At 44.7% G+C, this 107,201-nt stretch overlaps 1 protein-coding gene across 2 annotated transcripts; it reads left to right on the top strand.

The window, feature by feature from the left end:
• The first annotated feature begins 34,814 nt into the window (after positions 1-34,814).
• On the top strand, positions 34,815-85,428 carry LOC121567774 (protein C-ets-1). 2 transcript variants are annotated; one of them, XM_041878041.1, is made up of 10 exons: positions 34,815-34,902; positions 36,192-36,286; positions 38,997-39,153; positions 61,636-61,755; positions 62,449-62,649; positions 63,131-63,208; positions 63,359-63,601; positions 64,973-65,233; positions 81,746-81,864; positions 82,153-85,428. In XM_041878041.1, exons 2-10 carry the CDS (start codon positions 36,218-36,220, stop codon positions 82,366-82,368), a joined length of 1,464 nt encoding a protein of 487 aa, XP_041733975.1. In that variant the 5' UTR covers positions 34,815-34,902; positions 36,192-36,217; the 3' UTR covers positions 82,369-85,428. The 2 variants fall into 2 exon arrangements, with proteins under 2 accessions (XP_041733975.1, XP_041733977.1); XM_041878043.2 differs by lacking the exons at positions 34,815-34,902; positions 36,192-36,286; positions 38,997-39,153 and adding an exon at positions 50,046-50,446.
• The last annotated feature ends 21,773 nt before the right edge of the window (positions 85,429-107,201 follow it).

The raw sequence follows: 107,201 nt of genomic DNA, 5'->3' as shown, positions 1-107,201 counted from the left end.
AAGCCTTAGGTATAGGCACTTTGCATAAGACCTAACCCATGCGGTCAATACTCTGTAATGGATACATGTTGTAGCCTAGGCCTATGGGACAAAGCTGGCACATTATTGTATTACCATGGCTGGTGCGCATTGATGTGGTCAAGGAGTTCCTATATAAAATAACATCAGTTGCTACATGATTGCGCTTCTACAGAACAATGACCGGAAATTCTAACATCCATTATCTGACAATGTTCTCAACTTCTCAATAATGTTTCCTTCTGTTCCATGACATAGGCTACAGTCATATTCCGGTAGCCTTCTTTTAATACAATCTGTTCAGCACCTGTTGATTTTGTAACAGATAACTAAAGCGTGGAACCATACAGACCTAGGTGTGTGAATCATTGAAAAACAAACCCCACAGAACATACACACGACTTCAACATTCTAAAGTTGAACATCCAAGAGCCTTCTAGCGGGACACCAGGAAAAGAAAACAGTGGACTGACTAGCCTACCTATAGGAGTTCCAGTTAAAATGGTTAGGAACATTGACATTTTGAAATCTGTAATATATGTCAATCTAATCACAGAAATGGGTAATGGCATTCATGACAGATGCTACTGTCAATTTCATACATAGTTTATTGCCAATATGGTAACTTTATGTTCCTTTTTAGAAGACCCATTGGTACCCTGTGATAGAGTAGATTTTTACATTCCCATCCAGAGGTTTTGTGTCAGTTATTTACTCTGATTGTATTTTTTTTAGTTACCCTTTATTTCACTAGGCAAGTCAGTTAAGAACAAACTCTTATTTACAATGAGAGCCTACCCGGCAAAACACAGACGACGCTGGGCCAATTGTGCGCAGCACATGGGACTCCCAAAAACTGCTGAATTGTGATACAGCATAGAATCGAACCAGGGTCTGTGACGCTTCTAGCACTGAGATGCAGTGCCTTAGACCGCTGCGCCACTCGGGATCCCTTTAATCATCTTCACTTACTACAGCAGAAAGATATTTCAATGGTTAAAATATGAGTAAATGATTTGGCTGTTGATACAGAGGCTATTGATTGAGAGAATGTCTGGGATAATATATTTCACTCATCAAAGAACCCAAATCATCAGGTAATTCATTTTAAGCTCTGTCATAGGTCGTACTGGACACCACTGGTAAAATGTAATGCAAAACAGGATCCAAGGCCAAACTGTGACCTATGTTCCCTCAATAGGACACTTTGCACATATAAACATATGATTTGGGATTGTCCTGAGGTTTATGAGTTTTGGAGGAAAACGTAATCTATTCTCTCTGACATGATTGATAAAACTGTAACCAAAGACAGACAGTGCAGTATGAACAAAGTCAATACAGTATGAAGATAGGCTAAAACTGATTCTCCAATAGAAATCCCATGTCACACTTCTAGGCAATGTAATGGCGACTTCATGCATAGAAACACGTCATCGGGTGTAACGGTCGTCTCACGCCTAACTGCGCATGGGCTGGCCATCAAATTAAAGGCATTACTTCAATATAAAGTTGTTTATTAAGAAAATGAAAACGTGTCAGTTTGTCACTTTCACGAGGTTGGAGTAATAACACGGTCAACTACTTAAGACACAGGCTCGAATCTAGGTTGTGCTTTAGATTGAGAGAATATTAACAACTAAGAAATATTTGTCACTTCTCTCATTGACTTCTCAAACCCCAAACCCAGGCCTGGTCTGTTTGGTCTGTTTCACAAGCGTTCCCCGAAGTCTCGCAATGTTGCACCTCTGGGTTTAGAAACTCTGTGCTTTAACCCTTGAACCAATTCCTCTGTTACTTAAAAGGACATTTCAAACATTTTCAACTTCATATTCATCATCTCCAGCACCACCACAACATCAACATATGTGAAAATGGCCCGTTTCTATGTGTTGTAGAAAAAAAGATAGAGGAAGATAAGTGTTTCCAATGACATCATCAGTGTGCATCATGTGATTTTAACCAATTACAGTAGGCGTTGATGATGTCACTGGAAACGCTTATCTTCTATCCTTTTTACTGCAAAACATAGAAATGTGCCATTTTCACATACACTGAGCATACAAAACATTAAGAACACCTGCTCTTTTCATGACATAAACTAACCAGGTGAATCCAGGTGAAAGCTATGATCCCTTATTGATGTCACTTGTTAAATCCACTTCAATCAGTGTAGATGAAAGGGAGGAAACAGATTAAATAAGGTTTTTTAAGCCTTGAGAATATTGAGACATGGATTGCGTATTTGTGGCATTCAGAACAAAAACCACATATTTAAGTGCCTTTGAACAAGGTATGGTAGTATGTGCCAGGAGCACAGGTTTGTGTCAAGTTTTTCACACTCAACAGTTTCCCGTGTGTATCAACAATGGTCCACCCCCCAAAGGACACCTAGCCAACTTGACACAACTGTGGGAAGCATTGGAGTCAACATGGGCCAGCTTCCCTGTGGAACGCTTTCGACACCTTGTAGAGTCCATGCCCGACGAATTGAGCCTGCAACTCAATATTAGGAAGGTGTTTCTAATGTTTGGTATACTCAGTGTATGTTGATATTCGGGTGGTGCTGGAGATGTAGATTCAGGTATGTAGCTGAATGAGAAACAATGTAAGGTTTGCCTGGCTGGTTTGATTGCTGCCAAAAGACTTGTTGTTCATCGCTGGTTGCCACCACATGACCTTCATACAAGGAAATGGTTAGTAAACTTTCAGGACGTGGTTATGTAGAAGTTATCCACTGCCCGAGTGCATAAAGCCAAACATACTACTCTTGAAATGTGGAAAGTAGCTGATTCAGAAATCTCTGAGATGGTGCATGTGCGGGATAAAATTGCTTTCTTGATGTTGTTATACTGGTCATAAATCTTACTGTGTGTACTTTTAATTTCATTGTAGTGTTGGTTTGTTGTTATTTTTTAAATCATTTTCTTGTGTGTGTGTGTTTTCTATATTATGTGTTGACTGAGGTTGGGGATGGGGTGGGGCCGCCAGGGGTATGTTTAGGGTGGGGGGTGGGGTTGTTAAAAAAGGGGGAACATTTTATTGTTTTGTACTGATTGCATTGCCTTTGTGACACAATAAAAACAATGGTTCACAAAAAAAGAAGACCCATATGTATGCTAATCTGATGCTGAATCAGAGAGATGCCATCCAATCTGCCTTCCAATCTAACTTCAGAAATTTTCCAAAAAAACTACCTCACAGGTACCATTGATTAGATTTTGATTCACTTGTAAGCTAGTTGTGCACCTGAGGATAGTCATTGTGGTGTTACAGTTACATGATAATGTAATGTGTGTAATTGTTACAGTAGCTAGACTAGCTTTTGTTATGTATATTTTGGTTCTAGCCATTCTCTCTGTCTTGCTCTGTAAAAAACATGTCTGCAATCAGGTCTGTGCCACATCTCCATTCCACTGGCAGGCCCTGGCCCCCAGACTGGTGTTAACATCATGGGTTGTTCCAGAGTTCCACACCCTCTTCTGGGATTCCACCAAAACAGTTGTGTTTAGGACTTTGTGGCAGCAACGTCGTACAGACATCTCTGATTACATCGACTGGAGTAAATGAAGCCCCTTACTGACTGAACTGTAATGCGTTATTTATTTAGTTAGAGGAGCTACCAGGAGAGATGATCTGGAGATGGAGATAGCTCCTATTGCAGCCCTGTTTTTAACTCCTCAGGGGCAGAGAAAATTGGAGCGTGGCACCAGGGACGGCAAGGCAGGGCGGAATATGACATATTTTCACGCTAGCCCCCGTCAAGCCCAGATGCAGCACAGTTAAACCCAAAGATCCAAACATTAAAACCGTGACTTCTGGGGAAGAGAGTTCTGGTCCTAGGAGGGGGGTAAGGAGGGAGTGGGTGGGGGTGGAGGGGGGCCTATGGACTATGAGCAGAGAAGACTATAAGGCATATATAAGTCTCATCATTCCTCTTTTCATATAAGACTGTTACAGTTGAATGTCTAGAAGAAGAATGCTCCAGATTCATGGTATGTAATATAAATTAATAGAAGACAAGAGGAAAATGCCCCTATCAATCCCACCCTGTGTAAACAGAGGCACGCTCACGTGTGTCGTAGTAATTTGCAGCGGGAAGTATTAAATTAAAGCTCTGTAGTCATTTCATGAGGCAAACATTTATGAAGGTAATGGCATCCCTATAAATTAACGGGAGGATGACGAGCCACCTGATGTGTTGCCACTCATCACGCTCTGAGAATATCAATAAAACACCCTCTTTGACCTCATGGAGCCATGAGCAGTCCATTATATGAAGGCCTCGCTGGCTTCTGCCCAATGGGGTTATCTTTCAGACAGCACTTTGGGACCTATGATGCTTTAGATCAACATGTGGTGTAGAGACAAAATATATGCTCTCATTATACACAATATGTTCTGGTATGCGTTTAATCAAAATGCCTTACCATTGTTTCTCCACACCTTCAACGTGTATCCCCCTTGTAATCAAATAGTACTTATCCTGTGTGTTTATGTTTCTCTGTGTAAGTATAAAAGTGTAAAGATGGCTGCCATTCTTCCATTTTTCCTTACTGCACATGGGAACCAAGGTGCTGCTCACTTTACACACTTACTCAAAATAGTAAAACACAAGGGGATTCATCCTTGTATAAACTACATGGGAATGAAATAAAGCCTTAAAAAAGGCCTATACTCCATGAAAAAAAAGAGGGTGCGAGCAGTAGAGAGTACTGCCATTTAGAAAGCCTAAATCACCCCTGGACTATAAATCTACTGACTGCTCATCATTCAACAGCATTTTAAAAAGCCCTTAAAGAAAAACACAGGCTGAAATGAATATGCTGTCACCTCTCATTTTGATCTAGCTGCTTTGCTCTATAAGACTTGTGTTGTTCCCTGGAAGGCGGCTGAAGGCGGTAGGGCTCTCAGGTTTACTGTGCCATACATTCTCAGGCATTTACTTTGAGGCCCCTGTCCCCCCCAGACATGTCTGACAGCCTGAACTCTCCTGATGTGGGCTGTTCACCAGACTACAAAAATCATTCATCTGTGCCTTCAGATGGTCAAATCTGGATCTAATAAAGGAACCCACTATTGATCCCCCTCTTTTAGGAGTAATTCAACCTCAGACCACTAGAGGGCTCTCTGGTCCAAGCTAGAGCAACTCACCAAGCTCTGTGTTGTAATCTTACAAGGCATGTTGAAGAGAAGAAGCATGCCCTAAGACATGCATTTATATATGTGAACAATATGTTTAGTTTCATTGGCAGATCTGCAGGAGACTTGACAATAAATTATTATATCCTTACCTACTAAGCCTATATCCTTTCACTTATTATACCCCAAAAGACAGACACGTCTGCTATTTGAGAAATCACAATGTAGTGAATGCCATATTCTTTAGTGAAATATTCTACAACAAAAACAAGTCAAGTGCTGAAATGTGGTATCTTATTCAACTTCAGTGTGAAAAGGCACTGTATTTGTTTCCTATTTGACATCTTTAGAAGTGTGAGATGTTAATAAACCAAAAGATAACAATGGTATAAAGCAGAGCCTCCCGCCTCTGTCTCTCTCCCCCTCTCTCTCTCTCTCTCTCTCTCTCTCTCTCTCTCTCTCTCTCTCTCTCTCTCTCTCTCTCTCTCTCTCTCTCTCTCTCTCTCGCTCTCTCTCTCTCTCTCAATTCAATTTCAATTTAAGGGCTTTATTGGCATGGGAAACGTTTGTTAACATTGCCAAAGCAAGTGAAGTAAATAGTAAACAAAAGTGAAATAAACAATACATATTAACAATGATAACAATGGTACAAAGCAGAGCCTCTCTCTCTCTCTCTCTCTCTCTCTCTCTCTCTCTCTCTCTCTCTCTCTCTCTCTCTCTCTCTCTCTCTCTCTCTCTCTCTCTCTCTCTCTCTCTCTCTCTCTCTCTCCTGCAGCACAAACAAACTTGTGAAAGGGGAAACAGATGGTGCAGTTTACTGATGCCAAGCCAGCCAGACAAGAGGGCCGGGCATTGTTTTTCCAAAACGCTGGAGTAAAATGAAAATCAGCCGCAACAACAACACACATCTTTCCAGAGGACAAGGCTCAGAAGACTTCAAAGAGGAGAGAGAGCGCAATACAAATTCCATCTAGACACCATTGCCCTAGAGCACACAAAAAACTATACCTACCTCAGCCAAAACATGAGCACCACAGGTAACTTCCACAAAGCTGTGAACGATCTGAGAGACAAGGCAAGAAGGGCCTCTTGTCACGAGTTACAAAGCCAGAACCCAGAAGCAGACCAGGACAAGGTAAGTTGAAACGAAGGTGAGTGTTTATTTACAAATTCAAGAGTGATGCTGAATAATCCAGGGAACAGAGCGGGCGGCGTTGATTAGTTGTTGGGGGTGCAGTGGTTGATCCGATCATGGCTCGGCAGCCGCCGACCACCAGGCAGAGGTTGGATGAAGGTTCCGAACAGTGATGTTCATGGCTAACGATCCGGCAGGGAATGGATGTTAGGCCAGAGCCTAAGAAGGGTGATGATCAGGACCAGGTGTGCAGATTGCTGATGGGATGCAGGTGCGGAAATCAAGAGAGCTCCCCGGAGCGTTTCCAGAACCCTCGGGAAACTGGAGATCCCGAGCAGAAAAAACTAGTCCACAGACAGGACCCGACTCAGACTGCCGGGATCGTTACAGTAGCCCCCCTCCGACGAACGCCACCGGGCGGACTCCCCGGAGCGCCAGGATGGAGGCGGTAGAAGTCACGGATGAGGTCAGCATCTAGGATCTGTCGCCGCGGAATCCAACTCCTCTCTTCAGGACCATACCCTCCCAGTCCACAAGATACTGGAAACCCCGGCCCCGCCGTCTGGAATCCATGATGCGTCGCACCGTGTAGGCAGGACCACCTCCGATCATCCGAGGAGGAGGAGGAGGAGGCGGAGGAGGCAACAGAGGACTGAGGAAAACAGGCTTGAGGCAGGAGACATGAAAGGTGGGATGGACTCTGAGCGTCCTCGGGAGTTTGAGTCGAACTGCCACCGGGTTGATCACCTTCTCCACCACAAACGGACCAATGAACTTCGGTAACAACTTCCTAGACTCAGTCCGTAAAGGAAGATCCCGTGTGGCCAACCAGACCCTATCTCCGATGGTGTAGGTGGGAGCGGGGATCCGGCGACGATTCGCCTGGAGCTGATACCGGTCTGAAACTCTAAGGAGTGCCTTTCTGGCCCGATGCCAGGTCCGGTGGCAACGACGTAATATGGGCCTGAACAGAAGGCACTGAGAGCTCCTTCTCCTGAGAAGGGAACAAGGGAGGTTGGTAGCCATACAGGCACTGGAAGGGAGACATCCCAGTGGCAGATGTAGGGAGAGTATTGTGGGCATACTCAACCCAAGGCAACTGAGAGACCCAGGAGGTGGGGTTGGAAGAGGCCAGGCAGCGTAGCGTGGATTCCATCTTCTGGTTGGCTCTCTCCGCCTGACCATTAGATTGGGGGTGAAAACCAGATGTGAGACTGACTGTAGCTCCAATGGCCAAACAGAAGGACTTCCAGACAGCAGAGGTAAACTGAGGGCCACGGTCAGAAACGAGATCACTGGGCAACCCGTGGACCCTGAAAACCTCCCTAACCAGGATCTCGGACGTCTCCGAGGCAGAGGGAAGCTTGGCAATTGGCACAAAGTGGGCGAACTTGCTGAATCTGTCCACGATAGTCAGAACGACCGTGTTCCCCTCAGAAGCGGGCAACCCAGTGACAAAGTCCAGGGGCCAGATGCGACCATGGTCGGCGGGGAATAGGAAGGGGGTGAAGTAGTCCAGAGCTGGGCCGATTGGTACCCTTATTCTGCGCACACACTGGACAGGCAGCAACATAACCCCGAGTATCCTCGGCCATGGCAGGCCACCAAAAACGTCTGCGAAGAAACGCCATCGTCCGAGCCACGCCAGGGTGACAAGCCATCTTGCTGGCGTGGGACCATTTGAGGACCGCAGGACGAACCGACTCAGGCACAAACAACCGACCGGGTGGACCGTTACCGGGACCGGGCTGCGTCCGAAGAGCCGCCATCACCTCCTCCTCAATCTTCCACCTAACAGCTCCCACGACGCAGTTCCGGGGGAGAATTGTCTCGGTCTTGGACCCACCCTCCTCCGTCTTGGAGAACATCCGAGACAAGGCGTCCGCCTTGCCGTTCTTAGATCCAGGTCGGAAAGAAAAAAAAAAATTGAATCGTCCGAAAAACAACGACCACCTTGCCTGGACGGGAGTTGAGACGTCTAGCCGATTGCACGTAAGCAAGATTCTTGTGGTCAGTCCAGACAATAAACGGTTGCTCCGCCCCCTCCAACCAGTGGCGCCACTCCTCCAAGGCAAGTTTCACCGCGAGAAGCTCCCGGTTACCCACATCGTAATTCCTCTCCGCAGGCGAAAGGCGACGAGAGTAGTAGGCGCAGGGATGGAGTTTACTGTCCGTGGAGCATCGCTGCGACAGGATGGCGCCAACTCCCACATCAGACGCGGCGTCCACTTCAACGACGAACTGACGGGCCGTGTCCGGTTGAGAGAGAATCGGGTGCGTTGGTGAATCGCCTCTTCAAATCCAGAAACGCTCGATCCGCCTCCGGATTCCACTTGAAGCTCCTGATACTGGAAGTCAAGGCAGTTAACGGAGCGGCCACACGGCTGTAATCCCGGATGAATCTGCGGTAGAAATTCGCAAACCCCAAAAATCTCTGGAGCTGCAATCTCGTACCGGGCTGGGCCCATTCCAGAACCGCTCTAACCTTCTCCTGGTCCATCCTAATCTCTCCCCTGGAGATGATGTACCCGAGAAAGGATGTCGTGTGGGCGTGAAACTCGCACTTCTCGGCCTTCACGAACAGGCGATTCTCCAACAATCGCTGCAGAACCTGCCGGACATGCTGGACGTGGTCGGAAGGTTCCTTCGAGAAGATCAGAATGTCATCCAGGTAAACAAACACAAAGAGACCGATCATATCTCTCAGGGACGTCGTTCACCATACTCTGGAATACCGCTGGAGCATTGGTCAGTCCAAACGGCATCACCTGATACTCGAAGTGACCCATCGGTGTATTGAAACCCGTCAACCACTCGTCTCCCTCTCTGATCCGGACCATGTGATACGCATTGCGTAGGTCTAGCTTGGTGAACACCGTAGCACCCTGTAAGGAGTCGAAGGCAGAACTCATCAAGGGCAGGGGGATACTTGTTCTTGACCGTGATGTCATTCAACCCCCGATAATCAATACACGGTCGAAGAGAGCCATCCTTCTTACCCACAAAGAAGAATCCTGCCCCCAGGGGTGATGACGAGGGACGAACGAGACCAGCAGCTAGGGACTCCTTGATGTAGGTCTCCAAAGCCTCACGTTCAGGGCGGGAGATACTGTATAACCTTCCCTTGGGGTAGACAGCTCCAGGGAACAGGTTGATGGCACAATCATATGGTCGGTGGGGAGGGAGTGACAGAGCCTTCTGCTTACTGAACACTTCCCCAAATCGTGATATGTCTCGGGAACCAGGGACAAATCTGGGGGTTTAGCCTCAATCACCTGACTGGGAACCGAATGGGGACAGGCAGTCTTGAGACAGTTAGCATGACAATCAAGGCTCCAACTCGTTACCTTGCCCGTCACCCAATCGAACGTGGGATTGTGTTCCTTCAGCCAGGGGTATCCAAGGACCAGAGGAACATGGGAAGACGGCAGAATGAAGAATGAAATCATCTCCGAATGATTCCCCGACAACAGCATCTTAACCGGTTCAGTCCTCATCGTGATACGTGCCAGACTACTGCCGTTCAGAGTGGTCGCCTCAATGGCTTCCGCAATTGCTCCTTGGAAAGCCCCAGCTGTTCCACCAACTCGGCATCAAGAAAGCTTCCATCGGCACCTGAATCGATAAAAGCGTTAATCGCTAAGCTCTGATTCCTGTTCACAAGGGTAGCCGGGAAACGGGGTCTGACAGAGGTACTGAGAGGTTGAAACTGGCTCGCTAAAAGTCCTCCCAACTTTAGCGAGCCGGGCAGTTTGACGACCGCCGGGAACAAGTGGAGATGTAATGTCCCGAGCTACCACAGTAGAGGCAGCAGTTGGTCTTACGTCTATGTTGACGCTCCTCCTTGGTTAACCCGTGCCGCCCCACTTGCATGGGTTCAGAATCGGGAGAGAGGACCTCTCCACTAATCCTTTGTGGTGGAGAATGATCGACATGTTCTGGTCCACCACCCGACCCGACTGGGAACTGAGAAGCTGATCGACTGGACGGACCCCATTGCTTCTCCCTCCTTCGGCTCTCGGACTCGATTATCCACCCGAATAGACAAGGCTACCAAGCTGTCCAGGTCACTAGGGCTCGGATAGGAGATCAGCTCATCCTTGAGCTGCTCCGACAGACCCTGGTAAAAGGCCGCTTGCAGAGACTCCTCATTCCACCCACTCTCCACAGCCAACGCCTTGAACTCGATCACGAAGTCGGCCACGCTGCGAGTTCCTTGGTGGAGCGAAAACAGGCGCCTAGCTGCGTCCCTCCTCGGACGGAATGGTCGAAGAGCTTCCTCATCTCGGCCGTGAACCCCTGGTATGAAGCCATGCAGGGGTCTTGTCGTTCCCAAACGGCTGAAGCCCACTCCAGCGCTCGACCACGCAGCAACTCAATCACAAAGGCTATCCTAGCCTTGTCTGTGGCATAAGAGTAGGGCTGTAGATCGAACACTAACCCACACTGCATAAGGAAAGAACGGCATCTTCCCAGCTCCCCCTCATATTTATCCGGCGTCGGAACCTTGGGCTCACGGAAGGACACCGCTTCAGACGCGGCAGGCGAGATGGGTGAAACCGGTAGTGGATCCTCCACCGGAAACTTGCGCTGGTTCTGGACCTCCGTCAGACCGGTAGAAAGGTTCCGAACTGCCAACGCGATCTCCTGTAGCTCCGTGCTATGATGGCCCAACATCTTCTCCTGATGGGTAATGGCATGGCGAACAGAGTCCAGGTCCGCTGGGTTCATTACTGGCCGGATCGTTCTGTCACGAGTTACAAAGCCAGAACCCAGAAGCAGACCAGGACAAGGTAAGTTGAAACGAAGGTGAGTGTTTATTTACAAATTCAAGAGTGATGCTGAATAATCCAGGGAACAGAGCGGGCGGCGTTGATTAGTTGTTGGGGGTGCAGTGGTTGATCCGATCATGGCTCGGCAGCCGCCCGACCACCAGGCAGAGGTTGGATGAAGGTTCCGGAACAGTGATGTTCATGGCTAACGATCCGGCAGGGAATGGATGTTAGGCCAGAGCCTAAGAAGGGTGATGATCAGGACCAGGTGTGCAGATTGCTGATGGGATGCAGGTGCGGAAATCAAGAGAGCTCCCCGGAGCGTTCCAGAACCCTCGGGAAACTGGAGATCCCGAGCAGAAAAAACTAGTCCACAGACAGGACCCGACTCAGACTGCCGGGATCGTTACACCTCTACGCCATCAAAAGGAACATAACATTCGACATCCCTATAAAGATTTGCCTAAAAGTACTTAAATCAGTTATAGAACCCATTGCCCTTTATGGTTGTGAGGTCTGAGGTCCGTTCACCAACCAGGAATTATCAAAATACAGAAAAGAGCATTTAAATTCTACAACCAACTGAAAGGAAGCGATTCCCAAACCTTCCATAACAAAGCCATCACCTACAGAGAGATTAACCTAGAGTAGAGTCCCTTCAGCAAACTGGTCCTGGGGCTCTGTTCACAAAAACAAACAGACCCCACAGAGCCCCAGGACAGCAACATAATTAGACAAAACCAAATCATGAGAAAACAAAAGGATACTTACTTGACACACAGTAAAATTACCTAGTGGCCTCATGGCTGGAATGTTATTAATATTTTTCATAATTTCATAATTAATAAACATTTTTTTGTTGTTGCCGAAAATCCAGTGCTTCTATGTCAAACCGTTTTGTTATATTTCAGTTTTCTGTGATGTATATAAAGTGTAATATTGGGATGCAAACTCAAAATTGACCCTGATTTAGCCCACTGCAGTAAAAGGTTCAACAAAAAAACAGAGCAAACTGGAATGCTATTTGACCCTAAACAGAGAGTACATAGTGGCAGAATACCTGAAAACTGTGACCCAAAATTAAGGAAAGCTTTGACTATGTACAGACTCAGTGAGCATAGCCTTGCTATTGAGAGAGGCCACCGTAGGCAGACCTGACTCTCAAGAGAAGACAATCTATGTGCCCACTGCCCACAAAATAATGTGGAAACTGAGCTGCAAAATGTATGACCATATTTGAGACACATATTTCCCTCAGATTACACAGACCCACAAAGAATTTGAAAACAATCACATTTTCATCAACTCCCATATCTATTAGGTGAAATACCACAGTGTGCCATCATAGCAGCAAGATGTGTGACCTGTTACCACAAGAAAAGGGCAACCAGTGAAGACCAAACACCATTGTAAATACAACCCATATTTATGTTTATTTATATATGGTGATTTATTTTACCTTTTGTACTTCAACTATTTGCATATTGTTACAACACTGTACATAGCCATAATATACCATTTGAAATGTCTATTCTTTTGAAACTTTTAAGTGTAATGTTTACTGTTAATTTCTGATTGTTTATTTCACTTTAGTTTATTATCTATTTCACTTGCTTTGGCAATGTAAACATATGTTTCCCTTGCCAATAAATCCCTTTGAATTGAATTGAGAGAGCGCGCGCGCGAGAGAGAGAGATTGTGTTTGAGTGCAATTATAAGGGCAGTGCCCCAAACGCCTGGGCAAAACCACTGCATTCTTGCATGCCTCTTAAAGAGACAGTGTCACTGTCATCATATGTGTATCTGTTGAATAAAGTGTTAACATATGGTGCTGTTCTCTGGGTCTGACTGCAAGACACATTGACGCCAGTAGGTGGCCATACTAGTTATTATAATGGGCTTTGTGTACGTAAAGACAATGTATTCAGCACTGTGCTTGATTATATATCCACTTTAGTCATTTGGTGTAAAAAAAATAATTTTGGGAAATATAAATAGACTCCAATGTAGAAAATGCCTGAATCAAAGTCATTATCTCAGCTTGAGCAGGTCTTATGAAAAACATGTTTATTCAAATGTAATCTGCCACTTGAAACAGTACTGCACATCTTCACTTTGCCATGCTAGTGAGAGGACTGGCTGAGAAATGGCTGTAGTGTGATGTTCCACTGATAGAGGGAACAGTTGAGCTTTGGAACAAACTGAGAACCTCATGTAAGTCTATTCACCATTAGTAAGCTAGTAACCAGAGGACCATTATAAGGAATACAGAAATGAATCGGAACAAACATCAAACTTGTTCAATATGCACCAACTTCCAAAACATTTAGACATAGAACTATTTAGGCAAGGTGGCAACTGATATGATTGACAGGAGAGAAGAATCCAATATTACTGGGTCTGTTCAGATACCAATAGCAAAGACATGGGGTTAGAGTTGAGGATCAGAGTTCAGAGTTTGGTCACAGGTGTTCTTGATAGTCAGTGTTATGACATACTGTAGGGAAACGGAGACCTGAATATACATGCAGTTGTGAATATAGCATTTAAAAGTCTAGGCAAGACAAGACAAGGTAATTACCTACAATATACAGGTAACTGCCAAAACAATGAAAACACTTGAGTAAATGAGGGATACAAAGTACATTGAAAGCAGGTGCTCCCACACAGGTGTGGTTCCTGAGTTAATTAGGCAATTAACAACCCATCAAATCAAATCAAATGTTATTTGTCACATGCGCCGAAAAAACAGGTGTAGACCTTACCATGAAATGCAGTTCAAGAAATAGAGTTAGGAAAATATTTAGAAAATAAACTAAAGTAAAAAAAAAAAAAAAAAGTAACACAACTAAATAACAATAACGAGGCTATGTACAGTGGGTACCGGTACCGAGTCAATGTGGTAAGGGTAAAGTGACTACGCATAGATAATAAACAGCGAATAGCAGCAGCGTAACAACAATGGGGGGGGGGGTCAATGTAAATAGTCCGAGTAGCCATTTGATTAATTGTTCAGCAGTCTTATGGCTTGGGGGATGCAGCTGTTAAGGAGCCTTTTGGACCTAGACTTAGCGCTCCGGGACCATTTGCCGTGCGGTAGCAGAGAGAACAGTCTATGACTTGGGTGGCTCGAGTCAATTTTTAGGGCCTTCCTCTGACACCGCCTAGTATATACAGTTGAAGTCGGAAGGTTACATACACCTTAGCGAAATACATTTAAACTCAGTTTTTCACAATTCCTGACATTTAATCCTAGTAAAAATTCCCTGTCTTAGGTCAGTTAGGATCACCACTTTATTTTAAGAATGTGAAATAATAGTAGAGAGAATGATTTATTTCATCACATTCCCATGGGTCATAAGTTTATATACACTCAATTAGTATTTGGTAGCATTCCCTTTAAATTGTTTAACTTGGGTCAAACGTTTCCGGTAGCCTTCCACAAGCTTCCCACAATAAGTTGGGTGAATTTTGGCCCATTCCTCCTGACAGAGCTGGTGTAACTGAATCAGGTTTGTAGGCCTCCTTGCTCGCACACGCTTTTTCAGTTCTGCCCATACATTTTCTATAGGATTGAGGTCAGGGCTTTGTGATGGCCACTCCAATACCTTGACTTTGTTGTCCTTAAGCCATTTTGCCACAACTTTGGAAGTATGCTTGGGGTCATTGTCCATTTGGAAGACCCATTTGCGACCAAGCTTTAACTTCCTGACTGATGTCTTGAGATGTTGCTTCAATATATCCACATAATTTTCCTTCCTCATGATGCCCTCTATTTTGTGAAGTGCACCAGTCCCTCCTGCAGCAAAGTACCCCACAGCATGATGCTGCCACCCCGTGCTTCACGGTTGGGATGGTGTTCTTCGGCGTGCAAGTTACCGCCTTTTTCCTCCAAACATAACGATGGTCATTATGCCCAAACAGTTCTATTTTTGTTTCATCAGACCAGAGGACATTTCTCCAAAAAGTACGATCTTTGTCCCCATGTGCAGTTGCAAACCATAGTCTGGCTTTTTGATGGCGGTTTTGGAGCAGTGGCTTCTTTCTTGCTGAGCGGCCTTTCAGGTTATGTTGATATAGGACTCGTTTTACTGTGGATATAGATACTTTTGTACATGTTTCCTCCAGCATCTTCACAAGGTCCTTTGCTGTTGTTCTGGGATTGATTTGCACTTTTCGCACCAAAGTACGTTCATCTCTAAGAGACAGAAAGCATCTCCTTCCTGAGCGGTATGACGGCTGCGTGGTCCCATGGTGTTTATAGTTCCGTATTATTGTTTGTACAGATGAACGTGGTACCTTCAGGCATTTGGAAATTGCTCCCAAGGATGAACCAGACTTGTGGAGGTCTACAGTTTTTTTTCTGAGGTCTTGCCTGATTTCTTTTGATTTTCCCATTATGTCAAGCAAAGAGGCACTGAGTTTGAAGGTAGGCCTGGAAATACATCCACAGGTACACCTCCAATTGACTCAAATTATGTCAATTAGCCTATCAGAAGCTTCTAAAGCCATGACATCATTTCCTGGAATTTTCCAAGCTGTTTAAAGGCACAGTCAACTTAGTGTATGTAAACTTCTGACCCACTGGAATTGTGATACAGTGAATTATAAGTGAAATAATCTGTCTGTAAACAATTGTTGGAAAAATGACTTGTGTCATGCACAAAGTAGATGTCCTAACCGACTTGCCAAAACTATTTGTGGAGTGGTTGAAAAACAAGTTTTAATTACTCCAACCTAAGTGTATGTAAACTTCCGACTTCAACTGTAGGTCCTGGATGGCAGGAAGCTTGGCCCCAGTGATGTACTGGGCTGTACGCACTACCCTCTGTAGCATCTTACGGTCAAATGCCGAACAGTTGCCATACCAGGCGGTGATGCAACCGGTCAGGATGCTCTCGATGGTGCAGATGTAGAACTTTCTAAGGATCTGTAGACCCATGCCAAATATTTTCAGTCTCCTGAGAGGGAAAAGGCATTGTCGAGCCCTCTTCACAATTTTCTTGGTGTGTTTGGACCATGATAGTTTGTTGGTGATGTGGACACCAAGGAACTTGAAACTCTCGACCCGTTCCACTACAGCCCCATCGATGTGAATGGGAGTGTGTTCGGCCCTCCTTTTTCTGTAGTCCACAATCATCGTTGAGGGAGAGGTTGTTGTCCTGGCACCACACTGCCAGGTCTCTGACCTCCTCCCTATAGGCTGTCTCATCGTTGTCAGTGATCAGGCCTACCACCGTTGTGTCATCAGTAAACTTAATGATGGTGTTGGAGTCGTGCTTGGCCACACAATCGTGGGTGAACAGGGAGTACAGGAGGGGACTAAGCACGCACCCCGAAGGGGCCCCCGTGTTGAGGATCAGCGTGGCAGATGTGTTGTTGCCTACCCTTACCACCTGAGAGGTTGAAAATCAAAGTGAAGACACTTGCCAGTTGGTCCGCGCATGCTCTGAGTACATGTCCTGGTAATTTGTCTAGCCCCGCAGCCTTGTGAATGTTAACCTATTTAAAGGTCTTGCTCACATCGGCTACGGAGAGTGTGATCACACAGTCATCCGGATCAGCTGGTGCTCTCATGCATGCTTCAGTGTTGCTTGCCTCGAAGCGAGCATAAAATGCATTTAAAATGGAGTTAATAAAACCGCATACAAACAGGGTCTCTTTTTTGCTTTCTTGAGTAAGGCAGCTCCAAAATGCAGGTGCTGCCATAGAGTTACATTAGAAGTGCCATCCAAGAAGGCTCAAGGTAATTGGCCACAGATAAAATGAAGTCAAATCACGTTATATCTACTGTAGCTTTGATTGGACTGATAATGTCAACATCATACTTTCAAAATCTTAGGTAGCGGTCATCATCATGAATCAAGTCGACAATCTACTAGCAAATCCTTTTTAATCCTTGTCATATGAAGATAAATAATGAACAGAAATTATAGATAAAACGTATCGGTGCTCATCGTCCATTGAACATAAACATTACACAACAAGTTGTAAATTGCAAATTCAACAAGGAGTGGTTTAGAAGGAATCAGTGACAGTGGCTAACTGCAAGCATTGCAAAGCAATTACTAGCCTGCTATTCAGTGGAGTGGCTGTGTGGTCCCAAATCTGGGATTAAGGGTCTCTTTTCCAAGTTTAAAATGATAAACATTCAACATTGGCCATGCTGTCAATGAAGCATGATTTGTGCCGCTTAAAAGAACTGTTAACTCGGAACTGCGAAAATTTGGGAAAAAACTAGCTCCGACTGGGAAAATACGCTTTGAACGGTCATCCAACTCGGAATTGTAAATCCGGAACTCTGGCCTCTTTCTAGAGCTACGACCTGAAGATCACTGACGTCATCATGATTCAACCTTGTTTTTTTCAGAGTTCCCAGTTGTCTTGAAAGCACCATGAATCCAGAGAATGATAGACTTTGATGACAAAATTTGCCCACGAAGGACTGCCGCACCACCTTCCTGTTCAAGTGAACACAGCACAACAAGGTGAGTCCAAAAATGTATTGTATACTGCTGCATAAAATGATGCCAGGGAAACTTATACTGTAGCTAAGAATGTAATACTAAGTGTATGTAGTGTAGTAAGCTGTTAGTAGCCCATGTGCCTCACCCTAATCATTTGGTCTATTTTCCACTCTTAATTTCGCCTGCTGTTCTGACTTGGTGGAGCACATGTAGCCTATAACCTGTTTTAGAGAAATGTAATCATTGAATATTGTAAGCGCTTTCATTGTCTGCTTATATGCCCCCTTTATTTATCCTACGGTTCTGACTTGGTGTACTGTAAGAATGGCCCATGTTCTGAATTCTGTCGCTGTACATTTCAAAAGTGCTAAACAAATAGTTATATTGACTACGTCCGTCCTACCTCGCTCATTCATGTCTTAATCGAAATTACGGATAGCTTCTTATCCGCTTGTCGTCCACTTATGCCATAGCTTGTACATCTCAATTGTCATTAGAAAGCACATTTGTTTAAGCAAGTCAGCCATATCAGCTATGTTTAAAAAAAAGGCAGGAACTGTTTCGCTGCCAGACAAGGCTCCACTGATAGCCAGGTGTAGCAGTGGTAAGATGTTGGGACTGCTGTTGGGACGGCCTTATGTAGGCCCTAACAGTTTGTGGGCACCGTTTGTTCCCGCTATAGTGCAATTCATGTTTTGTTTAGTGTTGTGTTGTGTAGTGGCTTTGCTTGAATACATCCCACAGTTTTTGTTTTGTTTGCCCCACCAAGATTTAAATGCTAAAATCGCCACTGTGTACGGTCATTGTGGGGACGACATCGTCGATGCACTTATTGATGATGCCAGTGACTGAGGTGTTATACTCCTCAATGCCATTGGATGAATCCCCGGAACATATTCCAGTCTGTGCTAGCAAAACAGTCCTGTAACGTAGCATCAGCGTCATCTGACCACTTCCGTATTGAGCGAGTCACTGGTACGTCCTGTAGTTTTTGCTTGTAAGCAGGAATCAGGAGGATAGAATTATGGTCAGATTTACCAAATGGAGGGCGAGGGAGTGCTTTGTATGCATCTCTGTGTGTGGAGTAAAGGTGGTCCAGAGTTTTCTTCCCTCTGGTTGCACATGTGACATGCTGGTAGAAATGAGGTAAAACTGATTTAAGTTTGCCTGCATTAAAGTCCCCGGCCACTAAGAGCGCCGCTTCTGGATGAGCATTTTCTTGTTTGCTTATGGCCTTATAAAGCTTGTTGAGTGCAGTCTTAGTGCCAGCATTGGTTTGTGCTGGTAAATAGACGGCTACGAAAAATATAGATGAAAAATCTCTTGGTAGATAGTGTGATCTTCAGTTTATTATGAGGTACTCCACCTCAGGCGAGCAATACCTCGAGACTTCCTTAATATTAGACATCGCGCACCAGCTGTTATTGACAAATAGACACACACCCCAACCCCTCGTCTTACGGACGTAGCTGTTCTGTCCTGCCGATGCACGGAAAACCCTGCCAACAGTATATTATCTGTGTCGTCGTTCAGCCACGACTCGGTGAAACATAAGATATTGCAGTTTTTAATGTCTGGTTGGTAGGATAGTCTCAAACGGAGTTCATCTAGTTTATTCTCCAGTGATTGCACGTTGGCCAATAGAAAGGATGGTAGAGGCGTGTTACCCACTCGCCGACAAATTCTCACAAGTCACCCCGCTCTCTGACCCCTGTACCTCTGTCTTTTCTTCACGCAAATGACGGGGATTTGGGCCTGGTCTATGAGAAACAGTATATCCTTCTCGTCGGACTGATTAAAGAAAAAATCTTTGTCCAGTTCGATGTGAGTAATCGCTGTTCTGGTATCCAGAAGCTATTTTCGGTCATAAGAGACGTTTGCAGCAACATTATTATACAAAATAAGTTACAAACTAAGCAAAAAAACACACAAAATAGCACAGTTGGTTAGGAACCTGTAAAACGGCAGCCATCCCCTCCGGCACCATTATCCACGATCATGCTTAGGGTCATGTATAAAAATGCTGGGCAGGCCATTATTTTGGCTACCATGGCTATGCCCCCCATATGATGAAAATACCCCCATACACAGGGCAAGAGTGGTCACTGAATAGTTTGATGAGCATGAAAACGATGTAAACCATATGCCATGGCCGTCTCAGTCACGAGATCTCAACCCAATTGAACAATTATGGGAGATTCTGGAGCAGCGCCTGAGACAGCATTTTCCACCACCATCGACAAAACACCAAATGATGGAATTTATTGTAGAAGAATGGTGTCGCATCCCTCCGATAGAGTTCCAGACACTTGTAGAATCTATGCCAAGGTGCATTGAAGCTTTTTTGGCTTGTGGTGGCCCAAATCCCTATTAAGACACTTTCTGTTGGTGTTTCCTTTATTTTGGCAGTTACCAGTATGTTCACAAACATAAAACAGTAAACATGTACAGAATAATGTGGTTTGCTGACAGTAACTGGTGGGCCCCCCTGGCCCCCACAGACGGTTCTGATGGTGATGGGGAGTAGGCGAATTATGAGAGGCCTAGATTAAACACAGACCACGATGCCAGGACAACAACCTCTCCCTCAACGTGATCAAGACAAGGGAGATGATCGTGGACTACAGGAAAAGGAAGGCCGAGCACGCTCCCATTCTCATCGACGGGGCTGTAGTGGAGCAGGTTGAGAGCTTCAAGTTCCTTGGTGTCCACATCACCAACAAACTATCATGGTCCAAACAAACCAAGACAGTCATGAAGAGGGCACGACAATGCCTATTCCACCACAGGAGACTGAAAAGTTTTGGCATGGGTCCCCAGATCCTCAAAAAGTTATACAGCTGCACCATCAAGAGCATCCTGACTGGTTGCATCACTGCCTGGTATGGCAACTGCTCTGCCTCCGACCGCAAGGTGCTACAGAGGGTAGTGCTTACGGCCCAGTACATCACTGGGGCCAAGCTTCCTGCCATCCAGGACCTCTATACCAGGCGGCATCAGAGGAAGGCCCTAAAAATTGCCAAAGACTCCAGCCACCCTAGTCATAGTCTGTTCTCTCTGCTACCACACGGCAAGCGGTACCGGAGCGTCAAGTCTAGGTCCAAAAGGCTTCTTCACAGCTTCTACCACCAAGTCATAAGACTGCTGAACTGCTAATCAAATGCCTACCCAGACTATTTTCATTGACCCATCCCATTTTTTACGCTGCTACTACTCGCTGTTTATTATCAATGCATAGTCACTTTACCCCTACCTACATGTACATATTACCTAAATTACCTCGACTAACCTGTACCATCGCACATTGACTCGGTACCGGTACCCCCTGTATATACAGTGCAATGCAAAAGTATTCATCCCCCTTGGCGTTTTTCCTTTCTTGTTGCATTACAACCTGTAATTTAAATTGATTTTTATTTGGATTTCACGTAATGGACATACACAAAATAGTCAAAATTGGTTTAAAAAAAATAAAAAAAATAAATAACAGAAAAGTGGTGCGTGCATATGTATTCACCCCCTTTGCTATGAAGCCCCTAAATAAGATCTGGTGCAACCTATTAACTTCAGAAGTCACATAATTAGTTAAATAAAGTCCACTTGTGTGCAATCTATGTGTCACATGATCTGCCACATGATCTCAGTATATATACACCTGTTCTGAAAGGCCCCAGAGTCTGCAACACCACTAAGCAAGGGGCACAACCAAGCAAGCGGCACCATGAAGACCAAGGAGCTCTCCAAACAGGTCAGGGACAAAGTTGTGGAGAAGTACAGATCAGGGTTGGGTTATTTAAAAAAATCTGAAACTTTGAACATCCCACGGAGCACCATTAAATCCATTATACAAAAATGGAAAGAATATGGCACCACAACAAACCTGCCAAGAGAGGGCCGCCAACCAAAACTCACGGACCAGGCAAGGAGGGCATTAATCAGAGAGGCAACAAAAAGACCAAAGATAACTCTGAAGGAGCTGCATAGTTATGCACGCTCAAGTGTTATTTCTTGTTTGTTTCACCCCCCAAAATATTTTGTATCTTCAAAGTGGTAGGCATGTTGTTTAAATCAAATGATACAAACCCCACAAACATCCATTTTAATTCCAGGTTGTAAGGCAACAAAATAGGAAAAATGCCAAGGGGGGTGAATACTTTCACAAGCCTCTGTAGCCTCTATTGTTATTTTATTGTTGCTCTTTTATTTGTTTACTTTAGTTTATTTAGTATATATTTTCTTAACTGTTATTTATCTTAAAACGTAATTGTTGGCTAAGGGCTTGTATGTAAGCATTACACGGTAAGGTTTACACCTGTAAACATTTTTGTATTTATTTGACACCAACACTGATAACAACACTGAGTCTTCACGATCAGCAACAGGGCAGGAGAGAGAGAGAGTAATGGCCCATGCCTAAACCACACAAAAACAACACTAGACACTATGGAACACAAAGCTTTTATTATCTCATCCTGGAATACACAAGGTCTGAGGTCATATGCCTTTGGCATAAAGAGCAGGAACCCAGACTTCAACAAAGATATCAGAATACAGACATTGTCATCCTGCAAGAAACATGGTACAGAGGAGATGGAGCCACCGGTTGCCCTCTAGGTTACAGAGAGCTGGCAGTCCCATCCACCAAACTACCAGGTGTTACACAGGGATGAGACTCAGGGGGTATGCTAATTTGGTATATATCAGACTTAACCGACTGCATTAAATTAATCAAAACAGGAACATTTTACATTTGGCTAGAAATGAAAAAGGAAATAATCTCAACAGAAAAAAATGTCCTTTGGTGTGCTACCTATATCCCCCCACTTTAATGAAGATAGCTTCTCCATCCTACATTTTAGCAGACGCTCTTATCCAGAGCAATTAGGGTTAACTGCCTTGCTCAAGGGCACATCGAGAGATTTTTCACCTAGTCGGCTCGGGGATTAGAACCAGCAACCTTTCGGTTACTGGCACAACGCTCTTAACCACTAAGCTACCTACCGCCTAGAGGGGGAGATCAACCATTTCCAGGCCCAGGGACATGTACTAGTCTGTGGTGACCTAAACGCCAGAACTGGACATGAACCTGACACCCTCAGCACACAGGGGGACAAGCACTTGCCTGGAGGTGACAGCATTCCCTCCCAAATATGCCCCGCTAGACACAACTACAACAAAACTACAACAAAAATGGGTCACAACTCTTGCAGCTCGGTCGCATGCTGGGTCAGTACATAGTCAATGGTAGGCTTCGAGGGGACTCTTACGGTAGGTACACCTACAGCTCATCCCTATGACAGTAGTAGTGTAGATTACTTTATCACTGACCTCATCCCAGAGTCTCTCAGAGCGTTCACAGTCAGCCAACTAACACCCCTATCAGACCACAGCAAAATCACAATCTACTTGAACAGATCAATACTCCACCATGAAGTATCAAAGCCGAACAAACTGCATGTTATTAAAAAATGCTATAGATGGAAGGAGGGTAGTGTAGACAACCTACCAAAAAACAATTGGCCAACAAATCCAATCGATCCTAGACATCTTCCTGGACAAAATATTTCCCTGCAATATTGAAGGTGTAAATTTAGCAGTAGGAAGCCTGAACAGTATATTTTACCTATCAGCTAACATATCTAATCAAAAAATGTATAGAAGAAAACCTAACAATGAGAAATGGTTTGATGAATAATGCAAAAACCTAAGAAAGGAATTCAGAAACCTCTCCAACCAAAAACGAAGAGACCCAGAAAACCAGAACCTACACCTTCACTATGGTGAAACACTAAAACAGTACAAAAATACACTAAGAAAAAAGAAGGAACAGCATGTCAGAAAACAGCTCAATGTGATTGAAGAATCCATATAATCAAATCACTTCTGGGAAAATTGGAACATACTAAACAAACAACAACACGAAGAGCTATCTATCCAAAATAGAGATGTATGGATAAACCACTTCTCCAACCTTTTCGGCCATATAACAAAGAACCAAGAGAAAACACATATACATGATCATTTGCAAAACATATAATCAGCTATTAAAGACTACCAGAACCCACTGGCTTCACCAATTACATTAGATGAGCTACAGGACAAAATACAAACCTTCCAACCCAAAAAGGTCTGTGGTGTTGATGGTATACTAAACGAAATGATCAAATATGCAGGCCACAAATTCTAATTGGCTATTCTTTAACTCTTTAACATCATCCTCAGCTCTGGCATCTTCCCCAATATTTGGAACCAAGGTCTGATCATCCCAATCCACAAAAGTAGAGACAAATTTGACCCCAATAATTACTGTGGAATCTGCGTCAACAGTAACCTTGGAGAAATGCTCTGCAGTATCATCAACAACAGACTCTAACATTTCCTCAGTGAAAACAATGTTCTGAGCAAATGTCAAATTGGCTTTTTACCAAAATATCGTATGACAGACCAGGTATACACCCTGCACACCCTTATTGACAAACAAACAAAACAAAAGCAAAGTCTTCACATGCACCATGCCTCACCCTACTAGACTCTGAGGTAAAATGTTTACTGTTTGCAGATGATCTGGTAATTCTGTGGGCGGCAGGTAGCCTAGTGGTTAAAAGCGTTGGGCCAGTAACTGAAAGGTCGCTGTTTCTAAATTCCCGAGCCGGCAAGGTGTAAAAATCATCTATTCTGCCCTTGAGCAAGGCAGTTAACCTCCAACAACTGCTCCATGGGCGCCAATGATGTTGATTAAGGCAGTCCCCCACACCTCTCTGATCCAGAGAGGTGCGGAAGACACATTTCAGTTGAATGCATTCAGTTTACCTTTCTGTCCCCAACCAGAAGGGCCTACAGCAGCGCACAGATTCTGCCAGACTTGGGCCCTGACGGTAAATCTCAGTACAACAAAAATAATGGTGTTCCAAAAAAGGTCCAGTTGCCAGGACAAAACACTAAATTTTTTATCTAGACATGGCTGCCCTAGAGCACACAAATAATTATACCTACCTTGGCCTAAACATCAACACCATTGGTAACTTCCACGTGGCTGTGAATGATCTAAGAGACAAGGCAAGAAGGACTATCCATGCCATTAAAAATAACATAAAACTCGACATCCCAATTAGGATCTGGCAAAAATACTTCAATCAGTTATAAAGCCCATTGCTCTCTATGGTTGTGAGGTCTGGGGTCTACTCACCAACCAAGAATTCACAAAATGGGACAAACACCCAATTGAGACTGCATGCAGAATTCTGCAAAAATATTATTCATGTTCAACGTAAAACCCAAACAATGCATGCAGAGCAGAATTAGGACTATACTCCCTAATTAACAAAATCCTGAAAATCCTGAAAATCAATGCCCACACATTCCACCACAAAGCCGTGACCTACAGAGATGAACCTAGAAAAGAGTCCCTTGAGCCAGCTGGTTCTGGGGCTCTGTTCACAAACACAAACAGACCTCACAGAGCCCCAGGACAGCAACACAATTAGACCCAAACTGTTTGACACACTGGAAAGAACCAACCAAAAAACAGAGCAAAATGAAATGCTATCTAAACAGAGAATACAGAGTAGCAGAATACCTGACCAAAAAAGGTCCAGTTGCCAGGAATGAACAGCGCCGGAGAAGATGGCTGCCGTTTTACAGCCCTCTAACCATTTGTACTATTATGTGTGTTTTTCCGCGTTATTTGTAAAATTTTTTGTACATAATGTTTCTGCCATCGTCTCTTATAACCAAAAAGAGCTTCTGGATATCAGGACAGCGATTACTCACCTCGTATTGGATGAAGATTTTTTCTTCAACGAGGCGGCCGCGAAGGATATCATACAGACACCCGACAAGGCCCAAATCCCCGTCATTCGCGTGAGGAAGAGACGGAGATATCGTGGACGTAGATCGGGGTGCCTTGTAAGGATCCGACGGCGAGCGAGTAAACTGCCTCTTCCATCAATCCTATTAGCCAATCTTCAATCATTGGATAACAAATTGGATGACCTAAGATTACGGTTATCCTACCAACGGGACATTAAAAACTGTAATATCCTATGTTTCACCGAGTCGTGGCTGAACGCAGCGACAATGATAACATACAGCTAGCGGGCTATACGCTACATCGGCAGGATAGAACGGCTGACTCCGGTAAGACAAGGGGTGGCGGTCTGTGTATATTTGTAAACAACAGCTGGTGCACAAAATCAAATACTAAGGAAGTCTCGAGGTTTTGCTCGCCTGAGGTAGAGTATCTTATGATAAGCTGTAGACCACACTATTTACCAAGAGAGTTTTCATCTATATTTTTTCATAGCTGTCTATTTACCACCACAAACCAATGCTGGCATTAAGATTGCACTGAATGAGTTGTACAAGGCCATAAATCAACAGGAAAATGCTCATCCAGATGCAGCGCTCCTAGTGGCCGGGGACTTTAATGCAGGGAAACTTAAATCCGTTCTACCTCATTTCTACCAGCATGTTAAATGTGCAACCAGAGGAAAAAAAACTCTAGACCACCTTTACTCCACACACAGAGACGTGTACAAAGCTCTCCCTCGCCCTCCATTTGGCAAATCTGACCATAACTCCATCCTCCTGATTCCTGCTTATAAGCAAAAATTAAAGCAGGAAGCACCAGTGACTCGGTTAATAAAAAAGTGGTCAGATGACGCAGATGCTAAGCTACAGGACTGTTTTGCTAGCAAAGACTGGAACATGTTCTGGGATTCTTCAGACAGCATTGAGGAGTACACCACATCAGTCACTGGCTTCATCAATAAGTGCATCGATGATGTCGTCCCCACAGTGACCGTACGTACATACCCCAACCAGAAGCCATGGATTACAGGAAACATCCGCACTGAGCTAAAGGATAGAGCTGCCGCTTTCAAGGAACGGGACTCTAACCCGGACGCTTATAAGAAATCCCGCTATGCCCTCCGACGAACCATCAAACAGGCAAAGAGTCAATACAGGGCTAAGATTGAATCGTACTACACTGGCTCTGACGCTCGTCGGATGTGGCAGGGCTTGAAAACTATTACAGACTACAAAGGGAAGCACAGCCGCGAGCTGCCCAGTGACACAAGCCTACCAGACGAGCTAAACCACTTCTATGCTCGCTTGAGGCAAGCAACACTGAAGCATGCATGAGAGCACCAGCTGTTCCGGATGACTATGTGATCACGCTCTCCGTAGCCGATGTGAGTAAGACTTTTAAGCAGGTCAACATTCACAAGGCCGCAGGGCCAGACGGATTACCAGGACGTGTACTCCGAGCATGTGCTGACCAACTGGCAAGTGTCTTCACTGACATTTTCAACATGTCCCTGACTGAGTCTGTAATACCAACATGTTTCAAGCAGACCACCATAGTCCCCGTTCCCAAGGACTCTAAGATAACCTGCCTAAATGACTACCGACCCGTAGCACTGACGTCCGTAGCCATGAAGAGCTTTGAAAGGCTGGTCATGGCTCACATCAACAGCATTATCCCAGAAACCCTAGACCCACTCCAATTTGCATACCGCCCCAACAGATCCACAGATGATGCAATCTCTATTGCACTCCACACTGCCCTTTCCCACCTGGACAAGAGGAACACCTACGTGAGAATGCTATTCATTGACTACAGCTCAGCATTCAACACCATAGTGCCCTCTAAGCTCATCACTAAGCTAAGGATCCTGGGACTAAACACCTCCCTCTGCAACTGGATCCTGGACTTCCTGACGGGCCGCCCCCAGGTGGTAAGGGTAGGTAACAACACATCTGCCACACTGATCCTCAACACAGGGGCCCCTCAGGGGTGCGTGCTCAGTCCCCTCCTATACTCTCTGTTCACCCATGACTGCATGGCCAGGCACGACTCCAACACCATCATTAAGTTTGCCGACGACACAACAGTGGTAGGCCTGATCACCGACAACGATGAGACAGCCTATAGGGAGGAGGTCAGAGACCTGGCCGTGTGGTGCCAGGACAACAACCTCTCCCTCAACGTGACCAAGACAAAGGAGATGATTGTGGACTACAGGAAAAAAAAGAGGACTGAGCACGCCCCCATTCTCATCGACGGGGCTGTAGTGGAACAGGTTGAGAGCTTCAAGTTCCTTGGTGTCCACATCACCAACGAACTATCATGGTCCAAACACACCAAGACAGTCGTGAAGAGGGCACGACAAAGCCTATTCCCCCTCAGGAGACTGAAAAGATTTGGCATGGGTCCTCAGATCCTCAAAAAATTCTACAGCTGCACCATCGAGAGCATCCTGACTGGTTGCATCACCGCCTGGTATGGCAACTGCTTGGCCTCCGACCGCAAGGCACTACAGAGGGTAGTGCGTACGGCCCAGTACATCACTGGGGCCAAGCTTCCTGCCATCCAGGACCTCTATACCAGGCGGTGTCAGAGGAAGGCCCTCAAAATTGTCAAAGACTCCAGCCACCCTAGTCATAGACTGTTCTCCCTGCTACCGCACGGTAAGCGGTACCGGAGTGCCAAGTCTAGGTCCAAAAGACTTCTCAACAGCTTCTACCCCCAAGCCATAAGACTCCTGAACAGCTAATCATGGCTACCCGGACTATCTGCACTGCCCCCCCACCCCATCCTTTTTACGCTGCTGCTACTCTGTTAATTATTTATGCATAGTCACTTTAACTCTACCCACATGTACATATTTCTTCAACTATCTCAACTAGCTGGTGCCCCCGCACATTGACTCTGCACCGGTACCCCCCTGTATATATAGCCTCCCTACTGTTTTTTTATTTTACTTCTGCTCTTTTTTTCGCAACACTTTTTTTGTTCTTGTTTTATTTTTACTTTTTTTTTATTTTTATAAATGCACTGTTGGTTAAGGGCTGTAAGTAAGCATTTCACTGTAATGTCTGCACCTGTTGTATTCGACGCATGTGACCAATAAAATTTGATTTGATTTGATTTGATTTTTGACCACTGTGATTGACCCAAAATTAAGAAAATCCTGGACTATGTACAGACTCAGTGAGCATAGCCTTGCTATTGAGAGAGGCCGCCGTAGGCAGACCTGGCTCTCAAAAAAAGAAAGTGCCCACTGCCCACAAAATGAGGTGGAAACTGAACTGAACTTCCTTACCTCCTGCCAAAGGTATAACCTGTATTAGAGACACATATGTCCCACTGATCACATAGACCCACAAAGAATTTGAAAACAAATCAAACTTTGATCAACTCCCACATATGTTAGGTGAAATACTGCAAAGTGCAATCACAGCAGCAAGATTTGTGACCCATTGCCATGAAAACAGGGCTACCAGTGGAGCACAAACAACATTGTAAATACAATCAATATTTATCTGTTTACTTATCTTCCCCTACTAGTCGTACTACAACTATTTGCACATTGTTAAAAATCCTGTACATAGCTGATAATATAACATTTGAAATGTCTTTATCCTTTTAAAACCTTTATGAGTGCAATAATGTAACTTCTTTAATGTTGTTTTGTGTTTCTTCTCACTTTTGTTTATTGTTTATTTCACTTGCTTTGGCACTGTAAACATGTTTCCCATGCCAAAAAAGCCCCTTTGAATTGAATTGAGAGAAAGAGAGACAAAGCGAGGGGTGTAGGGAGAGAGAATGTGAGGGGAGTCAGGGAAGGATGGAAAGAAGAATGGGGGAAGACAGAGAGCAGCCTGTTTCCTCACAGAGAGAATCACGGCACAGGATGGACTATACATCCTTAAAACATCAACTCTGGGCTAAAAATATCCCTGGCACTGCACAGTAAGGAGGCGGGGTGGAAATGGGGTGGGGAGTTAGGGGGGCATGGGAAGGGGAGCCAAGTGGGATAGTCAGGAGGAAAGCTAGTGAGAAACACTACTCTGGAGGACGGTTGTGTTGGGATAAGACTGAGTGTGAGCGAGAAGGGGTGAGATGGAGAGGGGATGGGATTGGGGGGGGTATTATTTATGTAGTTGTAATCTAACCCCCTGGCTGTATCTATCTATCTACCTCCACAGAACAGAACCAGGACTCAAATGAACTATCTTGTCATTAATTACAGGCTCTGGCTCTATAAACACTTCTCTCAGCCTGGCCTGGTGGAGGGGAGGGAGGGAGTGGAGGGAGGGAGGGAGGAAGGAAGGGAAGGGAAGGGAAGGGAAGGGAAGGGAAGGGAAGGGAAGGGAAGGGAAGGGAAGGGAAGGGAAGGGAAGGGAAGGGAAGGGAAGGGAAGGGAAGGGAAGGGAAGGGAAGGGAAGGGAAGGGAAGACGGAACCATGGGTTAGGGGCTTCTGCTGTTCTCAGAGTGAGCATTAGCAGGCCTCCATCGTTGGGAAAGTGTGTCTTGTCTTGAACTCTGATATAGCAGCTGGAGTACCTACAGTATTGTGGGGGGTTGTAGAGCTAAGTTCACGTCCCTTCAGATATGTTAATGAAACCAAGGCCTGGTAAGAATAAGGGAGAGTATGAGTGAGGGGTGGCAGGAGCGATGTCTTTCCCTGGGTAGAGAGGAAGAAAGCACAGGCTCTGGACTGGACACTACCCAGATCCTGGTGAAAATCACTCACTGACAAGCAGCAACGTCTTCCCTCTCATCGCCCTGCCGTTGATAAGCCTCGCTGCACCTTCACAGATCACAGAGTAGATGAGCTGAGTGAGCCTGACAGATCTGCTTGTGTCACTTATGCTGCTATCAGCGCTAACACAACGGGACTAGGATGGAGTTACTGAGTGTCCAAAACACCCCAAAGAGAGAGTCACAAGGGAGGCTGTTTTACACTGTCATCTCCCTCTTTACAAAGCAGGCAAGCCACTCCATCTGACCCCTCTCTCTCCAGATCCACTTTGTGCTCCTCTCTAGCCCTCTTCTCTCTTCACCAGCTTTCTCTCACGTCTCTAATGAGAGTATGTGTTTCTCAAGCATTCAGACAACCCCTCTTCTAATTACATGACAAGCATCTCGTTCTGGGCGGCTAATGAAGAGGAATAGTTAGTGCCGGCGCTGGGACCAGGGCCCAGGCTGGGGCTGGACAGAGGAGGGGGGGTGTTTGTTTTGGAGCTCTGCCAGCAGCTTATCAAGGGCATGCTGGACTCAGCATCTTGTTCTCCCTCCTCTTTACTCCTTCTCTCATCTTTATTGAGCTAAAACGAAGTTTAATGCAGTCAGTTAACTCTGTGAAATGTTTCCCCACACTGTTGTATTTGAGAAGAGACATATGGAGGGGATGATTTCAATCCCTGTGTTGCAACTTGCAGTCACTTGGTACATTTTATGATCTTGAATTCAAATGCTGAGAACAAACATTCCATTGGGTCAAAATCAAACTCGGTACACGTGCCACAATCTCCAAAAATGGAAAGTCAAGTCCATACATTTGCATTGCTCTTCTACAAAAGTTTTCAAGGGGCTCTAAGAGTACTTTTACTTTCTGGCCCTTTACTCAAGAGGTGAAGTGGGAAGCATTTGTTGTAATCGTACTGTGACAGTGTCAGGACCCTGTACATATTTCAAGACATCAACTTGTGAGCTGAGCTGAGCAGTCAATGCTCTTTAGATTGAACTCAACAAATCAGTCCCTGACTGAGGAGAGAGAGAGAGAGAGAGAGAGAGAGAGAGAGAGAGATTCAGCGAAACCGGGTCTGTCAAGGCAACGCTTAAACAGAAGATCCCTGTCCTTGGCCATCCCTCATGAAACACTCCAGGAACATGAACCATCTGGAGCGATTGCACGCTCCCGAACCATCAAATTCTGAGGATGTTAGTCTGATTTAGTAGGCATATTTAGGCCTGTTTAGACAACTTGCCAAAGGGATTGGTGCCTTAATTAAAGATAATATATCTCCCAAGACCTCTGCTTCACAGTCAGGCTGCAACAAAGTCAGAGTTCTTTGGGTCAAAATGAGACCTAACCTACCTAACCACCGCCACTTCTGTATAAACCTACTCAAACCAATACAGATAGCCTTTCCATTACTTTAGTATTCATTGAGTTTAGTACTCCAGTGTTTCACGCTTTATTTTTCCCGATGCCAATATAGCTTCTAAGCTTTTTCAACGACCTAAAACTCTACCACAGTGATCGCACATTGATAACGTAATAAAATATTACATCCTCACTTCAGTCATTTGAATTGGGGCTTTAATCAGAAAATATCTCGGCAAGGAATAAAACAAGTCTTGAGCAGAAAGATTAGGCCTCTACCTCTCAAAGCACCACATCTCGGAAACAGAAACACACAGGGACCAAAATAGACGTTCTCCTCATAAAGAGCTCCTTCTTTGTAGTCAGCGTTGCAACATCTGCGGGGCAGTTTCTTTGGGGGGGAAAGGAAAGGATTCGGGCATCGTATCAAAGAGAGTGGCCATCTCCTGTGTGAGGGGAGTGGGAGGAGAACTCCCCATTCTCATTCTCTCCCCAGAAAGGGACGAACGCAGCCCAGGCAGGCGAACCTACAGCAATCAGAACACTGCTAATAAAATACCATTAATATCACCTGTCAGTGCTATCTTTAGAAGATCCAAAAATGAGAAAGTGAGACAATGGCTTCATGGTCTGCACCCACTCAACACACCACAGGACACCGTTGGGGAGAGGGGGAGGGTGTTGATTAAAACAATATTGGGAATTGGGATGACAGAGGCATATTGTCAATAAGAGATAAGAACAACAGGACTGAGAGATCTTAATGATTTTCTGAATGATTTCTGATGTTCTTCTGGCTGATGGAAGGAACCCTGGAGAGTACTGCTCTTACTTTTCACTTCAGTTTAAAAGCAATAGTTCACCCCGAAATCCAAGTGTTCCAGCTATACCATGCCACCCTGTGCCAGTTCATTGAGGACTGAGATCTGCAGAACTCTCCTGATGCCTACAGACAACAGATGGTGTGGAAATGGGCTCAGCTTGATTTAAAACCATGTTTGAGGTGTCAAAATGTCTGGCAAACTTTGGGTGAACTATTCATTTAATCCCCAGAAGGGTCTTTCTGACGACCTAGTGAAAACTAACAGTATGGTAGACTTGGGCTTCATGCAGAAGAAGACGTAGCTAAAAGGAAAGCAAAAAAGCAAACAGCCATATCAAAGTAAAACATTGTGAAATAAATAACAAGAGAAAATACAGTGCTTTCGGAAAGTATTCAGACCCCTTGACTTTTTCCACATTTTATTACGTTACAGCCTTATTCTAAAATTGATTAAATATAACAATTTCCTAAGCAATCTACACACAATACCCCATAATCACAAAGCAAAAACAGGTTTTTGAATACTTATGTCAATGTGATATTTCAGTTATTAATTTGTAATAAATTAGCAACATTTTTGAAAGACCAGTTTTTGCTTGCCATTATAGTGTATTGTGTGTAGATTGATGAGGAAAAACTCAAATTTAATCAATTTTAGAATAAGGCTGTAACCTAACAAAATGTGGAAGAAGTCAAGGGGTCTGAATACTTTCCGAAGGCATTGTATAACTGTAGTTTCACTAAGACAAAAAACAGGAGGGAAACTGTGAACGTCAACTAACACCATGACTTTGGTGAAAGGTACAGTTGGAAATAAAAATGTTCCCACTGAATGATGGGGTTTACTGGTGGTGATGGCATGTTTAATGTAAAGCATGACTGCAGTTGAGCCAGAGAGAGAAGGAAAGAGTGAGAGAGAGTGACTGAGCGGAAAAAGGTGGCACAATAATTGGGAGGTGAAAGGCATGAGGCCAAGTGATGAGAGCTGCTTCATGTGGAGCAGAAGTGTATCGGGGCCTCCCCTTTGAACTCCCAACGCCGATAATTGAAACAGCATTGAGGGGGCATCAGAAGAGATCTGGATCACATTCCTCTTCCTATATTCAATTTAGCTCATCAGAGGGGCGAGCGCGATCTCCTCTCTTCGCATGGCAATAACTCATCCCCTCCCCTTTTGCCCCCGACGTGTTGCCCATGTGTGCCCTGAGGGGGCCAGGGGAGAACAGGGGGGGCTGGGGGCGAGGGGCCCGCGTCAGGGCTTCAAACAGGGCGCTGAGAAAGTGCAGGCCGCCCACCACAGCCCAGCTTGCCACTGGGCTCCTCGTCTACAACACTCCTTCACGCCTCTCACCTTGGACTTGAAAGCACCCCCAATATTTTTATTTTAAGAGGCAGCCACTGCCAAGGGCTTGGACCGTGCACTTTCTAATTCAAACAAATGTTGTACCAGGGTCAGGAGAACATCACAAAGTCACAAGGTGTTTCAGATGAGTCGCAAGTGTTGAGCTGATAAAACCCTGATTTTCCCTCATCACCATGACATTTTCCAGTAGAATGTTTTTTTGTTTTTTTTACAGATAGATAAATACATATGGTACAGTTTATAACCAAATGAATAGATACATCTCCTGTTGTTACCTTTGTATCACAGCACCCTATCAGACACAGAGGGCTTGTAGATTTCACGGCGCGTGGAATCACCTCTTCTCATTTCGCAGACGAGTGGGTGAGGTTTCCGTCAGGGCTCTAATCAGCGTCACACATGCATGGCCTGGGAGGGGGCTGAACGGCGCTGAGGCACCAGCCACTAGAGAGCTCTGGAGGGGCAAATAGATTACAAATATTCAGGAACCAGATGCCTCTCAAAGGTATCCTTTAGTGACCTGGAGGCAGCCATGAGCCACAGCGACATGTGCTGTTTGTGACACCTTGGTGGTGACACACTGTTGATGAGCTCATACTTCCTGACACCAGGCAGGACAGAAAGGGCCTGTATGTCCTAACAACTGACTGACCCTCCCTAGGTCTCACCTTGGCTTGACTCTTCCCTGATGTGATTCTGTGTGTCCTGTGTGCACATAACTGGTGACTTTTTTCCAGACCACCCACGAAGCCTATCCATTGTCACCACTATTAGCTCAGTTGGCTTCCCTTTAACTCTTGCTTTGGTATTTTCCTGTCTCCTCATCCTACTTATGACAACCTAAACTGGAAATAAAAATGAATTTCATATTTCCAAGTTCCAACTACACCTGTAAAACCAAGCGAGATGTACATATAATTGACTTGATAGTAAGAATACAAGCTGACACTGAAAAAAGTCCACATGATTGACAAACCTGTATAGGATTTATGATGAAAACCCAGATGCATCACGAAACAATTACACGTTTTTCTATTTGTATATCAGCAGTTCGGTTACTTAGCGAATGTATGGAAAACCCGAAAATGATTTTGAGTGGGTCTCGGTAGGATTCGAGGGTGGGACTTAAATCCGGCAAGTGCATATTCCTTCCTCCTTGGACTCACTGCAAGCCCAGGTACAGCATCAGTGCATTGTCTGTCTACCGCTGAACTGTCACAGCCAAGTAGCCTACAGAGCGCACCACTCAAACAACCTGCAATAAGTTTCCCTAACAACACACGGTAAGTTTATATACTCTTACCAATTTTACAAATCCAGTAGATATATGTTGGTAGAAAATAACATTGTTTACATATAAATAGGTGAAACAATAGGAATTTGATGTGTCGAGTTGTAAAGCTCGCTTTGAAGTGCTGTTGCGCTTCCCGTGAGGAATGCTGTTGGAGCGCGAATGAACCGTGCAATCTGGTGTATTTTGAATGAAACGGAGAAGACAGCGTTTTTCTTACTTCAAACGTAAATCAAAATAGTTGTAAAAAAATATATTACAGCTTAATAATATTTGTGGTATATGTGCATTCATTTGAAATAACATTATCACGTGCGTCTCTGTTTGGATTCTCTGCTGTGCCATTGGCCACTGACCCAGTCATTTGGAAAACATGTCTATATTTTCGAACACAGTTGTAAAGCCAAATTATATATTTTTTAAATATTGAGACAATTATTTTTTCGAGAATATATATTTTTAAATGTAGTACCTCACAATTAACCTTAAGTGAATTGAATGCAAAGTATTGGTGTCCTAATGTAATTTTTGGACTTTGGCTACATACATTTATGAAAGACAGATAACCCATTTTTCTCTTAGTAGTCAATTACACTAGTTATCACTTGAAAATGATCAAGTATTTGTTATGTGTGCTAAATAAGGTCTACATGCTAGGCTACATAGTCAGTCAGCTCCACTGGAAACGCTGTCCTCTCAGCTGAGTTTCTGCTCCCCCTGTCTGTTGATGTTGCTGCTAGTAAACAAATGATAAAGAGATGCCCAAAGTGAGTGGGAGGGAAGCAAGGAGAGTGGGAGGGAGGGAGGGAGGGAGGGGGTGGAACATCAGTCAAATGTTCACCTATCAACACTGGAGATAGTGGGACTAAACATGTTCATCCCTGAATATTGAAAAAATCTGCCTCATATAAATGTCCAAATATGGAGACACAATAGCAAATGAATTCATTATCATTTTGACTGGAATGTTGTAGACTAGAATTTAGTATCTGTTGTTGCATTGTTGTCCGTGCATATTATTATTTTTTGTGTGGAAACGATCAAGCTGTTGTTCATTGAAGATCCTCTATTTCTAAACCCTTTTCCATCAAGTGATTATGTCATTTAAAGGCAACATTGGAAAAAGGAAGAATTCTAACAACGTTGTTTGGGATGTCTGCATTAGATGTTACACAGGGCAGTGTGTGGTGGTGGCAGGTTATTGTAGTCACACACACAGTATAAAGTGTGTGATTGATAGGGCCCCCGCCTCGGCTGTTTGTTTGCTGATCCCTTCCACAGGCCTGCTGCTTCATCCAGACCCCAGGATGAGTTACTACATGGATCCAGTTTCCTCCTACCCGACCCTTCACCCCTGTGACCGTCTGGGAGCGATGGTAAGACCCCGACCACCATAAATCCCACTGCTGTTACAGCCCGTGGACGGGCTAGCTACCTACCACACGCCACAGTGTAGGAGGAGTGTGCAAGAGTGTGTTAGCAAGGCACCTCTGGATTCCATCAACCTACCTACCGCAACACTGACTGTCCATGTCATCTTAGTTCAACACTGGAGCGTTGTAAAGGTTTACTATAAAAAATGGGCACTTTAGTTGTCGTTTAAAAAAAATGCCACTTTCAGTTCTTCATTCTAGACCATTATGGACCAGAGGTGAATATAAGGTAGACATTGTCTTGGGAGGCTGAGGTAGAATAAGAGATGTAAAAAGTAAATGCATTCATGGACAACATAAAACTTGACAAAGACCAAGGTGTGAAACCTGCTCTGCAAAACAATTATTACCACCTAACCATGTTGGCAGTAAATACTTAGAAGTGTGAGGCCCAACCATCACTGAGTCTATTTGGAGCCATGCAGAGCACCCCCACAGAACAACACAACACTTTACCACGTAATACCATCTTGATGTGCTATAGAGCAGGCTATTTAGGCTATTTGTAAACACAGTCTTTTTAACGCCTTCCAATTGAAAGGTCCATATGAATACAGCCTGTCAGATCACAGGAATCAGGGACATTGGGATTCCTGTCAGGTGAGCTCTGAAAGGTGAAGGCTGAGAAGCTCTGGCAGAAATGTTCCCATTTGTATGCAGAATGCAGCCCCGTTAGACAAAGAGGATGAGGTCACATGCAAATATCAACCCAACCTGGCTCCAGTACAAAACATGGAGGGATAAAGCTCCCTCGCCCCTAATTGGCTCGTGTGGTTCTGCTTGCCTTTGAAATTGAGATTACTGTACCCGAGGCCAGACGTGGTCAAAAGGTGAACCCGGGTTGCCACTGTATTAGTAGAGAAGGGCCTCTGATTCCCCTGCCCTCTTCCTTGATAATTTTTCATGTTATTCTGGATGCAAAGGAAAAGAAATGGCCGAAGTTTCCATGTTTTGTGACCATGTCCTGTAAGGAAAGACTGTGGAAGAGGCTGTAGTTGAATTGCCCCTGACTCTCCTACTTTTACATATCAGATGTCTGGCCTCAAAGGTTCATCCATACAAGGGATGGAGGACTCCCGGCAACCTACTTTTGCTGAACCTCCAATATCACTTTACAGCAGTGGAGGCTGCTGAGGGGAGGACGTCTCATAATAATGGCTACACCAGAACTAATGGAATGGCATCAAACAAATGGAAACCATGTGTTTGATGTATTTGATACCATTCCACCTATTCCGCTCCAGCCGTTACCACGAGCCCGTCCTCCCCAATTAAGGTGCTCCCAACCTCCTGTGCTTTACAGTGCCGATACGACTGCCCCGCTTCCCCTGGCTATCACTCCCCTCTCCCTGCCAGACTGGACTGATAGTGCCGTCATCGGCCCACGTACCCCCTAGAGACTTCCCTAGATTAGGCTCCCTAGTCCCCTCTCACTCACTATTAGCTGGCTGTAAAGCTGACAGCCTACTGATAAACCCTGCATCGCTTTAACAAGAGTCCTTATCAGATGGGCAGTCAGTCAGGTACCCTGATCTGAGGTCTCTGCTCCTAGGACCGACCAGGCGGTAGTCAGTTAAGTGGTGGGGTTACAGGAGCCACCACTATTGTCCCTATGGTGAGCTGATAAAGCTGATCGATGGAAACTGCTACTGTGGAGGCTCCTATGCTTCTTGCTACTGGTCATCACATCCCTGCCAGGTATGCATCAAATGTCATTTCCAGAGTATTACCAGAGTATAAACACCCATATCTTGAAGTAGTGCATCATAACTGCATCATGTTCCATGTGCTTTGCTTAGTGTGATTATCAATGGACATTTTTCTCAGAATAGTCCTGACCCGTTTTATACTCTCCTGATATCTCTTGTATCCACATACATATAGTATTCATATCTGGTCCTCCTCCCAACTACTCATTCACTTTGGACCTCCCCTCAGTCCAATCTCACATGCGAACGTTGCTGTGATCAACAGGATGAAACAAAGATAAACCTATTGAATCAAATTTAGCTTTTGTTTTATCTGTATGGAAAGCATTAAAAAAACCCAGCTCCACTCCAAAATAGTATTTTTAAAACTCTAGCTTGGTCTCTTCCCCCCATACAATCGAGCTCATTGACGTTCTTACAGTAAGTCAGTAAACTGTTGACTCACATTATGTACAGTAAGTAAACACAGTTTAAAAGTAAACAAGACGTGAGGTTGAGATACTGTATACTGCATCTGTGCCTTGCTGTTGCTGTAGGGACCAGGTTAGGGCTGGGCGATACATTGTCTTTTAAGGTATACTGGTATGGATTTTTACAATACCATCTATAAAGGTAATTTAGTACAGTGCTAAATAAATGAAAAATTCTACAAATTGGACTACTTCACTTTCAGTTTTGTCCTAGTTTGGTTGAGTGTAAAACTATTAGAATGGAGAAAGCCCATTAAAACCACTTAGAATTCATTTGTTGCCATCCTCGGGTCATGCACTACTCATGAAACAGATTTCAAATGTATATTATTCAGAAAAATAAAATACCACCAAATACCGCCATACCATCAAAAATAAGAAACATATTGTGATATGATACTTTGGCCATTTCGCCCAGCCTAGACCATGTCCAGGCCCAGTGAGTTAACCCCCTGCTGTGTGTTGCCTTCACAGAGGCAGAGTGGAGGGGTGGCTATGGGACCACTGACCCAGCTCCCTGGCATGGTGGTTCACCCCCAGCAGCAGCAGCACTACCCCCCATCCAGACCCCTCTACCTCCAGGACGTCACCCTGCAGGAGGTCCCCAACAGACACGACCTCGCACCCACAGGTAGGAGCCAAAGTAAGCCTCTGACTAAGACCAAATCCTATAGAACACTGTTTTTTTGCCTGTTTGTTCATGTCACTGCACTTAATACAGTAAATTAACCAAGCAAAGTAAAATATGCCTTTTAAATTTCACAAAGGAACACATGTATTGCCTCATATAAATGGAAACTAGATTGGGGTAAAATGGAAATGAGATTGGGGTGAAACATATTGTTCATTGTGAATTATGTGTTCACTGGAAACAAAGGACTTTGTGTGGAGGGGTGTGGCAAATGAACTGTGACACACAGGCAAACACACCCCCCATCCCCACATCTTACATGGACACACACGCAAAACACACACATGCAAAACACACACACACACCAATCCAGGCAGTCCGTCTTGCTCCAGAGTGCTGCATGCAGAGCGGCCAGCTGAGCGGCCCCGGAGACCTCTGTGGGTCTTCTCCTCCCTGGGGACCATGGTGACGTTGATCCCAGGGCCAATGCCTTTACCAGATGCCTCCTCCTCTCCTCCTCTGGGGACAGCCACATGCCCCGCATTTTTCTTCCTGCACTCGTTTTTTTCTGCAGATTATTTTAAACTGGAACATTCCTCCCAGTGCGTTGCCTCTGTTTGACTTGACTCTGGCCTCCCTCGTTCTTAAGAGTGATTTATTCAGGGGACTGGGACACACGCCATGGGGGGGAGTGGGGGGGGTGCTTAGGCCGGGCAGCAGCTTTCTTCCGTCTCCTCCCAGGCTGGATGCAGGGGGCAGGAGGGCCAAAGGGCGGCCGTCTTTTTCCCAAGCCTCTGGTTCCCCTCGGGGGATTGGGTCGGGGATGGATCTGATGGGATTTGCTAATGTTTGTTGCTGGAGACACACTCCTTTGGAGCCTCCAGTGCTTCCAATGCTAAACCGTTGACATAAACATTATCAAGTGGAAAAAAACGACCTCCAGTTGAACTCCTCCTCTCCCTCATGATGGTGATCAAGTAAACCACTGCCGTTCATTGGTCCGCGCAATGCAACCACCTGTAGAGGAAATTAGAGTAATTTAGTGACCCCACAGAGTGTCATTTACATGTTGTTGTGTAGCCTCCCAGTATATGGAGCTGAAGCCTCCAAACCAGGTCAGTAACCCTTGACACACTCCACTGCCTGAAACTGTTGATCTGACCCATATGTTTCTCAAACTTAAATATTTTGACTTCTTAACCAGAGTCGTTTGAGATCATTTCAATAACCTACTGAAAATCAACTAGTAAGGATAGATGTGAAGAAGTCTTCTTTGGCTGACTGTACCACCAGCAGACGTGCTCTTTCTTTCCTGAAGCCACACTTTACCATGTGTGTAAGCTTGGCCCGCTTATGAGGCCACTCCTGCACCTTGCTTAGCTTTGAACACGTTTGTGTGTGCTTCCCTTTCATATTTTACAGCCCAAGTCACAGTGCACAATTAATCAATGCCATATTGAACAGGTATTACATTTTTCCTTTCATGGAACCAATGCAATTAAACACAGATAACACCTCAACTGCTGTTGAGTCAGGTCAACATGATGGAAAATGACCGCCTGTGTGTCAGTATCCACCTAGAATGTCCAATACATTATACAACTTGTGAAGAACCTCTTTCTGTTTCACTATGTGTTCGGCCAATACAATCTGCCCTGGTTCCCTTTCACAGAAATGGCAGCTACATAATATCAGCACAGGTGAACTGAGTACTGGGGCCAGTAATGAAAATGTTCTTTACTTTTGATAGAGTAACACAACTCAAAGTTTGAAAGACTGACTTCCTCATACAGTACTGTAACACCCTTTTAGTTTACATGAGATGACTTTGTTGGACTTTGTGGATTTATAGCATGTTGTTACAGTAACCTGTGCGAGAGAGCTAAGAGCTGATGTGGTGAAGGGATGTTGTATGTTAAAGGGCCTTTGCATGTTTGGCCCGAGCCCACTGTCACATACAGCTTTCTGACATCCGCCATGCCATAGCACTGTTTACAATACCCCCCACTCTCCTCTCTTTTACATCTTTTACATCTCCTTTCCACTCATCTCTCACAGAAAGCTGGCCACTCTCACACCGCTGGGTCTGATCATAAACGCCCTCTTAGAGATCCACTGTGTGTGTGCTGCACAGTCTCACTGAAACCCAGAAATGCACACACACACACACACACACACACACACTTCCGGTAGTCGCTCACACCCCACATATCCATTCATTAAATTCACTCCAGTTCTCTGGCATGTATTGTATTACTGTATCCTCCCTTTCAGTAAATAGCCCACTTCCACACACATCCACTCCCAGCCACTCATGATCTCACTGTACATTTAAACATACACTCCCATTTAGAACACACAGCTGTGATATGGAACCCAGGGACCATTGGCCTGGGTTTTATTTGATGTGATTTAACAGCTGGATAGTAGGGAGGGGGGAGAAAAGGGGGAGAGGTAAGGGGAAAGAAGTCACAGGGCCAGGGCTGGGGGTGGTGGGAAGGAGGGAGGGAGGGAGGGAGGGATGAGGGGAGGGGGGAGAGATTGTGGAGGAGGGGGGGTAGCCTCTGATGAGGGGCACGTCTTTTCTACAAGTAAACAGGCAGCCTGCTGGGGTCTGGAGGTTATGGGAAAGGAGGAAACAGCGATGCTAATCAGGCTGGAGCACACTTCCCCCAACAATAAAACAAAATGGGGGAGAACGGAAAAAAGAGAGACAACTCTGGAGCAGAGGGTCACATCGCAGCCCCACTTCGCTAGGCTATGTTTTTGCGAGTGGTTGTAGTAGTGACATTGGCTTTGTTTGTAGTGATAGCTGATAAACTGGAATTGTGTCTGGGGATGGCACAGCCATCAGGCATACTTAAAAATAGTTCTCTAGAGAGCCTCTGTATGTAGTGGCATATACCAGTCCTGGGAAAGGTAAGTGGGGTCAGTTCCTCTACTGTGACTAACCAGTGACCACATATACAGAACATTCAGTCTTCAAGGACATATTGTACAATCACTGGGAGCGGTGATGCAAGTAATGCCAGCTCATCGGAAAGGTGGAACATGTGGGTATGATCCTAGAAAATACCTCTATTGTAAAAATGCTATTATGTGGCTTAGTAATACCTACTGTCATTACACCCTTATGAGTATGTCAGGACTGAACAATGCGTCGGTGTCGATAACAGGTAATGAGTATGTCATTGTTATTATCATAATGGTATCATAATCATATTACATTATTATAGAGTGAGCTTTTATAGTCAACCAATCAGTCCAGCTAGTGATTTTAACACAATATTGTAATGAAAAGAAGCTTATAATAAACAGGCTGTAGTCTAGCTGGGGAGACGAGGGGCTTTCCTTTAGCTGCAGGGGGTGGTGGATCAGTGAGCTCTCTCTCTCTCTTTGTTATAGAGAAGGAGGGAGGCCTGGGGTGGGTGATTGAATTATCTGCACAATGGAGTGATGGGGGGCACGTGGTAGCACTAATGGAGGAAGAGATGTCCTTTTTAGCGATGCTAATTGTTCAGAAAGAGCTTTTGTTCAGGCAGTTCCAGAACCACCCCCCGCATACTCACTCAAACATACAGTGCCTTGCAAAAGTATTCATCCCCCTTGGCGTTTTTCCTATTTTGTTGCATTACAACCTGTAATTATAAAATAATTTTTTTTGTTGAATTTCATGTAATGGACATACACAAAATAGTCTAGATTGGTGAAGTGAAATGAAAAAAACATTATAAAAAAAAAATAAAGGAAAAGTGGTGCGTGCATATGTATTCACCCCCTTTGCTATGAAGTCCCTAAATAAAAACTGGTGCAACCAATTACCTTCAGAAGTTACATAATTAGTGAAATAAAGTCCACCTGTGTGAAATTTAAGTGTCACATGATCTGTCACATGATCTCAGTATATATACACCTGTTCTGAAAAGCCCCAGAGTCTGCAACATCACTAAGCAAGGGGCACCACCAAGCAAGCGGCACCATGAAGACCAAGGAGCTCTCCAAACAGGTCAGGGACAAAGTTGTGGAGAAGTACAGATCAGGGTTGGGTTATAAAAAAATATCAGAAACTTTGAACATCCGACGGAGCACCATTAAATCCATTATTCAAAAATGGAAAGAAATTGCACCACAGCAAACCTTCCAAGAGTGGGCCGCCCACCAAAACTCACGGACCAGGCAAGGAGGGCATTAATCAGAAAGGCAACAAACAGACCAAAGATAACCCTGAAGGAGCTGCAAATCTCCACAGCGGAGATTGGAGTATCTGTCCATAGGACCACTTTAAGCCGTACACTCCACAGAGCTGGGATTTCCGGAAGAGTGGCCAGAAAAAAGCCATTGCTTAAAGAAAAAAATAAGCAAACACGTTTGGTGTTCGCCAAAAGGCATGTGGGAGACTCCCCAAACATATGGAAGAAGGTATTCTGATCAGATGAGACTAAAATTTGGCCATCAAGGAAAACGCTATGTCTGGCACAAACCCAGCACCTCTCATCACCCCGAGAACACCATCCAGGCAGGGACTGGGAAACTGGTCAGAATTGAAGGAATGATGGATGGCGCTAAATACAGGGATATTCTTGAGGGAAACCTGTTTGTCTTCCAGAGATTTGAGACTGGGAAAGAGGTTCACCTTCCAGCAGGACAATGACCCTAAGCATACTGCTAAAGCAACACTCAAGTGGTTTAAGGGGAAACATTTAAATGTCTTGGAATGACCTAGTCAAAGCCCAGACCTCAATCCAATTGAGAATCTGTGGTATGACTTAAAGATTGCTGTACACCAGCGGAACTCATCCAACTTGAAGGAGCTGGAGCAGTTTTTCCTTGAAGAATGGGCAGAAATCCCAGTGGCTAGATGTGCCAAGCTTATAGAGACATATCCCAAGAGACTTGCAGCTGTAATTGCTGCAAAAGTTGGCTCCACAAAGTATTGACTTTGGGGGGGTGAATAGTTAGTTATTCATGCTCAAGTTTTCTGTTTTTTTGTCTTATTTTTTGTTTGTTTCACAAGAAAAAATATTTTGCATTTTCAAAGTGGTAGGCATGTGGTGTAAATCCATTTTAATTCCAGGTTCTAAGGCAACAAAATAGGAAAAATGCCAAGGGGGGTGAATACTTTCGCAAGCCACTGTACATACGGTCACACGCACGCACGCACGCACACACACACAAACACATAGCCTGTGGTTCTGTCCCTACTGGAGGCCTGTGATCTCAGCAGGACTGCATCAAGCCTGTGGCATCCCCAGACGGCTAAGAGACAAGGGCCCACAAGGATCCCAGTGTGTGTGTGTGTGTGTGTGTGTGTGTGTGTGTGTGTGTGTGTGTGTGTGTGTGTGTGTGTGTGTGTGTGTGTGTGTGTGTGTGTGTGTGTGTGTGAATGAGTGACTGATCAATAACCCGCTAAGTGGTACCTAAGAACAGGGAGGCCAATCCAGTCATGCCATACCCATTGGCTGGTGGGAACAGAAGAAGATTTTTTCATTTCAGTACTGTTCTCCACTACCTACAACCCCTAGTGTCTGGGTTTCATATTGTAGCAAAAAGACCAACATGCAAACGTGTTGCATTTTAAGGCAGATAAAGAAACAACAGCTCACCAACAATTTCCCAGCCTTTGTTTCTAAGCAAATCATACTGTAAAACATAATTGTAAATCTAATCATATCTAAAACCAGGAGGAAGCATGTCATCATGATGTAACCAAGGAATGACGCCCAAAACTTAAAGAGAGGGACCGATGTCAAAAGAAGGTGAGCTTCAATCCCCAGGATATACAATAGGTCATAGGTTAACCTTTCAGCTAGCTAGCTGTCAGTTAACCTCTGGTAGCAGCAGCAGGTCGTTTCAGTTAACCCCTGGTAGAAGCAGCATGTCCTTTCAGCTAGCTAGCAGTCAGTTAACCCCTGGTAGCAGCAACAGATCCTTTCAGTTAACCCCTGGTAGCAGCAGCAGGTCCTTTCAGTTAACCCCTGGTAGTAGCAGCAGGTCCTTTCAGCTAGCTAGCTGTCAGTTAACACCTGGTAGCAGCAGCAGGTTCTTTCAGTTAGCTATCTGTCAGTTAATCCCTTGTAGCAGCAGCAGGTTCTTTCAGTTAGCTATCTGTCAGTTAACCCCGGGTAGCAGCAGCAGGTCCTTTCAGCTAGCTAGCTGTCAGTTAACCCTTGGTATCAGCAGCAGGTCCTTTCAGCTAGCTAGCTGTCAGTTAACCCCTGGTAGCAGCAGCAGGTCCTTTCAGCTAGCTAGCTGTCAGTTAACCCCGGGTAGCAGCAGCAGGTCCTTTCAGCTAGCTAGCTGTCAGTTAACCCCTGGTAGCAGCAGCAGGTCCTTTCAGCTAGCTAGCTGTCAGTTAACCCCTGGTAGCAGCAGCAGGTGCACCAGTTACATGTCTGGATTAAGGAGAGGCAGCCAGCCATCGCAGATGTGCCCAAGGAGCAGCTTTGCTATAGCTATGGCTGCTAAACTGCAATGCTATTGCATGAACCCCTAACTGTCAAAACCATGGCAACAGCATTTGCCAGGTGAAGAAGCCACATGTTGCCTGATCTGTGGGACATGATGGTGGTGCTGCTCAGTCTCATTGGGAGGACTGTCACTTACACTTACAATGACATAGAGAGACCTTTTCATTCCCATAAATAACCATTCTTCCTGTAACTGTACAATGTATAAATTACAGGACAATGACCAGTGACTAACTTGTGGTAGTATCCAGGAAACTGTTTGTTTGGGTAAATAACAGTAGCCCCAGTTCTTACAGATCTAGGATTTTAATTTGAGCCAGTTTGCTACAGCAGGAAAAGAATCCTGCAGCAACAGGAAATGTGAATTATTATATGGATTATAATTAATGGAAATTTTTGTAGGGGTTGATACACTTTTCGTAAGGGAAAATCAAGTCTGAAATATCAAAGTGGAAATTACAAACTTTAGAAGCCTTTTAAAACCTCAAATACACTACAAGTTTTACATGCCCTGATTGCAATCCTGCAAATTAAGATCCTACATCTGTACCTGGCTTTTGTAATAAATCAATCAACTTTAATATTTACTCTCAGTTTCTCTTTGAAGCGTTGGTTTTAGTAAAGCGAGACCCAGCTCTTATTCCCTATGTTGTAACGCTCATGGAAATGAGTTTAGCCTGTCAGAAATATAATACTGAATGAAAACCAGAGTGTATCAATCAAGCAGAAAATGGGTACATCCCCTCTAATTTTTTGTCTGCCTGCACTTATATGTGTCTGTGGAGCTCTCAAAACATTAAACAAAAGTTTATATTCAACTCGACCTATTTTCAGAACTTAGTAAGTTTCAAGCTAAGATATTAAGTACATAGATAGATTAATACCCACTTTAAATGCCATTCTCACATGGATGTTACGTACAGTATAAGGGAGCGAGAGGGGGCATAACGCGCCCTCGTTGAAAAGGCCACTCTGCTAGCTCCAGTCCAGATATTAGTCAGCAGCGCTATTAGTCTTAATGGCTGCCCTCAGGCAAAAAGGACCTGGGCTGTCCTTTTAAGTGTAGATACAAGAAGCTCATTAAGCCAAAACAAAGAGGGGCAGTGAGAGGGAGAGAGTGGAGAGTGACTGACTGACTGAAATGAAGTAAGCGGTACCTTTAAACCACCCCTCCCCCTCATACCCATCCCCTGGACGGCCCCTTGTGAGGAGCAGTGAGACCGCAGAGGCCACACAACATCTCTGCCTGGAATTTCCAATACGGCTCATATCTGTCAAGTGAAACATTATCCAGGTTTGCTAATGGAGATGGTGAAAGATCCCTATTTAAAAATCCATACATGATCAATACCCCTGGCTTCCCTACCTCCCAATCCCATTTGGAGATATAGCTACGTACATGCAGAATCATATTGCCTTGCAAATTAGGATGGACCATATTGACTTACAGTGGGGAAAAAAAGTATTTAGTCAGCCACCAATTGTGCAAGTTCTCCCACTTAAAAAGATGAGAGAGGCCTGTAATTTTCATCATAGGTACACGTCAACTATGACAGACAAAATGAGAAAAAAAAGATCCAGAAAATCACATTGTAGGATTTTTTATGAATTTATTTGCAAATTATGGTGGAAAATAAGTATTTGGTCAATAACAAAAGTTTCTCAATACTTTGTTATATACCCTTTGTTGGCAATGACACAGGTCAAACGTTTTCTGTAAGTCTTCACAAGGTTTTCACACCCTGTTGCTGGTATTTTGGCCCATTCCTCCATGCAGATCTCCTCTAGAGCAGTGATGTTTTGGGGCTGTCGCTGGGAAACACGGACTTTCAACTCCCTCCAAAGATTTTCTATGGGGTTGAGATCTGGAGACTGGCTAGGCCACTCCAGGACCTTGAAATGCTTCTTACGAAGCCACTCCTTCGTTGCCCGGGCGGTGTGTTTGGGGTCATTGTCATGCTGAAAGACCCAGCCACGTTTCATCTTCAATGCCCTTGCTGATGGAAGGAGGTTTTCACTCTGTATCTCACGATACATGGCCCCATTAATTATTTCCTTTACACGGATCAGTCGTCCTGGTCCCTTTGCAGAAAAACAGCCCCAAAGCATGATGTTTCCACCCCCATGCTTCACAGTAGGTATGGTGTTCTTCGGATGCAACTCAGCATTCTTTGTCCTCCAAACACGACGAGTTGAGTTTTTACCAAAAAGTTATATTTTGGTTTCATCTGACCATATGACATTCTCCCAATCCTCTTCTGGATCATCCAAATGCACTCTAGCAAACTTCAGACGGGCCTGGACATGTACTGGATTAAGCAGGGGGACACGTCTTGCACTGCAGGATTTGAGTCCCTGGCGTCGTAGTGTGTTACTGATGGTAGGCTTTGTTACTTTGGTCACAGCTCTCTGCAGGTCATTCACTAGGTCCCCCCGTGTGGTTCTGGGATTTTTGCTCACCGTTCTTGTGATCATTTTGACCCCACGGGGTGAGATCTTGCGTGGAGCCCCAGATCGAGGGAGATTATCAGTGGTCTTGTATGTCTTCCATTTCCTAATAATTGCTCCCACAGTTGATTTCTTCAAACCAAGCTGCTTACCTATTGCAGATTCAGTCTTCCCAGCCTGGTGCAGGTCTACAATTTGTTTCTGGTGTCCTTTGACAGCTCTTTGGTCTTGGCCATAGTGGAGTTTGGAGTGTGACTGTTTGAGGTTGTGGACAGGTGTGTTTTATACTGATAACAAGTTCAAACAGGTGCCATTAATACAGGTAACGAGTGGAGGACAGAGGAGCCTCTTAAAGAAGAAGTTACAGGTCTGTGAGAGCCAGAAATCTTGCTTGTTTGTAGGTGACCAAATACTTATTTTCCACCATAATTTGCAAATTAATTAATTAAAAATCCTACAATGTGATTTTCTGGAAAAAAAATTCTCAATTTGTCTGTCATAGTTGACGTGTACCTATGATGAAAATTACAGGCCTCTCTCATCTTTTTAAGTGGGAGAACTTGCACAATTGGTGGCTGACTAAATACTTTTTTCCCCCACTGTATCTAACTATGTTATTTTGTGTATGCAGACCTGTGTAGATTGGATGCTGATACATTGGCTAAATCCAATGTCACTGTATTGTTTGTTTGAGGCATTAATTCCACAGCTCACACACAATGAAACGATTATACTTTATCCGTCTACTTCTACCAGTAATATTGTCTTGGACAGACCCTCTTACTGTTGTCAACATCACTAGGTTCCACTAAAGAAGCAAAGCGACCTGCATGTGACAATTGCAATGACAATCTGTTGCCATGGCAGGTAATTTCCTTATGGTTGTCATTGTTCCAAGTGGAGCACCAGCACTCGTTCTCTCTCGCTTAGATATTCAGTCATTCTCCTACAAGAGGCAGAACTAAATCTTGATTCAATGTCCAAAATGACACACTGATTGTCCCTCATCAGAGTAGCCTAAAAAACAGACTAAAACATATACAATAGCTTATAGATAAAACAGTAACCCTTACAAATCAAATTAGCAGTGATGGCCATGATGACAGGGGCCCCAATTTGATTTGTGATTTTTGGATGTGTTTCAAGTTTCAGCAGCATCAAATCCTGTGCATTCTCCCAAGACGTCATCCCTGAGAGGCAGTTCTGTAAAAAGGCCTGCTTGGTTTTTATTGATCAGTACAAGGTGAACAGGAAATACTCTGAGGTGTTTATGAGGGCCGGTTACAACTTATGAGGACGCTTGGACCCTTGGAATTGGACACAGACGGTCTCCTTAGCCTGGGATGCTTTGTATACTGGTCTATCAGATGCTAAACAATCCTCCCACACCTTTCTTTTAACTTGTGCTTTAGGGTGACTGTGAGAAAGTTGCATAAACGATGCGAATTGTATAGGGTTATTGACTCACTGAATTAGGTCTCTATCGGAATAATTATGTCATTTGTTCAACATTTTAATTGAAGACCTTCCTATAATGTTTCAGAAAAGTTGCCTTATGGGAGTCTTTGACATTAGGATTATAGAACATGGATGAATTTATGTAGGTCTATTGCTGCGTGTTAAAACTTTAAACAAAACGAATCTCTAAATACAAGAAGTAAGTTAACTAATCAGATGTTCAAAATAGCCTACTATCAGCCTCCGAATTTGACTAATTTACGGGAACGTGGATCATTGTTTCTCACAGAAAGATAGTGGGCAAGAATGTAATTGAATTGTGAATCACTGGTGGAATTCGTTTTGCATCGCCTGATGCCCCGCTTTTAGTGGAGATGTCACTTAAGGACCAATGGAATGGTCTAAAATGAGAACACTCTTCACCCGGGGAACCGAGCAATGCAAAACAAACTCGACCACTGGCGGTCGAAACACCGCCCCTTCAGATGTCAGTCGTACATTTAGGCTCCACGGAGGAAACAACCTCTTCCGTGCTGTTCAGTCAGAGCGACAGAAACGCCCTGACGGAGATAGGAGGGAGGGAAGGAGAGAGAGAAAGAGAGAGAGACGCTAAAGAGAGAGGGAGAGTAGCGGAGAAAGAGCGATTGAAAGAGAAGTTTGTAGCCTACTGGAGAAATGTTGGTGGAGATAAATTGAAGCGGGAGGACAAGAAAAACTCAATATTGTTTTGGAGTAAATCTAAACTTTATTGGACGGTAAGGGAAGAAAACAATTGTTCATAAATTGTCTCGGAACTGTTGTGTTAGAGAGAGAGACAAAAATAGAGCATCCCGTTATCGAACAAATTTATCTGATGATCATGACGGCAGCTGTCGATATGAAACCGACATTAATCATCATAAAGTCTGAAAGAATGGACGGTGAGTAAATCAACTTTTGTACTTTGACATAATATAACATTGTAATTACAGTAGCCTATGCTCCACATGTTTCATAATGCCCGGAGCATAGCGGCTTGCATTTCAAACTTGGGTCAACTTCTGTAAGGCAAAATGCCATCCTATGTAGTGCAGCGTGTATCAGTGGAGGTGATAAGTATTTCCCTATGATTAAGCCATCATGTAGCCTAACGGGACATAATGTCCGGGTCCTATCGCGTCTCCATAATTGTTGTGCATGCAAAACATTATTTTTCGATAAATGTTTGTGGTTCCAGACAGTTGTGTTGGATAAAATAATGTACAAGGGAACATTTTGTTTTACGTAACTCTTACACAATTTAGGCTACAGTACATTATGCTTGCGTCATAACCTACTCATAACCTACAAAAGGAATGATATCCTCCGTTTACATAATTGTATTTCTTAATCGTGTATCTCATGTTCAGTAGAAATGATGCAGGGACTAGTCTGTTTATACCGGTCTAAAGCTCTGTATCACAAGGCTAGACTGTAGGCTACAGCTGCTGCTGCTGAATGCTGCACTAGACTGACAATCATATTTCAGAGGATGAAGAGTTAATTTATGAGAAGACATGATTTAACTATTTTACCTATATGAACACTTAGTTCAACTATGGTAAATGACATAAGACTAAAGCAGTCAGTGTGACATTGTGCATAAGCATGTTAAAAATATATATTTTAATTTGACAGTTGACACTTTTCTTCATTCATAAAATGTTTGTTAATTTGAACACATTATTATTGATGGAGGTTTACAGTAGCCTTGTGCCTTTAGTGTGTGCCTTTTGGTATAATAAAAAATGGTCTGTTCAAATGACTTCCCGCTCTAGAGAGTTTGCCTTCTCTTTCATGCTGAGATCATGCCTCTCCGGGCACCTACTATCACAGTCTCATCTCCTCTCCCAATCACAGCCCATCTAACGGCCTCTCCCAGTCTCCCTCCCTGGCCACCCAGAGTTGCCCCAGCCCCAGCACAGGGAGGGGGTGTCATATCAGGCATGCTGCTCTGTCTGCATGGGAGACCACCACTGGTGCCCAGTCATCAGTACTCCTGCTCTCCTTTCCCCCTCTCCTCTCCTCTCCTCCTCCTTGTGCTGAGTGGTTTAGCCAGCGTCTCCAGAGAGAACCAGAGGCAGACGGGGGTGATGAGTGTGCAGGACTGAGGGCTGGATATCCTGCCTGCTGCCCGTAAGGCCAGGCCAGGTTGCACTGGGCCGGGGCATGGAGACAAGCCCACACGACACAGTGTTTGTGTCTGTATTTAGATCTTTGTGGTTTAATTCCCCTCAAAGTGACTATGTTCTTTTACAGGCTGATTTCACTCTTTCTTCCTTCATTGATAGGGCTGACTGGGCTTTAGTAGCTAACATCAGGCTAATAATCAGACAAGTTTGTAGCTTCAAAAGTGTGCCAGTTGTTAAGGTGGCAAAGGCTTGAGACGTCATGGAAACATGATACATACACTACTCAGTAACCCAATACGCTGAAAAAAAGGAAGATTGTGTAATGACTCCTTGAGGTGAAGCACCGGTGATGTGTTCACCACATTCACTCAGATTACACCTGCAGAAGGAACACGCACGCACGCACACACACACACACATAGGAATGGTAACACACTCATGTATAAAAGTTGCTGACAGCTGCAGTGGGGTTGCCAAAACATACCGCTATCTTGCAAAGCCATTTCGCAAAGCTAGCTCCCTCTTCCTCTGTCGACCGTGTGTGCTGGGGTCAGGCTGTATCTGCCAAGGCTCTCTACATCAGACATACACATGACATCTACTCCTTCCAGTTTCTATGTAGCTAGCTTCTCTCACTGCAAATAGGACAGTAGACCAGTGGCCCACTGATGAACTGAACCCTTCCTGCTCCCTCTGATCCAAAGAGGAAATTGCGATGTTCCTCTTTTGCTGGTTTATACTAATCTAGGCATGATAGAACATGACAGGCTCTTTGTCTGTGAATGGTGGAAAGGGTTAAGTGAGCTATAGAGTGATGATACCTAGGCAGAGGATTTGGTTAGTAACATTCACTCTAAGATACAGGTATCACTTTTCTCTCTCTCTCTTTCTCTCTAAATGTGCACATGCACGTCACACACACACACACACACACACACACACACACACACACACACACACACACACACACACACACACACACACACACACAGCAAGACAATAGGATTAAGTGGTTGGAGTACATCTCATTGTCTTGTTTATTTTTCTATCTTTGTGAAGGTGCAGCTAGTGTCAGTTTACTGAAGCTTTTTTCACTCTATCCCACTGAGGTAATTCCTTTTAAGTGCCTACAGACTGTGGAGGTTAGGGGTGATCCCAAACAAAGCTGTTTACATTCCACAAAGCAAGTTCCTGAGTGTTGCAGTAGTAGTACTGACATAGTAGATCCTTCATTCCCACACAGAAGTCAGATTCTTTGGAATTCCAAAAAGTAGTGTCAATGATATATTGGGAAATACAAGTGAAAGCTTTCCACAAGCAAGTGAATACTTGGCAATAAAGTGCTGCTATATTGAATTAGATATGTACTGTAAGCCCAGTACAACGTAGAGCATGGTGCAGTAGCGGATTACCTCGTTTATCAAGTAGCCATAACAAAACTATAAAGCTAAGGAGTGGAACTACGAAGGCTATGATAAGTCCGATTTCTTCTCAAGATGGAGGGTGTCGGATTGCAAAATAACAGGGCTTATTTTTCTGATTTAAAAAAAATTTAGCTTATGGCTTCTTTACGGTACTGTATATACACTACTCCTACCATCCTGTATCGTGTATAAGGACATGTGCTGTCCTATACTGACTGAGTCCTCCCTGCATGGTCTAGGATCCCTCTCTCTCTGTTCGTCAGGTCTGCAGGTCAGGGTTCATTGACTGAGAGGAATGTGTGTGGCAGGCAGGCCTGCTGGGTGGGAGTCTCCCTTTTATCTGATTAAGATGCGGCTGCTTGTCTTAACTGGCACGCTGCACCACCGGGCCGGGCGGCTGCACTCAGAACCCCCTATGCCATCACATACCCTAGCCACACACTGCCAGCCAGGGCCCTCAACGGGCCAGGAGCCAGAGACTGAGGCTCGACCCATCCCTCCCCGGGTGGGTGCCTGTTGGCATGGTGAGGTGTGTTTTCCTTCTAGGCAGGGTGGCTTAAATAAGCGTGTGTCGGCTGAGGGCTGGTTTGAAGGTGTCAGCACTCCTTCAGTAGTGGGGTGTAAAATGCAAAATGTGCCCGTGTTTGAGCCCGCCTGGCCACTTGGTAGCTGTGCAAACAGCGGTGGGGCGATCCAGCCTCCTCTGATGTGGGTTCCTGTTGCTGGACCCAACAGAACAAACACGTTTGCTCAGGTCCATTTCACTTTGCCAAGTCAAGTAATGGCCAACCAGGATGTTAGATCAAAAGCACTTTTCGGTGCCTGGTATTTGGTGCTGTGCCCATAGTAATTAGACAGTGTTTACCTAAACAATGTCTCCATAATGCCAGGCTGCTGTCGTGCCCAATGAGCATTCGATGTCCAGTCTCCTGAATGGCCCACAGTGCAGGGCAGACGTTTCAAAGAATGGGCTGTTGGTAGAATGGTTGTCTATGAGGAGGAGTACTTTACTACTGGCCACAATGACCCAGTGTCTCTGCTGTGAATGGGCTGTGATGTCACCCTATAATATCATTAAATGGGTATCTCCTCCCTCCTCCTCCTCCTTCGTTCATTCATCTCTCTGACCATAGTCTTGCCCTGTTAATCTGTGAAACGTTATCGTGCATGGGCAATATCGGGATGTCTCTCTTGTGACTACACACATTAATTTAGCCTTTTAGAGCTTAGTCATATAAAAATAGGCGTGCTACCTTGTGATACATCAGTGTGCAAAATAGTAAACATATGTGGAGGGAGAGAGCAAGAAAGGCATTTGAAGGTGTGGCACATACTGTAAGATGTGCTGAAAGCATAGGCATGTGTGGAATCGTATTGAAAAATGTAATTTGGTTGTACTCAAAATCTTTTTGAAGTCCTATAACGGTATGTGAACTTTTTGAAAGATCATATCTTTAGACCGTGTCAGAAACATCCGAGTAGATTCATCTCTTGGAGTGTAATCTTCACCAATAAACCTTCTCGAGACGGCAACCAAAACAAAGAAATAGCACGTCCCTGAGTTGGGAAAGAAGAAGTAACAAGCTTGGAGGTATTTTACAGCCTCCGCCCTCTCATTCCTCCTCTCCTCCGCTCCCCCGCTCCTCCTCTCCCTCCTCTTTTCCATCCTCTCTGTGGGCCACATGAGCATCTCTCAGTCTAACGTCACCTCAGGCCTTGATGTGGCGTCGGCCTGTCTCATCCCAGCCATCTGTCAGTCTCTGCTAATCACTGAGTCACAGCACCAGCCGCACCACCGCGTGCCACCGGCTGCCTCCTGCTGCCTCCTGCTGCCACAGGCCCTTCCTCTCCCCATTACTTCACATTACTGGGCTGACTGGGAGAGCTGACTGAGAACTGACTGGTGCCTCACCAAACCATGGCTGTGCCTGGAGGTATGGCTAACCACCTCCCACGCGTCCCACCATTCCCTCTGCGTTGCACTACAAGTATTTCTGTCCCCATATTGCTGTTTTACAGTTCCTCATCAGGAGGTTGTTTGCCCAGAGTAAAGGATACTTTGCCTGGTATACACATCAATCTGGTGTCCTCCGAGGCCGGCCCGGTCTTTTGCTTATGGCCAGCGAACCAGATTTTCCTCTTTCCCTTTTGTATGCATTTTCTGTTTTCTACAGACCACCTGTTTTTGGAGTCAGCATGTGGTAGTTTTGTAATCAGGCTAGTAGTGAACGTCCCATGAGCTAAAGACTGCGCTTTAATGTATGTCAACCCTACTACATTAGAGGGGTATTGACAAACAGGTCTGCTCTCCTTAGCAGAGAACAATAAGGAAAGCTGTGGCGGGGGAGGAGAGCTCTCTTATGTAGGTGAGGCTCTGTGGCGATCTCATGTCGAGCCGGGCCTCAGTGACGCAGGCAAAGTCAAATCCGAGGCACATGTGCTCTGGCACCCCAAGGAGGGGAGGTTGGGGTCGGGGGTTGGGCTCAGGCTGGGGTTGTTTGGGAGTTGGATGTTTGGAACAGCTGGATGCCTTAGCTTGGCCTGGCTCCTTCTCTCTCTTTCTTCATATCTGCATATTTGGGATGGAGTGAGTGGCCTGGCAATCTCCAGACTGAGTGTTGCTAACGACAATTACTGTGGGCGTCTGGAGGAGGCCCAAGGGCCCGTCCTAATGGGAGCTTGTCTTTGACACCATTCACTTCCACCACTACAGAGCTGCTGGGACACAGTCCACTGGCAGTTTCTCATAAAACCACATTAAGAGGTCTCTCTACATGCTCCTATCCTCAGCCCTCAGAGCTCAGACTCCAGTGTGGTTTTTTTGGGAACTTCTGAGGAAGAAATGACAAAATAGTGAGTAAATGACAACATACTTTTAGATAGACTGATTCATTGCGTCATGTTTACTCATGTCAAGAGGAACACAATGTTAAGTTCAGTCATTCTTTGACGGTGTGAGTCACATCTACTCAATGTTTTGCCAATATGTGCTGTACGTGCGTTTGGATGAGTCTGTGTGTGTGTGAGTGAATGAGTGTTTGCACGCTCGCGTGCATATTTTCCATGAGTTGCTGTTATCCATCTGTTACACATCATTTGATCAGCACACACACAGCTATCTCATTTTGTCTGAAGTGTTGCATTGCGTCAAAAAACACCTACATTGAGATAGAGGTAAAAAGTAAGCAGATGTTTGATATGTTTTACAAATATAAGATTGTTTGCCTCTCACTCAAACACTAATTTCAACTCTAAAACAACACTGTTCCATCCTAAATAGAGAGTAATTCATCTATTTGAACTCCAACCATTTTCTTAGGTGGCCCCAGTCATTTTCGGACTCATTAGAGGCACACAAGAAAGCTGTGGGAAGCACATTAGTGATTGTAAAACACCAGAGGAATGTATGGCACGCAACATGAAAACAATGTGGTCTGGAGGGAATTTATTTACCCACTATCCATCTGTCGCCCATGCTTTAGAATGAGCAGAGTGTATTAAGCTGTATGATGTAGAATTGTATCCATGGCTTATAGTGTTTGTGTGCGTAGAGTGTCACAAAGAGAACTGTGGAATGAATTAATATTCCGTTAATATTACATATTCCCTCTACTTTCAGGCGGTATCGCTTCCCGCCACATTTCAGAACGGTGTCAGGAAACTGTACTCACGGAATGTTGTAGTTTGAGCTGAAAACGGGACAAGCATGGTGGGTTTGTTAGAAGAATGCAAGCGAGCGAGTAAACTGTTTGTCAGATATGTCGTGTGTTTGCTTTAACGCCTAAACAGTTCCCTCAGAGCATCCCCTGTGTGTTTACAGCAGGGCTTGGGCCGGGGAAAGCTGCTACATGCCGCTAAGCTCACACCACCTGCTCTGCTCTCTAGCATGGTACTCTAACAGCTAGCCAGAGCCCTGGTTAACTCACAAAGAATATGGAACAGACTTCTTCTGCTTTTTTCCCATGTTCTTTGTCTTCGGTAGATTGGAGTGTTCTGAATTATGCTGTAGGAGTTTTTCATAGAGAGCTAGGGCATTGCACAATGTGTATGTATTTTTGCAGAGTGAGACATTTTGCAAGCCAGTCGTCACTTCTATTTTGAAGATGCATAAAACCATCTGCTCTTTCTCTATGATTGAAGTATTAAGTGTATGATCGTGAGCAGCAAGACATGTAGGCGGCTGGCATGGATGGTGAGCATGAGCCATTAGTAAGAGCTTTGTCTGTTTTTCCCCTTCTGCAGAAAGCAGGGAATTTCCACCAGATTTCAAGAGCAACACACTCAGCAACCACCAGGCGTAGCCTGGGATCAATTGAAAAAGGCAGCTAATGTCATCACGCATGAACTGAGACTGGTAAACAATATGGAGGAATTGATTACACATCAGAAGCTAACATGATTTCAAAGATAGAGAAGACAGAGAAAGAGAGAAGAGCAGCCATGAGCATTAGCCTCAGAGCCTGGAGAGCTTTTTGCTGTACAGACTGTAGTTATAGGTCTGGTCAACAGTAGTAGGTATAGGTCTGGTCAACAGTAGTAGTAGTTATAGGTCTGGTCAACAGTAGTAGTAGTTATAGGTCTGGTCAACAGTAGTAGTAGTTATAGGTCTGGTCAACAGTAGTAGTAGTTATAGGTCTGGTCAACAGTAGTAGTAGTTATAGGTCTGGTCAACAGTAGTAGTTATAGGTCTGGTCAACAGTAGTAGTAGTTATAGGTCTGGTCAACAGTAGTAGTAGTTATAGGTCTGGTCAACAGTAGTAGTAGTTATAGGTCTGGTCAACAGTAGTAGTAGTTACATTTCTGGTCTGGAGGCTGAGGCTGAGCACCACAGGCTTGTGAAGGGAGAGGGCACCCAGCAATTGTGAAGGGAGAGGGCACCCAGCAGACAGTGGTGGAGCCCTAAGAATAGCAGCAGTGTTCCAACAGGGATGGATGGATGGATGGATGGATGGTGGGATAGCCCCAGCCTGTGACCTCAGTACAGCGCCTGGGCTGGCCCTCATCTGGCCCTGGCCCACGGTCGGTCCTGCTTTGACACCACTACTCTTCCTCAAGCGAGTGCCGAGTGGCCTCTTCTATTCCTGTCTCTGGCCCTGGCCCTCACATAGAAATCCAAATAGCGGCAGAACAAGCGGTCCTCTTAGGACTTAGACTGCCCTCTGACCCCCCCCCACCACCACTTCATTCCCCTGCTGCTCTGCAGGGCTGAATGGTCTCTCTTTATGTCAGCAGGGTTTATGACCCTGCGCTCCCAGACTGGGACTGATAGGAATCCCCATCAAAGCCTCTCTCAGATAGCGGTGTCACCTCTGGACATGGGGTCCCTGAGTGAGTAGGACCCCCTGGTGGTACCCACCACCGCTGCCTAATAACCCATAAAGCCGTGGAGGGATATTTTCCATAAAGGGGTTGACCAGGGGTTGGCCCTGAAATGACCGACCCGCTCAACCCACCACTCACCTCTCTCTCTCTGGGAAGTGACACCTTAGCCTCAGGAAGTAGACCCTCTAGCATACATAAATACAGCCTTACAGCGCTGCAGAGAGAGAGAAAGAGAAAGAGAAAGAGAGGTGTATTGTCAGCCACGGATGTTAATCTCACATCAAACTGAAATAAATCAGCCCTCTATGGCTTTAAATGCATTTCACTGCTGAAATATCTGACAGTCCACTGAATAGCCCCATAGACATTCTCCCCTCTTTGATCGCACACCCACTCTCTTTCTCACACACACAGTGACAGACCTAAATGGACACACACACATTCATACACACTCAATCTAGGACTATTTATAGCCACATGATAGCACAGTGTCTCTTTCTCCCATTGTTTCAGTGGAAGTTTCCTGCTCCATGTATATCGTGGCATCATCTGAAGCAGAGGCAGCGTCGTAGCAGGGGGTTTATGAATGAACACAGCAGTCTCAGCCAGAGGCAGAGAGGTGGCACCGTTCCAGACACTGAGAGTGTGTGAGAGCAGAGGGAGCACTTTGAGGCCTGTGATCAACTCACATTACAGCTCAATGACTCATCCTTCCACTCTCCCTCCACTCCCCTCACCCACCCTACCTCACCCACCCTGCCTTGGCCTGCCGCGCCCCAGCCCCACCACGGTTCCTTAGGGCCATGGCCCCGGCCACAAAATCCCAATTTCACGCCCTCGCTCCGGCGCACAGGCGAAGAAGGCTGCTAATTTGGTTCACGTGTGTCTCCCTCCTCCTCCTGTTCCCCGCTGCTAACAGACTTGGGGGCCAGAGGTGTGGACTGGAACCTTTGTCTGCAGGGAAGGTTAGGAGTGGGGGAAAGGGGATGGTTATTCCAGCACGCACAGCATCCATTCAGTGGGTGTCTCTGGGGACAGATATGATAGTGGCACTCTGCACACCAACCACTCACTGACATTACTCACAGGATGACACCAGAGCAGTGACTAACAATATATTTTACAGTGAAGTGTAATCATTTATAATGTGTCAGACATAATCATATTCAGTTCAGTCTATAGGAGCTTCATGCACCAGGAAATATCATGTTGAAGTTAAAACATGAATGTTATGCAGTTCAGACATACGCACATTGGTTAAATGATAACTAGGACACGTGTCTTTTCTAGGTTTTTAAAACCGCCTGTTTCAGCTGGTGGGCGTCTGAATGATATGAACACCCACCTGCTCACCCAGAGGGAGCTGTGTGTGTCGTTGAGCTGGTTCGGAAGTGCAGACAAACTCCACTCGATCCATCTAAATTAAACTGCAACATTCCCTCAGTTTCTGCCTTTGATAGATATCAAAGCCCAGGCACAGTCTGGCTCTGAGCAAGCCCCATCTCATCTCAGCCAGCGACCGCTCTCCACTAGTGCTATCCAACACTACATAGTTACTCAACAACCAGCCGCCTTGGTGGAGATGGTCAAGATGACTGTGTAGTCAGGGACATGGTGTACACTATACAATCAGGTCTCGTTTTATTTTCATTTCAGAATGCTTTCAGAATCAGAGCCTGTTTTGCTGTGTCATGTCGAGGGCCTTGTCTGACAATAGCCTCTTCAGTCTTTTGCAATATGATACTAAAATAGCATGATACTGTAGAAATGTGTAACCTAGCCAACAAAGTGGAGACTCTAATATGTTGTATAATCAGGACTTCCAAATGGAGAGAGGGAGCATGGTGGCCTAATCGAATCACACACCGGCAGAGTGTTACGGTTCGCTTCCATTTGGGCACTCTGCATAATGTGGTCTGTCAGCTTCCAGCGGTTAGACACAGAGAGAGAGAGCCTTGGGTTCCAGGCAGGCAGTGTTGGTTTACAGTTCCACAGCCCAAAGAGGAGAGACAGCTGTTGTGCATTCCAGACGAAGTCGGGAACGTTGACGAGCGTTGAAAACACGCATGAACTGCACATCGCCAAGGCCTCCCCTTCGCTGGGCTGGCAGATCAAACCAGGGCAGAGATGCCAGAACATCTGGGGTGTCGAGAGACAGCAGAGTGGTGACAAAACGTCTCCAGTCTCCCTCCAGGCCTGCTTGTGATCTGGTAGTTTACCTCACACGGCGAGGGGTGATAGAGACAGAGTGACATACAGCCGTGGTAGTAATTTATGCCTTTCTTTGTTATGAAATCTAGTGTGGTGATTTCTATATTTATTCACAGTAGACTGTCACAGTCATTGTCTGTCTGTCTGTCTCTGTCTATGTCTCTGTCTGTGTTTGTCTCTCTCTCTCTCTTTTCATGTCTTTGTTTTTTCAGACTGTTGCCGTCTTGATCTGAGTAGAGTTTTAGCACTCTAGTCTAGCGCTCCTGCCCTGGGGGCTTTCCCTCTCCTCCTCCCTCCATCCACCCCTCTGTAGCCTGGTAGAGTCTAATTAGATCAGTGCGAGTCATCAGGCATGGTTTAAAGCCATCAAAGAGTGCTCTGTCTCCTGCTGGGGGCACACTGGCTGTGAGGGGAGAACAGTGGGCCTGTGTGTCCGGGACCCCAGAGACACCCCTCACCCTCCATACACCCCCCTCGACCCCCTACCCCCACCCACTCCAGCCTGGCAGGGTTCAGGGTGACATCATCACCTCATCCCTAACCTCTGACCCTTGCCGTTTGACCACCATGGTGTTGGGGTGACAGTAGACCCTCTGTGTGTCAGGGGGGGGACATAGTTAGGAGTTCCCAGTGGCCACTGATAGGTATTAGCCCCAACCTGTGAATCCCACCCAGGGTATGACCGGGTCAACAGTGAGAATGGTCTCTGAAAGCCTCTTAAAGCCCTTCTACCTTGTCCATGTGTGAGTCATTCATGTATTATATTGCCAAACAAACAACACTTGGACAACACGGACAGCGGAAGCTGGAGCATGTGTTGTTTGTGTGAACGCGTATGTGACCAATGCGTTTGCGGCAGCTGCCATATAGTATAATTGATTCTCTCCCAAGTTGATACACTGTCTGTCTGGACTGTGTTTGTGTGTGTGTGTGTGGCCCTGTGTTCTGTGCTCTGTGAGTCTGACTGCTAGTCTCTCTCTATCTCTCCTGTGTGACTGACAGATCTGGAGTGTGGAGATGTGCCCCTGCTCACTCCAGGGAGTAAAGAGATGATGTCTCAGGCTCTGAAGGCCACGTTCAGTGGCTTCACAAAGGAACAGCAACGACTGGGCATTCCCAAAGGTAAGGCACTTAAACAAGGGCTTACTTTCTCTTTCTGGGTCTTTCTCTCTCTTTCTCTCCCTCTCTCTTTTTCTCTTCCTAGCTCTCACTTTTAATGCATATTTTTAGATTACCCACTGTGACATGTTTCCCAATACACACTCAAAACCTAAACCCATCCTCTCAGTATGACTAAAGATAGCTAAGTGGTGACATTATATACAACATGACAGATTGAGTGTACTGGCTGTCAGACAGATTGTAGGAATCAGAGAAAGCCTGGGTAGAGAGACAGACAGAAATGATTCATTATGGTTCCTCGATTGAGGCATACCACAGGGCCCATCATTTTGGTGTTATAGGATGCAGCAGGTCTATGTTGGGTTTCCCCAGTCCAGCCCACCCAACCAGTCTGCAAATAGCTGGGGTTTCACTGACAGTCTATTGTTACTGTCACCACGTATCTGCACCACCTCTCCTCTTACCTCAAATAGCAGCAGCAGGTCTAAAATCGTGACCCACTGAAACTGCTAATGAAAATGAATGTGCTACATAAACGTCTCTGTGGCCTGATAATACCTAATCTCCATTCTAGTTCAGGGGAATGTAGATTAAAACAGTGGAGTGGAGGTATCTTGTGACCATGTATATGACTGTGACCTCAGGTAGCCCTTCAGTGACATGTCCCTCCCTCTCCCCCCATGTCTCTCTCAGACCCCAGGCAGTGGACAGAGAGCCACGTGGGAGAGTGGCTGATGTGGACGGTGAACGAGTTCAGCCTGAAGAGTGTGGACTTCCACAAGTTTTGTATGAACGGGGCCAGTCTGTGTGCTCTGGGGAAGGAACGCTTCCTGGATCTAGCGCCTGACTTTGTGGGCGACATCCTCTGGGAACATCTAGAGATGCTTCAGAAAGGTAGGCCCAGGCTGTAGCATGATGTACTACAGTACCCATATTGCTCTGTACAACATATCAATCAGGGTCGGGCTCAATTCAAATTGAAGGCATTTAAAATTCAGATATGTCAAAAAAATTTATATAAATATTTTTTTGATTATTAAATTGTAATTTCTGTTTACTTCCTGAATTGAATTAAATGAGCCCAACCCTGGTATCAATCACAAGCCTCAGAAATGCCTACTGTACCTATCACATTAGCTGTAGTGTGTATTGAAGCACAGCATTGTCTATCTTTGTGCAAAACGGTTTCAAGTGTTAGCGCTGTTTGCATTTACATTGTAATCTGAGACGAAGAGGAAGACCTCCCTTTCCTCCTGGTCATTAATATTTAATCAGCCAGGCCCAACCATACTGGATGCAGTGTGTTTATGGCTGTTATAGGATACATTAAATCAATGACGGGGTCAGTGACGGTTGATATCTATTTTTCATAAAGAAGACACAAAGCATTTCCCTGTCAACGGCCTGACCTCTACCTTCCAGGAATCCCACTATACCTCAGACTACTTTGTCAGTAAGTATCACTGAGGAGACTATATCCTATGTACTGTACATAGTCTGGCTCTAATGCATCAATGGCTTGTTAATCCCTCTATCTCTCTCTCCCCCTCGTTCTCTCTCTCCTCCTCCTCCTCCTCCTCCTCCTCCTCCTGTGTTTCTCCAGGCTATGGCATTGAACATGCCCAGTGCGTTCCTCCCTCTGAATACTCAGAGCCGGGCTTCATCACAGAGTCCTACCAGACCCTTCACCCAATCAGCTCCGAGGACCTGCTGTCACTCAAGTACGAGAGCGAATACCCCAACATCCTCCGGGACATGCCCCTCAACCCACTGCAGGGGGACTACTTCTCCGTCAAGCAGGAGGTGGTCTCCCCCGACAACATGTGTGTGGGCCGCATCAGCAGAGGTGAGGGGTCACACACAAGATAGTGAAGGAAATGGTTGGAAATCAAGGTTTAGTGAAGTGTGGCTGTTACAGCTGCTGTATTTTAGGTGCCCTATCTCAAAGAGGAACAAGTTAACTTGGGTAACTTGGGGCCATAACATGAGTAGGCCTGTAGTCCAAGTCTCAGTTGTGATTAAGACTGAGACTCTGATCAATCCATACAGTATGAATCTATGATAAGTAATTCCACGGTGTAGACACTTGTGTGAGTCTTGAGGTCTAGTTAATTGTGTTGGGTTTGTGAACATCACTGTGTGCGTGTGATTTTGCTGATGCTCTCCAATCTTGCCCTGCCACATCAGTGCATGTACCATGACAGAAGAAAGGAGGCCCTATGGCTGGCTTGTGGTTCAAGCAAACCCGCCTCGAGGATAAAATAAATACATTGTTTGTGTCAAGAGTGAGAAGTGAACAAAGCCACATGGTTCGTTAGAGCTGTCTGTCCCTATAGCTTTCATGTAAATCAGCCCAAGCAAGGTAACCTTCAAGAACAACCACTTTTTTTCTCTCTCTCAACTTTCTCATCTCTGTTTCTCACATCTCAACCTTGAGGTTGTTCTCAGCAAGGACAGAGTGTCAGAGAGCGTGGGTTTTCTTTCTCATGAACCGCTCTGTTTACTTTATCACATGCACATCTGTTTGCTTTCCCACTGATAGTTTGGAGAAGAATTTACAGTGTGGTTTACATTGATACTAATAAAGCTGGGATTTTCTTCTCAAATCCCCCAGCTGAACAAATGAATAGGGGGTATCAGGGAGTTTACAGTACACAGGCCCATACAGTGGACTGACTGGGCATTCGCCTGCAAGGTATGTCCAGGCCTCATACATAATACATCACTGGGTTTTTGGCAGCACATTGTGCTTTCTCAATGTGGGAAAGTATTTGTGGCACCACCGAAAACCACATGTGGCTTCAATTTGTGCAATTGAAGATTTCAGCATCAGTCGAGGCACTGGATTATCTTTCATTCTTTAATAGCTCTCAGTTGAAATGGTCCTCTTATCTTTGCAGAGGCCAGAAATAGCAAGGCAATTTGTATTGATCTTCTTCCAATTAGACAAAACCAAATGCCAGTTGCACATGCTAAACTGAGTGTGAAATGAAGGGACCAAGATCATACATTGCGTCATACAGAACAAAGAAGCTCAGTAAGAGTGTAATTTACTGCCAATGTCTAATGTGTTTTCCTGCCATAAATATTGTCCTCTTTCAAATCGTAATGTCCCTGCTCAAAACTATTTACTTTCAGACAATTATATTATCATTCCCTCTCACACTATGAGGCAATACAACTAACAGCTTATGCTCTCCCCCTCTGTGTCTCTCAGGTAAGCTGGGAGGCCAGGACTCGTTTGAGAGCATCGAGAGCTTTGAAAGCTGTGACCGTCTGACCCATTCATGGAGCAGCCAGTCCTCCTTCAGCAGTCTGCAGCGCGTCCCATCCTACGACAGCTTCGACTCCGAAGACTACCCCAGCGCCCTACACGGACACAAGCCCAAGGGAACCTTCAAGGACTACGTCAGGGAGCGCTCAGACCTCAGCAAGGACAAACCTGTCATCCCCGCCGCAGCACTCGCAGGATACACAGGTTAGACGAAATTAATGAATAAATGATGTCATCAATAAATCAATCAATAAAATGTATTTTTAAAGCCCTTTTTACATCAGCAGATGTCACAAAGTGCTTATACAGAAACCCAGCCTAAAACCCCAAACAGCAAGCAATGCAGATGTAGAAGCACAGTGGCTAGGAAAAACTCCCTAGAAAGGCAGGAACCTAGGAAGAAACCTAGAGAGGAACCAGGCTCTGAGGGGTGGCCAGTCCTCTTCTGGCTGTGCCGGGTGGAGATTATAAGAGTACATGGCCATTAAGGCCAGATTGTTCTTCAAGATGACCAGCAGGGTCAAATAATAATCACAGTGGATCTAGAGGGTGCAACAGGTCAGCAGCTCATGAGTAAATGTCAGTTGGCTTTTCATAGCCGAGCATTCAGAGGTCAAGACAGCAGGTGCGGTAGAGAGAGAGAGGGAGAGTCGAAAACAGCAGGTCCGGGACAAGGTAGCACATCCGCTGAACAGGTCAGGGTTCCATAGCCGCAGGCAGAACAGTTGAAACTGGAGCAGCAGCACGACCAGGTGGACTGGGGATAGCCAGGAGTCATCAGGCCAGGTAGTCCTGAGGCATGGTCCTAGGGCTCAGGTCCTCCAAGAGGGGAGGGAGAGAGGGAGAGAGAGATAATTAGAGGGAGCATACTTAAATTCACACAGGACACCAGATAAGACAGGAGAATTACACCAGATATAACAGACTGACCCTAGCCCCCGGCACAAAGACTATTGCAGCATAGATACTGGAGGCTGAGACAGGGGGGGTCAGAGTACACCGTGGCCCCGCCCGACGATACCCCCGGACAGGGCCAACCAGGCAGGATATAACCCCACCCACTTTGCCAAAGCACAGTCCCCACACCACTAGAGGGATATCAACAGACTACCAATTTACTACCCTGAGATATGGCTGAGTATAGCCCATGAAGATCTCCTCCACCGCACGAGCCCGTGGGGGAGCAAGACCGGACAGGAAGATCACATCAGTAGCTCAACCCACTCAAGTCGAGTATAGCGCAAAAAAGCCTGGTACGACGTGACGCACCCCTCCTAGAGACAGCATGGAAGAGCACTAGTAAGCCAGTGACTCAGCCCCCGTAATAGCGTCAGAGGCAGATAATCCCAGTGGAGAGAGGGGAGCCGGCCAGGCACAGACAGCAAGGGCGGTTTGTCATTCCAGTGCCTTGCCGTTCACCTTCGCACCCCTGGGCCAGACTACACTCAATCATAGGACCACCTGAAGAGATGAGTCTTTACATCCACTGTGATACATACAGTGGGGGAAAAAGTATTTAGTCAGCCACCAATTGTGCAAGTTCTCCCACTTAAAAAGATGAGAGAGGCCTGTAATTTTCATCATAGGTACACGTCAACTATGACAGACAAAATGAGAAAAAAATATCCAGAAAATCACATTGTAGGATTTTTTATGAATTTATTTGCAAATTATGGTGGAAAATAAGTATTTGGTCACCTACAAACAAGCAAGATTTCTGGCTCTCACAGACCTGTAACTTCTTCTTTAAGAGGCTCCTCTGTCCTCCACTCGTTACCTGTATTAATGGCACCTGTTTGAACTTGTTATCAGTATAAAAGACACCTGTCCACAACCTCAAACAGTCACACTCCAAACTCCACTATGGCCAAGACCAAAGAGCTGTCAAAGGACACCCAGAAACAAAATTGTAGACCTGCACCAGGCTGGGAAGACTGAATCTGCAATTGGTAAGCAGCTTGGTTTGAAGAAATCAACTGTGGGAGCAATTATTAGGAAATGGAAGACATACAAGACCACTGATAATCTCCCTCGATCTGGGGCTCCACGCAAGATCTCACCCCGTGGGGTCAAAATGATCACAAGAACGGTGAGCAAAAATCCCAGAACCACACGGTGGGACCTAGTGAATGACCTGCAGAGAGCTGGGACCAAAGTAACAAAGCCTACCATCAGTAACACACTACGCCGCCAGAGACTCAAATCCTGCAGTGCCAGACGTGTCCCCCTGCTTAAGCCAGTACATGTCCAGTGTGTTGCCCAGTGTCTGAAGTTTGCTAGAGTGCATTTGGATGATCCAGAAGAGGATTGGGAGAATGTCATATGGTCAGATGAAACCAAAATAGAACTTTTTGGTAAAAACTCAACTCGTCGTGTTTGGAGGACAAAGAATGCTGAGTTGCATCCAAAGAACACCATACCTACTGTGAAGCATGGGGGTGGAAACATCATGCTTTGGGGCTGTTTTTCTGCAAAGGGACCAGGACGACTGATCCGTGTAAAGGAAAGAATGAATGGGGCCATGTATCATGAGATTTTGAGTGAAAACCTCCTTCCATCAGCAAGGGCATTGAAGATGAAACGTGGCTGGGTCTTTCAGCATGACAATGATCCCAAACACACCGCCCGGGCAACAAAGGAGTGGCTTCGTAAGAAGCATTTCAAGGTCCTGGAGTGGCCTAGCCAGTCTCCAGATCTCAACCCCATAGGAGGGAGTTGAAAGTCTGTGTCGCCCAGTGACAGCCCCAAAACACCACTGCTCTAGAGGAGATCTGCATGGAGGAATGGGCCAAAATACCAACAACAGTGTGTGAAAACCTTGTGAAGACTTACAGAAAATGTTTGACCTGTGTCATTGCCAACAAAGGGTATATAACAAAGTATTGAGAAACTTTTGTTATTGACTAAATACTTATTTTCCACCATAATTTGCAAATAAATTCATTAAAAATCCTACAATGTGATTTTCTGGAGAAAAAAATTCTCATTTTGTCTGTCATAGTTGACGTGTACTTATGATGAATATTACAGGCCTCTCTCATCTTTTTAAGTGGGAGAACTTGCACAATTGGTGGCTGACTAAATACTTTTTTTCCCCACTGTATGCACGCACCACTTTTCCGTTATATATTTTTTAGAATTTTTTGAAAAAAGTTATTTTTTTCATTTCACTTTACAGGTTGTAAATCAACAAAATAGGAAAAACGCCAAGGGGTATGAATACTTTTTCAAGGCACTGTATATAGTGAAAACAATAGTGGTCCTTAAACGGAACCTTAAGGAACACCGAAACGTGCAATTGATTTGTCAGAGGACAAACCATCCACAGAGACAAATGTATATCTTTCCGACAGATAAGTTCAAATTAGGGTTTCAAATCTCTCCAAAATAATGTGGTGATCGATGGTGTCAAAAGTGTCACTAAGCTCTAGGAGCACGAGGACAGATGCAGAGCCTTGGTCTGACGCCATTAAAAGGTAATTTGCCACTTTCATGAGTGCAGTCTCAGTACTATGACGGGGTCTAAAACCAGACTGAAGTGTTTGTTTACATTATTTGTCTAAAGGAAAGCAGTGAATTGCTGCTCCACATCTTTTACAAAATATTTTGTAGAGGAATGGGAGATTCGATATATTTAAAAAAAATTTTTTTTACATTTTCCGGGTCAAGGTTTGGCTTTTTCAAGAGAGGCTTTATTACTGCCACTTTTAGTAAGTTTGGTATACATCCGGAGGATAGGGAGACGTTTATTATGTTCAACATAGGAGGGCCAAGCACAGGAAGTAGCTCTTTCAGTAGTTTAGTTGGAATAGGGTCCAGTATGCAGCTGTAAGGTTTAGAGGCCATTACTATTTTCGTGAATGTGTCAAGAGATACAGGATTAAAAAACTTGAGTGTCTCCATTGATCCTAGGTTCTGGCAGTTCTGTGCAGACTCAGGACAACTGAGCTTTGGAGAAATACGCAGATTCAAAGAGGAGTCCCTAATTTGCTTTCTAATTATCATTATCTTTTTGTCGAAGTAGTTCTTGAATTCATCACTGCTGAAGGAAAAGCCATCCTCTCTTGGGGAATGCTGCTTTTTAGTTAGCGTTGCGACAGTATCAAAAATACATTTAGGATTGTTCTTGTTCTCCTCAATTAGGATGGAAAAATAGGCTGATCGAGCAGCAATGAGGGCTCTTTGATATTGCACGGTACTGTCTTTCCAAGCTAGTCGGAAGACTTCCAGTTTGGTGGAGGACCATTTCAGTTCCAATTTTCTGGAATCTTGCTTCAGGGCTTAGGTATTTTATGTATACCAGGGAGCTAATTTCTTGTGACTAATGCTTTTTGTTTTTAGTGGTAAGACTGCATCTAGGGTATAACGCAAGGTTACATGTTGATCCTCAGTTAGGTGGTTAACAGATGTTTGTACTCCGACGTCCTTGGGTAGGTGGAAGAAGTCTGGAAGGACATCCAGGAATCTTTGGGTTGTCCGAGAATTCATAGCACATCTTTTGATAATCCTTGGTTGGGGTCTGAGCAGATTATTTGTTGCGATTGCAAACGTAATAAAATAGTGGTACAATAGTCCAGGATTATGAGAAAAAACATTTAGATCCACAATATTTATTCCACTGGACAAAACTAGATCCAGGGTATGGCTGTGGCAATACGTAGGTCCAGAGACATGTTGTACAATACCCACTGAGTTGATGATTGCTCCGAAAGCCTTTTGGAGTGGATCTGTGGACTTTTCCATGTGAATATTGAAATCGCCAAAAATTTGAATATTATCTGCCATGACTACAAGGTCCGATAGGAATTCAGGGAACTCAGTGAGGAACGCTGTATACGGCCCAGGTGGTCTGTAAAAAGTAACTATAAAAGTGATTGAGTAGGTTGCATAGATTTCATAATTAGAAGCTCAAAAGACGAAAATGCAGTCTTTTATTAATTTTTTGTTGAAATTTGCTGTCGTAAATGTTAGCAATACCTCTGCCTTTGCGGGATGCGCGGGGGATATGGTCACTAGTGTAACCAAGAGGAGAGGCCTCATTTCACACAGTAAATTCATCAGGCTTATGATCAGTGATTAGTTCATTGACTATGACTGCCTTGGAAGTGAGGGATCTAACATTAAGTAGCCCTATTTTGAGATGTGAGATATCACAATCTCTTTCAATAATGACCAGCATGGAGGAGGTCTTTATTCCAGTGAGATTGCTAAGGCGAACCCCGCCATGATAAGTTTTGCCCAACCTAGATCGAGGCACAGAGGTGGTCACAATGGGTATAGCTGAGCTGACTACACTGACTGTGCTAGTGGCAGACTCCACTAAGCTGGCAGTCTGGCTAAAAGCCTGCTGCCTGCACCCTATCTCATTGTGGAGCTAGAGGAGTTAGAGCCCTGTCTATGTTGATAGATAAGATGAGAGCACCCCTCCAGCTAGGATGGAGTCCGTCACTCCTCAGCAGGCCAGGCTTGGTCCTGTTTGTGGGTGAGTCCCAGAAAGAGGGCCAATTATCTACAAATTCTATCTTTTGGGAGGGGAAGAAAACTGTTTTCAACCAGCGATTGAGTTGTGAGACTGCTGTAGAGCTCATCACTCCCCCTAACTGGGAGGGGGCCAGAGACAATTACTCGATGCTGACACATCTTTCTAGCTAATTTACACGCTAAAGCAATGTTGCACTTGGTGACCTCTGACTGTTTCATCCTAACGTCGTTGGTGTCGACGTGGATAACAATATGCCAATACTCTCTACACTCGCCAGTTTTAGCCTTAGCCAGCACCCTCTTCAGATTAACCTTTACGTCGGTAGCCCTGCCCCCTGGTAAACAGTGTATGATCGCTGGATTATTCTTTTTAAGTCTAATATTGCGGGTAATGGAGTCGCCAATGACTAGGGTTTTCAATTTATCAGTGCTAATGGTGGGAGGCTTCGGCGGCTCAGACCCCGTAACGGGTGAAGGAGAGACCTGAGAAGGCTCGGCTTCTGACTCCAACTCGTTGCATGGGGAGAACCGGTTGAGCATGCCGACAGCATTTCTTTCCAGAAGCCTTGAGAAAGTTGTCCGGCTGCGGGGACTGTGCGAGGGGATTTATACTACTATCTGTACTTACTGGTGGCACAGATGCTGTTTCATCCTTTCCTACACTTAAATTGCCCTTGCCTAACGATTGCGTCTGAAGCTGGGCTTGCAACTCAGCTATCCTCACCATATTGCGATAGTTCTCCTGTATATTATGAGTACAGCGACTGTCATCACTAAATGCAGGTTACAGTTTGAAAAATGTGCGATCAACTACAATAGGTATGGCCAAACATTCATGCCTCAGTGTAACTGGGTCTCTCTAACTGGCAGCACAGCTTTTGGCTGAGAGCATTTATATACACACCTCTATATACACACCTCTATAACAACCACTGCAGCCCAAGAGTCATGCACTTACAGGAAACAAAGACATTTAGCTCTCAGCCTCTTCTTTTCCTTCTCTCTATCTCTCCTGTCTTTCACCTCTGTATTTCACCTCTGTCTTTCTCCTCTGTCTTTCACCTCTGTCTTTCACCTCTGTCTTTTACCTCTGTCTTTCACCTCTGTCTTTCACCTCTGTCTTTCACCTCTGTCTTTCACCTCTGTCTTTCACCTCTGTCTTTGTCCTCTGTCTTTCACCTCTTCACCGTTTAATCTGTGGCCGCATCTCAACCTATTTTCCAGGTTGTCTTGGCAACCCGGGTGCAAACCCAAAATGATACCTGCCCTGTGCACTTAACACTGGAGTAGATTTATCTGTTCATCTCTTAAGGCCCCTTTCTACCTACAGTACCTGACAAAAAAGCTACTCTATCTTCTATTCAAACAGGAAGAAACACATCTTAGAAGTAAAAAAAAAAATCCAAAGTCTGGCACATTCTATTTTAGTATTATTTTTATGGCAAGGTTTTTAGTTTATGTAAAAACGCCCTGAAAAAGGTAACTTTCTTTGCTACTTAAATCCCTATTCACCATTTTACATTTTGGCACCTATAGCCCTTACAGAAAAACCACATGATTTCACACGTGGAACATCACATGATTTCACTTGAAATTTCAGATGTGAAATCATTTGAAAACGTGTTTCTGGAACACTTCACGTGATCACGTGAAATTCATGTGGTTTTTCCGTAAGGGAGTTGAATTCTCAATGTTTCAAAGTAGAGCTCTAGTATATACAGTGCATTCGGAAAGTATTCAGACCCCTTGTCTTTTTCCACATTTTGTTACGGTACAGCCTTATTCTAAAATGGATTAAATAAATAAAAATCCTCAGCAATCTACACACAACACCACATAATGACAAAGCAAAAACCATTTTTTTGAAATTTTAGCAAATGTATTTAAAATAAAAAACATATACCTTATTTACATAAGTATTCAGACCCTTTTCTATGAGACTCGAAATTGAGCTCAGGTGCATCATGTTTCCATTGATCATCCTTGAGATGTTTCTACAACTTGATTGGAGTCCACCTGTAGTAAATTCAATTGATTGGATATGATTTGGAAAGGCACACATCTGTCTATATAAGGTCCCACAGTTGACAGTGCATGTCAGAGCAAAAACCAAGCCATGAGCTCGAAGGAATTGTCCGTAGAGCTGCCACACATGATTGTGTCGAGGCACAGATCTGGGCAAGGGTACCCAAAAATGTCTGCAGCAATGAACGTCCCCAAGAACACAGTAGCCTCCATCATTCTTAAATGGAAGAAGTTTGGAACCACCAAGACTCTTCCTAGAGCTGGCCGCCCGGCCAAACTGAGCAATTGGGGGAGAAGAGCCTTGGTCAGGGAGGTGACCAAGAACCTGATGGTCACTCTGACAGAGCTCTAGAGTTTCTCTGTGGAGATGGGAGAAACTTCCAGAAGGACAATCATCTCTGCAGTACTCCACCAATCAGGCCTTTATGGTAGAGTGGCCAGACGGAAGCCACTCCTCAGTAAAAGGCACATGACAGACCACTTGGAGTTTGCCAAAAGGCCCCTGAAGACTCTCAGACCATGAGAAACAAGATTCTCTGGTCTGATGAAACCAAGATTGAACTTTTTGGCCTGAATTCCAAGATGGCATAGCAGTGTGTTCGTGTATTATGTTGTGTCCTCGTGTAAATAGCCTTTTTGTTTGTCTTTTTTTCGTATATATTTCTCTCACTTTCCATCCTTAACTAAATATACTTTCCTGCAACCCGCCTCACCAAATGTGGAACGGATTCTATTATTTCTTCATACCTTTTATCAAGAACCCACGGCTGAAACTAGCCAGTTAGCCAGCTAACTAGCTACTTGCTATTAGCTATTGCTATTAGCCACTGTTAGTGGTCTTCACCACTGTCCGTGGCCTGCACTACCTACCAGCCAGCTCTAGCCTGGACAATTATCGGCCAGTCTGCACAGTGTGCTATCGACCCAGAGCATTTCGGATTTTCTGCCGGTATCACTGAATCACTGGACCTTAACACCGGATCATCACAACTAGCTAGCTGCAACCGAATGGATGTTGTTGTTGGCTAATCACCACTAATCACCACTTGTCCCAAAGCTAGCACCAGTTAGCTTTGAGCTAGCCTCGAGCAAGGCCCATCTCCCGGCTATCCACCTCTCTGTCAACCGGACGGGACCTCCTAGTGTCGACACGGAGCCCCGCCGATCCATCACGACTGGTCTGCCGACGTAATCGTCTGATGTGGTTACAACAGGCTTCCCGTTGCGACGACCACAAAGATCCATCTGCTAGCACCGGCCTGCTAGCACACGCAATCAACAGCCGTGCCTCCTGCTCGCCTGTGCTGTAGCAGCCTATGAACTGCTCCTGGATTTACCTATTGCTGTTCACTGGACCTTATGATAACTCAGCTACACATCTGATGCCCGCTGGACGGTTCCTTTACACGGTACCCCATCCTGTTTATCTGTTTAGCCTCAGCCCAAACTTTCGTCGCCATTACCAGTTGTTGTCTTAGCCCTCTCGAATAACACCTGTGATTGCGTTATGCCTCTCTCCCATGTCAATATGCCTAGCCTATTGCTATTTGGGTCAGTTGTTATTGTACTATTTCACTGTAAAGCCCCCAGTCCCGCTCAACCTGCCTCAGATAGCTTCTTTGTCCCACCCTCCATACACGCGGAGACCGGCTCAATCGGTACCTCCAGTGATGCTATCTCTTTCATCGTTACTTAATGCTTAGGTGTACCTCCACTGTACTCATATCCATCCATATCCTTGTCTGTACATAATGCCCTGAATCTATTCTACAACACCCGGAAATCTGCCCCGTTTATTCTCTGTACCCAACACACTAGAAGACCAGTTCTTAAAGCCTTTAGCCGTATACTTATTCTATTCCTCCTCTGTTCCTCTGGTGATGTAGATGTTAACCCAGTCATTGTAGCCCCCAGTATCACTCCTACTCCCCAGGCGCTATCATTTGTTGACTTATGTAACCGTAAAAGCCTTGGTTTCTTGCATGTTAACATCAGAAGCCTCCTCCCCAAGTTTGAGTTATTCACTGTGTTAGCACACTTTGCCAACCCTGATGTTCTAGCAGTGTCTGAATCCTGGCTTAGGAAGGCCACCAAAATTTCAGAAATGTCCATCCCGAACTACAACATTTTCCATCTAGATAGAACTGCCAAAGGGGGTGGAGTTGCAATCTACTGTAGAGATAGCCTGCAGAGCTCTATCATACTATCCAGGTCTGTGCCCAAACAGTTTGAGCTTCTACTTCAAAAAATCCACCTTTCCAGAAATAAGTCTATCACTGTTGCCGCTTGCTACAGACCCCCCTCAGCCCCCAGCTGTGCCCTGGACACCATATGTGAATTGATTGCCCCCCATCTATCCTCAGTTCGTACTGCTTGGTGACCTAAACTGGGATATGCTTAACACCCCGGCCGTCCTACAATCTAAACTAGATGCCCTCAATCTCACACAAATTATAAAGGAACCTACCAGGTACAACCCTAAATCCGTAAACATCGACACCCTCATAGATATCATCCTGACTAATTCACCCTCTAAATACACCTCCGCTGTCTTCAACCAGGATCTCAGCGATCACTGCCTCATTGCCTGCGTCCGTAATGGGTCTGCGGTCAAACGACCACCCCTCATCACTGTCAAACACTCCCTAAAACACTTCAGCGAGCAGGCCTTTCTAATTGATCTGGCCCGGGTATCCTGGATGGATATTTACCTCATTCCTTCAGTAGAGGATGCCTGGATGTTCTTCAAAAGTGCTTTCCTCTCCATCTTAAATAAGCATGTCCCATTCAAAAAATGCAGTAAAGTCCATGGAGAATAAAAGCACCTCCTCCCAGCTACCCACTGCACTGAGGCTAGGAAACACTGTCACCACCGATAAATCTACGATAATCGAGAATTTCAAGAAGCATTTTGCTACGGCTGGCCATGCTTTCCACCTGGCTACCCCTACCCCGGCCACCATCTCTGCACCCTCCGCTGCAACTTGCCCATGCCCGAAATTGTCGCAACCCCTATTATAAGCCTGTTCAAACTCTCTTTCGTATCGTCTGACACCCCCGGAGATTGGGAAGCTGCCGCGGTCATCCCCCTCTTCAAAGGGGGTGACACTCTAGATCCAAACTGTTACAGACCCATCTCCATCCTACCCTGCCTTTCAAAAGTATTTGAAGGCCAAGTTAACAAACAGATCATCGACCACTTCGAATCCCACCGTACCTTCTCCGCTATGCAATCTGGTTTCTGAGCTGGTCATGGGTGCACCTCAGCCACGCTCAAGGTCCTAAACGATATAATAACCGCGATTGATAAAAGACAGTACTGTGCAGCTGTCTTCATCGACCTGGCCAAGGCTTTTGACTCTGTCAATCACCGCATTCTTATTGGCAGACTAAATAGCCTTGGTTTCTCAACTGACTGCCTCGCCTGGTTCACCAACTACTTTTCAGATAGAGTTCAATGTGTCAAATCAGAGGGCCTGTTGTCTGGACCTCTGGCAGTCTCTATGGGGGTGCCACAGGGTTCAATTCTCAGGCCGACTCTATTGTCTGTGTATATCAATGATGTCGCTCTTGCTGCTGGTGACTCACAGATCCACCTTTACGCAGACGACACCATTTTGTATACATCTGGCCCTTCATTGGACACTGTGTTAACAAACCTCCAAAGGAGTTTCAATGCCATACAACACTCCTTCTGTGGCCTCCAACTGCTCTTAAACGCTAGTAAAACTAAATGCATGCTCTTCAATCGAACGCTGCTTGCACCCGCCCGGCCGACTAGAATCACTACTCTCGGCGGGTCTGGATTAGAATATGTGGACAACTACAAATACCTAGGTGTCTGGTTAGAACATAAACTCTCCTTCCAGACTCACATTAAGCATCTCCAATCCAAAGTTAAATCTAGAATCATCTTCCTGTTTTGCAACAAAGCCTCCTTCACTCATGCTGCTAAACATGCCCTCGTAAAACTGACTACCCTACTGATCCTTGACTTCGGCAATGTCATTTACAAAATAGCTTCCAACACTCAACTCAGCAAATTGGATGTAGTCTATCACAGTGCCATCCGTTTTGTCACCAAAGCCCCATATACTACCCACCATTGTGACCTGTACGCTCTCGTTGGCTGGCCCTCACTACATATTTGTCGCCAAACCCACTGGCTCCAGGTCATCTATAAATCACTTCTAGGCAAATCCCCGCCTTATCTTAGCTCATTGGTCACCATAGCAGCACCCACCCGTAGTATGCGCTCCAGCAGGTATATCTCACTGGTCATCCCCATAGCCAACACCTCCTTTGGCCGCCATTCCTTCCAGTTCTCTGCTGCAAATGACTGGAACGAACTACAAAAATCTCTGAAGCTGGAGTCACTTATCTCCCTCATTAACATTAAGCATCAGGTGTCAGAGCAGCTTACCGATCACTGTACCTGTACACAGCCCATCTGTAATTAGCCCACCAAACTACCTCATCCCCATATTGTTATTTACATTGTTATTTATTTTGCTCATTTGCACCCCAGTATCTCTATTTGCACATCATCTTCTGCACATCTATCACTCCAGTGTTAATACTAAATTGTAATAATTTTGCACTATGGCCTATTTATTGCCTTACCTCCATAACTTACTACATTTGCACACACTGTATATAGACTTTCTATATTCTATTGTGTTATTGACTGTACATTTTTGTTTATTCCATATCCTCTGTGTTGTTGTTGGTTTTATCGCACTGCTTTGCTTTATCTTGGCCAGGTCGCAGTTGTAAATGAGAACTTGTTCTCAACTGGCTTACCTGGTTAAATAAAGGTGAAATAAAATAAATAAATAAAAGAATGCCAAGCGTCACAGGAGGAAACCTGGCACCATCCCTACGGTGAAGCATGGTGGTGGCAGCATTATGCTGTGGGGATGTTTTTCAGCGGGAGGGACCGAGAGATTAGTCAGGATTGAGGCATAGATGAACGGAACAAAGTACAGAGATATCCTTGATGAAAACCTGCTCCAGAGCACTCAGGACCTCCGACTGGGGCGAAGGTTCACCTTCTAACATGACAACGACCCTAAGCACACAGCCAAGACAACGCAGGAGTGGCTTCAGGACAAGTCTCTGAATGTCCTTGAGTGGCCCAGCCAGAGCCCGGACTTGAACCCGATCTAACGTCTCTGAAGAGACCTGAAAATAGCTGTGCAGCAATGCTCCCCATCCAACCTGAGAGCTTGAGAGGATCTGCGGAGAAGAATGGGAGAAACTCCCCAAATACAGGTGTGCCAAGCTTGTAGCATCATACCCAAGAAGACTCAATGCTGTAATCACTGCCAAAGGTGCTTCAACAAAGTACTGAGTATAGGGTCTGAATACTTATGTAAATGTTATATTTCAGATATTTATTTGTAATACATTTGCAAACATTTCTAAAAACCTGTTTTTGCTTCGTCATTATGGGGTATTGTGTGTAGATTGAGGAGGGGAAAAAACAATTTAATCAATTTTAGAATAAGGCTGTAATGTAACAACATTTTGAAAAGGTCAAGGGGTCTGAATACTTTCCGAAGGCACTGTATACATCTATGGAGACTGAGAATCAAGTTAAGGGGAAACAGTCTCTCAATAACTTCAAAGAACTAGACACACTAGTCCCTTGGGGACTTTCTCCCCTCTGTGTTAAATTGCAGTCACAAGGTTGCTAGTAGGGGAGAAGGGAAATGCCAGAACACACAGTGTACGTCACGGACAACGTATACTTCAGATTGCATTACGCATTGCCTACAATTGGTATCTCATGGTCATTTGTGATCTGCATGGTTGTCTGTACTAATCAATTATCTACAGTGGCTTGCGAAAGTATTCACCCCCCCCCCTTGGCATTTTTCCTATTTTGTTGCCTTACAACCTGTAATTAAAATGGATTTTTGGGAGGTTTGTATCATTTGATTTACACAACATGCCTACCACTTTGAAGATGCAAAATATATTTTATTGTGCAACAAACAAGAAATAAGACAAAAAAACAGAACTTGAGCATGCATAACTCTTCTCCCCCCCAAAATCAATAAATGCCCTCCTTGCCTGGTCTGTGAGTTTTAGTGGGCGGCCCTCTCTTGGCAGGTTTGTTGTGGTGCCATATTCTTTCAATTTTTTTTATAATGGATTTAATGGTGCTCCGTGGGATGTTCAAAGTTTCGGAAATGTTTTTATAACCCAACCCTGATCTGTACTTCTCCACAACTTTGTCCCTGACCTGATTGGAGAGCTCCTTGGTCTTCATGGTGCTGTTTGCTTGGTGGTGCCCCTTGCTTAGTGGTGTTGCAGACTCTGGGGCCTTTCAGAACGTGTATATATACTGAGATCATGTGACAGATCATGTGACACTTAGATTGCACACAGGTGGACTTTATTTAACTAATTATGTGACTTCTGAAGGTAATTGGTTGCACCAGATTTTATTTAGGGGCTTTATAGCAAAGGGGGTGAATACATATGCACACACCACTTTTCCGTTATTAATTTTTTAGAATTTTTTGAAACAAGTTATTTTTTTTCATTTCACTTCACCAATTTGGACTATTTTGTGTATGTCCATTACATGAAATCCAAATAAAACTCCATTTAAGTTACAGGTTGTAATGCAACAAAATAGGAAAAATGCGAAGGGGGGATGAATACTTATGCAAGGCACTGTAAATTACCTCATTCATGCATTAATATTTTGATCGTAATTGCATACCTACAGAGACGTACATTAGAAATATAAAATAAAATGAAATTTAGATCTAAACAATTGGCATGCCCTAATTGAAGCCTTTGACATTAGTAATATAATCCCAGCTAGTGGTACAGATGTAGAATCTTAATTTGATCCACCTTGTTGAAGGATAACTTTCCTGCAATGGTTTACAAATGCTTCTGAAGTTTGTAATTTCCACTTTGAAATTTCAGACTTGATTTTCCCTTACGAAAAATGTATCAACCTCTACAAAAATGTCCATTAATTATAATCCACATAATAATTCACATGTCCTGTTGCTGCAGGATTATTTTCCTGCTGTAGCAAACTGGCTCAAATTAAGATCCTACATCTGTAGGTTATTTGCTGCTTGTCATTATTCACTTCCCTATGTGTATAATGATGTAGCATTAGTTACAAAGACACCGTAGACTCATTTTCAGAGGCTAATGCATGTTCACATACTTTCATTGGAGTCAGAATACTTTCTCAGAGCTTTTAGTCATGCAGAACTAAAGAGAAGTAAAGAAACATAATACTTTAATATGCTTGACAAATAGTGTCTAGCTGGCAACAACCATTGTTATTAACTGTTTTCACCCTGTATGCTGTCCTCCAGCCAAGAGAAAGATCACCCCCATTAGACCCCCAAGCCACAAATGCATTTTCTTACTATGTGAAAAATAGAGAGAATATTTGTAAGTTGTGTATGTAATATCTCAAATAGCTGTTGATGAAAACGTGTGTTTTGGCTTCCTGTCCAAGTAGCTGTGCACTGACAGGCACACACACGGTTTTCTGTCACACACAGTGATGAGTTGCTGTGATAAAGAAGGTGTGAGATAAGTGAGGCTCAGTCAGTCGTCAGCTCTCTCTGAGGTTGACTGTTTTTCTCATCACCAATCACACTTCTGTCACCTCTGGGGATGCAGCAGGCAGTCAGCCACAGTGCCTTGGACAATTATAGCCTCCTCCTTCTCTCTCTCTCTCTCTCTCTCTCTCTCTCTCTCTCTCTCTCTCTCTCTCTCTCTCTCTCTCTCTCTGTGTCTCTAACTCTTTCTCTCTTTCCATCTCTCTGTCCACCCTGCATAGGCTACAGTCTCATCTGTAAAGCCTAAGGGCAGATCCTAAACAGTACTGTGAATGCTAGCCCCCCACCCTTTCTCCACCGTATATGCTTTTTCAATGAGGCCCATTGTGCATGGGGGGCTTTTAACATATTTTTGGAGAAGAAAAATGAGGGTCGCCAACATTCTCGTGTGAGAGCTCGAGGGGGTTGGAAACGGGCACTGTTGTATCATCCTTATGTGGTCCCACTGTTACAGTAGCAGGCATTTTGGAATGTGACTTCATCTGGAGGAGAGCTACTGCACTGTCAGTTGAATATAGCTGGTTATTATTTGTTGAAATGTGGGTATGGCGTCTTTGCATTCATGTTCATAACGGAGTGAAGAGGGTAGAAGCCCTGGATTGTTAATGACTTATTTTACTTTCAAGTGTTCAACCCACACTACCATTTCTCTGAAAGCTTTGGTTTGTGTTGTAGAAGGGTGCTTTTATGAGGCAGTTCTGAGAGGTAACAGCTCCGCTCTGCTACAGCTTTGCTAAGCAGGCGCTGCATAGGCAGGTGTGATTTGAACTGGGTGGGTTTTTCTGTCTGTACAGAAAACTACAAGATCAAAGAGTACTGAAGCTAATGGAGTGCAGCACAAAACAAACTTAGTTTTTCTCTCCTACTACTCTTTTTTTCTTTTCAACACGATTGTAATAACGCCTGCAGTTCAGGTCATCACATTTAGTCCATTTGTTTAGTCTACAAATATATATAAAACATGTAAATCGAATTGTAGTTGAATGCATTCAACTGCTTTTACAGTATATTTCATTATCAGTGCGTACCTGAACATTACAGAAAAGGAAGCGGAATTTGTTTACCAATCAGATTAAATGTAATGTTTCTAATGGCTGATCTCTGGGAGTCTACACTACACACACACACACACACACACACACACACACACACACACACACACACACACACACACACACACACACAGCCAAGGCTAAGACCTCCTCTTATTTAAACCACTGTGATTTAATCGCCATGGAATTCATACAGACAGACAAAAATACGCTGTGAACCCCAGCTCCACATACTGCAGAGGGAAAAGTGTAGACAACGGGATTCATGATGAATGGGACCCTTGTCTGTGAAAACACTGCTTTCTCTCCACTATCATGCCTTGTACACGTCTGATATATGTATTTTTATAGCTGGAGATGACTGACCCCAAGACAAGTAGTTTATGAGAAGCATGAGAAGAACAGTCAGTCACAGATATGCTGTGTTTATATGAGGCTGATGATGATATGTTCTGTAATACTGATCTGTATTGTACTGAAAACAAGCCTCCTCTCTCTGTGTTCTAACCTTGTTCTTCTCCTCTCTCCCTTCTCCTGGTTCTGCTCTGCAGGCAGCGGCCCCATCCAGCTGTGGCAGTTTCTACTGGAGCTTCTGACGGACAAGTCCTGTCAGTCCTTCATCAGCTGGACGGGAGACGGCTGGGAGTTCAAGCTGTCCGACCCTGACGAGGTGAGAGGTCATGACCCTCCCACCACTGACCTTACATGGCATGGGGGCCCTAAATAGTTAGACAGATGAGCTTGATGTCTTTTTAATGTGATGCCAACAACAGTATCATTTGCCTCACTTAGACTCAGAGGAACCTTAGTGGTATCAGGTACATTTAGCTACATTAAATATTGATCCATGTCAAGAGAAGACATGTACATGATAACATTGTAATGTGAGGTTAGTTCAGAGCTCTGTCTCAAGTTTGATACACGGTATAACAGGGTGCCTTTTCCCTCTATGACTCAGGTGGCTCGGAGGTGGGGGAAGAGGAAAAACAAGCCCAAGATGAACTACGAAAAGCTGAGCCGAGGCCTGCGCTACTACTACGACAAGAACATCATCCACAAGACATCAGGGAAGCGCTACGTCTACCGCTTTGTCTGTGACTTAAAAAGCCTGCTGGGATACACCCCCGAGGAGCTCCACGCCATGTTGGACGTTAAGCCTGATGCGGACGAGTGAAAACAGAGGGATGAGAGAAGAAAAGAAGAAGAGGAGAGTAAAGGAGCCGAGGGGACTGGGGCTCGGAGATTGATATTTACCGTCCGGTAAAAGGGGGCGTCCATTCTCAACACCTAAACTGTGGTCTGTATCATTTTGAGCTGTTGTCAAACAACGTTCAAAAAGGAAGCACGATGCCAAACGTGCAAATTCATAGTATGTTGCATTTGAGATAGTGTGTGTCATAGCTATATGTATATACAGGTATTACTTAGTAGCTCAAGGCACATGGAAAGCTATCAGTTAGAATAGAGTGGCCATTTAGCCTAAGTAGGACAAGAAACTGTCATTGTGGAAGAGGGCCAAGAGACAGTGAAGGATTCATTGTAGGGAAGGACATTGCATGGATGGAGAGTTCCTTCTATGAAATCTGTTGCCAAATTAAAAATGGAAAGTAGTGGAAATAGGTCACTGTTTCTCTGCCACTGCACACAATAGGCATTGGGTAGAGTTCTCTTATTTCTTTTCTCTTTTTTTTACTATTGTTTCAGAAGCATAATGTTTGTGACAGTATTATCGTTGAGATTGAACTCCTGGTGTACTGTTGAGTCTCAGTCCGACCAGGGTTCCCCCGTTTAGTTTTTTTTATGTTGATGAAGGTATTCTGAAACCAAAATGTTGTACCATTTAAGGCTAAGTTAGTCCTGTCTCCTCTCTGCGAAAGGCCAATGACTGAAACATGCTGATTTGGTTATCAGACGACACTAGACACTGGCCTTTTTACTCATTTTCATAGGTTGGATGGAGAGTTACTTACTCATACCAAGAGCGGTTGATAGACAACTGAAAGTAACCGTTGCTTTAAAACTGACGCTTTCACCTTCGCACATTTGCTGCTTCGCTATAGTCTGCCACCAGGACTTTGCATATTGCATACATTACTGTCCTACCACCAGTAATAAAAGTCCTTAGACACCCTTTATGTGGTGAGTTTTGAAAGTATTTGGACACAAAGAGTCAAATGTGCCCATGCATATTAGCACAATCTCTACATTAAGTGGTTTTTCAAGCCCCCATTTTAGCATTGTTTTAGAAGAGAACAGAGAGGGAGAGACCTGTTGTCGACAGATTGAATTGCGAGCCATGTACACAAGGGATTGTTTTGTCGGAAAGCTTAGGAATGTAGCGTGTACTGTATTTTTGTGTGTTATGTGGTGTTCTCTGAATGAAGGGAAGCTGCCATAGCTAGGTAAGGTATATCAAGGTGCATGATGGTAGTATGGTGAAAAGATAAGGGTTTGAAGCAAGGAGTATAAACTTTGGATGACTGTTTGGAAGACAGGGATGTGAACAGGACTGGGTGGTTTGTGAACAGGACTGGGTGGTTTGTGAACAGGACTGGGTGGTTTTGGGAGGGAACCATGGAGTTGTGAAGCTAATCAGTAAAGAGAATCATCATCATTATGGCATGAGGATGAGATGAATGCTTGTGCTGTTGCACAGCTTGGAGGCTTTTGTTAACTGAAGTGTTTGTATATATGCTCCCTTTCACCATTGTCTGAGGAGGTAGAGATCTATAGGACTACCATAAACAGTTGGGGTAAAGGACTACTGGGAGAGACGTGGCATTATATGCTATTTTCTTACCATGCTTTGTACATGCTTTTCTATTATTTCTAAGACAAAAGGACACCCAATTCAGTATATGGAATGGATCAATGAAATGATATGCCCGGAATACTGTATGTACTTGTGCAGCTTGCTCAAGATCCACAGTAGTTGTGCTGGTTGTCGTCAGTGTGAACATGACTGTACGCAGGCATTATGGGAAAAGCCAAAGTCAAGAAATATCATCTTAAAATACAAATGTTATTGTTTACAGTGGCTGAATGTTACCCATACTGATGAAAATAGGTTTTGAAATGTCTATTTGTACAGATTGTATTTCATAACGCTTTATTAAGACCCAGATTAAACAAATAGGCAAGAGACAAAGCAGGAATAATAACCAAACCCATGTGAGGTCTGGGCGATAGATAGTGCTTTGGGTATGTCCACCATCTTGGAGGACAGGGACCGTTATTCCCTCACATTCAAAGTGTTGTTTCTGCTTTGATCTTTTGATTTGTTGGAAAGCACTCAGTGTTAGGACTCAGCGAAGAGATTTGGCTGGACTGACTGTAGTTCCCCCTTGAGATTATAGGAAAGCGATTTCTGTCCATATTAGTTACTTTTTAGTTGGGCAACTGACCACAGGGTTGGTTCTTCCAGTGTCAGTCAGCACAAACATACACACACACATAATCTTGTGTAAAAAAGATTCAATTCTCTTGAACAAATCAATCCACTCAATCTCTGTGGCGCCGTCCTTTATGCACGCTATATTTCCAGGATTCACATCACTGTTTGATTATTACTGTTCAGATGTTTTTACTCCAAATAATGTTTTTTACGTTAGGACAACTGTTCAGATATTTAAATATATGCCTTCCAGCTCCAAGCCAGTCACAATTTTGAGTAGATCAGAATATAATATCTTTGTCTGTTTAAATGGAACATATACTGTGTCTGTTTGGACTTCAAAGTAAAGTTTGTTTCAGTAAATGTCATATACGTTAAGTTGTAGACACAAGTATTGCGCAGATCTTTCTAAATGGAGTAAATACATACATACACAGATACCTTACGATATTAGCATATCTCAGACTGATCCATTAGGAAACCTGTTTTGTTATGAATGGTGTTGTTTTTGTATATTTTATAGTGTTTCTGTATTTTTGTTAATGAGATACTTTTTTATGTATTTAGTTCACAAACATTTGAATATTTTTCAATAATTTATATTTTATAAAAGAAAAAGACACAGACAGCTGGTGCTTTCATGGGAAATAAAGGTAGCACAGGAAAAAATGTAGCGATTTTCTTTTGATATAGAGAATAGACCTGTCTGTTAAAGAAAAAGGCTGATGCTGGCCCATCATTGATTTCTGCTGGAAAGTTTTATAAACTGTAGCTTCTATTTCTTAATGTACTTAAAAAATGTTATGTTATAAAAAAGTATATGTGAACAAATATTTCATACTTTTGTGTGTAATGTGTGGTTATTTCTTCTAATATTACCAGAGCAAAAAAGGCTTTTGAAAAATTACTTCTATACTGTAACTTACAGTACATTGAAAATAAGTGAAATAGCTCTTAAAGAAATCAGTCTTACTTGGCTTCCTGGCCTTGACTACATGCCAAAAGAAAGGTTAGTCAGTTAGCTCTTTGTAAACACAATAGAAGTAGATACACATTATCGTCAAAATATATCTGTGTACTCATTTTAATAACCACCTGGGCATATACTGGATGAACACATCTAGGCCTATTCACCTCACACATTGCATATTAATAACTCACATCCAAAACCTGCATGAGCAAGTCCGTATCTCACTCAACCATGATAACAGACTGTGTTTACACAGGCAGCCCATTTCTGATCTTTTTCCTACTAATTGGTATTTTGACCAATAAAGTCAGATATTTTCACATCAGATCTTTTTCAGAGCTGATCTGATTGGTCAAAAGACCAGTTAGTGAAACAAAATATCAGAATTGGGCTGCCTGTGTAAAGGCAGCCAAATACAGTACATCTACAATGTGCATATCAACAGTATGTGTTGGTCTCTCAGTCTCAGAGCCCAGTTTGGGCCTGGTGGCAGATCCAGGTCCCCTCTGAAAGGCATGCTGGGATGTCGCTGGCGGGTACCTGGTTAACGAGTCTGTCACTTCCACGGCGATGGGTGACGTCAAAGCACAAACAGGCACACTAGGCCCATTCATGTGTTTATAACCTTAGGGTCCTAGCAATTATACTTTAGATAAAAACAATACAGGCCGTGCCCGCTCCCCAGCCGCTGCCCGACACGGCACAGCTGTCTGGCTCCTCTAGAACAGCACACTGGACAAAAGGCCAAGGACCAGTCCCAATACAGACTAGTGTCTTCATCCCACAGTCACAGAATGGTCTGTACCAAACTAAGCTTTATCAGTTATTGGCATAAAGATGAAATATTTTATATTCCTTTACTGGGATGATACTGTATAATGGCTTGGTTTGAGATGTCACATAAGGATAGAGGCTAGACCTTGAAATCATTAACATATTTAAGATGAGTGTTTTGTACATGAAAGACCAAGTAGGAAGATCCTTGCTGAGATGTTCAATGGCGTGCAGTATGCTCTTGGTTCAAATAAGCTGTAGTGAAGAAGCTTAGGTTAGAACTTTAGTATTAAAACTATAGTCTCAGACTCCTTCACGGTAGTATTATTTTTACTGGGACTTGGATGCAACATGACTAAAACATCCTGTACCTGCAACGTTTTATAAATACAGTAGACAGGATGTAGATGCTGACACTCATACATGCACGTACACACAGACACTCTGGCTAATATTCTCCTGTACTGGAGGCTTAGGTTATGCAGGTGGTTCTTCTAACATTCACGATTCCACCCCCGTGGGCCTGTGATCCAGACCAGACACTATAACCAGTCAACACAGTCTTTAAACACTTCACTAGAAGCTCTGGGAGCCCCTCGTGCCAAAGAACCTGGAACAAAACCCAACACATTATGATACCATTCACACCTGCTGGTTTCACATCCAAAGAGAGAGAGACAAAGCACTCAGACGAGGCATGGCTATTTGTTGTATCTCACTCAACTCACAGACCCAAAAAACTAAATCACTGCTATAAAGAGAATAGAGAGAGAACGTAACAGCAGAATAGGAAAGAAAACTGTAGCGCCTGGTGGTGGCACCGAGATGTCAGGAGACGGAGATGTCTGCCTCCATGTCTGAGACCCCATGTCGCTCACAGCTTACTCCGCTCCAGAAACGTAGAGAGACGCATTTGTCAGACTTCAACCCAAATATTTATCTAAAGGCCTCGCTTGTGAAGCTTCATCTGTCTCCTACGCCTAGTCTTTTTAACAGGAGTGAGAAAGGAGGAGGAGGAGAAGGAGAAGGAGGATGGAGCACACTAAGGTTCAGACTGAGATAGCTGCACTACAGAGGTTGGTGAATTGTGTTGTTCAACACGGTTCAAGATGATATGTTCTGTTAAGATGAAAAGACTGAGATGCAGGGGAAGAATAGAGTAGGAGGGGGATAGGAGCTTTGACTGGCTGTGTGCTGTGTTTACTGCCATGAGATTCTCCTAACCACCTGACCTTACCAGGAAAAACTCCTAGTCCTACTTAGTAAGCATTGTATGTTGTGCAGGCCTATTGCGTAGTTGGTTAAGCAATTTGTCTAGGATACTGGTAGGACCCATGATGCCTCCCTGATCTCTGCCTCTCTCAGTACTTAATCACAGCTCCTCTATAGGGAGAGAGGAAGAGTGTGACGCAGACAGATACGGCTCACTGCTTCCATTACATAGAGAAGGCATGAAATATGACCAACATCCCCTTCGGCCCCCCACTGGCGGTAACACAACAGAGTTGGTTCTATTCTGGTCTTATTGTTCTTCATGGTAAAGTCTGCTTGGTTGAGTCAATATGGACCCAGGGTAGGAGTGGTGTCTGGGGAACACATAAACATATTGGCCTATGTCCGTTACAAGAGACTGTATCTTTTCCAACGGTCTGACCCTTCTGACGGTTCCTGCGGTGGCCAAACGTCATCCAGAGACAAATGATTTACACAATCACCACAGCTGTCAGAGACTGAGTAAACACCCAGAAAGCAGTGACACTTTTAAGATGCTTGACATTTATGGAACATACATGTAATTAACAAACTTGATTGACATACAAAATAATACATTTTATTTACTATGACTTCCCACTCCGGGAAAAGGAGGTAGTCAATCTCCTGCTTTTTTTATTTTTTTCTTTTCATTCTCATTCATCTGTGTGTATTGTGGTGGAGGAGATGGGTTGACCCACATGTCATTGCAGGTGGAGGACTGTATTATATAGGTTTATGAAGGTCACGGCTGGGGCATCCTCAGCTTGGGCTGCAATTTGCATTTTTATTGCTGTTGTCGCATCCTCAGTTAATATGCCATTGACTCCCAGAGGCACCCCTGGTCCTCGTGGTAGCCTTGCTGAAATGAGAGCCAGTCTTGGGGCTGGTGGGCCGCCCGCCTTGCATTCATGAGGGCCTGGGTACCAGGGACCTGGCATTCTGGGAGGAAATGGACTGGCTTCACATGGTAATGTGGACTTTCCATTAGTAATGGTGATTGATTTACAACCCTGGCACTATAGCACCTGTCAGATACAGGGCCACAATGAGGTGGGTGGCTTCTTTGTGAGGAGGTGAAGAAGGAGATGTGTCTGAGGAGTGAGTGGAGTGGTCTTGCCCGGTTTAGGGGAGAGTGAGGAGGGTTGGTGGGGTGAAGGGGTGGTTGTGAATGTGTGGAGCCGCTCTCCTGCATTGATTACAAAATGTCTTCTCCAGACCACAAGAACAAAAAGGAAAGGTAACACGCCATCATTTATTTTCCTGAATAAAGGTCATTTTCAATTTTGGTTCTTAAGAGGCCAATTTATTACATGACTTGAATAGGGACACTGAATTTGATATTTATAGGTCTAGAAGCGTTTCAGTTGGACATACTGTAAGAATGTGATTCCATGCATGTGTTCCTCTGTTTGTACAAGTGGATTGGGTGTGTGAGCGTGCACGTGTGTTTGTGTGTGTGTGTGCAGCTGGATTAGAACAGGTTTTGGTCCCTGTCCAGTTGTAGGACCGAATGTTTTCATTTCTCTTTTACATCGGGTCGGCTGGGATTCAGCAACTTTCCCAGGACATCTGCTCAGAGCGCCCACGTTAGAGCCTTTGGCCAATCAGAAGGCTTTGAACGCCCCTCAGACCAGTGTGTGCCGTGCTGTGATTGGCCGCTGGAGCCAGGGCCCAGAAAGGGAAGGCCTGAGAATTTTCCGAAACATTTTCTTTTCTGCCTTGGCTCTCGCCAACATCTGCTTCCAATCACTGCTCCCCCCCACCCCCCCGTCTGGCTTTCTCACACACACCAGTCCCATGCAGGCCACCCCCTCAGCTCATGCCACTGCCGCCCACCCCTCTATTCTCTCCTCGCTTGTAACGACTCCTTGCATTACATTCATGAGGAGCATAATATTATTTTTTTTACATGGTTTTCATTTGAAACCTTTCAAATAAACTTCAACAACTAAGGGAAGGGTTAATGGTCTAGCTTTGTCTGAGGGACATTAAGTCTGTCAGAAAATGAAGTTGATTTCATTAAATGTTATAAAGTAATTATTACAATAAATGAAAACAATATTATTCTCTAATGTCCTTGGTAAGAAATATAACTGGCTTGAGAGGAGATGTTTTCCATTGTGGGTGTGAGAGTTGTGGGTGAAGAGAGAGTGGATCAGATGTGAATGTCTTAAATGAAGATAAAGTGAACACACACACACACAAACACACGCACACACACACAAACACACACACAGCTGGATCATGGAACTGCTGCTCTCAGCACCCCACTCCTACCCTCTCCCTGAGAAAACAGGGTCAACCCTCTTCGCTCTTCACCAAAGCCCCTTTGCTTCTACTCTCTCTCTTTTCTCTTTCTTCTTGTATGTAGCTTGCCATTCCACCCTTTACTAATGCTTTCAACCCCCAGCTGCTCCCCCTTAATTCAACTACTTCAGCCTCATGTGTGGTCAGTTGTAGCTCTTCTTGCATGACTTTCAACCATGCAGATTGAGTCAATAAACAGTGAAAACCCTGCTTATCATAGCAGGTACTTTCCATACATATTCAGAAATAAGCATAGTGAATCACTGTAGGCGAACAAAAACACAGAAGCTAAGGAGCGCTTACTGGAGTTCTCAGCAGTGTTTGCAGGAGGCTGTCTTACTGTATTATTTCTGCCAGATAAACACTCTGAGGCTTCAAGGCTAAACATGGGAAACACGTTTCCTGGAGAGAAAAGTTAGTCAGAGAAAGGTTAAGGATTTTTCCAACTCAAACTAACATGTGCTGTACAACCTGTACTGTGCAGTACATCTTCTGTTGACAAACACAATGGATGTCAAATACATCAATAAATCAAGGACAATGAACACTGTAGCTGTGATGCCAGGAGTGAACCACACACTAACATCATTTACTGAACAGCCACTGATAAAGGGTATTATTATTATTATATATATATATTTATTTTTTTAACCTTTATTTAACCAGGTAGGCCAGTTGAGAACAAGTTCTCATTTACAACTGCGACCTGGCCAAGATAAAGCAAAGCAGTGCGATAAAAACAACAACACAGAGTTACATATGGGGTAAACAAAACATAAAGTCAAAAATACAACAGAAAATATATATACAGTGTGTGCAAACGTAGTAAGTTATGGAGGTAAGACAATAAATAGGCCATAGTGCAAAATAATTACAATTCAGTATTAACACTGGAGTGATAGATGTGCAGAAGATGATGTGCAAAAAGAGATACTTGGGTGCAAATGAGCAAAATAAATAACAATATGGGGATGAGGAAGTTGGGTGGGCTAATTACAGATGGGCTGTGTACAGGTGCAGTGATCAGTAAGCTGCTCTGACAACTGATGCTTAAAGTTAGTGAGGGAGATAAGAGTCTCCAGCTTAAGAGATTTTTGCAGTTCATTCCAGTCATTAGCAGCAGAGAACTGGAAGGAATGGCGGCCAAAGGAGGTGTTGGCTTTGGGGATGACCAGTGAGATATACCTGCTGGAGCGCATACTACGGATGGGTGTTGCTATGGTGACCAATGAGCTAAGATAAGGGGGGGATTTGCCTAGCAGTGATTTATAGATGACCTGGAGCCAGTGGGTTTGGCGACAAATATGTATTGAGGGCCAGCCAACGAGAGCGTACAGGTCACAATGGTGGTTAGTATATGGGGCTTTGGTGACAAAACGGATGGCACTGTGATAGACTACATCCAATTTGCTGAGTAGAGTGTTGGAGGCTATTTTGTAAATGACATCGCCGAAGTCAAGGATTGGTAGGATAGTCAGTTTTACGAGGGCATGTTTGGCAGCATGAGTGAAGGAGGCTTTGTTGCGAAATAGGAAGCCGATTCTAGATTTAACTTTGGATTGGAGATGCTTAAAGTGAGTCTGGAAGGAGAGTTTACGGTCTAACCAGACACCTAGATATTTGTAGTTGTTCCACATATTCTAAGTCAGACCCGCCGAGAGTAGTGATTCTAGTCGAGCGGGCGGTGCAAGCAGCGTTAGATTGAAGAGCATGCATTTAGTTTTACTAGAGTTTAAGAGCAGTTGGAGGCTACAGAAGGAATGTTGAAAGGCATTGAAGCTCGTTTGGAGGTTTGTTAACATAGTGTCCAATGAAGGGCCAGATGTATACAAAATTGTGTCATCTTCATAGAGGTGGATCTGTGAGTCACCAGCAGCATGAGTGACATCATTGATATACACAGAGAATAGAGTCTGCACGAGAATTGAACCCTGTGGCACCCCCATAGAGACTGGCAGAGGTCCAGACAACAGGCCCTCCGATTTGACACATTCACGGTTATAATATCATTTAGGACCTTGAGCGTGGCTGAGGTGCACCCATGACCAGCTCGGAAACCAGATTGCATAGCGGACAAGGTACGGTGGGATTCGAAATGGTCGGTGATCTGTTTGTTAACTTGACTTTCAAATACTTTCGAAAGACAGGGCAGGATGGATATAGGTCTGTAACAGTTTGGATCTAGAGTGTCACCCCCTTTGAAGAGGGGGATGACCGCGGCAGCTTTCCAATCTCTGGGGATCTCAGATGATATGAAAGAGAGGTTGAACAGGCTAGTAATAGGGGTTGCTACAATTTCGGCGGCTAATTTTAGAAAGAAAGGATCCAGATTGTCTAGCCCAGCTGATTTGTAGGGGTCCAGATTTTGCAGCTCTTTCAGAAATCAGCTATCAGAATTTGGGTGAAGAAGAAGCGGGGAGGTGGGTCATGGGCAAGTTGCAGCGGAGGGTGCAGAGCTGGTGGCCGGGGTAGGGGTAGCCAGGTGGAAAGCATGGCCAGCTGTAGCAAAATACTTATTGAAATTCTTGATTATCGTTGATTTATCGGTGGTGACAGTGTTTCCTAGCCTCAGTGCAGTGGGCAGCTGGGAGGAGGTGCTTTTATTCTCCATGGACTTTACAGTGTCCCAAAACTTTTTGGAAGTAGTGCTACAGGATGAAAATTTCTGTTTGAAAAAGCTAGCCTTTGCTTTCCTAACTGATTGTGTATATTGGTTCCTGACTTCCCTGAAAAGTTGCATATCGTGGGGCTGTTCGATGCTAATGCAGTACACCACAGGATGTTTTAGTGCTGGTCAAGGGCAGTCAAGTCTGGGGTGAACTAGGGGCTATATCTGTTCTTAGTTCTGAATTATTTGAATGGGGCATGCTTATTTAAGATGGAGAGGAAAGCACCTTTAAAGAACAACCAGGCATCCTCTACTGACGGAATGAGGTCAATATCCATCCAGGATACCCGGGCCAGGTCAATTAGAAAGGCCTGCTCGCTGAAGTGTTTTAGGGAGCGTTTGACAGTGATGAGGGGTGGTCATTTGACCGCAGACCCATTACGGACGCAGACAATGAGGCAGTGATCGCTGAGATCACTGCATGGCGCTTGTAACGCCAGGGTAGTGGGTTCGATCCCCGGGACCACCCATACGTAAAAATGTATGCACACATGACTGTAAGTCGCTTTGGATAAAAGCGTCTGCTAAATGGCATATTATTATTATTATTATATTATAAGACAGCGGAGGTGTATTTAGAGGGTAAATTAGTCAGGATGATATCTATGAGGGTGCCCATATTTACGGAATTAGGGTTTTGTGTGAGATTGAGGGCATCTAGTTTAGATTGTAGGACGGCCGGAGTATTAAGCATATCCCAGTTTAGGTCACCAAGCAGTACGAACTCTGATGATAGATGGGGGGCAATCAAATCACATATGGTGTCCAGGTCACAGCTGGGGGCTGAGGGGGGTCTGTAGCAAGCGGCAACAGTGATAGACTTATTTCTGGAAAGGTGGATTTTTAGAAGTAGAAGCTCAAACTGTTTGGGCACAGACCTGGATAGTATGATAGAGCTCTGCAGGCTATCTCTACAGTAGATTGCAACTCCGCCTCCTTTGGCAGTTCTATCTAGATGGAACATTTTGTAGTTGGGGATGGAAATGTCAGAGTTTTTGGTGGCCTTCCTAAGCCAGGATTCAGACACTGCTAGAACATCAGGGTTGGCGGAGTGTGCCAACGCAGTGAATAACTCAAACTTAGGGAGAAGGCTTCTGATGTTAACATGCAAGAAACCAAGTCCTTTACGGTTACAGAAGTCAGCAAATGATAGCGCCTGGGGAGTAGGAGTGATACTGGGGGCTACAGGGCCTGGGTTAACTTCTACATCACCAGAGGAACAGAGGAGGAGTAGAATAAGGATACGGCTAAAGGCTTTAAGAACTGGTCATCTAGTGCGTTGGGTACAGAGAATAAAGGCGTTGTAAAATAAAGGCAGATTTCCGGGCGTTGTAGAATAGATTCAGGGCATTATGTACAGACAAGGATATGGAAGGATATGAGTACAGTGGAGGTAAACCTAAGCGTTGGGTAACGATGAAAGAGATAGCATCATTGGAGGCACCGATTGAGCTGGTCTCCGCGTGTATGGGGGGTGGGACAAAGGAGCTATCTGAGGCAGGTTGAGCGGGACTGGGGGCTCTACAATGAAATTGTATAATAAGAACTAACCGAAACAGCAATAGGCAAGGCATATTGACATGGGAGAGAGGCATAAAGCAATCACAGGTGTTATTCGAGAGAGCTAAGACAACAACTGGTAATGGCGACAAAAGTTTGGGCTGAGGCTAAACAGATAAACAGGACAGATGAACAGGATGGGGTACCGTGTAAAGGAGCAGTCCAGCAGGCATCAGCTGTGTCGCTGTGTAGCTGAGTGATCATAAGGTCCAGTGAACAGCAATAGGTGAGTCCGGGAGCAGTTCGATGGCTGCTACGGCACAGGCGAGCAGGAGGCAACGCTATTGATTGCGTGTGCTAGCGGGCCGGGGTTAGCAGATGGATCTTCGTGGTCGCCACAACAGGAAGACTGTTGAAACCACATCAGACGATCACGTCGGCAGACCAGTCGTGATGGATTGGCGGGGCTCCGTGTCGACACTAGGAGGTCCCATCCGGTTGAGAGAGAGGTAGATACAGTGGGGGAAAAAAGTATTTAGTCAGCCACCAATTGTGCAAGTTCTCCCACTTAAAAAGATGAGAGAGGCCCGTAATGTTCATCATAGGTACACGTCAACTATGACAGACAAAATGAGAAAAAAATATCCAGAAAATCACATTGTAGGATTTTTTATGAATTTATTTGCAAATTATGGTGGAAAAATAAGTATTTGGTCACCTACAAACAAGCAATATTTCTGGCTCTCACAGACCTGTAACTTCTTCTTTAAGAGGCTCCTCTGTCCTCCACTCGTTACCTGTTTTAATGGCACCTGTTTGAACTTGTTATCAGTATAAAAGACACCTGTCCACAACCTCAAACAGTCACACTCCAAACTCCACTATGGCCAAGACCAAAGAGCTGTCAAAGGACACCAGAAACAAAATTGTAGACCTGCACCAGGCTGGGAAGACTGAATCTGCAATAGGTAAGCAGCTTGGTTTGAAGAAATCAACTGTGGGAGCAATTATTAGGAAATGGAAGACATACAAGACCACTGATAATCTCCCTCGATCTGGGGCTCCACGCAAGATCTCACCCCGTGGGGTCAAAATGATCACAAGAACGGTGAGCAAAAATCCCAGAACCACACGGGGGGACCTAATGAAAGACAGTACATGTCCAGGCCCGTCTGAAGTTTGCTAGAGTGCATTTGGATGATCCAGAAGAGGATTGGGAGAATGTCATATGGTCAGATGAAACCAAAATAGAACTTTTTGGTAAAAACTCAACTCGTCGTGTTTGGAGGACAAAGAATTCTGAGTTGCATCCAAACAACACCATACCTACTGTGAAGCATGGGGGTGGAAACATCATGCTTTGGGGCTGTTTTTCTGCAAAGGGACCAGGACGACTGATCCGTGTAAAGGAAAGAATGAATAGGGCCATGTATCGTGAGATTTTGAGTGAAAACCTCCTTCCATCAGCAAGGGCATTGAAGATGAAACGTGGCTGGGTCTTTCAGCATGACAATGATCCCAAACACACCGCCCGGGCAACGAAGGAGTGGCTTCGTAAGAAGCATTTCAAGGTCCTGGAGTGGCCTAGCCAGTCTTCTGCGCTAAAGCCCAATAAGAATTTAAAGGCATTGTTCCCGTGTTGGCGGAGACGGCATTCATGGTAAATGCTGCATATGTCGTCTCAATTGGAAATTAGCTTTACATTTATATTGCGAAATCTGTAATGCTTCAGCGATAGGGATTGAATAGAGCCCTAAGTATTTTTCTATCTTTTTAAGGTTGATTAATTATGTTATCAATTTATAATACATCTCTATAGCTGCCATGCAAATGGTTCCTCAGCTGAAGCTAAATGACAAACTTGGTGACACTTTAACCTCTACGGGATCGGTGTCCCGTATACGGGATGGTTGACTAACGTGCGCTAATGTGATTAGCATGGCTGTTGTAAGTAACAGCAAACCTTCCAGGACATAGACATGTTTTAAATGGGCAGAAAGCTTAAATTCTTGTTAATCTAACTGCACTGTCCAATTTACAGTAGCTATTACAGTGAAAAAATGCCATGCTATTATTTGAGGTGAGTGCACAACAACAACAAACTTATCACGGCAACTGGTTTGATACATTCACCTCTGAAGGTAAATAATGTACTTACGTTCAGTAATCTTGCTCTGATTTGTCATCCTGAGGGTCCCAGAGATAAAATATAGCATAGTTTTGTTTGATAAAATCAATTTTTATATTCAAATTTCAACCCTTGCTGTCTATGGCTCCACACCCACCCCGCCCGGCCATCTAGATGTGTGAAAGTTAGTGTATAAGCTAATGATCCATCATTTTTGACATTCCTGGGAGTGTGTAAACTTACATTTTGTATTACCATATCATTTTTGTATGTTCTCTATAGTTATGTACTTGAAAATGTATAAATTGATAAATTCGGCACATTTGGGCAGACTTCATACAAAATAGTCCAGTATTGCAATGCTTCACTGGATCAATCTGAAACTTTGCACACACACTGCTGCTATCTAGTGGCGAAAATCTACATTGCGCCTAAACTGCGATATTGTATTGTGACCTTTCTCTTGCATTTCTAAGATGATGGAACAAATAGAAAACACATGTTTTTATCTTTTTATCTTTTACCAGATCTAATGTGTTATATTCTCCTACATTAATTTCACATTTCCACAAACCTCAAAGTGTTTCCTTTCAAATGGTATCAAGAATATGCATGTCCTTGCTTCAGGTCCTGAGCTACAGGTAGTTAGATTTGGGTATGTCATTTTAGGCGAAAATTGGAAAAAAAGGGTCAGATCCTTAAGAGGTTAATTGAACTGTAAAATGCAAAATGTTCACAAAGTCTTACTTTGATTTAAAACACTAGAGAGTTACAGCAGATACTGTCCTCATGAGGAATTCAACCCTCCCTCTCTCTTCCAATGGCCACACCGAGTAAAGTAATCTGTGACACCTTTGGCATCTCAGAGGTTAAAGCTATGTGTAAAAGGACAAGAGCATTTAGAGTTTGTGTGAATGCAGACATGCACAACATGAATGAACTCACACAACATGAATGAACTCATTTTCTTGAAATAACACAGTAAAATATCTCCCGTCTGCCTTGAGCAATAAACTAGGAGGGCGTAAACTTACTCAAGAAAACATTCCTGAATTGATCGGTCTGCTGGCCGGTGGCTTTGCCAGGGGAGAAGGCCACTGGGACTTGGGGGGTCCTCTGAGTGGTTTGCTGCCTATGGGCATCTAGACGGACAGCTATGAGCCCTCAACTGGCAGAAGTTGGTCACAGGCGGAGTTGCATATCAATGCTCTTTGGTGCTGCAGTTGCTAATGGAAATACTTAAACGGAACTGTCAAGAGCTCCATAAAGGTCACTGGATCATAGTCACCCTTACGTTTTCATTTATTTGTTTTCTGTATTTAAAATGTCACAACCTTACTGTTATAATATGGAAAAATCTATAAGATAAGGTTTCGGTTTGGCAAGCACATGGAAACACTTTCACAAACACTTTCACTGTAGGTCAACACTGTCTTCATTTGGAAATAGAGGTTTCTTGAAGTCATTCCTGGAGTCGCTTGACCTCCAAGCTCTAAAGTTAGCCAGTGGCATATTTTTGCTTGTTCAGACCACACAACAAAATCATCATCTCCCCTGGCTATTTTCAGTGGAAGGCAACATTCCACAAACCCACAGTGTACAATAGCTAGAATTAAGCTTGGTAAGTACCACTACTTCTTTCCATGGAATCTGAAATCATGTAATCAACTAAGCTATGTTGCCAGTAATATTTTTCCACAGAATCTTTCTGTATGACTAAGTAGACACATCAGCCCTCTTTCACTGTGTGAGAGAGTGTGACGTCACAAGATGGCACTGTCCAAGATTACACTTTCCAAGATGACACTGTCCAAACTCCCCCATACAAGGATCCCAGTGACATACGGACATCGAGTTAGTGTTGTTCATCGACTGGAAGAACAGAACTTCCCATAACTTTGTGTGAGTTCATGTGTGTCTGTCTGTGTATATGTTTGTTGGCGTGTGCATTATGTCTGTGTGCGTGCGTGTGTGGGACTGCCCAAAAGCAGTTATGCTGGTATGCTTCTAGGACTGACAGCTTTATGACAAAGAAGGTGTAGGCGACGGAGGGAGTCCTCCTGATTCTCATAGCATGAATGCGTACTATAGACTGAACAGGGATGTTGAAACTCCTTACTAAACCCAGATGAATGTTGCTGGTCTAAGTTTGGCCCTTGGGTGGCCCTCAGTGTTCTCAGTGGGGGTGTAGTGTCTAGCGGAGAGGTGTTGGGAGGAGAAGAGGGGAGGAGGGGGGTCTGGTTCTCAGGTCTGAGCCAGAGCAGACACTCCTGCTCTTTATCAGTGTAACATGGTGGGGCTAGACTAGAGATTACTCACCAAACCACCCTGTGGTCTCTTCAGTTATGATAGTGGTTGTGTAATACATAACACACACTAACATTCTGTTGAGGTAGCTGGATCTGAGTCATAACACACACTAACAGTCTGTTGAGGTAGCTGGATCTGAGTCATAACACACACTAACAGTCTGTTGAGGTAGCTGGATCTGAGTCATAACACACACTAACAGTCTGTTGAGGTAGCTGGATCTGAGTCATAACACACACTAACAGTCTTTTGAGGTAGCAGGATCTGAGTCATAACACACACTAACAGTCTGTTGAGGTAGCTGGATCTGAGTCATAACACAGAGTAAGTGTTTTTGAAACTAGTAATAAGGTGGTAACTGAAGAAAGAGAAACTATAGCAACGAGTTGAAAAAGGACAAAGGGCAGAAAAACAACTGAGGAGCACAAGGGGGAGTAACGTCAATCAATAACCCTGGAGTGAACATTTTCTGCAACAATGCAAAGACGTTTACACACTGCTCTTTAATGAAGTGACAAAGAGGTCATAACCCCTGGAGACACTTGGCCGCAGAGACTCCAGTCCCGACCACTTGTGTGGCACTGTTGTTTGGTCTCTGAGGCAAGGCGAAACAACAGACAAGAAAACACACACAGAGCTAACTATCTTTAACTGACCGGGCCGGGCAGGGTGCCTGAGTCCACTCAATGGGACAACCTCCCTCCCTCCCAGGCTATTCCCATTCCCACATCATGGGGTTGAGCGAGGCGAGGCGGACTCGCTCCATGGCAATCTCCTGGGCCGTGGCTGTTGGCTGGGAAAAGCCAGGGCCCACCGTTCTCACATTCTCCCCCTGCAGCACAGCAAGGAGGCTCGGAGCAGCCCAGAGGCATATGTGTGCTTAGGGACTTGGCCCGTGCTCCAGTCCCCGTGCAGAGGAGAGAGGTAGGGAAGGGGAGAGCCAACCAGCGCAGCAGGGGTGTGAGTAGTGTCAGGTGATAAGGAGACTAATATAGAACAGGACAGTCACTGACCGCAACGTACAGACTAGTGAGAGGAGTTTTCTCTTGTTACAGAGGCTTGGGTGGACAAGAACAAACTCCTCCTGAAATGTTCATGCTGATGAATAATTGCATTTCTATACTCTGCAGACTACAAATATGCCAACTTTCTAAACTAAGACTGACAAAGGACAGACATGCACCCAAAAAGAGTGCTACTCTAGCTCAAACACCCCATCCCCCCTTCCCTCCCATGCTGCAAAGTAGATAAGGGGGGAGAAAGGAGGGAGAGAGGGTATGTTCTTGCAGCCATTAGTGTGTTGCTGTGGCGCTGTAAACAGGGGCTGTTAGAATGGACACTCCTTCCCTGGGCTGGCCAGAGGATGTGCTGATCAGACAAACACACACACACACACACACACACACACACAAACAAGCACACGTACACGCATGCACATGTGTGCGCACACACACACACGTACACAAACAAGCACACATACACGCATGCTCACGCGCGCAAACACACACACACACACACACACAGGATCTTCCCTTTCAGCTGTGATTGCACTTTTCACTATCTCTCCCAGCTAAGTGGAGCAGTGGCAGGAAACCACCTTTATCAGGTACACATCACAGCACGACAACACCCCAGAAGACATCTCTGCAGCGCACCACAACACAGAGCGCTGTGCCGTCACCGGGTTTCAACTAAAACAACACCACTCTCTGGGACCTGCACCCCAACGCTATTCTCAAGTCTTTTTGGACCGTAAGATGCTTCAAGAAAACTTAATGCAACTGTAAACAAAAGTGTCTTACACACAAATTAATTTACAGACACCCATCTGCATCTCATAACTAAATCTCATATAATTTGAAAACCCACCCTGACTAACACCAGCACGGTACATTGGTTGTGTAAAGACATTGTCTCAAACCAAACTGTTCTCACCCTAAAGACATTTGTTTATAGCACAGACTCTCTCCAGCAATGGCAGCTGCTTTGATAGTAAACTCTGGGGCATGGGGAGCTCCAATCAGATGAGAGTGTGTTGTCATTACTATACTGTAAGTGATGACTGTCAGTATGCTACCAGACCAGAGCCAGAGCTCCATATCTCCCTACACTGCATTGCTTAGAGAGAACATCTGGAAGGACAAAGAGTGTGTGCAGGTGGGGTACTAAACAGCATGCCTTGCTCATAAGAAAAATATTCAAAACCCACTTGGGCTTTTCAATGAACTGAATGAACACAGCTCTCTTGGATTCTTGAATATTTCAGACCTTGTTAAATGTAATTAGGAAAGCCTTACATTTTAGTCATTTAGGAGTCACACATAAACACATGGAGGAGAGCGAAAAGGTCTGAAAATGGCACCGGAGGGGATGTCTGCTGATTTACAGGCTTCTAACCAATTGTGCTATTTTGTGTGTTTTATTGCATTGTTTGTAACTGATTTTGTACATAATGTTGATGCTACCATCTCCTATGACCAACGCTGCCACTAAGACCGCACTCAGTGAGCTGTATAAGGTGTGATGTCACGAGAGGCTGTGTCCTGGAGGGACGTTACATCCCCCTGAGGTGGCTGCAAACCCAGACAGCTATGGCTCCATCTGCTGGTATGGTCGGGAACTCCACCCCTCTATGGCCAATCTTCCCACGCAGCTGAAACAGATCAGGAGCTGATGAGCTGGAAGGTTTGGGAAGGGAAGAGACACACTGAGGGAGTGTGTGGGTTGTGAAGTAACACAGTCTCCAACCTGGGCTCTCTGGAGGACAAGAGTGCTGCACGTCCACTTCCATGAGGAATATAAGGATTTGGAGATACTTACCTTTGGGAAATACTCACCTTTGGATATATGCACCTGTGGAAATACGTGAGAGACATTTGGAAGGACTTTTTGCTGGGTTGGCCACTAGCTGCAACGTGGACTACAGTAAGGCTGGGGAAAAGTTATCTGAGCGAGTGAGAATTATGATTTTGGATGTGGAAGAGACATCCCTGAACTGTTAACCCTTAAAGAGCCACAAGAGAGCAGAATTTGGTTATATTTTCGTTAATTTCCCAAGACCTATAATAAAATCCTTGTTTTGTTTGAACCTTGTCTCCTTGCACTACTTGAGCAATCCCGCTGAAAGCTGTGTAGCCTCTCGTGACGTCACAAAGGCCATAAGCAAACAAGAAAATGCTCATCCAGAAGCGGTGCTCCTAGTGGCCAGCAAATTTAATGTAGGCAAACTTAAATCCGTTTTACCTCATCTCTACCTCTGTGCAACCAGAGAAAAAATAACTCCAGACCACCAGTTTCATCAATAAGTGCATCGACGACGTCATCCCCACAGTGACAGTATTACATTTCCCAACCAGAACCCATGGATTACAGGCAACATCCGCACCGAGCTAAAGACTAGAGCTGCCACTTTCAAGGAGCGGGACACTAATCCGGACGCTTGTAAAAAATCCCGCTATGCCCTCAGACGAACCATCAAACAGGCACAGCGTCAATACAGGACTAAGATTGAATCCTACTACACCGGCTCTGACGCTCGTTGGATGTGGCAGGGCTTGCAAACTATTACGGACTACAAAGGGAAACCCAGCCGCGAGCTGCCCAGTGACGCGAGCCTACCAGAGGGGCTAAATGCCTTTTATACTCGCTTCGAGGCAAGCAACACTGAAGAATGCATGAGAGCACCAGCTGTTTCGGACCTTTAAACAGGTCAACATTCACAAGGCAGCGGGGCCAGACGGATTACGTGTATTCAGAGCATGCGCGGACCAACTGGCAAGTGTCTTCACTGACATTTTCAACCTCTCCCTGACCGAGTCTGTAATACCTACATGTTTCAAGCAGACCACCATAGTCCCTGTGCCCAAGAAAGTGAAGGTAACCTACCTAAATTACTATTGTCCCGTAGCACTCACATCAGTAGCCATGAACTGCTTTGAAAGGCTGGTCATGGCTCACACCACCATCCTGGAAACCCTAGACCCACTCCAATTCGCATACCGCCCAGGCAGATCCACAGATGACGCAATCTCAATCGCACTCATAAAAAAAAAAAACATTTTTAGTGATTTAGCAGACGCTCTTATCCAGAGCGACTTACAGTTAGTGAGTGCATACATTATTTTATTTTTCATACTGGCCCCCCGTGGGAATTGAACCCACAACACTGGCGTTGCAAACGCCATGCTCTACCAACTGAGCTACATCCCTGCCGGCCATTCCCTCCCCTACCCTGGACGACGCAGGGCCAATTATGCGCCGCCCCATGGGTCTCCCGGTCGCGGCCGGCTACGACAGAGCCTGGATTCGAACCAGGATCTCTAGTGGCACAGACCACTGCGCCACTCCACACTGCCCTTTCCCACCTGGACAAAGGAACACCTATGTGAGAATGCTGTTCATTGACTACAGCTCAGCGTTCAACACCATATTGCTTACAAAGCTCAGGACCCTGGGACTAAACACCTCCCTCTGCAACTGGATCCTGGACTTCCTGATGGGCCACCCCCAGGTGGTAAGGGTAGGCAACAACACATCTGCCACGCTGATCCTCAACATGGGGGCCCGTGTTCACCCACGACTGCGTGGCCAAGCACGACTCCAACACCATCATTAAGTTTGCTATCGACACAACGGTGGTAGGCCTGATCACCAACAACGATGAGCCAGCCTATAGGGAGGAGTTCAGAGACCTGGCCGTGTGGTGCCAGGGCAACAACATTTTTACATTTACATTTTAGTCATTTAGCAGACGCTCTTATCCAGAGCGACTTACAGTTAGTGAATAAATATATATATATATTCCCACAACCCTGGCGTTGCAAACGCCTTGCTGTATCAACTGAGCTACATCCCTGCCGGCCATTCCCTCCCCTACCCTGGGCCAATTGTGCGCCGCCCATGAGTCTCCCGGTCGCGGCCGGCTGCGACAGAGCCTGGATTCGAACCAGGATCTCTAGTGGCACAGTTAGCACTGCGATGCAGTGCCTTAGACCACTGCGCCACTCAGGAGTACAACAACCTCTCCCTCAACGTGAACAAGACAAAGGAGATGATTGTGGACTACAGGAAATGGGCCGAACATCGACAGGGCTGTAGTGGAGTGGCTCGAGAGCGTCAATTTCCTTGATGTCCACATCACCAACAAACTATCATGGTCCAAACACACAAAGAAAGTCAGGAAGAGGGCACGAACCAGCCTTTCCCCCTCAGGAGACTGAAAAGATTTGGAATGGGTCACCAGATACTCAAAAGGTTATACAGTGGCTTGCGAAAGTATTCACTCCCCTTGGCATTTTTCCTATTTCGTTGCCTAACAACCTGGAATTAAAATTGATTTTTTGGGGGGTTTGTATCATTTGATTTACACAACATGCCTACCACTTTGAAGATGCAAAATATATTTTATTGTGAAACAAACAAGAAATAAGACAAAAAAACTGAAAACTTGAGCGTGCATAACTATTCACCACACCAAAGTCAATACTTTGTAGATCCACCTTTTGCAGCAATTACAGCTGCAAATCTCTTGGGGTATGTCACTATAAGCTTGGCACATCTAGCCACTGGAATTTTTGACCATTCTTCAAGGCAAAACAGCTCCAGCTCCTTCAAGGTGGATGGGTTCCGCTGGTGTACAGCAATCTTTAAGTCATACCACATTTTCTCAATTGGATTGAGGTCTGGGCTTTGACTAGGCCATTCCAAGACATTTAAATGTTTCCCCTTAAAACACTTGAATGTTGCTTTAGCAGTATGCTTAGGGTCATTGTCCTGCTGGAATTGAACCTCCGTCCTAGTCTCAAATCTCTGGAAGACTGAAACAGGTTTCCCTCAAGAATTTCCCTGTATTTAGCGGCATCCATCATTCCTTCAAGTCTGACCAGTTTCCCAGTCCCTGTCGATGAAAAACATCCCCACAGCATGATACTGCCACCACCATGCTTCACTGGATGGTGTTCTCGGGGTGATGAGAGGTGTTGGGTTTGCGCCAGACATAGCATTTTCCTTGATGGCCAAAAATATAAATTTTAGTCTCATCTGACCAGAGTATCTTCGTCCATATGGTTGGGGAGTCTCCCACATGGCTTTTGGCGAACACCAAACGTGTTTGCTTATTTTGTTCTTTAAGCAAAGGCTTTTTCTGGCCACTCTTCCGTAAAGCCCAGCTGTGTGGAGTGTACGGCATAAAGTGGTCCTATGGACAGATACTTCAATCTCCGCTGTGGAGCTTTGCAGTTCCTTCAGGGTTATCTTCGGTCTCTTTGTTGCCTCTCTGATTAATGCCCTCCTTGAGTTTCGTGCGTGAGTCCGTGAGTTTTGGTGCCTCTCTTGGCAGGTTTGTTGTGGTGTCATATTCTTTCCATTTTTTAATAATGGATTGAATGGTGCTCCGTCGGGATGTTCAAAGTGTTGGATATTTTTTAAATAATCCAACCCTGATCTGTACTTCTCCACAACTTTGTCCCTGACCTGTTTGGAGAGCTCCTTGGTCTTCATGGTGCCGCTTGCTTGGTGGGGCCCCTTGCTTAGTGGTGTTGCAGACTATGGGGCCTTTCAGAACAGGTGTATATATACTGAGATCATGTGACACTTAGATTGCACACAGGTGGACTTTATTTAACTAATTATGTGACTTCTGAAGGGGCTTCACAGCAAAGTGGGAGAATACATATGCACGCACCACTTTTCCGTTATCGATTTTATATAATTTTTTTCATTTCACTTCACCAATTTGGACTATTTTGTGTATGTCCATTACATGAAATCCAAATAAAAATCAATTTAAATTACAGGTTGTAATGCAACAAAATAGGAAATACGCCCTTTATTTTTACACTGCTGCTACTCACTGTTTATTATCTATGCATAGTCACTTTACTCCTACCTACATGTACAAATTACCTCGACTAACCTGTATCCCCGCTCATGGACTCGGTACCGGTACACCCTGTGTATAGCCTCATTATTGTTATTTTATTGTTTAACTTTTTTTAACTTTATTTTTTTAAACTTTAGTTTACTTAGTAAATACTTTCTTAACTCTATTTTTTTTAAACTGCATTATTGGTTAAGGTCTTGTAAATAAGCATTTAATGGTATTCGGCGTATGTGACAAATACAATTTGATTTGATTTGATTTGATTACAACCCAGCCCCTGTGTTGGATTTACCCAACCAGAGCTAGATCGTTTATGAAATATAGTTACTAGCAAGGATTGTAGAAGCAGCTTATGAGAAAGAAACACCTGCTTAAAAAAGAAATCAAATACAGGATATTTTCGTTGACTAAAACTATTTCTGTATACTATCAACTCGCTAGCCCACTGGGGTCAATCTGAACAGCTTCTATATCTGCAACTCTGCTGTAACAGATGTGCATACAGTACATACATGCACAACACACACCTACGCTCACACACTCAAACACACACTCACACAAACACACACACACACACTAGCTACAGTATGCTTGTTTTTGAGAAAAATATGTTGAACATTGCTTTGATTTAATGGTCTGCAGAGCTCTGTGCTATTGTGGAGATAAAACACGTCTGTTGGGTCTGCATGTAAAAACAGTTGATAAATTACAAAGCTACTCTGAGGAAGGCCAGGAAGACATTAATGTGGAGCATCTGTGGCACGTCAGACAGAGGATCCATGTATTTTTAACCAGGGCCAGGTTTTTTTATTTACCTGAGGATGCATAAAGAAATGATTTATCGATCCACCGTTTGGCTCCGCCTCTCCACAGGAAAATCTGTCAGACACACGGCCCAGGCAGACAGGGAGGCAGACAGAGGGAGGAAGGGAGGAGAAGGGAAAGAGGGGAGACAGGAGGAGAGGTGGGGGAGGATGAGGGTGGCATGAGTAAAATGGGAAACATATGCTTTCAACATGTCTAATCTACGCATCTTATCTGTGAAACGGGCGAGGAGAGGCTGATCTCCATGGTTCAAAGCCAAGCTCAATTTGGAGATGAGACCTTGCAGACACTCCAGCCCAGCTGAGATGCGCGTGGACGCATGCAGCAGTCCACTGCCACCCCAACCCACCCCAGCCCTCAACCATCGACCCTCGCCCCCAGCTCTGTACCTAGTCTCAAGGGCTTTGATGTGCGGCTGGTGTGCCTTAGCTACGGCCCAGCACCTTGTAGCCTCTATTTTTATTTGCATGGGTCCAGGTGGGATTGGATCCAGATGGGCACCTGATCTCCTCCCCTGGGGTGGGCGGGGTTTCCTGCTGATGGACGAAGTTAACCCCTTCATCACCAGGCTGCAGTCTGCAGAGAGCAGAGGATCATGGGAAGTAAATCATGTTTTCTTAGTTTGATTACATGCATAATGGGATTGCATTTTTAATGAACAATGACTCAGAGATCTACCTTGGTGGTCTACGCTAAAGCAAAATGCCCACTGAGACCTGTTGAGTGGTGAGTTTGCAGCCTTGACCACATAATGGGCCCAGTTTAAGTGTTGGGGTCAAATGTGAGGATCTAGTGGCAGATCTAAAGTACCCTGGGCCCAGGGTTCCGGGGTTAGCCTAACAGGAAGCCTGGAGGATACACCTTATTAGGCCTCCACTTCCTGCTACTTTGAAGCATCCAGAATTTATGGCACTGAGGTTGGGTGCTGTGCTGCGGATCTGATGGATTTCCGCTCCTTCTCCAAAAGACTCCACTGATTATTTTCATGAAAAAGTAC

This window comes from Coregonus clupeaformis, chromosome 6 (assembly GCF_020615455.1).
Source record: "Coregonus clupeaformis isolate EN_2021a chromosome 6, ASM2061545v1, whole genome shotgun sequence".
NCBI classification, from domain to species: Eukaryota; Metazoa; Chordata; class Actinopteri; order Salmoniformes; family Salmonidae; genus Coregonus; species Coregonus clupeaformis.
Note: the sequence above shows the minus strand (reverse complement) of the source record. Positions and strands in the feature narration are given on the sequence as shown.

Coding starts and splice junctions, on each gene's coding strand:
- LOC121567774 (XM_041878041.1), top strand. CDS start 36,218: ATGAGTTACTACATGGATCCAGTTTCCTCCTACCCGACCCTTCACCCC. Junction 62,650..63,130: donor TCTAGAGATGCTTCAGAAAG/GTAGGCCCAGGC, acceptor TTTTTCATAAAG/AAGACACAAAGCATTTCCCT. Junction 65,234..81,745: donor AGCACTCGCAGGATACACAG/GTTAGACGAAAT, acceptor TCTGCTCTGCAG/GCAGCGGCCCCATCCAGCTG.